At 50.2% G+C, this 141,786-nt stretch overlaps 2 protein-coding genes and 1 long non-coding RNA gene across 7 annotated transcripts; 2 read left to right on the forward strand and 1 right to left on the reverse strand.

Moving 5' to 3' along the window:
- Positions 1 to 22,376: 22,376 nt before the first annotated feature.
- Positions 22,377 to 48,339, reverse strand: LOC124249357 (uncharacterized). 4 transcript variants are annotated; one of them, XR_006891375.1, is made up of 5 exons: positions 47,214 to 48,339; positions 42,804 to 43,142; positions 41,612 to 42,199; positions 36,525 to 37,033; positions 22,377 to 24,410 (listed from the first exon to the last, which is right to left on the reverse strand). It is a non-coding gene; the product is annotated as an uncharacterized LOC124249357 (long non-coding RNA). The 4 variants fall into 4 exon arrangements; XR_006891376.1 differs by lacking the exon at positions 22,377 to 24,410 and adding an exon at positions 35,584 to 35,958 and having other exon boundaries at positions 41,612 to 41,868; XR_006891373.1 differs by lacking the exon at positions 22,377 to 24,410 and adding an exon at positions 35,584 to 35,958.
- A 16,490-nt stretch (positions 48,340 to 64,829) lies between these two features.
- PRELP (proline and arginine rich end leucine rich repeat protein) lies at positions 64,830 to 77,935 on the forward strand. Of its 2 annotated transcripts, none has more exons than XM_046682919.1 (3): positions 64,830 to 64,979; positions 71,483 to 72,462; positions 75,388 to 77,935. In XM_046682919.1, the coding sequence occupies exons 2-3, from the start codon at positions 71,499 to 71,501 to the stop codon at positions 75,561 to 75,563; spliced, it is 1,140 nt and encodes a 379-aa protein (XP_046538875.1). In that variant the 5' UTR covers positions 64,830 to 64,979; positions 71,483 to 71,498; the 3' UTR covers positions 75,564 to 77,935. The 2 variants fall into 2 exon arrangements, with proteins under 2 accessions (XP_046538875.1, XP_046538876.1); XM_046682920.1 differs by having other exon boundaries at positions 64,830 to 64,969.
- Positions 77,936 to 81,117: 3,182 nt separating this feature from the next.
- Positions 81,118 to 88,905, forward strand: OPTC (opticin). The gene is made up of 7 exons (XM_046680493.1): positions 81,118 to 81,159; positions 83,176 to 83,410; positions 84,179 to 84,332; positions 85,900 to 86,058; positions 86,865 to 87,067; positions 88,171 to 88,266; positions 88,735 to 88,905. The coding sequence occupies exons 2-7, from the start codon at positions 83,183 to 83,185 to the stop codon at positions 88,903 to 88,905; spliced, it is 1,011 nt and encodes a 336-aa protein (XP_046536449.1). The 5' UTR covers positions 81,118 to 81,159; positions 83,176 to 83,182.
- The last annotated feature ends 52,881 nt before the right edge of the window (positions 88,906 to 141,786 follow it).

Raw genomic sequence — 141,786 nt, forward strand, 5'->3', positions numbered from 1 at the left:
ATTGGTTCAGATCTCAGGCATGGACTTAGCATCACTCGTTAGGCCACACTGAGGTGGCATCCCACATAATTTTCCTCTATTTAGAGGAAGATTGGCAACAGATGCTAGCTCAGGGCCAATCTTCCTCATAAAAAGAAAACAGGCACATGAAAAGATGTTCAACATCACTAATTAACAGGGAAATGCAAATCAAAACTACAATGAGATATCGCCTTACACTCGTCAGAATGGCTATAATAAGACAAGAAATAACAAATGTTGAGAGGATGTAGAGAAAAGCGAGCCCTCATACACTTTGGCGAGAATGCACCTGGTGCAACCACTATGGAAAACAGTATGGAGATTCCTTAAAAAATTAAGAATAGAACTACCATATGATCCAGGTATTCCACTACTGGGTGTTTATCCAAAGAACACAAAGTCAACAATTCAAACAGATTTATGCATCGCCGTGCTTGCTGCGCATTATTCTCAACAGCCAAGTCATGGAAGGAACCCAAGGGCCCATCAGTGTGTGAATGGATAAAGAAGATGTGGTATATACACACAATATACAATATCAGCCATAAAAAAAAGACAAAGTCATGTCATTTGCTACAACAAGGATGGACTTTGAGGGTAGTATGCTAAGTGAAATAAGCCAGAAGGAGGAAGACAAACACCGTATGATCTCACTCATATGTGGAAGATAAACAAACACACGGATAAGGCGAACAGATTAGAGGTTACCAGAGGGGAAAGGGGTGAGGGGAGGGCAAAAGGGGTAAAGGGGCACATGTGTATGGTGATGGATAAAAACCAGACTATTGGTGGTGAACATGAGGTAGTCTACACAGAAACTGATATAATAATGTACACTGAAATTTACACAGTGTTATAGGCCAATATGACCTCAATAAAATAATTTTTAAAAATAAAATACACATTAAATGTACAGGTAATACCTGTCAGTATAGTATTACTGGAGAAATTGTCTTACAAAAAGAATTTTACAAGACAGTAATGTTTCAGGATACGTAGACATAGAAAAATACCAAGGAAGTTGCACATCCTGACAACAGCCTTGATTTCTCTGAAATGTTTGCTTATGAGGAATTTTAAGTTTTCTCATCCAAATTTACTGTATTTAAAAAATCATATTTGGGGCTGGCCCGGTGGCATAGTGGTTCAGTTCCCATGCCCCGCATCAGTGGCCCAGGGTTCGTGGGTTCGGATCCCAGGCGTGGGCCTAGCCCTGCTTGTGAAGTCACACTGTGGCAGCGTCCCACATGGAAACAGAGGAAGACTGGCACAGATGTTAGCCCAGTGACCATCATCCTCAAGCAAAAAGAGGAATATCGACAACAATTGTTAGCTCAGGGCCAGTTTTTCTCACACACACACACACACACAAAACATATTTTACTCTTTAAAAGAAAAAATATATATAAATTTTATATTTACCCACATGTTTACCATTTCCAGTCATTTCTTTTATTCTTTCATGTAGATCCAGATTTCCATCTGGTACCATTTTCCTTTTGCACAGAGAATTTCCTTGGGGCTTGCCCCGTGGCCAAGTGGTTAAGTTCACACGCTCTGCTTCGGCGGCCCAGGGCTTCGCTGGTTCAGATCCTGGGTGCGGATGTGGCACCACTCATCAAGCCATGCTGAGGTGCCGTCCCACATGGCACAAACAGAGGCACTCACAACTAGAATATACAACTATGTACTGGGGAGGTTTGGGGAGAAGAAGAAGAAGAAGGAAAAAAAAAGATTGACAACAGTTATTAGCTCAGGCTCCAATCTTTAAAAAAAATAATAATTTCCTTTTTTTCCTTTGATAAGAAATGTTAATTTCTTATACTGCCAGTCTACTGGCGAGTTTCTGTCTTTACTTTAAGACTTCCTCTTTATCACTAGTTTTTGGCAATTTAATTATATGTCTTGATGTAGTTTTCTTCATATTTCTTTGCCTCAGGGTTCATTGAGCTTCACAGAACTGTAGATCTACAAAATTGTAAATCTCAAATTCAGAAAATTTGCTTTCTTCAAATTCAGATAATTTTTAGTCATTATTTCTTTAAATACGTTTTCTTCTCCTCTTTTCTGGGACTCTCGTTACATGAACATTATGCAGTTTGATGTCCCTCAGTTCACTGATGCTCTGTTCATAGTTTTTCAGACTTTCATAGTTCTATTTCTAATTATTTCTATCGCTATGTCTTCAAGTTTACTAATCTTTTCCTCTATGGTGTCTGACATGCTGTCAATCTCATCTAGCATATTTTTCATCTATAGAATTTGATTAGGTATTTTTTATGGCCTCCATATCTCTCCTTATCAAGTACCTGTATTCTTCTACATTCTTGAACACATGGAGTGTACTTATCATCACTGTTTTAATGTTCTGGTCCACTTAATTCTATCATGTGTGTCATTTCTGAGTCTGTTTCAGTCTATTTATTTTCTTTTCATTAAAGGTTATATTTTCCTGCCTCTTTGTGTGCCTGGTATATTTTTTGCCCTTATTTTTTAAATTGAAGTGTAATTGACCTATAATATTATATCTGTTTCAGGCATACAATGTAGTGACTCAATATTTGTATATATTGCAAAATGATCACCACAATAAGTCTATTTAACATTCATCACCATACATAGTAGCAAAATTTTTTCTTTGTGATGAGAACTTTTAAGATCAACTGTCAGTAATTTTCAAATATTCAATACATGCTATTGTCGCCATGCTGTACATTACATCCCCAGGACTTATTTATTTATTTTACAAATCAATCATCAGTGAATCCTGTCAGCTATACCTCAAGTTCAATCCTTCTTCACCACCTCTACCAGTACCACTCTAGTCTAAGCCACCACCAAATCTTCCAATAATTTCTTATCTCACACAGAGGAGATTCAAAAGTCTTTGTCATGGCTCACAAGGCCATTCATGACCAGACACTCCTGCTAATTCTCTGACTTCATCTCCTACTCTCCCACCCTCACTCTGATTCCACCACCCTGACCCCTCGCACACCCACTCCTTGTTCACTTGCACTTGCTATTTCTTCTTTCTGGAGCACTGTTCCCCTTGGCTTCTCCCTCTCTTCACTTGGGTCTGTGCTCAGATGTCACCTTATCAAAGAGATTCTATCACCTGTCTTGATTTAGTCATCTTTAAACATTTATAACCACTGGCCATGTTATTGATTAATTAATTATCTGTTTCAGCCCTACTTCCCACCCCCACTAGAATGTACCATGACTGAGAACTACTGCCACCAGCCAGATAATAAAATTATTTAAAAAGTAATAACAGTAGCAGAGGAGAGTGACCAGCTGGATCCAATGCATTAGAGAAGTCCACACTGGTGAGTACTGAAAATTGTCTATTATAGTGGGCAATTGGGAGGACTGGCAACCTTGAGGGCAGTTTTTCCAGTTTGTTGGGTGGAGACACCAGATCGCAGTGGGTTGAGCACTTCTTCTCCCTTACAATCTCCTGATTCTTCCCTCAAAGAGCTCCTTATTCTTTGCAACTGTCAATCCTTGTAGTTACACAGTCACACTTATGTGCTAAACATTCCCCATGTGTCCTTGTCGGTCACTGCCTTGCAGCAGGGCACAGTCTGATGGAGGAGGGCTCAGGGAGCTCCGAATCAGATGGGGTATATATGTAGAAATAATCATCATTATAATCATCAAATCAAATCAAAATAATAATCATTGAAAAACAACAAAAGTAAAAAAGCAAAGCAGGAATTCACCTAATGCGCAATAAATGCTTGCTAAAGGGGTGCCAGGGAGGAGGCAGACACAGGGAAGGAAGGCAGAACGCCCTCTGTGGCTCTGCAGCACCAGGACTGACTGGGATGCGACATTCATAATGCATAGCCCATCAACCCTGGAGCGCCCGGCGCTCTGACCCCTGTGGAAACCGCCCTCCTCTCTGACAGCTGAGCCCGTCTCGGTGGACGCCTAGGGCAGGAAGGTTTCTGTGCGAGACGGACTCTGGTGCCCTGCAGCCAGGATGATGGATGAGGAGGCAAGAGCTGCTCAGGGCAGCTGAGGGCCATGGGGCCGAGCAGAAATAAATATATGGCAGCAAACACAGTTCCATGTGTAGAGTGCTGAAGGCAGAAGGACAGAACTCTGGGAGCACCAAGCACATAAAGGGTGGCTCACCAAGGGGAGTGCACGAAGAAAGCAGAGAAAGGCTTTCAGTGAAAAGTGGAGAAAACGAGAAGTGTGATGCGTCATGGAAGCCAAGACAGAGGACAGCTTCGCCGTGAGAGGGGACACCAACTGTGACTCCCGAATGTTCCGGAGAGGTCCCTGCCATAAGACCTGGGAAAACCTCCTCTGGACTTGATCATTAGGAGGCCCCTGGAGAGGTTGGGGAGAGCAGTCCCAGTGGAGAGGAAGAGGCAGAAACCAGGTTTCAATGGGCTGGGCAGCAAGTGGAAAGTGAGGAAGGGGTACAAGGCTAATGGGATTGCAGATTAGCAAACAAGAATATAGGATGTCCAGTTAAATTCGCATTCATCTGACACTTGAATTTCAGGTAAACAATAGTTTTTTTTTTATTAAGTTCATAATAGTTTACACTGGGGCCGGCCCAGTGGTACAGCAGTTAAGTTACACGTTCCGCTTCGGTGGCCCGGGGTTCACCAGTCCGGATCCCAGGTGCGGACATGGCACTGCTTGGCATGCCATGCTGTGGTAGGCGTCCAACATATAAAGTAGAGGAAGATGGGCATGGACGTTAGCTCAGGGCCCGTCTTCCTCAGCAAAAAGAGGAGGATTGGCAGATGTTAGCTCAGGGCTAATCTTCCTCAGAAAAAAACAAAACAAAACATAATAGTTTACATTATTGTGAAATTTCAGGTGTACATTATTTCTTGTCTGTCAGCACATAAGTGCTCCCCTTCAGCCCCTGTGCCCAACCCCCACCACCTTCCCCTGGTGTGAGGCCACAAGCCCAGCTCAGCTAGGGCGGTGGGGTATCGAGCCGAGAGACCAAAGAAACGACCCGGAGACTGCAAACGAGACATATAGGTTTATTGGGTCCTACTTACCGGAGCGTGTCCAGTGGCAGCCGGGTGGACGGAAATGTGCACCCACAACCACCCCCCAAGAGAAGCTTCCTTAAGTAGGCAGAGGAACAAAGGCTGCATGCTTGCCAACGGGCTGTCCTCAGTGCGACCAGCATTCCCAGAACAGGAGCTCACACGGAGGGGCTTTGTGTCCCTGTAAGACACGCTGTTCTTCACGTGGGATGAAGGAGGATCCCGGCCAGCCAGGCCCAGATTGTTACAAATCCCGGTAGTTGGGCTGCCTGCCCAGCAGGGAGCCAGAAGGTCACATGGTTGCAATGGGCCTGGGGGCTTTTGAGGAGCAAGCAAGGCCCAGGCCCTATACCTGGTAACCACCGAACTATTCTCTTTGTCCATGTGTTTGTTTATCTTCCACATATGAGTGAAATCATCTGTTGTTTGTCTTTCTCAGACTGGCTTATTTCGCTTAGCATAATTCCCTCCAGTCCATCCATGTTGTTGCAAATGGGATGATTTTGTCTTTTTTTATGGCTGAGTAGCATTCCATTGTATATATACAGCACATCTGCTTTATCCAATCATCAGTCAGTGGGCACTTGGGTTGCTTCCAGGTCTTGGCTATTGTGAAAAGCAGTGCAATGAACATAGGGGTGCATATGTTACTGTGGATTGCTGATTTCAAGTTGTCTGGGTAGATACCCAGTAGTGGGATGGCTGGGTCATATGGTATTTTTATTTCTAGTTTTTTGAGGAAGCTCCATACTGTTTTCCATAGTGGCTGCACCAGTTTGCATTCCCACCAGCAGTGTATGAGGGTTCCCTCTTCTCCACAGCCTCTCTAACATTTGTTATTTTTGGTCTTAGTGATTATAGCCATTTTAACAGGTGTAAGGTGGTATCTTAGTGTAGTTTTGATTTGTATTTCCATGATGATTAGTGATGTTGAACATCTTTTCATGTGCTTATTGGCCATCTGTATATCGTCTTTGGAAAAAATGTTCATATCTTCTACCCACTTTTTGATCAGGCTGTTTGTTTTTTTTATTGTTGTGAGTTCCTTATACATTATTGAGATTAACCCCTTGTTGGGTATATGATTTGCAAATATTTTTTCTCAATTGGTATGTTGTCTTTTTGTTTTGATCCGAGTTTCTTTTGCCTTGCAGAAGCTCTTAAGTCTGATGAAGTCCCACTTGTTTATTTTTTCTTTTGTTTCCCTTGTCTGAGAAGACATGGTATTCGAAAAGAACCTTTTAAATTCGATGTCAAAGAGTGTACTGCCTATATTCTCTTCCAGGAGTTTTATGGTTTCAGGACTTATCTTCAAGTCTTTGATCCATTTTGAGTTTATTTTTGCGTATGGCATGGGATAATGGTCTACTTTCATTCTTTTGCATGTGGCTGTCCAGATTTCCCAACACTATTTATTAAAGAGACTATCTTTTCTCCCTTGTATATTCTTGGCACCTTTGTCAGAGATTAGCTGTCCGTAGATGAGAGGCTTTATTTCTGGGCTTTCAGTTCTGTTCCATTGGTCTGTGTGCCTGTTTTTGTACCAGTACCATGCTGTTTTGATTACTATGGATTTGTAGTACATTTTGAAGTCAGGGATTGTGATGCCTCCAGCTTTGTTCTTTCATCTCAGGATTGCTCTAGCAATTTGAGATCTTTGGTTGCCCCACATGAATTTTAGGATTCTTTGTTCTATTTCCATGAAGAACGTCATTGGGATTCTGACTGGGATTGCGTTGAATCTGTAGGTTGCTTTGGGTAGTATGAACATTTTAACTATGTTTATTTTTCCAATCCATGTGCATGGAATCTCTTTCTATCTCTTTATGTCATCATCTATTTCTTTCAATAATGTCTTATTGTTTTCATTGTATAAGTCCTTCACCTCCTTGATTAAATTTATTCCTATATATTTTGTTCTTTTTGTTGTGATTGTAAATGGAATTATATTCTTGAGTTCTCTGTCTGTAAGTTCCCTATTAGAGTATAGAAATGCAACTGATTTTTGTAAGTTGACTTTGTACCCTGCCACTTTGCTGTAGTTGTTGATTATCTCTAATAGTTTTCTGATGGATTCCTTCAGGTTTTCTATATCTAAGATCATGTTGCCTGCAAACAGCAAGAGTTTCACTTCTTCACTCCCTATTTGGATTCCTTTTATTCCTTTCTCTTGCCTAATTTCTCTGGCCAAAACCTCCAGTACTGTATGTTGAATAAGAGTGATGATAGTGGGCATCCTTGTCTTGTCCCTGTTCTCAGAGGGATGGCATTCAGTTTTTCCCCATTGAGTTTATGCTGGCTGTGGTTTTGTCATATATGCCCTTTATTATGTTGAGGTAATTCCCTTCTATCCCCATTTTGTTTTTTGTTTTTATTTATTTATTTTATTTTATTTTATTTTAATTGCAGTGACATTGGATTATAACATATAGCTTTCGGATGTACATCATAATATATCTTGAATTCTGCGTAGATTACATCATGTTCACCACCCAAAAACTAATTATCGTCCATCCCTTCACGTGTGAGCCTAATCACCCCTTTTGCGCTCCTCCTTTCCCCCATGGTAACCACCAATCCAATCTCCAATGCTATGTGTTTGTTTGTCATTATTTTTATCTTCCACTTATGAGTGAGATCATAGGGTATTTGACTTTCTCTCTCTGACTTATTTCACTCAGCATAATACCCTCAAGGTCCATCCATGTTGTCATAAATGGCCGGATTTCACCATTTCTTATGGCTGAATAGTATTCCATCATGTATAAACACCACATCTTTATCCATTCGTCCCTTGATGGGCACCTAGGTTGCTTCCAAGTCTTGGCTATTGTGTATAATGCTGCGATGAACATAGTTCTTTGGATAAATACCCAGCAGTGGGATAGCTGGATCATATGGTAGATCTATTCTTAATTTTCTGAGCATACTCCATACTGCTTTCCATAGTGGCTGCACCAGTTTGCACTGCCACCAGCAGTGTACAAGGGTTCCCTTCTCTCCACATCCTCTCCAACATTTGTTGTTTCCTGTCTTGTTAATTATAGCCATTCTGACCGGAGTGAGGTGACACCTCATTGTAGTTTTGATTTGCATTTCCCTGATAGCTAATTATATTGAGCATCTTTTCATATGCCTGTTGGCCATCTGTATATCTTCTTTGGAGAAATCTCTGTTCAGATCCTTTGCCCATTTTTTAATTGGGTTGTTGGTTTTTTCGTTGTTGAGCTGTATGAGTTCTTTACATATTTTGGAAATTAACCCCTTATCTGATATATGGTTTGCAAATATCTTCTCCCAATTGTTAGGTTGTCTTTTCATTTTGTTGATGGTTTCCTTTGCTGTGCAGAAGCTTTTTAGTTTGATGTAGTCCCATTTGTTCATTTTTTCTTTTGTTTCCCTTGCCCGGTCAGACGTGGTACTTGAAAATATGCTGCTAAGACCAATGTCAAAGAGCGTACTGCCTATGTTTTCTTCTAGAAGTCTCATAGTTTCGGGTCTTACATTCAAGTCTTTAATCCATTTTGAGTTGATTTTTGTGCATGGTGTAAGGGAACGGTCTACTTTCATTCTTTTGCATGTGGCTGTCCAGTTTTCCCAACACCATTTATTGAACAGACTCTCCTTTCTCCATCGTATGCCTTTGGCTCCCTTGTCCAATATTAGCTGTCCATAAATGTGTGGGTTTATTTCTGGGCTCTCGATTCTGTTCCATTGATTTGTGTGTCTGTTTTTGTGCCAGTACCATGCTGTTTTGGTTACTATGGCTTTGTAGTATATTTTGAAATCAGGGAGTGTGATACCTCCAGCTTTGTTCTTTTTTCTCAGGAATCCTTTGGCTATTCGGGGTCTTTTATTGTTCCATAAAGATTTTAGGATTCTTTGTTCTATTTCTGTGAAAAATGTTGTTGGAACTTTGATAAGATTGTGTTGAATCTATAGATTGTTTTAGGAACTATGGGCATTTTAACAATGTTAATTCTTCCAATCCAAGAGCACGGAATATCTTTCCATTTCTTTGTGTCTTCAGTTTCTTTCAACAATGTTCTATAGCTTTTGGTATACAGATCTTTCACCTCTTTGGTTGAGTTTATTCCTAGGTATTTTATTCTTTTTGTTGCAATTGTAAATGGGATTGTATTCTTAATTTCTCTTTCTGCTACTTCATTGTTAGTGTACAGAAACGCAACCGATTTTTGTACGTTGATTTTGTATCTCGCGACTTGACTGTAGTCCTTTATTGTTTCTAAAAGTTTTTTAGTGGATTCTTTAGGGTTTTCTAGGTATAAAATCATGTTGTCTGCAAAGAATGACAGTTTCACTTCTTCTTTTCCAATGTGGATCCCTTTTATTTCCTTTTCTTGCCTGATTGCTCTGGCTAGGACTTCCAATACTATGTTAAATAAGAGTGGTGACAGTGGGCATCCTTGTCTGGTTCCTGTTCTTAGAGGGATAGCTTTCAGTTTTTCTCCATTGAGAATGATATTTGCTGTGGGTTGTCATATATGGCCTTTATTATGTTGAGGTATTTTCCTTCTATATCTATTATATTTAGAGTTTTTATCATAAATGGATGCTGTATCTTGTCAAATGCTTTCTCTGCATCTGTTGAGATGATCATGTGATTTTTATTCTTCATTTTGTTAATGTGGTGTATCACGTTGATAGATTTGTGGATGTTGAACCATCCCTGCATCCCTGAAATGAAAGCCATTTGATCATGATGTATGATCTTTTTAATGCATTGTTGTATTCGATTTGCTAGTATTTTGTTGAGGATTTTTGCATCGATGTTCATCAGTGATATTGGCCTGTAATTTTCTTTTTTTGTGTTGCCCTTGTCTGGTTTCTGTATGAGGATAACGTTGGCTTCATAGAATGAATTAGTAAGCCTTCCTTCCTCTTCAATTTTTTGGAAGAATTTGTGAAGGATAGGTATTCAGTCTTATTTGAATGTTTGGTAGAATTCACCAGGGAAGCCATCTGGTCCTGGACTTTCATTTTTTGGGAGGTTTTTGATCGCCATTTTGATCTCCTTATTGGTGATTGGTCTATTCAAATTTTCTACTTATTCTTGGTCCAGTTTTGGAAGGTTGTATGTTTCTAAGAATTTATCCATTTCTTCTAGATTATCCAGTTTGTTGGCATATAGCTTTTCATATTATTCTCTTATCTTTTGTATTTCTGAGGTGTCCGTTGTAATCTCTCCTCTTTCATTTCTTATTTTATTTGAACATTCTCTCTTTCTTTCTTGGTGAGTCTAGCTAAGGATTTGCCAATTTTGTTTATCTTTTCAAAGAACTAGCTCGTGGTTTCATTAATTTTTTCTGTTGTTTTTTTAGTCTCTCTATCATTTATTTCTGCTCTGATTTTTACTATTTCCTTCCTTCTGCTGATTTTGGGCTGTTTGTTGTTCTTTTTTCCAGTACCTTTAGATGTGCTTTTAGATTGTCTATTTGGGATTTTTCTTCTTTATTGAGGTAGGCCTGAATGGCTATAAACTTCCCTCTTAGAACCACTTTTGCTGTATCCCACATATTTTGGCATGTCGTATTTTCATTTTCATTTGTCACCAGGAATTTTTTGATTTCTCCTTTGGTTTCTCCATTGACCCAATCATTGTTCAGTAGCATTTTGTTTAATCTCCACATTTTTGTGTCTTTTCTGGTTTTCTTCCTGTAGTTGATTTCTAGTTTCATACCTTTATTGTCAGAAAAGATGCATGGTATTATTTCTATCTTCTTAAATTTATTGAGACTTGTTTTGTGGCCTAATCTGTGATCAATCCTGAAGAATGTTCCATGTGCCTTTGAAAAGAATGTGTATTCTGTGGCTTTTGGATGGAATGTTCTATTTGTATCTACTAAGTCCATCTGGTCTAATGTGTCCTTTAAGGCCAGTGTTTCCTTATTGATCTGTTTGGATGATCTATCCATTGGTGTAAGTGGAGTGTTAAAGTCCCTACTATTATTGTGTTACTGTCTATTTCTCCTTTTATGTCTGTTAATAATTGCTTTACATATTTAGGTGCTCCTATGTTGGGTGTGCAGATATTTACAAGTGTTATATTTTCTTGTTGGATTGTTCCCTTTATCATTAAGTAGTGCCCGTCTTTGTCTCTTGTCACAGTTTTTGTTTTAAAGTCTATTTTGTCTGATATAAGTATTGCTACTCCAGCTTTCTTTTCTTTGCCATTTGCATGGAATATCTTTTTCCATCCTTTCACTTTCAGTTTGTGCGTGTCTTCAGGTCTGAAGTGTGTCTCTTGTAAGCAGCATATACATGGATCTTGTTTTTTATCCAATTGGCCACCCTATGGCATTTGATTGGAGCTTTTAGTCCAGTGACATTTAAAGTAGCTATTGATAAATATGTATTTATTGCCATTTTGTTACTTTTTTTTCTGGGTGTTCTAGTACGTCTCTGTTCCTTTCTTTTTCTCTTGCTCTCTTCCCTTGTAGTTTGATGGCTGTCATTAGTAATATGTTTAATTTCTTTTGTCTTACTTTTTTTCTTGCTTATTATAGGTTTCTGATTTGTGATTACCATGAGGATCCTATTTAATGTTTTATGTATGTAACAGTCTATATCGAGTTGATAGACTCTTTAGCTTGACCTCTTTCTAAAAGCTCTACTTTTTCGCTCCCCTCTTCCCACATTTTATGTTTTTCAAATCGTATACAGTCTCTTGTTTAGTGTGTGTCCATCCATTACCCTTTTATCATTGAAACAGGTGATTTTGGTACATTTGTCTTTTAACCTTCATATTATCTTCACAGGTAGTTGATCTGCTACCTTTACTATATTTTTACCTTACAAGTGATTTTATTGCCTGGTTTTTTGTTGTTGTTTTGTGGGGTTTTTTGATAATTTCTTTTTATCTCTATTTGTGGTCATTGCTTTTCCACTTAAATAAGTCCCTTCAGCATTTCTTGTAGAACTGGTTTCTTGGTGATAAACTCCTTTAATTTTTGCTTATCTGGGAAGCTCTTTATCTCTCCTTCCATTATGAATGACAACCTTGATGGATAGAGTATTCTCGCTTGTAGGTTTTTTCGTTTTAGCACTTTAAATATGTCGCGCCATTCTCTTCTCGCCTGTAGGGTCTTGGCTGAGAAGTCTGCTGATAGCCTGAGGAGCTTCCCTTTGTATTTCACTTGTGGCCTTGCTCTTGCTGCTTTTAGGATTCTCTCTTTATCTTTAATTTTGGACATTTTAATTATAATACGTCTTGGTGTGGACCTCTTTGGGCGTCTCCGTGCTTCCTGAACTGGGATGTCTGCTTCCTTCTTCAGGTTAGGAAAATTTTCATCTATTATTTCTTCAAATAAATTTTCTGCCCCTTTGTCTCTCTCTTCTCCTTCTGGGAACCTATAATCCAAATGTTAGCATGCTTGATATTGTCCCAGAGTTCCCTTACACTGTTCTCATTCTGTCTAATTCTTTTTTCTTTTTTCTGTTCTGCTTGGGTGATTTCCTCTAGTCTTTCATCTAGCTCGCCGATCTCTTCTTCTGCTTCCTCTGCTCTGATACTGAGTCCCTCTAGTGAATTTCTCATTTCCAGTATTGTATTCTTCATTTCTGATTGGTTTTTTCTTTATATCTTCCAGTTCTTTGCTGATGTGCTCACTGTGTTCATCCAGTCTTCTCCCCATATCTCTGAGCATCCTCAAGATATTTTGTTTGAACTCTTTGTCGAGTAGATCACTTGTTTCTGTTTCATCTAGTCCTTTTTCTGGGGTTTGTACTGTTCCCTAGCTTGGGAGGTATTCCTTTGTCTCCTCCTTATGCCTCTTTCTCTGTGCTTATTTCTATGTATTAGGTGAGTCAGCTATGTCTCCTGATCTTGGAGAAGTGGCCTTATGTATGAGATGCCTTGTGAGGCCCAGGAGTGTGCTTCCGTCTTGTCACCAGTCCAGAAGATCCAGGAGTGACCCCTTTGTGGGCTACTTGTGTCTTCTGCTGTGGCAGGGTTGCTCCCACTGTCGGAACCAAGGGAGTCTAGTCTTTCCTTCCCTGGCCAGCTGTTTCTAAATCTGGTTTGGGAAGCCTCAGCACCATTGGCTACAAAGTCTATCAGCACATTCCTGTTGCAGTTTTCCTCTTAATTGGGTTGGTACCCAGTGTAGCTGGTTGCAAGGCTCAGGGGCTTACAGTTGTGATAGGCTTCAGGCCTACAAGGCTGTTGTTGGTTCTCTTAGGAGTGCAGCTGAGTGGGGCTGGCTCTAGGCACGGGAGCACTCAGTTGTTTCAGGCTTTGGAAGTGGGGCTGATCCTTTTTATGGCTACTGGTGAAGCACAGGTCTTCTGCTGCTGATAAGCCTCACCCCCCACAGGATGACACACACCATCAACACTGTCCTGGTCCGTGCACAATTCTCAACCCCCTGGAGTGTACCCTGACACCACACTGCAGAGGCCCCCACCTCTCCAGCAAGGCCCCCCCACAGTTCACCTGGTCCTCATACAGGCCCTGGCCCACAGAGGCAGACACCCTTCCCTGCCTGTAGAGGATCAAGGTACCCAGTCAATGCAGGCTGAAAAGTAGCCTGAGGGCTTTCTGTTAGGTGGGGCCGGTCCCTAGGATGGCTTACCTGCCTTGGCTGAACTGAATTAAATCTGTGCTCTAGTGGGCGTGGCAGACCCCTGGGCTAACAGGCCAAGGGATGAACCTCAATGGTACCCACGAGGTCTGTGTCAGAATGCTTGGCCCTCACTAATGTCTCAGTCTCCAGAGAAGTCCCCCTCTCACCAAGATGCCCCCAGAACCCACCAGGTGAGTCTTGTTTCACCAAAGGACTGTCAGCCTTCTCTCTGGTGATTTTTGGTTGCTGCAATGAGTGAGTTTGTGTGTGGGCCCTTTAAGACCCAGGTCTTTTTGGGTTTCAGCCAATAGCTTTTCTGGGGGTATCTTCACTGCAGTTAATAGCCAGCAAACCAGACAGTAAGACCCCCGTCTCAGCTGGGCTGAGTCTGAAGGATGCTTATAGCAGTATCAGCCTCCATCCGGACCTCACTCCTCCAGGGAGAGCTGTGTACCTTAGGGTGGCTCCTGCCTGGCCAGCTGAGAAGCTCTGCTGCTCCCAAAGCTGGCTTTTTTCCTCTCCATCAGGAATTTCTGCCTCTTCTGCCTTAGTCAGGACTGTCCCTGGTTGTGGGGGTTCTTTTTATCCAGTTTACAGTTTCCAATCCGGGATAATTTTTCCAAAAATAGTTGTAACCTGGTTGTGTTCATGGGAGAAGATGAGTTCAGAGTCTGCTTACACCACCATCTTGACAAGATCTCCCTATTTTGTTAAGAGTTTTTATCATATGGCTGCTGGATCTTATCAAATGCTTTCTCTGCATCTATTGAGATGATCATGTGGTTTTTATCCCTCATTTTGTTAATGTGGTGTATCACATTGATTGATTTGCAGATGTCGAACCATCCCTGTGTCCCTGGAATAAATCCCACTTGATCATGATGTATGATCTTTTTGATGTGTTGCTCTATTTGGGTTGCCAGTATTTGGTTGAGGATTTTTGTGTCTATGTTCATCAGTGATATTGGCCTGTAGTTCTCCTTTTTTGTGTTGTCCTTGTCAGGCTTTGGTATCAGGGTGATGTTGGCCTTGTAGAATGTGTTAGGAAGCGTTCCATCTTCCCTGATTTTTTGGCATAGCTTGAGAAGGATAGGCATTAAATCCTCTCTGAAAGTTTAGTAGAGTTCTCCTGGGAAGCCATCTGGTCTTTGGCTTTTATTTTTGGGGATTTTTTTGATTTCTGTTTCAATCTCTTTACTTTTGATTGGTCTGTTCAGATTATCTATTTCTTCTTGATTCAGCTTTGGGAGGTTGTAAGAGTCTAAGAATTTATCCATTTGTTCTAGATTGTCCATTTTATTGGCATATAGCTTTTTGTAGTATTCTCTGATAATCCTTTGTATTTCTGGGGTATCCTTTGTTATTTCTCTTATTTCATCTCTAATTTTATTTATCTGAGCTTTCTCTCTTTTTTTCTTTGTAAGTCTTGCTAGAGGTTTGCCAATTTTGCTCATCTTCTCAAAGAACCAGCTCTTTCTTTCATTGATGCTTTCCAATGCCTTTTTTGTTTCAATTGCATTTATTTCTGCTCTGATTTTTATTATTTCTCTCCTTCTGCTGACTTTGGACTTTGTTTGTTCTCTTTTTCTAATTCAGTTAGGTGTAGTTTGAGATTGCTTATTTGGGATTTTTCTTATTTGTTAAGGTGAGCCTGTATTGCAATGAATTTCCCTCTTAGTACCACTTTTCTGAATCACATATGAGTTGGTATGGTATGTTTTCATTTTCATTAGTCTCCAGGTATTTTTTGATTTCTCCTTTAATTTCTTCACTGATCCATGAGTTGTTCAATAGCATGTTGTTTAGTCTCCACATCTTTGTCCCTTTCTCAGCTTTTTTCTTGTAATTAATTTCTAGCTTCATAGCATTGTGACTGGAAAAGATGCTTGTTGATTTTCTGTCTGGATGATCTATCCATTGATGTGAGTGGAGTGCTGAGGTCCCCCACTATTATTTTGTTGTTATTAATATCTCCTTTTAGGTTTGTTAATAGTTGCTTTATGGACTTTGGTGCTCCTGTGTTGGGTGCATAGACATTTATAAGTGCTGTCTTCTTGGTGGAGTGTCCCTTTGATCATTATATACTGCCCCTCTTTGTCTCTCTTTGCCTGTCTTATCTTGAAGTCTACTTTGTCTGATGTAAGTGTTGCAACACCTGCTTTCTTTTGTTTGCCATTAGCTTGGAGTATTGTCTTCCATCTCTTCACTCTCACCCTGTGTTTGTCGTTGGAGCTGAGATGGGTTTCCTGGAGGCAGCATATTGTTGGGTCTTGTTGTTTAATCCATCTTGCCACTCTGTGTCTTTTTATTGGAGAATTCAATCTATTTACATTTAGGGTGATTATCGATATATCAGAGCTTAGTGCTGCCATTTTATCACTTATTTTCCAGTTCTTCTGCATTTCCTTTGCTGCTCATCCTGTGCGTTTCAGTCTACCAATTGAGTTATGTAGTTTTTTGTGTTGTTTTTCTTTGTTTTCTCCTTATTTATTACTTGTGTCTCTGTTCTGCTTTTTTGTGTAATGGTTACCATGACGTTTGTATTCAAACTCTCGTAGATAAGACAGCCTGTTTTCTGATGGCCTCTTATTCCTTAGTCTAAACTGCTTCAGTCCCTCTCCACTTCCCCTCCTGAGTTGTTTTTCTCACGTCTTATTCCATCTTATGTTGTGAGTTTGTGGTTAAAATGACAAGATCATCTTTGTTTTTGGTGTTTTCCTTCCCTTTCAGATAAACAACAGTTTTTAAAACATAAGTATGTTCTATTTATTCACTGTTGATCTGAAATTCAAATTTAACTGGGCATCCTGTGTTTTATGTGGCAATCCTAACAGGGTGGCATGTGGCCTTCTCTCTCAAGTGACACAGCTCAGAAGGAAAGATGAGTACTAGGTTCAGAGCTGGAAGCCGGTCCAGGTCAATGGAAAGTGGTGTCTGGGGTGGAATATTGTCTGAGCATGGAGAGGAGAAGACAATGCTCCCTGATGCCTGTCTGTAAGCTGAAGGGGAAAAGCCCCCAGTGAGAGAGGCTAAAGGCACAGTTAGGGGAATAATTCGTTATTTAAACTATGGGCCTCTAGCCAGGACCAGAAATCATTTCCTTGGACCCACTCATAAAGAACAGACAGTCCCTCCCCAACTGTACATCCCACAAAAACCTCAGAAAACGCAAATTTCCAATTTTAATTTGCCAGTGGATTGATCCTACTTTGAAACTGTGGCACTATGGATTTAACAATGGCTCTCACCAGCAAAACTTTTTTCTTTTGCTCTTTTCTTGATGCTCTAATGGACCACCAGAGCTGCAAACATGTTTCTAAAAAGAGCAATCCAGTGTTCCAACTTCATTTGTTAAAAGCCCATCACCAGAGCAAACCATTTGTAAAAGCTGGATTTCATCACCAGTTCAGGCCACGGGCCTGGGTCTTTTAAAGCAAATGACTCAGATGAGTGCCTCCTTTCTCCTTCTCCGGGTTTAATCTTGCTGTGAATGGTGAAGGTGTCAAAGCCTCTTCTGCAGATGAGAGAATGATGTCATCAAAGTCATCACATGACATATTCAACAGCTGGTTTTCTTCCTCATTCCATCCAATTCCAGGGTCACATCTGGTTTGAAAAACTGGAAGACTGATGTCCTTTTGTTTATTTTTGTTCCTTTTCCTCTGATTCCTTAGATTCCTGCCAGACTGGTAGCCTTCATCCGTCTTTTGTCTCTGTGTTTGTGTGACAGAAAGAAAGAAAAGGTTTTTCTCCCTTTTTACAATTACTAGCCCTAACTCTGTTTTCTTTTACTTCATTTTGGGGATAGTTCAATCCACCAAGTTAGTTCTTGGCCGGGTTTTAGGCATGTAGACCCCACAGCAGAAGCTGCACGGTGGCCGCCACTGCCTTTCTTCAGTGTGTCCCTGGCTGCTAACTGCTTGGATATTAGCAAACGTCCCTCCTTCTGAGGGACTCTAAGACTTTTGGTGTGGGAAAAAACTTACAACATAGGGCTGCAGAAATTTCTTTTTTCCCAAATTGCCTGTTCTATAGCAGCTTCAAAACAAGAGTTCACCAGCTTTGTGTTAAGGAAAGCACCAAAGGACTGCCCCAGTGCTGCTGGTCCTGTTTCTGATCGGCTCCGGGCTGCCACAGGATCCGTAGATGTGGAGGATGATGGTCTGAACAGATAGCCTCCAGATAATCCACAATTCTGCCTTTTGGTCCTCTCCCTTAGTACGCAGGTTAGAGCTTGCCTTCTTTGGTACTTGGCACACAGGATTTGGCAGGGGAGGTTACATTTGGGACTGATCTCAAATAAATTATTCCACCCAGTGAATGAGTAATTTAAACCTCTTTCTGTGGTGCCTATCCCAAGAGTGGACCAGAGCAGACAGGCCTGGAGCTAACACTGGGACCAGGACAGCACAGGACAGGAGAGTTTCTTTATGGATCAAAATGTTTTCAGTCTCAGACAGGCCCTCTGGGTGACTGCTGTCCTGGTTGGCTGACCCGGGAGCCAGGGTGGCATGGCCCAATACCTGGGAGGACATCCTCCAGAACATGTGGCCTGAATCACTTCACCTGGAGTTTGAAGGTCTTAGACTATTTAAACCAAAAAGGACTTTGACATCCCTGTAATCCAGGGGCTCCCAGACTTTTAACTTTATGGCCTATTACAACTTGGGAGGAAAGAACATAAAAAATTAAAAATTGTCAACTTTTATTTTGCCGATTACTGGCCTTTTTTTTTTTCATGAAGAAGGCTGGCCCTGAGCTAACATCTGTGCCAATCTTCCTCTATTTTGTAAGTAAGATGCCCCACAGCATGGTTTGATGAGTGGTGTGTAGGTCTGTGCCCAGGATCCAAAACTGCGAACCCTGGGCCGCTAAAGCCGAGCACACGAACTTAACCACTATGCCACTGGGCCAGCCCTATTTTGCCAACTGAGCAACTAAAATACTCAGAAAAGGACACTTCAACATAAAAAATATGAAAGACTTAATCTCTTACTCGTAATGTAAAGAATATATCCCAATCTTTTCCTAGAAAGTTAGGGTTAAACCTACACCAACCTTACACAGATATATTAAAACATGTATGTGTGTACTCATGTGCACCAATATCCACACACATTCATCATCATCCTCTGTCTTTCCTTATCACAAGGGCAGCTACAGTGTATTGACTTAGTATGTGGACTCTGGGGCTGGAATACCTGAGTTCAAATCCAGGCTCCACCACTTATCTGAGGAACCTCAGATAAGTTACTCAACTCCTCTGAGCCTTGATTTTATCATCTATTAAGTGAAGGTAATAATAATAGTGCACACTTTTCCAGAGTAGTTATGAGGATTAAGTGAGTTAATATGTGAAAGGCACTTAGCACAGAGGAAACCCCCATAAATGATGGCCATTATTATGATGTTGCCCCGGACCAGTGAGGTCTTCCTAATCTGGGCTCTGGGAGCCACCTTTTCCTCTCCAGATGAGGAAAACTAAGTCTAGAGCAGGCATGACTTGTCCAGCTAAGGTCTATGGCCAGTTAGTGACCAGAACTAGAGTAGAACCCAGGTACCCTCACCAGGTCTGATATATCTCTGAGGTCACCTTGAAAAAAGTGAATTTGTCCAGTGGCTGGGGGTCAGGCACAGATCCGTTGGCAGGTGTCCTGGTGCCTGGGGAGCAGCACTCTCGTGGGGCACAATGACCAACTTGGGGCCACAAACAACCAGGAAGTCTGGCCTGCTCTCCTTTCTCTTTCCTCCAACCCCAGAAGAAATGAAAACAAGAGTAGGTTGCAGCCCGGGCGTGGGAGTCCCCCAGGGCGTGGGAGTGCCCCAGGGCATGGGAGTAGGTGTGCAGCGGCAGCAGTTGGCAGTTTTTCCTCCTCTGCCTTTGGTCCAGCCACAGAACACCTGCCGAGCCTCCTGGGTCCTGCTGCTCATGACACTGCCCATGGCCCCCTGGGCACAGAGCCTGCACGTCCCAGTCACCAATCACCAGAGACGCAGGGCTGCAATAACGCCCCAACCCTCTGACTTGTTTTTGCTGCTGTGGTTTGGGGGCTATCTCCCATTTCCTAAGCAGACATCACCTTGGCGAGGGCCGTTGGATCAGGCAGGATTGCATTCAGCAGCCAGAAGCAGACCCACATCACTGTGGCGGCTGTCTGATTTCACGCAGCAGGAAACCAGACTGTCCCAGGCAGGCTCCTTTGCTCTTCCTCTCCACCAACCTTCACACAGGACTCTCATCCTTATGAATGCCTCCTGATCACAGGCTCCAGGCAGGAAGAAGAGAAAAGAAATGACCAAAGGAAGGGGCGGGTCTACACAAGAAAATCAAACTTTCCCACAGACCCTCTAGCAGCTCCTTGCAGATGCCTCATTGGTCAGAGCGGTGTCACACAGCTGCTTCTAGCTGCAAGGGAGGCCAGGAAATGTCCTATTGTGTCCAGGCAACAAATTGTGGTTTTACTAATAAGGAAGGAGTGAACTGACACTGCATAAGCAGCATAATGTGTCAGGGAAGTGTAACGAGAATAAAATCAAGTCTTTGCTTCTCTTCCAAAGCCTGCTTCAGTAGGGCCACATTGGAAGGAAGCATTGGTCCAGCTCCAGAAGCCTGACGTCTGTGCAGGTCTTCGCAGAGACCCTGGCACACATGTGCAGTGCATCGCCCAGCACACAGCACCCAGCTGACCGTTTTTTACAAGCCTCTATACTTTCCTCTGCCTCCTCTCAACAGCTGCTCCAATCTCCCTCGCTTGAAAAGCAAAATAAAACAGACAAAGCAGAAAGAGACCACCCCACTGCCTGAGCCACTCCTCCCTACACCCTCTCGCCTTTTGACTCCTCTTCTGTTTCCATGTTTTCCCTCCTCCTGCTCCATGCCCTTTCTTGTGAAAATCGATTTGGTCTCTGGGCTTTTATGAGCCTGGGCCTCCACCTATCACACCCATAAGCACAACAGAGGCTGCAAACAAAGGATCAGGGAGATTAGTTAAGGCCCGTGGATTAGACTTTGATATTTCCCCTCTACCCAGGTTGTGAGCGAGCCAGTGTAAGTCCAGCACAGCGTGTTCAACACCTGCAGGGCCTGTTGGGGTCAGTCACCCCTCTCCCCAGCCACGGAGACCTGCCCTTCCCTCCCCCCGCGGCCTCCTGCTCTCCTTGCTCTCAGTTTTAGTCTGAGTTGTCCCTCCCCTCTTTGATACCCATCCTAGTACCTTCAGCCACATACTTTCCATCTGCTCTTTCCAAGGCCCACTTAAGACCAAGTCTCTGAGCAGGCTCTTTCAGCTAACTTCGCTTGGCTCCAAGCCAGCCTGTCCACCATGCTCCTCTGATAAGAAAGCCCCTGGTTTATGTTATTTTTATTTGACTTGGTATTCAACTTTTGCATCACATGTCTGTTTTCTTCATAACTGTTCTGTCTCCACCGTTAGGCTGAGAGAAACCTGAGGGTAGGGGCAGGGTCTCCATCAACCGCTTGGGACAAGGTTACTCATTTTTTTTGTTTTTGCTTTTCAGCTGGTATGTTTTGGGCACCTTCCATGTGTCAGACTCTGAGGTAGGTGCCAAGGATATAAGGCAGACCCAGTCCCTGGCCTCCCACAGGACCTGCCTCTCGTGGCCCTGTTCTTGCCCCAGGACAGCACTCTGTCTATCGGGACGAGTGACCACTGTCTTGATGAAGATGAGGAAGGGATTGGGATTCAACCCTCACACTGAGCCCCATCTCTATGTTCCTGGACTCCAAGTTCATACCACTTCAGTGGCTGCTGTGAAAAATTCCCGGGCCTCCTCCCAGTGCCCCAGCATCTGAGGTTACTGTTGGCTGGACCTGCCCGCGGGGCCGCCAGGGCCCAAAGGAGTTGTTATTCCAAATGAGGGCAGTCAGCTGAATTTCCAAATCAAAGATTTTTCCACTTCAATTTTTCTCCTTTCCTCTTTTGTCTAAATTTGTTCATTTCATGGGAAAGGGATGGGGCAGTTCTCCTTCTAAGGGTTAAAGACTTTATGAGGAATGCCTGGGGGGATGGGCAGGGCTCAGGCAAAACCCTTCTCCTGTTAGCAGGGAAAGAGGAGGAAGTCAGTGGGAGGGATGATGAAAAGTCGAGCTTTTTCTCCTCCCTCCCCTGCTCTCCAATCCACTCCTGCATGCGTCTCTTTCCCTTCTTTTATCCTCCTCTCTTCCTCTCCTCTACCTTTCTGTCCCCTCCTCCCCCTCTCCTTCCTCTTCATTCATTCATTCGCGCATGCATTCTTTCAGCAGGCATTGCTTTAGCAGCTACTATGTGTCAGACCCTGTGCTGCAAGCTAAGAACACAGGGACACTCAATGAAGGCTCAAGGCTCTCACAGTCCAGGGCTCGTGGAGGGTGGGCACACAGATGGCAGGCCAGGGTGAGGAGTGACAGTTGGCAAAGAGAGTTAACTGGTAAGTCTCCAAAACCATTCAGAGGCCCAGGCAGTACATCTAAAGCATGGGAAACTCCGGGATTGAGGAGACAAGGCTTAGAGAACTTCTGCTGGGTGTCTGGTGCAGCCTGGCTCATAACCCTCTCCTGTCCTATCCTGGGGGAGGCATCTCAGTGGGAAGGGCATGGACTATGTGAGCAGGCTGCCCCTGTTCAAACCCCAGGTCTACCAATTTCCGTATGATCATAAACAGGCCCCTAATATTTTTATGACTATTATTAATTTATTTTAAAAACTTTATTTTTTAGAGCAGTTTTAGATTCACAGTAAAATTGAGCAAGAAGTGCAGAGTTCCGCTGTACCCTGCCCCCACACGTGCACAGGTGCCGCACTGTCATCCATCACATCCATACGCACAGTATCCCCCACCAGATGGTACATCTGTTCCATCAGTGAACCTACGCTGACACATTATACCCAAAGTCCACCTTCGGGTTCTCTCTGGGTGGTGCCTGTTCTGCAGGTTCTGATGAAGGTATGATGACACATGTCCACCATCACAGTATCATGCAGAATAGCTTCACTGCTCTAAAAATCCATGGGCTCCACCTTCATTTAATCTTTTTATCCTCAGTTTCTTCTTCTTTGAAATGGGGGAAATACCAGCTCGTGGGGTGATCATGAGGATACAACGAGGTCATCACGTACACGGGTGCTTTGCCTTAGGTGTGCGTTATTCTTGGACTATCTCATGAAAGGCCAAGAGCCCCCCACAGTGGCCCCTGATTGTAGCACAGGCTATCGGAGGACTGGGAGAGCCAGGTGGGGGGGTGAGCTTTCTCCAGAGCAGCAAGGAGACGTTGCCTCATCAGGTTTGGTTGGTCGGCTACTTGGGGAGCAGTGGTGGAAGGAGGATAAGGAGGTCCACGGGATTCCAAAGGGACTCTGGACTGCCCCCTGCTCCTAAAGTAACCCATCCAACTTTATTGAGGCACCGCTCTGGCTGCTCTTGGCAGGGGCTCAGAGAGCCCAAGTGACTCACTTCCACGTGGCCAATGTGGGGAGGGAAGGAGGGAGGGCTGAGGAGGGCCGATGCCTGGGCTGGGCCACGCTGGCTTGGAGAAATTGTTCCTAAAATTCGCTGGCAGAAAGTGGGCTGCTGTGGGCTCTTAACCTGCCATGCAAATCGACAAGTAAACAGTCTCCAATGAGAATCCCAGATGCCCTGTTCATTCCAGAGACCCAGACACTCACTGTGGGCTCCAGGTGGGGGCCAGCTTGAGAGAGCCCTGTGCACAAGCCAAAGCAGGGCTGCGGTCTCCCCCACCGCCAGTATCCAGACAGTGATCTTGCCCACGAGACCTCATTCTCCTCCTGCACCCAGACAGACAGTGACCACACAGGGAAAAGGAGCCCTGGCAGTACAGAGGGCACAAATGTATCACCCCTCATTCAGGGTGAAAAAAACTCATTCTGGGGTCTGCTTGGATGGTCTAGACAGAGCAAATTAATGGGTCACGGAGCTGGAGACATGGGTGGGTCATGTGGTAGGCTTGTATGGGTACCCGCAGTCTCTGCCTCAGTAGGGTCTGTCACCAGGCAGGGACACAGCCAGGTTGGAGGGGATGCCACGCACTTGCTGTATATACGCTCGGAATTTATTGTGGTGAGGAGGGAGAGGATGGAATGCAACACATCTGGTGACCTGATTTTTATTTTCCTGCTCTTGGTTAAGGGCCTTGGCTCTTCTTAGTGTTGGAGGAAGGAGTCAGAGAAATGGGGAAGGGGCACGAGAAGGAAAGATGGGAGCAGGGACCGCATGTTACTTGGCAGGGCTCAGATCCTGGGAAAGCCTCTACTCCTCAAGGTGTGGGAAGGGACTCAGTTTCCCTCTATGAAGACTCAGTGAGGAAGAAAAGTATGATCACATGAACATTTAGCAGCATCTCCAACAAAGATACAATGTGTAATAATATCCCTACACAAAAGCAGAAGAAGCACATGAACACCCACACCTTTAAGTATGGGTGCAAATGCAGCCAGCAACTATACAGACACGGAAACCTCCCCCTTCTTACACACATACTGCCACTGAGACACCACAGACGAGACCAGAGGTAGTCACACTGTTCTGAAGATCAAGGGAAATATGCCTTGAACCATCGTCGCTGCCTGGATTTTGCAAAGTCTAATGCCCATCTCAAGTTTTCTGCAGACTTCCAGAGGGCACTCCTGCTTCTGGTGAATCATTCAGTCCAGGGTCCTCTGGCCATTCCTCATGACTGTCCCTGTTCCAAGGGCAGGGCATCCTCCATGCAGATGAGAACATGGCAGAAACACTCACAAGGCTTCTGTGATGTGGCAAACTTGGGAAGATTTGGAGAAATGAAGAAATTTACATTATAGCAATGCAAACAGCTTAGTGAAATAATAGACATTTCTGTTCCTATTTTTAACAATCCGTTGGTCATTTTTACAACTCAGGATCCAGACTCTCCATGTTATGCAGCAAACTTCTTACCGTTCTTCTCTGTTGTCTTCTCAGGGGCAAAGTCCAAATTCCTCTCATTTTCTTAGATGGAGCAATTCAGCTCTCTCCCACCTCTGTCCCCAAACTTGGCTCCTGAACCCCCTTAGCATAGCCAAAAATTCATGGGAAAATCTGAAAATAGCCCCTGTGCCTTGCTAATTAAGGTTCTAAAACAGAGGCCATCTGCCTCCCCCATTTTCCTCTGCTGGGGGTAGTTTATATTTTTCTAGTTATACACAAATATGCAACTGCATACTGAGACACAGAAACACAGAACCATCTATCCATTTCCCCAAGTAGACAGAGAATGAACTTATCTATGCCATGCTCAGGCTGGTGAGCTGAACCTAAAACTGTGCCTCCCCCCACTTCCCATGTCCCACTTTTAGGGCTCCTGCCACCATGGACATATTAATTTAGAAAGCCAGCATCATTGAGATGCCAAGCACTATATGCCAAGCACTCTCCCTGGGGTGAATGAAACAAAGCCCAGAACTCAAGGAGCTCAAGTCACAGGTGGAGTGGCAGGTAAGCAAACACATGATCAGGACATAAGGAGATTAAGCTGGAACCCAGGGGACATGCAATTTAGCCAGCTTGGGGGTGGAGGTGTGAGGAAGGTGTGCAGGATGAGTAAAAGCTCATCACTTAAAGAGGGGTTGTCACTGGGGGCCAAACCAAGCCATCATTCATCCTTCATTCATTCACTTTTTTGTGCTTGTGTGAGGAAGAGTGGCCCTGAGTTAACATCTGTGACCATCTTCCTCTATGTTGTATGTGGGACGCCACCACAGCATGGCTTGATGAGTGGTGCTAGGTCTGTGCCCAGCATCTGAAACTGTGAACCCCAGGCCACCAAAGCTGAGTATGCAAACTCAACCGCTGTGCCACCAGGCAGGCCCCTCATTGACTATTTTTTAGTTCTATGCTAAGCAATGACTAAGACAGACAGACTACTTGGTAATAAAAACTGTAGGCTTTAACAAATATGTGAGTGTTCTGGAAGGGGAAGCTGAGGTGACACTTAGGCTGAGGCCCAAAAGAAGAATAAAAGTTAACTAGATGAAAGAGAGTGGGCACACATTCAGGAGGAGGAAGGGACATGTTTGAACCTAAAAGCAAGAAAGAGTTTGATGCTTGTGAGAAATACTTAGCAGTCCAGCATCGTTGATGCTGAGAACTGCAGAGGAGAGTGGCATGAGATGAGGCTGGGGAAGTAGGCAGGATCCAGACATATTAAGGAATTCCTCCAACGCACGCACTTCCTCCTGAGACAGTAGAGTGCAGAGTTAGGGGAACTTTAAGAAAGAAGAGCCTGGACTTGGACTCTCTGAGTAGGATTCAACCCTATGAGATTAAAGAGCTTTGGGGAGAAGGCGGATCTGACCAGCATGTGGCTGAGTCTGGGAGTCCCTCTGCATCCAGTGACCTTGGCCTGGGAGATATGGTCTAGAAAAAGTACAAGTGTACACTGTAGCCCAGTGTCACATGCAGGTGTGGGATTCTCCTCCCTTAGAGACGCCCCTGCACAGCCGGTGCAAGGATTTGGATCAACAAGGATGCCAGGCAGCATCAGACAGGGATGTATCAGTCGAATGTGACCAGCTTACAAACGAGACACCATGCAACAATGGCGGCACAAAGGGAGGCCCTGATGGTAGCCTGGCATACCCTCAAACTCTCCCTTCTCTTGGCATCTGAAGGCAGATTGACTCCTTGAACTGAGCAGCCACTGTGATCCTTAGGCCCAAAAGGGATATAGATTGGAGACCAAGTGGTGAGTGTGAATAATAATAAGAGGCAGGTCCTTATTTTTATTCCAAGCTAGTGAACTTGGTCATATAAGTTACACTAACCTAAAGGATGGGAAACCATCAAAAGCATTTAGGCAAGAAAATGTCAAGATCAGAGATATGTTTTAAAACATTACTTTGAACACTGTGTGAGGAAGGGATTAAAGGCGAGAAAGAGAGCAAAGCCAGAGAGATGAATTAGGAGGTTATGTTAGTTAGAAATGCTTTCAGCTTCAAGCAAGAGAATACCCAACATACCTTAAACCCTGTAGCAACATTTATGGTTTACCAACAGGAAATCGGGAAACAATGCCTCCTCAGGAACAGTTTGGGAGCTCTGTGATTTTATTAAAAACCCGAGCTTTCTCCATCCTTCTCCATCACCATCTTCCATGTGTTGGCTTTTTCTTCTCTCCTGTCGTCTCCTGGTTGCAAGATGGCTGCCTTAGCTTTCAGACACAATAATCTGATTCAAGGCAGGAGGAAGGGGGAAGGGACAGCGATAGCTACCATCTGTTCCATTTCTCTAGAAAGCAAAACTTTCCCAAAAGCCCATCACAGATGTCTTTTTACATCTCATTGGTCAGAACCAGGTCACATTGCCCCTCTAACTGCAAGGAAGGCTAGAAATTTGATCAGGCTTCTTCATTATGATTCAGTACCTGGAGCTGGACACACTGTTGCCTGGAGCAAAACTGGAGTTCTGATAGCCAGGTAAAAAGAGAAATGACTTTGGGGTAGGAAATCAACAGTGATGGTCACAGAGGCCAGGGAAGATGGCCCTGACTAAGATGCTGGCATTGGACACAGAGATATTTAAGAGGTGGAAGTTACAGAACTTGGTGATGGGATGTGAGGAATGAAGGAGGGGAAGGAGAAAAGGATGATTTCCAGGTTTGAGCTTGGGCAGCCAACAGATTGTGATGTCATCTACTACAACAGAAAATATGAAGAAGAAACACAGGTGTGAGGAAGATGAACAGTCCACTTTTAAACATTGTGAGTTTGCAGTGTCTGCATATATTCAGGTATTAACACCATGTATGCAGTTGGATATATTGCTCTGGAGCTCAGCAGAGAGGTCCAGGCTGTAGATATGGCCTTAGTCATTGGGAGCCAGGCAGTGGATTGGTTTATTAGACAGGATACTTTGGGTTGCACAGAAAGGAATATAAATTGAACAAGGTTAAGAAGAGAAAAAGAACATTTTTGGCTCACACAGCAGGAGCTGCATGGGATGGGGCTAAATTTTGGCCTAAGAGCATCTGGTACTCAAATTTGGAGGTTGACTTTTTCTCTTCCCCCCAGCTTCCACTTTTCTTTATCTTTTATAAGATCACAAACCACTCCTGGGTACATTATTTCATTGTATCCTCATGATTAGCCTTTGAAGCTGGTATATTATTGTCTCCATTTTAAATATGAAAGAGCAGTGGGCCAGCCCCGTGCCGTAGGGGTTAAGTTTGTGCGCTCTGCTTCGGTGGCCCCAGGTTTGCAGGTTCAGATCCCAGGCATTGACCTACACACCACTCATCAAGACATGTTGTGGCAGCGTCCCACAAACAAAAATAGAGGGAGACCGGCACAGATGTTAGCCCAGCAACAATCTTCCTCAAACAAAAAGAGGAAGATTGGCAACAGATGTTAGCTCAGGGCCAATGTTCCTCGCCAAAAAAAAAAAAAAGAGAGAGAGAGAGAGAAGGAAAGAAAAGCCTGAAAGATTAAGTGGCCTGTCTTCACTCAAGAGAGGCACAGAATTTGAATTTGGTCTGCAGGGGACATGAATCCCTGACTCTCGGAGCTCCTGGATCCCCAGCTATGCTCAGAAAGGGCCTTTCAGTGAAGCTTGAATTGTTTTCCTTGCTGTCATGTACACCAGCATGACTGATGACTGTCTTTCTCTTGCAGCAACTCACTGAAGGTCAGCAAGAACTGACCAACACAACTCAATATCCCAACGTTTTTCTACCAAGTCCCCTAGATTGCTGCCCCGATGTTGTTTAACGTTTTACCATGGGAATGCTTTGAGCACGTCTAAATACTGAATAAGATCCAGGAGAGTAGCAAAGATTGGAGATACAGGAAACAGAGGGCTGAAGGTGGCAGGGCATGGGCTCCATGTCACGAGTGGAAAGATGGACCTCACACAGTCGCCTTCCATTGTAGCGGGAGGCAGGGGAAGGATGGGCAAGGTGCAGGGGGATTGTACATGTTTGTGTTGGCTCACTCCATTCCTTTTCAACCCCCTTCTACACTACCTTCCTCTGTTATAGAAGCTGGAAAGGAAAATGCTCAAATTTCCAGCATCCCTTGCAGCTTGGGGCGTCCATGGAATGAGTTCTAGTCAATGAGAATATCAGAAATCCCAGAGGAGGTCTTCCCTTCCTGAATAAAAGGGTAAAGCAGTGAGATTTTCCATTCTCTCATTTTTGTTTCCTCTTTTCTTCTTGCCTGATCATTGGTTTTGATGCCCAGAGATCCAGCAGTTATCTTGCAACCATGAGGAGAATGGCCACACACTAAGGAGGATGGAACAGGAAGGTAGAAAGAACCCGGTACCTTGATGCCCTTGAGCAGCTGCACCTGCCCTGGCGTGCCTACCCTCAGACTTCCTGTTGCATTGGAAGAAAGGAAGGGAGGGAGGGAGGAAGGAAGAAAACAACTGTCTCAGTTAAGCTATGACCTGTAAGGGTTTCTGTTACTCGTAACTAAGCAGGAGCCTGGCTTGTGCACCCCCGGGGCCTGCGGGGCCTCCTTTCCTTCCCAGTGCCCTCCCCTGACAGCTGTGGGTATCAGCCTCCTGTCGAAGTTTGGCACGAAAGCAGGTTTTGCGTTAGAAGTCTCAGAGGAGCCTCTTTTTGGGAAGGAGTAGTGAAGACAAGAGAGAACAGAGAGACACACGGAGTAGCAGAAGGAGCAGCTGGCTGGGGTTAATTGATCTGGTCCTGGCCCTCACCCTGCCACTAACCAGCTCTGTGACCTCTCTGGGCCTCAGTCTACAGAACAAAGGATTTGAGCTGGAGCAGTGTTTCTCAACTTCATAACCATCAAAAAGAAGGACCTCGTATTTCTTTTAAGATTTTTCTCTGCCAAACTGAATTTATCAAATAATTCATATTTCCATGAGAATACTGTGTTGATACAATTCCGGCCAAAAGCAAAGAAAAATAACTTTTTAATTTAGCCTTGTTAGTCTTACCATAGGATGAAACTTCCATTAGTTCTTTGGAAAAATTGGAAATGTTTCTCGGGTCCACATGATTATCTTGAGGACTTGTTGTGCCCTAGGGCTTTTCCTACAAGAGTGCTGGCCTAGGAGTTCACTGGGGTCAAGTTCTGCTTTCCGTGATGCCGGAGCCTGTGCCCCTTAGGAGCCAGTGGAGGTGCATTTTCCCTCCTGCCCCCAGGCCCAGTGCCAATTCCCAGTGCCAGGAGCTCGCTTCCCTCGTGAAAAACAAGCCTGTCGGAATGGCACCTTCCTGCTGACCTGAGGGCACCTCATTCACCCTCCTGCCTGCTACCCCTCCTCACAGGCCCTTCCCCCCATCCCACCACCCCCCCATCCCAGGAGGGAGTTGTCTCACCTAAGCCTTCATCTCCATGAGCCTGCTCTGCGGCCTTCTGACCTGAGAGACATGGAGACGCTTTCAGCCAGTCAGAGGAGGAAGCCTGGTCCTCTCCCTCAGGCAGCTCCATGGCCTGGTGAAGAGGGAAGGGCAGAGGCTCCCAACCCAGCTGATAAATGCTGTCACAGAGGGTCCAATCTGCTGCTGGAGCCCTGAACGATCAGCTCTGCTTGGACGTGCGAAAGGTCAGAGAGAGGAGGGAAGATCTGAGTCAGGGCCTGAAGGATGAAGGGAGAAGCCTTTGAAGACCAGAGCCCCAGGAAGGTCAGCTGGGCTGGGAAGGGCAGGGCTTTATGCTGGTTAGCAACTCATTTGCCTGATAACTTTATTTAAGGCCTCTCTCCCTCCTTCTTCCATCCTCCCACCAATATTTATTGAGCATCTTTTTTGTGCCAGTACCATGTTAGGTGATAGAAATAAATTCATATTCATATTTCATATCACAGGGCGTGCACTGTCCTGAAGGAGCTCACAGATTAGTGGAGAGAGAAACATGGAGAACTTGTAGCCTCTGGTCCTGCATTAGGAGAAGCACCTTCAAGGAGACACACCCTAGACTCCAGAGCAGCAGCTGACAACCCCTGATGACACCAGGCAGCGTGCCACCAAACCACAGAGCAGCCTCAATAGGTCCTAGCCCCAGACCCCTCTTATATCTGGCGTTTGCCCCGTCTTGGTTGAAGAGCAGCCCTGAGTCTTCTGTCCGCTCTGGAAGCTGTGGAATTTTCCCACCTGGAGGCTGGAGACTGGAGCAGGTGACCTCTTATGCTCCACGCATCTGTAGTGGGAGGAGGGCTCTGAGGAAGCCTCTGAGCCTGCCCTTCCGTTCAGGCGGCAGTGTGCAGGGCAGAGGGGGAGGAGCCTCCCGAGACCAGGCTACATCTGCTCTCCTAATCCTGCTCCTGAGGAGGCGTGACAGGACAGTCCCCCCTCAGGGCCTCGCTGCCCTGCCACAGTCCAGGCCTGGACAGAGGATGAGGACTGTGTGCATCACAAAGCAATCCTCAGAGGTGCTACAGTCCTGGGATATCCTGGAGGAGAGAGGCCAGTGCATTATACAAATATAAAGGGTTTATCTTTTTCTTCTTCTCTATCCTCTGTTTCAGCCCTTCTCCTGCCCCACCCATGCTCTCCAAGCCAAACCAGCAAATTGGCAGAGAAAACTAACCAAGATCTATTTGAGGAATGGGAAACTTGGGAAAGAAGATGCTTCTAGAATTTCTTCCCCATGCTCTAGTCTGGGCAGGTTGCTCCCGGGAGGGTTGGGCTGTGGGTTGCCACTGTTAGAATCTAATAGGAGCTGCCTTCCTCTCGCTCCCGGCCCTGCCTAGTTATTTGCAAGCCTGCTTGTTAGGGAAATTCAATTCCCCCTGGAACCCACCACCTGGAAAAACACCTCGCAGCACACATAGTGAACAACGAGTGCATTAACGGGGGAGGAGGAGACGGTGGCAGGCACTGGACCAAGGCGCCATCAGTTCTGGAGGCTAGTGAAGTCTTCAAGCTGAACCGAAGCATGTTGTTGTGCCTGGCCGGGAGGACAGCCGCACTCGCCTGGCGTCTGAATGTGCCCCTCCACTCCCCGCTCTCCAGAGTCCGGGGGCACCGTGGAATGAATGCGCCATTGCTTCACCAGGCTTCCAGGTTTGGCTCTCTTTGCAGGCCTTTGCTAAGTGCCAGGGTCGCCTTCAAGTTCAGCTCCCTCCGTGAACAGAGCCCAGTAGGTGCTTGGAGAGCAGGGGGAGAAGGACGAGAACTCCCAGGATACACAGGCTCTGCCCGGGGAGCTCTCAGCCTGATGGAGACCCACCTGCCCTCAGGAAGTGAAGGCAGAGAGAGTCCCACAGGAGGGAGGCTCTGTATTGCACGCAGTCGAGCATGAACATCAAAGCCATCCCCGTCTGCTGTGAGGAGACCACCTCCAAGGTGAGGACAGGGACTTTGGACAGGATCAGAGGAGCAGAAGAGTGGGGCAGAGCACAAACCCCCCAGGCAGTGTGGAAGAGGCTGCTCTGCCCAGCAGAGAAAACAGTATGTGGGAGGGAGGCGGGTAGACCCAGGGGCCCCTGTGGAAGCAAGAGAAGAAAGACGGCTTTATGCAGCTGCACCTCTCTGTCCCTCCGGCCCGCGTTCTTCTCTGGCCGAGATCAGGGAATGTGATCGAGTGGTTTGGAAAGAGGTGAGAACCTAACATAGTGGGGCCTTTGGAGTGAGATCTGAACTGTGGCCTGAGCCCTAGCCCTGTGTCACTGGCCAGCCCACTAAGTGACATTGAACAAGTCCCTCTGACCCTACGTCTCAAAACCCAAAGCCAGGGCTGGACTTGAGGGCAGGGAGCCAGGATGGCTGTGCCGGATCCGCCTCAGGTGAGGCAGCGTTAAGCTGTATCCCCAGCTCCAGCTCAGCCGCAACCCGGCCCTGCTCCATCTCCCAAGACCAGGCCGCTCCCCGGGGGGTGAGGGGGCAAAGGCACTCTCCATGGATGCCTTGGGAGCCACAGAAATGAACCGAGCACGCATCACAGGACCTTCCCCTCATCAAAGGAAAAGGAAACCGACAGGCTGGCGCCACCGACTGCGTCTAACAAAATGAGATTTAACAGGGATAAATGTCGGGCCCTGAACTTGAGTTTAAAAATCCAAGGGCAGGAGCGTGGAATGATGGAAGCAGGGCTTCAAACTGGCTTGTATAGGAAAGCTTTTAGGATTTTAGGGGATGATAATCTTACTGTGACACAAGCTGCTGGCGGAAATGAACGTTCGCCCTTCGGATGTATGAATGGTAATGTTTACGGTGTGCTCAGTACAGTCCTCAAAACAACCTTGGGGTAGGAACCACTCTATTATCCCCATTTTGCAGAAGAGGAAATGGAGACAAGAGAGATTTAGGAAATTTACTCAAGAACTCATAGCTAGTCAGTGGTGGAGCCTGGATTAATCTGGATCCAGACCCCGAGCGCTCCAAGACGGAAATGTGGGACTTAGGACAAGGAAGCGACATTCTCCACTCTGCGCTCGAAAGGACCTATTTTCAGAAGTCTTCCATTTTTTTCTAAGACCATCACCCCAAGTCTTCAGTAGAGGTAAAATGAGCACATTCAAAACAGGGTGTTTAGGCACATTGAAGAAAGGAGTGTTTGGGAACATCACATTCTCCATCTTCGTCTACCCAGGGGCTCCAGCCACAGCCGGGGGCAGTCATCGCTGATACCACCCTCAAATCCATCCCCCCAGATCCACCTGTCACTGGCCCCTCGAGTCACAGCGAGCTTAACAACCCGAAATCCTAGCAGCTTTCCCACACGTGCCATTTCTAAGCCCGGCACTTCCTGTAAAACACACCTCAGCTGGACGCAGGTCTCTCCATCCATGGCACTTCTCCAATCTAAGGTTCCAGCACCTCTCCCTTGATCACTGCAGACCCTTCTAACTACCCTCTTCTCTACTTCCTCACCACCACGCTGCTGTCCACACCACAGCCACAGGGGGCTCTGACGCCCAACATGGGACCGTGCCGCTGTGCCACTTAGAGCCCTTCCCCGTGTCACACTTTACGTGGAATGAGACCCCAGCTCCTAACCCTGGTCCGCCCTCACTCTGCAGCCTCCTCTCTCCCAGCTCCACTCACTGGGTTCCAGCCACTCAGCTTTCTTCCGTTTTTGCTACATGCTCCGCCCCTTCTTGCCCCAAGGCTCTCGCACAGGCTGTTCCCTCTGTCAGAATGCTCTTCCCCCTCCAACCACTATTGCTGCTACTCCTCATCCTTCAGGTCTGGGGCTGAATGCCATTTCCTCGTGTAGGTGCTCATACACTCCAGCCCCTGAGTGGATTTGCCCTGTTATTCTCTGGCATGATATCCCAGTCTTTGCTTCCTCTACAGCAGACCACACGCTGCACTACATACACACTGAAATTATGTATTTATTTGTGCATTTACTGTAAATTCCATGAGCAGAGGGACCATTTTATTTTGTTCACACAGCAAACCCAAGGCTGAACACAGAGGCACATGATAAGTGTTCAGTCAATACTTGTTGAACAGGTGAACGGCCCGGAGGAGCGGGGCCAGGAAGCCATGGGCCATACATGCCTGAGAGAAGGTTGGGAGCCGTGTGGTCCTAGATTTCAGGGCCAGGACTGCTTTGTTTAGCCAACACTCACACGGCACTGACTGTGGACCAGGCACTGCTCTCAGCGCTTTCTAAAGGGTAATCAATTCGTTCTCATAACAGCCCCATCGTTACCACTGTTTTACAGGTGAGGAAACTAAGGCACAGAAAAGCTGAGTAACTTGCCCAAGGCTCCACGGTCATTAAGGGGTCGAGCCAGATTTTAAACCAGGGTCTGTACTCTCAGGCACCTCCATAAGAAACCAGGATGTGGAAGCTTCTGGGAGTCCTTCTCTGGATCCACAGAAGGCGTGCTCTCTAAGCGGGTAGTCCCATAGACGGGGCCAACTCCAGAGGCCTGGGGAGCCAGCGCACTGGGAGAGAGTCCAGCACGGGCACAGCTGACTCTGGGACCCCTGGGGCCTCTCTCCCCACTACACCCCATCCAGGGCTGCTGGGGCGAAATGGATTCATGGAAATGAGGGTGCTGGCAACGTTGGAAGATGCTCCCTACACACAAGGCCGTAACTTCCCCAGACTGGCAGGACTGGGACATCAGTGAGGTCTTCTAGTCAGAACGAAGGTCAGGGGACACAGCCAGGCAGGGAGATGGCTCCTGCTAAATGAGCCCATCACTTTCCTCCTGGCCCTGCCTGCCTGCTCTCCGTGCCTGACCTTTCCCCAACTCTCAGAGGGAGAGGGGAGAGAGGGAGGCTGAGAAGGAGCAGGGAGGCAGCCAGCACAAGAGAAGACAGGCTGCTCTTAAAATAACAACCCAAAATCCTCTCCTGATTTATGAGGTTTGGTCCAAGCTGGGAGCTTTTGGATCAAACGAAAACTCCTTGGCCCACCCTGCCGCGGCTCAGCACAGGGTTTGTTTTCCAGGCAGATTGCCTCGGCCTGCCCTGGAAATTTTTGGGCAAAGGGGCCAGTACAGCCCAGGGGCAGAGGTCTGGGGCAAGGAGAACCAGTGGGACCCGTTCTGTGGAATGGGCAGAGGCCCAGGGATTTCTGGCATTTTGTCAGAGGAGCCAGGAGGGCAGCCTCAAATCGTACTTCTCCCCATGCAGACAGCTGGGCGGGAAAGCCCGCAGGATCCAGCCTGCAGACCACTTCAGCTGCAGCGTTTCGCTAGCCCCAACCACTCAGGCTGCATGAGGCAGGAGGGGGGCTCACCACCAGAAGTAGGCGCCCAGTGTGACAGAGACAACTGGGTCCAGCGGACAGTCGGGGCGGGCTGTGTATGGGAGACATCTGTAGTTGCCCATCTAAAGACAAAGACAGAGATGGGAGGAGGGAGAGAAAGGGTGGGGGTAACTTCTGAAGCCCTGGGGAAGGAGAAAGGGAGGATAAATTAGGACACTCACGAAAAAATAAACACAGAGAGTGGAAAAAGGAAGGAGGAAGAAAAAAGAGCCTTTTGCATCCTCTTGAAGGGCAAAACAGAGAAGATGGCCTCATCCCTAAACCGCAGCAAGAAGTGTTGGGTTAGACCTGAGGAAGATGGGAGGCCCTACCTACTTTGTATCCACTGGCATGAGGCACAGCGCGAGATGCGTCCTTAGCAGTTTGGGGGAGGATGGGGTGCTCTGGAGGGGTGGGCAGGATGGGCCCTGGATAAATGCAGGGAAGAGGGCCTGAAGATCTCCAGAGGCCCTTCTAAGTAGACTACGTGATTTTCTAAGAGCCAGGGAAAAGACAGAGAAGAAAGAACCGGGAGGAAGCGGGACAGAGCTGACCTTTATCCAGGGTCACTGGATCGGCACCGTGTAGGGCCCTGCCCGCGATGTTATCTCGCTTAGAATTCGATCACTGGCCCTGGGCAGGTCTCTCCTTCACAAGAGAATAATTCAAGAGCTGTCCAAGGCCAAAGGGCAATTAATTAAGCAGAAGCAGAATTTGAACTCAGATCTGACACAGGCGCCCATGATCTTTCCCCAGGCTACTTCCTGGGAGGCTCAGAGGAGGGAGCCAGCCAGGGACAGGGGAGAGAACGCGGACCTCCAACACCAAGGACAAACGTCTGCGTCTGCGAGAGATGACTTGTGACCCCGGACAAGTAATCTCTGTATCCTAGTCTCGGCTTCCCATCCTGAGGGTGAGGGCCCACGCTGGCTGCTCTCAGAAGCCTTTTCCCCTCCAAGCATACCATGTTGAGTTGGGAACCTGCTTCCCTCCTATGCCGCGGCCTTCATGTTCCTACGTTCTATTTTGGGCCTTCTCTCTAGGGGGTCCCCCTTCCTGCAGCCCGCTAAGGATTGAGGGCAGAGCCTGGAATTATGACAACACCTTCTCTAAGTGGATGTGATCAATTAATTAACCAATAAATAAACAATTACTTATTAACTCTACCACGTGCCTGGCGTGGTGCTTAACTGACCATACAAAGAATGAGACTTGATCTCCAGCCCCAAGGAGCTTACCTGCTAATGCGATGTCCACACCCATCAAGGACGTTTGCCGAATGTGAGCAGAAATTGCTAACGCGTTATGGAGAAGCTTTGTCAGCCATGCCCACAGCAGCCCAGCCCTTCCACTTCGGGACAAGAAAGAAAGATCTCTGTGAGCCGAGGTCGAGGGTGTTTGGGACCTCACGATCTGTGTTGACGGCTACACTCTGGCCCCTCGGATGCTGGCTGCCTCTGACATTGGAGCCCTCATTCCTGAGGTCTCAGTTAGTCGTCTCTGACCTCAGTTGGCAGCCTCTGGGAGAAGCTAGTGCGCCTTTAATATGGCCAGTGGACAGTGAGGAGTGTGAGCATGGGGCAAGCATGGAGCAGTGTGGCCACATGTAGGGAGGGCTGATGAACCTGGCTGCAGGGGGTAAACCATGGAGGTCTCATGTAGAGGAGGAGGGGATGAGAATGTTCACAGGCCTGGAGGAGAGGAGGCGGGTCTTGTTCCAGGGACTGCAAATAAGAACTTGAGTGACCTGGAGAGTAGAGGACCAGAGAGTTGTAGTAAGAGACAGCAGCGAAGCAGTGGGCAAAGCCAGCTCAGAAGGGACTTGGAAATGACGCTAGTGGGCCTGGCCTTTACCCTGAGAGTCACAGAGGAGCTCTTCCTCCTGCCCTTGTCCAGATTAGCCTTTCTGTGACCGGTCCTCTTTCCTGCCTTTCTTTATAAGGCTCCCAACTGCTTAAGACAAATCCCCTTCTGCTTGGCCTGGTCAAATCCTGCCCACCTTCTAAGACCCTGTTCAGATTCCCTTTCCTCCCGGAAGCCTTCTTGGGCCACCTCATTTCATTCATTCATTCACTCAAAAATGTGCCTTAAGTTCCTTTAGTGGGCCAGCCACCATGCTAGGCACTGGCCGTGAACAAGCAGATATGGTTCCTACCCTCATGCAGGATAGAGTGCAATGGCTTAGAAGCCTCAGAGATCTCTCCTCTTTTGAGCTCCTCGAGATGCCCGGCCAATGAGGCTGTCAAGGATCCCTCCATAAGCTCAGTCCCTTCCCTCCTGGACAGATAGTTCCTTGTGGCTGGCACAGTGCCAGGCACTTGGGGGTGCTCAGCCCATATTCTAAAGATGTCTGGCTTTCCCACAACACAAAACAAATGGAAAGTCCTCCTGGCTGACACCTGCCCCTTTCACTACTCCACCAATTCCAGCCCAGCTCCTCTGCAGAGAAGAGACATGGAAGCTCCAGCTGAACCTGGGGCCCCAGGACGCAGAAAGAGAACGGAGAAAGCAGCAACTGGTGGGGAGGAAATGCCTGGGCTGGGCTGGATGCCAGCCCCAGTGCCTCGGGCCAAGTCTCTGCGCTCTGGAATGTGACAAGGGCTTGCCAGGGCGTCTTGAAGAGGCTCCTCCCCAAGCCACTCCTCACCCTGGACAGAGCCACGCTGGCGGCTCCTCCTGGGCCCTCCTTGCAGTGCACTGGTGCCCCGCGGCGGACAGAAAGCAGGCCCTGATCTCATGCCCTCCACAGAGTGTGTGCCCCACTGACGGAGAGGCTGAGAAGCCCGCACGTCCGTGTGCTGCTCCCACACTTGGATGGGGGAGCCCTGGGCACGGCCCCTGTGCTTTCTCCACCATGACCTCAGACAGCTGGCCTGGGCTTTCGGGTTTTTGCCTGACAGTGTGGCACTCTCAGTTCAGGTTAGGCTGACCCCCGCCCCAGTGTTGTCGTCCTCCAAACGGGGCACAGACCCACCCCCTGCTGGTGGGCATGTCCCAAAGCAATCTTAAGGACAGAAACTAGCTCTTCTGAGGTTAGTCTAAATGCCCACATATGGGAGCTGGGCCATGCTCTGTGATCCTCCCACCTTCGGGCACGGGGGACATGGGGAGTGGTCATGCTGACAGACACCAACGCTTCTGCCCCCCTGCAGTTCACCATCTCCAGAGATCATCCTCTGCTCTGGGCACAGGATGAAGGGCAGAGTCAGAGGGGATGGCAACTGAGAACCATTGAGGCTGGCGGGGAAGGAGAGGCGGAAGGCTGGAGGAGGATGGAGTTCTCCTGGGGCTGAGAGCGCGCCCTGGAATGCTGCGTAATGTAGGAGCATCAAGTTTTAAATCTTAATTAATAACAGGCTGTGTGCAACTGCTGGAAAGAGACGGGTGTTAACCCTCCAGAAGCCACTGGATAGTCCTAATCCTATGGCTCATCTCTGGGCTCTGTGCTGGCCCCTCACCTCCCAGAGTGTGAGCCTCCCGAAGGGCCATTGCCACCGTCCTATCAAGGAGGCTGAGCGGAGCTAGCAAGAGAAATGCTACAAGGAAGTAGACAGGGCCAGGGAGCAGTAACCAGGTCTGGAAGACGTCCAGAGGAAACAGGGCTAGAGATAAGGAGGAAAGAGCAGGAGGGCAACTGGAGAGATCGAGGTGTAAGGAAGAGTCAGATCAGCTGCGGGAAAATGAGCAGGGACTGAGTTTATCCGCCAGAGGGAAGGAGCGCTGAGCACCCCTGAGATGTGAGTGCTGGGGGCTGCGTCCGGGGCTTTTAGACACGTTTCATTTAAGCCTCCTTGCAGCAAGGGCCTGACCTCTTTTACAGGACACTGAAACTTATGTACGGAGTTTGAGTAACTCGCTTAGTCCCGTGGCTGGGGTGGTGCGGTGGGGCTTTGGATCCAGGCCTACCGGACTCCCAGTGGGCTCCCCATCACTCTCAGCAGTTCACCCGAGAAAGAAGGTGTGGCTGGATGGGAGCAGACAAGAGGGCTGGAACTCCAGAATCCTAAAAACTGAGGACTGAAATCCAGGGATCCGGCACTCTGACTCTGCTTCCAGGAGGAATTAGATTTCAGCCAGAGCAACGTCCCATCTTAATTAGGCAGCCAATTCATTTCGATGGGACGAACCAACCAACCTGCTTTCTTCCCTCTCTCCCTCTCTCCCTCCCTCCCTTCCTGCCTGCCTGCCTGCCTGCCTGCCTTCTTGTCTCCCTCCCTCCCTTCCTTTTTTCCTTCCTTCTTTCCCTCCTTTCCTCGCTCCTGACATGATTTATGGAGCAATTATCACCTGTCAGGTGTGGTGTTAAGTCTGAGGAGCAAACATGAATAAAAACCAGCCCTTGCCTTTGCAAAAATCACAATGCCTTGGGGAATTCCAGGAAATAGAGGCAACTCTTTACACAAATACTCCCGCTCTCAGTACAGTCTTCTCCTCCCTGTCATGACTTTTGAGTTCCTCATCAGGTCCAGCAAACTGCTGCTTCCCGCTCCAGCCCCAGCTCCCTCTGCTTTGAGAGAGAGACAGAGGGTCAAGCTCCTGCCGGCCCCTCCTGTCCCTCAGCTGCTCCAGGGGCTACAGCCAGAGTGGTCAGTGACACCACAAACAAACAGGCCTCTGAAAGCCTTTGAGCTCCTCGCACACAGCTGGACACAGCTGGGGCAGCCCAAAGTCTCCAGGTCATAAGTCACGCTGACTTCCAAGCCCGGAAGTCAAATAACGGTTCCCTGGCTTCCAGCCTCTTCCCCTCACAACCACAGACCCAACTGTCTCCTACGCATGGAACCACTCACCACACCCCATTCCTCTCTGCTGTGAGGTCACAGTGCAACAGACAGCCGTCACCCACAGGGTCTACTCAAAGTGGCTGCCATCAAATAAACTCAGTCTGGCAACAAAAAAAAATTTCCAAATGACTTATTTGTGTGCATTCTTAAATACTATGAAGAGCATGAAGTAGATCAGAATAATACTTCTTAAAATCCTGTTTTTCCTCTCCCATTTCTTTCTTTCTTTTTTTCTTTTGTAAGGAAGATTCACCCTGAGCTAACATCCATTGCCAATCTTCCTTTTTTTTTTTCTTTTTTTTGCTTCAGGAAGATTTGCCCTGAGCTAACATCTGTGCCAATCCTCCTCCACTTTGTATGTGGGACACCTCCACAGCATGGCTGAAGAGTGGAGTAGGTCCGTGCCCGGGATCCGAACCCCTGAACCCAGGCCACCAAAGCAGAGCATGCTGAACTTTAACCACTGAGCCACTGGGCCGGCCCCCTCTCCCATTTATTTCTCTGCATACCGAGTCTGATCTTGCACCTCTCCTTTCCAAAATTCCTACCTCCCAAACTCCTCTTCCAGCTCTAACCACACACTCCCTCTTCTTCTTCTCTCCCCTTTCCTCCTGATCTGGTAACACAAAAGCCCCAAATACGCAGTCTGGCAAGGTCAGACCCTCCCTTGAGAGAGGAGGGGAAGAGACTATGGGTAAAGCCCCCTTTCCGACGCAGGGGAGGGGCAAAGGCTGGACGCATCCGTGCACCAGTCACATTTCCCCCCACAGTAGCCGTCAGCGCAGACAGCCCTTCCTGACCTCACCAAGCCCCAGCGGGACAGAACGATTTCCGAAAAGAGCGACAAAGTGATCTAAATATTATGTTCCAATTCCAAGCGACAATGGGCTACCATTAGTCAATTATCCCAATTTTGAGTAGGGAAAATATGGTCACCATATGTCTGGCCCACCCTTCCTCTTAGCAGCCCTGGTATCTCCTGACTGTGTTAAATACTTTCTATATTGCAATAGACGGAATGTCCACATCCCGCTAAAATTCATATGTTGAAATCTGAACCCCCAACATGATGGTGTTTGGACGTGAGGCATTTGGGAGGTGAGTAGGTTATGAGGGCAGAGCCCTGGTGCATGGGATTAGTGCCCTTATAACAGAGACCCAGGGAGCTCCCTTGCCCCTTCTGCAATGAGGACACAGTGAGAAGACAATGAACCAGGAAATGAGCTCTTACCAAACACCAAATCTGCCAGTAACTTGATCTTGGAGTTCTCAGCCTCCAGAAACGTGAGAAATAAATTTCTGTTGTTTCTAAGCACCCAGTCTGTGGTATTCTGTCACAGCAGCCCCAATGGACTGAAACACAGATTGCTGTTGATTCCATTAGCATCTGCTTGCTCACCTAGAGACTGTGGACTCCTTAAGGTCCCAGAAGGGGTTTCTTCTTATTCTATCCTAAGCCTCACACACGGGTCAACAATAGTTACCCACTGCTGCATCGTCTCAAATATTAGTGACTTAGAACAACAATAATCATTTATTACCTCTCACTGTTTCTAAGCATCAGGGATCTGGAAGAGGCTTGGCGGGTAATTCTGGCTCTCATGAAGCTGTGGTCAAATGTGAGCCAAGGCTGCAGTATCTGGAGGCTTGGTTGGGACTGGAGGATCCACTTCCTATCCACATGGCTGGCAAGTTGGTGCTGGCTGTTGCGGGGCGGGCTTGTTTCTTCCTCAAGTGTACCTTTCCATGGGGCCTGGGCTTCCTTGCAACATGGTGGCTGGGTTCCAAAGGTGAGCATCTTGAGATAGTGAGAGCCAGACAGAAGTGAATCCTTTTGTATGACCTAAGCTTTGGAAGTCACAGGGTATCACTTCCGTTGTGCTCTATTGGTCAGGGCAATCCCCAGTCCCCCCAATTCAAGGGGGAGGAAACGTAGACCCCACTCTCTGTGGGAGGAGTTCCAGTCACGTTGTAGGAAGAGCTGGTGGGATGGGGTCAACACAGAGGCAGGGCCCCTGGAAAACAGGCTGCCACAGCATCTCTGGGCCTTGCCAACCCAGAACAAATGGTCACTGGTGAATTTGGTGTTCACTGGCACCCGGAACTGAAACTGCCATGTCACAGGGTGCCTGAGATAAAGAGGAAAATAAATTCGCAGCCCTAATTCTTTAGCTCTCCCTGTATCCACACCCTTTGCCATGAAACCTTCGAGCACCTTCCCCGCCCTGACTCGCCCCGACCAGATGACTTCCCTCGGCCCACAGGTGTTAGCAGATGTAAGTTGAGCAGAGGCTTTAAAAGGTACTTGCACATTATTCCCGGGGCCACTGCGCTTCTGCCTTTGACGTAAAAACAACCCTGGGCTAACCCGTTGGAGGAAACGAGATGCTCGAAAAGGAGCCGGTTTGCCTCAGTTGCCCCAGTGAAAGAGAGCCTCCCACTAACCTAGGAGCAAGTCCAGGGGGAGGAGAAGAACGGCCCAGCACCCTGCGAGTGTGTGAGCTGAAGGAATGCTACGGTTTTAAGCCTCTAAATTTGGGGGTTGGTCAGTTATGCTGCATTTTTGAGGCAATAAATAACTGATATAGCCCTGTCCTCATGCCATCACAGAAAGAATCTCATGAGCTGGGCGTCTGTGTTCCAGGTCTGGTTCAGTGTCTGTGGTAGACAGAATAATGGACCCCCCAAGACATCCAGGCCTAGTCCCCAGAACCTGTGAATATGTGACCTTACCTGGCACAGGGACACTGCAGATGGGATTAAGTTAAGGATCTTGAGATGGAGAGATGATCCCGATTATCGAAGTGGGCCCAATGGAATCACAAGGGTCCTTGTGAGCAGGAGGCGAGAGGGCCAATGTCAGCGAGGAGGAGAGATGGTGTGATGACCGAGCAGAGGTTGGAGTGTGTGCTCTGAAGACGGAGCATGGGGCCACAGCTGTGGAGCACAGGCAGCCTCTAGAAGCCACAAGAGGCAAGGAACGGATTCTGCTCTGGAGCTGCCTGAAGCCACCAGCCCTGCTGACGCCTTGATTTCCGCCTGTAAGACATTTCAGACTTCTGGTCTCCAGAACTGGAAGAGAAGAAATTTGTTTATTTAAGCAATAAACTTGTGGCAATTTGTTATGACAGCAATAGGAGACTAACAGTTTCTAACAACTATCCGACCTGGAAGCAGTCAGGTGCCACTCGGCTCACTTCCTCCTCTGGCAGGTGGGGATGTGTGGTAGATAAAGATGGTCACAAATCTTCGCTGCTGCACCTTTTGAGACCTGAGTCGGTCTTAATGGCTTGCTTGACTAGTACAATGTGGCAGAAGTGATGTTCTGGAACTTTCAAGTTGTGTAATAAGTAAGCTTGCAGCTTCCTCCCAGCTCCCTCAGAACATACTTAGGGAGCCCAGCAGCCACCCCTGTTTGAAGCCAGGCCTGTCTCCTAGGCAGGTGGTTGGTCTTGCTCAATCTTTCACCAAAATGTCTACCCCCTAGAGATTCCTGAACCACCCTCCCTCACTCCCCACCACGGCAAGTCCCTTGAGACTCTTTGGGGAGGAATAAAACTTTGGGCAAGTTCCCACTGACAGACTGGACAGGGAGCCCCACTTTCCACTGGGACAGGGCTGGGCTCTCCTCCTCTTTCTTTCGTTTCTTCCATTGGCTTCTGGAGACAGGGCAGCCTCGGCAGCTCCCCATGGAGCTGTCATCTCAGGCTCCGTCCCCCCCTGCCATTTCCCTGGAAGACACTGGGTTGGGCCCGGGCTTTGGTGGGGCTGGACAGGGCAGGGAGCATGGCTCCACAGAAGGCCTGGGAGTCAGAGAGCTTGGAACTGGAGCTGGGACAAGGGAGGAGGAGGCAAACTCCCCCCTTTCTTTAGAGGAAGCTGTTAGTGCATTCCATACCTCCCAACTCATTTACTCCAACTGCCCTTTGCCACAAGCTTTTTGCAGCCATGACCTCCAAGTCTGTATTTGCCGAACACGGGGACAGCATCACTGTCTTCTAAGATGCCATCTGCGGTTTTAAAATAGATTCTTCACTGCCCCTCTTTTCATGCACTAGTCTCGTTCTCTCCCAGCTTTAAAGTGATGCATTCCCCTAGGAAACGGCAGAGTCTAGCAGTTAAGACTGTAGCTCTGGAGTCAGATGGACCTGGTCTAAATCTCAACCTGCCTCTTAGCAGATGTACGGCCTTAGGTGAGCTCCTTCATCCTGTCAGACTGGGCTTTCTCTTCTGAAGGATGGAGCTAATAATTGTCCCTACCTCACAGGGCTGCTGGAGGAATTAAATAAGTCAGACCACATCACTGGCCTGGCACAGCAAGTGCTGGAAAACATCCGGTGTTGCTTAGACTCACACTGCTTGGTTAGCTCTGTCGTCACACGCTGACTTTCTCCTGGGCTCTTTATCAGGGAGACAAGAAGCTGGGGAGACGGGGAAACAGGGCTGGACAGCCTTGACCCAGGGCACTTCTGTTCTCCACTCCCACTCGGGGGCGGGAGGAGGGACACGACGCTAGTGAGTTCAGAAATGTTCCTAAATTTGATAAGAGACCCTGGGACAGAGGTTAGCTCGTCGTCTTCTCTGTTCTGCCCATTTCTCTGCTCTAGTGACAGAAACTGCTCTTCCAGCCTCAACCTCTTACCTCACAAGGCAGGAGAAAATTCTTCAAGGAAGGCTTAAAGAGAAAAGCTGCCCTTAAAGGAGTGGGGCACCATTTAAAGACTTGAGAGAGCAAAAATGTATGCCTATGTGGGTGTGGGTGTGGGTGCATTTGAAAGTGGAAGACATTTGAAAAGTACAAAACTCTGTGATGGCATGAACCAAGCAAGCCGCCTGCCTCCGCACAGTCTCACCTGCCTCCACACGGTCTCACCTGCCTCCACACAGTCTGATCTGCCTCCACACGGTCTCACCTGCCTCCACACGGTCTCACCTGCCTCCACATGGTCTCACCTGCCTCCACACAGTCTGATCTGCCTCCACACTGTCTCACCTGCCTCCACACGGTCTCACCTGCCTCCACATGGTCTCACCTGCCTCCACACAATCTGATCTGCCTCCACACGGTCTCACCTGCCTCCACACTGTCTCACCTGCCTCCACACCACCTCACCTGCCTCTGCATGGTCTCACCTGCCTCCACGCAGTCTGACCTGACTCCTACCACCGAGGGCCAGTTATGTCCCCCATTTCCCCTAGGGACATGAGGCAGTACTGTTTGGTCCAGATGATCTAAAATTGCTCCTTGAGAGGCTGGTCCAGTGGTGTAGAGGTTAAATTCACGTGTTCTGCTTCAGCAGCCTGGGGTTCGTGGGTTCAGATCCTGGGCACAGACCTACACACAGCTCAACAAGCCATGCTGCGGCAGCATCCCACATACAAAGTGGAGGAAGATTGGCAACAGATGTTACCTGAGGGCCAGGCTTCCTCACAAAAGTAATTAATTAATTAATTAAAATGTTCCCTGATGTCTACAGAAATCCCCTCTCCTGTAGCCAGCCAAAGCCCTTTCTCCTTTGAGATGTCAAGATAGTGAGCGGGCAATCAGGGGTCCCCCTGTTTCTCAGCAAGGAGTCTTTCCAAGTCCTGTTTGAAGACCACCCCAGTGGGAGGCCCCTGTCAGCAGAAGGTTCCATGGCTCCACCTCACAAACGCCAGGGCGGGTACAGGGCGCTCCAGGACGCCCTTCAGAGGAGGGCGTGAGGCGGCTGCTCCAGACACCAGGGCGGCAGGGACGTTACATACCCAAAGGTCAGCGGAGCCTGCGTCTGGAGCCTCCTCTGGGCTCCTTCACCAGCAGCCACCAAAACACCGCGTTCGTGACCCATTACACCAGTGAGGTGGCGACAGCTAGGAAGTTGCAAAATATTTTCCATCCCCAGCCCCTGTTCTGGTAAATTCACTCTTCATTGCTAAATTCTTCCAGCTTTTCCATAGTTGCCTGAGATGAATGAATGACTAGATTCAAGAGGGTTTTTTTTTTCTGTGAAATATTTGGAAAATGACTGCTAGCACTACAATAACCCTCTTTTTCCTGTTTGGTTTTTTCTTTTTGAGGGAGTGGGGTTGGAATAATTTTTTCTTCTTCTTTTTTATTTAAAAAAAAAATTTTTTTAAAGATTGGCACCTGAGCTAACATCTGTTGCCAATCTTCTTTTTTTCCCTTCTTCTCCCCAAAATCCCCCAGTACATAGTTGTATATTTTAGTTGTGGGTCCTTCTAGTTGTGGCATGTGGGATGCCACTCAGCATGGCCTGATGAGTGGTGTCATGTCCGTGCCCAGGATCTGAACCAGCAAAACCCTGGGCCGCCGAAGCAGAGCACGTGAACTTAACCACTCAGCCACGGGGCCGGCCCCTCTTCTTTTAAAAGGCATCTGAAACCTCAGATTTGTAGTACAGTGACCACCTGTCTTATATTTTCTCAGAAAGTCCCAGTTTTTTAAAAGTCAATTTGTTAAATCTATACATAAGTATGATTTTAATTTTATAATCTTTGTTCACAAACTTATGTGTACAAGAAGTGTGACTTTCTCTTATTTTCTTTATTTTCTTTAATTTCTTTTTTTTTAAAAGATTGGCACCTGAGCTAACATCTGTTGCCAATCTTCTTCTTTTTCTTCCTCTTCTCCCCAAAGTCCCCCAGTACATAGTTGTATACTCTAGTTGTAGATCCTTTTGGTTGTGCTATGTGGGACGCCACCTCAGCATGGCCTGATGAGGGGTGCCATGTCTGCGTCCAGGATCCACATCCAAATCGGTAAAACCCTGGGCCGCCGAAGTGGAGCGCGCCAACTTAACCACTCGACCACGGGGCCGGCCCCATTTTCTTTAATTTCTATTTCAACTTTTCATTCAGTTGGGCTGGCAGAATCTTCAGGAACACACCCTTCCCCAGGGGGTGTCTAGCGTTGGGGCAGAGCAGCCCAGATCTGGTTCTAATGCTGCCTGTGTGCAGAGGCCTCCTCTGAGACCTCTGCTGCCCTGGTCTCAGTGGGTGGCCTCTCAGGTTGTGGGTTAGCCCTTTGTCCCGCCCCGTGGTCCCTTAAGGGTGATGGCTCTCTGTTATTTCTCTGACTCTCCTGGATGATTCTGCAGCTCCACCCTGTGCTGGAGCAAACAGGAGATTCCATGTGGCCCTTACCTGCCTAGATGTTCCACGCAGTGTTTCTTGTCTGCAGCCTTGTTGCCTCCTGGAGCTGCCCCAGGATGGAGGGCGCGGATCCCCTGCTCTTGGATCCCTCCTATCTCCCTAGTATCTCGCCCTCTCTGGGGCTCCGCCTGGTCACCGAGTGAAGAGATGGGTGCAGGGCCGGCTTCTCCAAAGCTCGTCAATGTCTATGTTCTCTTGTCCCCCGCAGTGCCGTCCATCTGGGTTTTAGGAAGTGTGACTCTGGACAGGGGCCAGGGAACCTTATATTTCTCTCCCAAATCTTTTGCCTAATCTAAGTTATCTTGTCAAGGGGGAGAGTGACTTTGCTCTGCTCATGCGACGCTGCCCCAGGGCAGTGAGCAGAGGACGGCCCGGCTTTGGAGGACGGGCAGAAGAGGAGGTAACAACAGGGGACAGAGGTAATAGTGCTCTGAGTTTTCCTGCCGGCCTGAAGACTCACAGCCTTTCCACACAGTGACCACATGTCCAGTATTTTCTACAGCGGTCCCCATTCGAGCAAAGTTATTCTTTAAAAGGAGGTCCTTTGTTTACTCTGTAACTAAATTTGTTTAAATGCATCCTTCGCAGGGCTTTTCACAGAGACTTGCTAATGAGCACAAGTCAGGAGGGGCCGGGAGGACCCTGAGGGCATTGCTCTGAATCCCTCCAGAGAAAGGGGGGTGTCCCTGAACACTCCCGGCTCCTGAGGGACAGTGAACGTGCTCCCTGCCCCCCAAGCCCGCCAGGGCAGCCGCCCCTCACCCAGACAGCTGTGGAGTCCTACACTCTTCCAGGACTCTTTCCAGAATGATCTCAAGAGCCGATGGCACCTGAACGTGGAGTCACGGTGACTCTTCCACTCCCGTCATTTTGTCCTTACCCCCAAGGGTAGCATCCCTGACTTTCCTCCTCGGTTGTCAGTAGTTTATGATCCGGGTCTGCTTTACCTGGTGAGGTGTTCTTAAAGCTGTAAAGTAGCAGTGTAGATGTTAGGGCTGTCCCAGCGTTGTTTTCCAGGAAGTGATATACCAAGAGCTTAAAAGGGTCCTGAACTCTAGACTGAGCCTGTACACGCAAGTTCCCCCACCTCACTGTGCCTCAGCTTCCTCATCCATAAAACGGGGCTGATGGTAGCGCCTACCTCCCCGGGCCGGTGTGAGGACTGGACGAGTCAGTGCTTGTAAAGGGCTTAGAACAGTGTCTACCACACAAGCAGGAACTCATAACGCAATCCTCTCCTTAAATAAATCGATGATCGTCACACGATTTCATGTGACTCTCACAACACTGGAAAGTGAGTAGATAGCTCCTCTTCCCAGAAGAGGAGACCAGGCTCAAAGAGGTGAAGGGACTGGCCTCAGGCAACAGCTAATAAGCGAGCACAGGATTACTCAGAGCTGGGCTTCTGAGCCGCACAGACGCAGCCTGTGGAAGCCCTGAGCTCTGGCGTCCCTCCATCCCTCCGTCCCTCTGTCCCCCTCCTCTGGCGTTCCTGCGGCCTCCCCTCACATTCCTGAAGCCTCCCAGCAATGGTCTGCATTTCCACCCAAAACCCACCGTGGGCTGGGCGATCGGTGACCCCTCGCCACACTCCTGCCTTTCTGGTCTCGGGCAAGGAGCCCTGCAGGAGCCACAGGGCGTTCGACTGGCAGCTCCGCTGGGCGCTGTGGGCGGGCAGGAGCCACGGCCCTGGGCTGGCTCTCCTGGGCCCAGCCTGCACAGAATCCTGTAGATTACCTCCTGGCATCAATCCGCCAGGCTTTGCTGACACAGCCCCAGGGCCCAGTACAGTGGAGCCTTGTCAGAGGGGAACGCCACAGACCCCAGGACTCTGCCCCTGAGACAGCCTGATAGACCAGACGTGGCAGGAAGGAGGCTGGGGAGGGATCCCTGGGCGCTGCGGACAGGGAGCGCTTGAGGAGCTTGCTCTGCCTGGAGCTGGCTGTTATCTGAGAGGCAGCATGATGTGTGTGGCGTATTTGGGTGCGACCCTCAGCCAGGGCCGCCTGCACAGAGACCACAACAGCCCTCGCGGAGGGAGCTGGACGGCCCTGCACAGCCTCGGGGCTCAGAGCTCTCTCCGAGGCGGTGCTGCCCTTCTCTCCATCCCAGTGGGAAGTGCAGCTGTTCCAAGGTCCCGCTCCTGACCTTGCCCTTGGGCAGACACACACAACCAAAGACACAGCCGGGGACTGAGGGGGCGGGTGGGGCCTGCCGATTGTTGCCAGGTGGGAGTGCAGCCCCAGGATTGCGAGATCTTCTGATTTTTCCAGAGAAGCTGGAAATCTGGATTTTTAAAATGTGAAATTTCTCATTTTTTAATGTTGGCAATTAATTTAATTTATTTTAAAATGTCTAGTGGGCTAAATAAAACACATTCTTGGGCTAGACTTGACTCCAGGCTGCCAGTCTGCAGACTTGGGCCCACACATTACCTCTCATGCCAGCTAGGAGGCCTGCCCTCCTCAACTGAAATAAGACATTCAAATATCCCCGGGTGGGTCACCACAGGGAGTGGATGGGGAATTCTTTGTTGGGTGCCTACACGTCAGACTTAGTTTGGAGTATGGGACGTAAGTCGACAAAAACAGACAAAACCCCAGCTTCATGGAGCTTATACTCTAACTGAAGAGACATACCATACAGATAAATTTGAAAAATTTATAGCGTGTTAGTAATAACTACTAAGGGGAAAAAGAAAGCAGAAAAGTGGTTTGAGAAGTTTTGTGCAGGGGCCGGCCCCGAGGCCGAGTGGTTAAGTTTGCACACTCGACTTCGATGGCATCTTTGGTTCATCTAGGGAGTTAAAGAGTTAACGCTTAGATTTAATTTCCACCATCAAAAGCACAGTCACATTTCCAGCCCATCCTTGTTTTACTGTCTGCCCCTTCTCAGTGTCCTGCACATTGCTTAGGACTGTCTTGTCAACCACAGGGGTGTTTTCTCCAATTTCAACACAGCTTCCAGGGTGGTAGATGGACAAAGCCTTGAGGAGAGAGCAGCACCCTGCTGATCTCTGGTGCTAATTGATGTTTGTGTAGTTACGCCATCTTTCCTGACAGCGATCCTTCCACATATAAAATGAGAACAAGTTCGCCGGTTCGGATCCTGGGCGCGGACCTAGCGCCACTTGTCAGGCCACCCTGGGGTGGTGTCCCACATAGCAGAACTAGAAGGACCTACAACTATGTGCTGGGGCTTTGGGGAGAAAAACAAAAAAAGAAGGAGAAGTTTTGTGCACGTATTTCAATTTTAGAGAGGGTGGCCAGAGACCACCTCACTGAAAAGGTGAAAGATGATAAGGAGGAGAGGAGGGATGGAGCATGCAGACACACCCGTAGGAAGAACACAGAAGGAGGGAGCAGCAAGTACAAAGGCCCTGAGGCCCAAGGACAGCACTAGAGTGGCTGAGAGGGAAGGGAGCAGGAGTGACGGGAAGAGGGTGCCCATGGGAGGACTGGAGTGCAGGGAGCTCAGAGGCTGAGGAGGGGAGGCCAGAATGCCTAGGGCCTTGGGTCTTACTCTGAGTGAGACTGGAAGCCATTACAGTGACAGGATCACGCCGGCTGCTGAGTGGAGACCAGACTGAAGAGAAGCTGAAAGACCCTTTAAGAAGCGACTTCGATAATCTGGGGGAGGAGATGATGGTGGCTGGGCCCGGGGGGTGGCTTTGAAAGTAGTGACAAGTGATCAGATTCTGGACGTATTTTGTAGGTAAACCCAGTGGTGTGCCTGGTAAAGGTTTAACAACTAGCTCTTGGGTGGGGGTGGGGAGCTGATTTCCATGGTGTAAAATATTCCTAATATGGCTGATTACCAGCTACCAAAAGGATTTCAACTGGCTCGCAAGACTTCTAAAAGTTTTACAACTGGCTCTTGCTCGCCAGGCTGAGCCAGCTTCACACACACACTGCCACAGACCTCACATGACCCTGCTAAGGAACCGGGTGTGAGAGGTGAGGGGACAGAGAGAACTCGGACATCTGGGCAACTGATGAGATGCAGTTGCCATTTATTTAGATGGAGAAGAAGATGACGGGATTAAGTTCGAGGCAATATCAGAGTTCGCAGTTGGGACAGTGTAAATCTAAGACACCATGATGTCGTTTACTTTTAGGCCTCTCAGGGCATTACTAGGACTGTTTTCTGCAGTCAATGTTCATTTAGGTTTACTCACGTACTTGCCACTGCACCTGCTCTGCGCTCTTTCTTGCCTCTCACACCTTCCCTCTGGGGTCATTTTGCTTCTGCCTAAAGAGCGGAATTTCCTTTAGTGAGAATCAACTGGTAGCACCCTTCATTTTTTGTTTGTTTTTTAAGTTATTTTTATCACCTGAAAGTGTCTATATTTCACCCTCATTCTTAAAATGTATTTTCTCTGAGAGAAGAATTCTAGGCGGGCGGTTATTTTAGCATATTGAAAAAAAATTTTTAAGGTAATCTGTCTTTAATATTTTTCTTTGTGTTTTGATTTACCATAGTTTTAAACTGCTGTGTCTGGCTGTGGATGCTTGTTTCTCCTGCTTGTGATTAATTTGCCTTCTGGAATTTGTGAGCTGTTATCTCGCATCAGCTCAGAAGTTGTCAACTGTTACCTGTTTATCTATTGGCCCTGACGCAGTGTCTCCTCTGTGTTTCTGGGACTCCCCTTGGACTTATGTTGGCTCTTCGCACTCTGTCCTCTACGGCTCTTAAGTTTTCTTTTATAGTTTCCATGTTTTTGTTCCTCTGTGCTAAGTTTTAGATAATTACTTCTATCTTCTAGTTCACGAATTGTCTCCAGTTGCATCTTTGGAGATTTTATTTTCATTAATTGAATTATTACTTCTAGAAGTTGAATTTGGCCTTTTTCCAAATGTAAATCAATTGTTACAATTTCTTATTAACTGTAAACATTTTCAAGTACGTCTTTTATTTCTCTAAACATAGTAATCATGATTGTTTTGTAGTTTGTGTCTGATAAATACAAAATCTGCAGCTTTTGCTGTTTGGTTTCCCTTGTCTGTCGTATCTGTAGGTTCTTGCTCATGGTCGCTGTTTCCTGGCATATTTGGTTATTTTTTGTTTGCTGCTCATCATACTTGAAAAGTTACTTGAGACATGGGGGATGAGAGTGCCTTCCTCCATAGAAATGTTTTCATTTGTTTGTTTTGTTCTGTTTTTTGCTTTTGCCAAGCACTTGTAGGCAGTACTGATCTGGAAACACTTTAAACCAAGTTCAAGCTATTAAGGTTGCCAGAAGGACACAGTGATGAGAACTGTCGAATTGTTACCAGTTGGTTTAATCTCAGTTCGGCTTTACCCTCAGAGCATAGTCCTTTGGGGTCCTTTCTTGTGGAGGAGAATACCTCTCCACCTTTTCAAGCCCTGAGCTTCGAGCTTCGCTTCAGGACGCATCCCCCTTGCCCTTGCAGGCACCAAGAGTTCAAATTTACTGGGATCAGCGAACACCCTCAGGGCAAACCTTCAGTCTCTGACTCTGGGGTTTCCTTATTTTCCCCTCAATTCAGCCTGGTTGTTTCATTCTGCTTTACTGACTCTCGTGTTAGCTCTTGTTTTTTAGGGAAAATGTTTTAGGATCCTCTCTGTCCGTTTTACTTGTTTTCAGCGGTGGTGTTGGTCCAAGCAGCCTAGCCCAGCGTTAGCGGAGACTGGGGTTCCCGCTGAATGGTTCGGGGTGGAGGAGGACATGACGGAGTTCTCGGGGTGGTGGACAGATTTTAAATCTGATCGGGGTGGTGGCTACGTGAGTCTGTACATTTGTCAAAGTTCATCAAACTGTGCACTTAAAAGAGGTACCTTTTACTTTATGCAAATTACAACTAAACAAAAAGTTGAATTAAAAAGTAAGAAAAAAATACCTCTTCCTCCTGGGGAAGAATGGACTATAGAGAACAGGAGGCCCTGCCCGGGACCCTTGATGGAGCAAAAACAGGGCCCGGCCCAGCCATCAGAGGGGCTAGAGCCTGACTCCAGGTGGAGGTGAAAGCCCCTCGCCTATAAATGCAGTGTTAATGAGCTGGTACGATTGTTAGATGGATCAGTCTGTAGCACGTGGGGTGGAGTTGTTTATCAGACTAAATCCAGAGCTAAATGGAAATGGGTCTGAGGACCTAGAGATGGTGGGATGACCCCAGAGATGTGTCTTAAGAGAAAACAGCCTTGTTTGACGAGAAGAGAAGGGCCCAGGGTGCCTTGACCCTGGTGCCCTTGTGGGCAGAACTTGATGGAAGGGCAGGTAGGTAGAGAGACAAGAGGCGAAGACAGTGACAGGTTCGGGGAGGGGGTGGCATGGCCTGGAGAACAGAGCAGGTCCCTGTGCTCCTGACGGGGCATTGCCAGGTGCAGAGAGGTGCCTCTAAGCACAGGGCAGGAGCTCTCCAAGGGCGGGAAAGGTGCCAACCCCACTCTTGCTGGACCCAGCAGGGGCCTGGGGACAGAGCTGTGCTTCTGGGTCTGGTCTTTCCCACTAGCTTGGCTCTCTGCCCCTTTTTTTTTTTTTAATTTTTTTAAAAGATTTTATTTTTTTCCTTTTTCTCCCCAAAGCCCCCTGGCACATAGCTGTATTATATTCTTCATTGTGGGTCCTTCTAGTTGTGGCATGTGGGACGCTGCCTCAGCATGGTTTGATGAGCGGTGCCATGTCCAAGTCCAGGATTCGAACCAACGAAACCCTGGGCCGCCTGCAGCGGAGCACGCCAACTTAACCACTCAGCCACGGGGCCAGCCGCTGGCTCTCTGCCCCTTTTGTAAGATCTTGGAGACCCCTGGCCATGGGGCCATGAAGGAGTGTAAGACACAGACCCTCTATCGGTGCTAGCTGTGTGGCTTTTAACAAGTTATTTAATCTGAATGTCAGTTTCCTTATATTTAAAGTGGGGATAAAAATTAAAATGAGGCAATAAGTTAAGGTTCTGAATATATTGCCTGTCACATGGTAGCCATTTAATGCATGAAAATTATTATTATCATTATTATTATTTTTATTAGGGAGACAAAATTAATACAAGGGAAACAAATGAGAGGTCAGCTTAGGACAGGATATCATGAAGGTTATTTTCAGGTGGTGCAGCCCAGACCAGCCTGCAGGCTGGGAGGTGGGGCCGAAGTGCACTCCTCACGCGCGGCTCCTGGCTGTGTCTCCGGGTTTCAATGTCCTCCTCATTCATGGCACCACCACCATGTGTGACGCGCTTAGATTGACTTACGTGTTTATTTTATCTTTTCCCAGCTCTATTAAGGTACGATTGACAAATAAAAGTGGTATGTGTTTAGGTTGTACAATGTCATTTTTTAAGTTGTTGTTTTCTGTACCTCCCACGGGACTGAGCCCTCCGGGGGTCAGGCCCCACGTCTGCTTGTCCACAGCTGTGTCCTCAAAGCCCAGCGTGGTGCCAGCCAGTAGTCCGTGCTCGAGGAACTTTTGTTGGATGGATGCCAGGCCTGTGCAGGCAGCTGGGGTGTACCGTGAGCCCTCATAGAGCTTTTAGTCGCAAGGAGAAGCCAGAGTAATTGGAGTTATTCCTCTGAAGGCAGTTTCCAGATCGCTGTGAGAGCAGAAGGTATAGGGCAAGGGGCCTGAGATGACAGGGACAGGGCAGTGGAGGAAAATGACAGGGCTGGCACAGGAGCCCCGACAGGAAGACAGGTTTCGGGGTTGGGGGTAAGCAAGAGAAAGGGCCCAACGCTGGGCTTCGAAGCGGGAGTGGGGCCAGGAGGTGGGGGTGAAGCACCCGAGAGCGAGGCTGGCAAGTGGGCGGCATGGCCTTCAAGCCACCTCCACTGCCACCCAGCTCTGAGCCACAGGGACTGCGTGGAGTCGGGACGCCCAGGCAGCTGGACTGCAGGCCCAGGAGTCCTGGCCGACTGCAGGGCGGAGGCGCCTGTAGCCATGTGAGGGCCTGATGGAGAGAGGCGGCCAGGATGACTTCATCCAGAGGCAATGTGTCGGCTGGTGATTTCACACCCCCTCCCCAGAGGCTGGAGGAGAGAGGGAGAGGACGGAGCAGGGAGGGAGAGGGAGGGAGAGAGGATGAAGAGTGGGCGAGAGGGAGGGAGGGAGGGTAGGAAAAGGGGAAGGTTGGGGTGGGAGGGCAGAAAAGGGTCTCCCGTCAGCAAGAATCCATGTGACAGCCTCGCGGACCAAATCACCCAGCCTGCTCCTCAGCGGGAGGGGGCCGGGCACAAACGGGGCTCTGGAGGGACCCCCCTGCCCCGTCCTTCCCTTCCTCCTTCTGCCCGCTCTTCCTCATCCCCCTCTCTTCCTCTCTGCAGAGCACACAGGAGGGAGGGTGGCTGCCTGCCCAGAGCTGCTGCGTCCAGGACTGATGAGTAATGCTAACACACAACAGCGCTAACAACAACACGCCATCTACCCAGCACCTGTCTCCAAGGGGCCCAGAGCTATCCACAAACCCAAATGCCACTGAAGGCAGAGGGGGCTTCTCTCCTCCAGAAAGGATCGGAATATAAGAAAGGAGCTCGAATTCCAGCATGAGAGAGGCAAGGTAGACTCCAGGAAGAACTTCCCGACAAGGTCATTTCAGCCTAAAGGGCTAGGCTAATGAAGATCAGGGGAAAGGCGGGATGGAGCCTTCCTTTCTGGGGTCTCTAGTGCAAGCAGAGCCCCCACTGCCCTGGGCTGCTTTCCCCCGACTCCCCACACCACTGTGCTAACTCCACAGCCTCCCCTCCAGCCCTGGCCCACGGACCAGACAGACAGGACTGCCAGCCACCTTCCAAAACATGTTTTGCCTTTTTGCCTTCATTCTGTGGCTTGGCTCAACCAGGCCTGAAAATTCCCCACACCTGGGGTGGGCCAAAATGGGACACTCCGTCGCTAGCATCACTGTTTCCAGCCTGAAAGCCTTGCTCTGTCCTCAGCGCAGCTCATGGGATGGGACAGCAGGCCCTGAGGCCCTAAAGCTAGCAAGGGGCAGCTCCCAGGGCCGCGTGGGAGAGGGGCAGCAAGAGGCTGTGGTGGAGCGTCCGGGGTCTTGCTGCACAGCTCCTGGGCCCACCCCCAGCGTGCCTCCCAACACAGGACGTCCAGATGGCCTTCAGGACCCTGCTGGGGTGGCCACATGAGCTCACTGCAGAGAGGGACCTGGGTCAAAGGGGCAGCATTTGTGCCCAGGAAATTACTCCCCAGCTCGCAGCCCTCAGCCCAGAGCTCGCTTGGCCAAATCCTCTGTTGCTGGACACCAAGGCCAGCAGAAACACTACGAAGGAAACACAGTGTCTCCTGGCGAGGACACTTCACAACAATGCTGTGGATCCTTCCACAATGCTGTTTCATGAGCCACAACCATAAAAAGTATTTATCCTTTACTGCATATCCTTGGGGTCAGACAGTCGTTATGGGTCTTGGTGCCTGGATTGTCCTATCTATGTGTATATTGCCTGTTTTAGACTGTGTGTCAGGTCTCAGAGGAGAAGACAAGTCCCTTTGCTTGTTCCATGGAGCACTTCGATTAGGCCCCAGGCCCCTGCACCCTCCCTGGGCACTGACTGGGGAGGCAGAACTGGGAGGAAGCCCAGCCCGGCCCCTCTTCCCCACACCATCAGCCGGGAGAATCCCTTCTCATACTGCCCTTGGGAAATGCCATCTTGGTGGGGAGACACAGCCTCTGTGTGAGGAGACATTCCACCTGGTAGACTAAGGACAGAGCCACGGCGTATGAAGGGTGGATGTCGCAGACCCAAGAACAAGCTGTAGGCAAGTGGATGTGAGCAGAAGGCGGGGGCGGGTAGGAGCGGGGCCTCCAGGGCTGGCTCAGGTGGGCCGCCTTCCCGGGGAAGCAGTGCTTTGACACAATGTCCAGGGCAGGATGGTGGCTCCCTTCTCTGGAGAAGCAGGCCTGGGCCGGGATGGGGCTGGGCGTGACAGTTATAAAAGGGTGTCTCTCTCTCCCTCTCCCTGATTCAGCCTACTTCCCTGTGTCACCAGCCCTGGGTAGCGAGTGGGAGTTCACGTGCACATTGCTTATGACATCTCAGAGTAGCACCTCTGAATCTGGCAGGCTGAGAAAGGAGAAAACTGGGGGCCAAGAACATTCATGGCTTCAGTCTTTGCCTCTGGCTGGTCCTTTCCCTTTGGTGGGCGGAGTCAGGAGGCTCACAGACTCAGAGGGGAGCTGGGAGTGGGCAGGCACGTGGCTCAGCCCCTGAGCCCTGTGATCTGGCTATGAGGAAGGCCAGAGCTGTGCAAGGGAGGTAGAAGGAGGGGCCCAGGAGGCAGAGAGGGAGATGGGGCACCACTCCCCAAGCTGCAGGCCAGCCAGTCATTTTTCTAGACTGGGCAAGCAGAGCAGAATAAAGGAGACGTTTAAAACGTAGGCTAAGGCTTATGGGGGCATGAGAGGAGTGGGCAAGCATCAGTGTCACCCACTGGGAAGAGAGAAGACAGCTCTGTCATTTCAGTAAAAAGCCATAGACCAGGCCTCAGGAGACCAGCATCCGACCCAGCCTGATACCAGGAGTCGCCTGCACAGGAACCAGGTCACATCATGTTTTATTAACTAACACCCCCACACACACACACACTCACACTCAGTGTGGGTCACCGTTCACTCTGCAAGCAATATGAGTACAGCGTGGGCAGCGTGGAACCTGGATTACATCCTAGCCGCAACAGTAGTGACTGTACAATACTCTGTAAAGTGAGGATGGTAACACCAGCACCTACTCCTGGGGCGTTAGGAGGAATTAAATGAGCTAATGCAGAGTACACACACGGCACCTCGTGAGCGCTCAGGGAGCGTTAGCCATTCTGATCCGTATTACTTATCTGCCAAGTCCTTTGCCAGGATCTGGGCTCTGCTTGGGAGACCCTCCATCAGGCAGAGGAGGTAGATGGGGACTGAGCAGTTCCGAGCTGTGGCCTGGGGGCAGAGGCCCGAGCAAGCGCACTCTGCCTGTGGGCATGAGGGAGAGCTTCACCCAAGAGGTCACATTCGACTGTGGCCTTGCTGGGTGAAGAGTGTTCCCCAAATGGAGACTAACAGAAGAAGGACGTCTGAACCTGGATTGGGCAGAAGCCGAGAGACAGGAAAATATGATCTCAGGAATCTTTTCTATAGGAACATGGAAGGAAGTGACAACGGCAGGAAAGTAGGTCAGGTGGCAGGGCCTTGAGTGTCCCGCTAAGGCATTTGAATTTTGTTCTGTAAACAACTGAGAGACATTGTGGTATTATAAGCAAGAGAGTTAGACGATCAAGTTTGTATTTTGGGAAATAATGCACTTAGTGGGTCATGGAAAATAGATTAGAAAGTAAGAAGGCTGCAGAATCACACACACACAGAGGAGGACTTTGCGATGACGGGCAAACACAGCAGAGGAGAAACTCTTCTGGTGCTTCTGGGTCTGCAGTCAGAGTGCACCAAGGCCAGGGAGCGGGAGGCTGAACACCGGGTGGCAGTGCTGTGTGGGGCCCCGGGGCTCCAGGACAGGCCCCGAGAACCTAGTAGACCAGGCAGAGAGCAGAACAGCAGAGGGCAGGGAAGTGGCTCAGGTCCTGGGTTGGACACACACTGTGGGATGGCTAGAGCACCTGGACAGAGTGATCATGGCTGCCCAGGGGCTGAAGAGGAGAGCACTGACAGGGAGCATCCTAGAGGATGTAACCCTGGGGGAGGAGCGCCTTCTAGAGAGAAGGAGCAGTGAGTGAAGACGTGGAGATGTGCAGTAGCTTGGAGGATTCTGGTTGCTGTGAGTCAGTTCCATGGTGGGGGTTTAGAGTCTGAGAAAGGGTGCTGGAGAGGTAAGCAGGGGTCAGAGCACAGAGCTTGGCCTACATTCTGTAGGCTTATAATTCTCAGCTGAAGGTGTGGATGCAAATTGCTCACAGTGCACAGTGACAGCCTTAAAAATACAGATCTACTTGAATCAGCATCTCTAAGGGTGGGCTCTCAGGCATTTTTAAGAGCTCTCAGCTCTTAAATGTCACCTGCACCATGTGCTAAGAACCATGGTCGTGGGGACAGGCAGCCCCTGAAAGGTGACCTGGTCAGATCCACATCTTAGAAGGAGGCAGGTAGAGGGTGGAGGGAAGTGGGAGGGGCGAGGCAGGGAGACCCATGAAAAAACTACAGTAGTGTTTCAGTGCCTGGCAGGAAAGAGGGAGGAAGCCACAAAAGCCATTAAGGAAACAGCTGACAGAACATGGGGAGTCCATCTGGGGGATGGAAGAGGAGTTGAGAGTAACTATTTTAGGGAGGAGAAACTGAGGCCCAGGTCAGTGGTTCTCATTGTTTTCACGTGTGAGGATTTCTTTTCAACATCAAAAGAAAAAAATGAGATGATTGTTAAATTTGCATGAACAGAAAGTACCTCATGACACCGAGCTAAAGAGGACTGTAAAGAATTTGCATTTTATTCGTCACTACAGCGTAAATTTACACAAACAAGAGCATTGGAGGCAGAATGACCGGGGTTCAAATCTTATCTCTGCCATTACTAGCTGTGTGACCTTGGGCCACAGTCTCTCACCTGTAAAATGGGTCTTATAGCAGGCCTGCCTCGTGCAGTTGCATGAGGGCTAAAGAGTCGTCCGAGTAGACAGCTTAGAAGAATACTTGCCACATAGGAAGCCTCGATAAGCTTAGGCCATTACTCTTACCCTTATTCAGTTTAAAGGCTATGCTTGGTGCACATGTGGATGTGAGGACCCCCAAGGTCATGTGTGGTGGTCCCTGGCAGGGCTGCCTTGCCCTGCCCTCCTAGACCTTGCTTCATGGGGCATAACTGATCACACATGTCCACACGTCATCATCACATGGCTGCAGCGTGGCTGTGACTATGTGAGGCAGCGCCATGACCCAACAGTCTGCTGCATGGAGCAGGGTGACATCGGTGGCTCATTCCGAATTATACCTGGAGCCTGGATATTAGATCCAGGTGCTGTGACTTGCAAAAGGCTATTTTTACAACATACAATTAAGTTAGACTGGAGTCCTAGGATGATGTGATTGGAGGGCTGAGGAGGCACCCCAGAACCTAGGAGGAGCGCATCTGGGAAGGCAGACTGCCGTCACCACTCACCTGAGCCTGGCTTCTGCAGCACCTGAGGAGCTCCACACGCCATGCTGACGAGCAGCCCCAGGCTAGTGTGGCCTTCCTCTGGTCGGCAGGAGCAGACCAGTCGCACACTCCCCACCGCAGGGCAGGCAGGAAACGGGAGCAGCCTACAAGATCTCTGGCTTCACTTCCCACAAGGCTGAGTTCTTAGGGGTTTCTGGGCATAGACACAGTGTTCCGGCCGGAAGCAAGAGGACAAGGTCGCTTCCTCCCCCAGAGAAGAAACAGCCCCTAGCTGGGCCAGGTCAGGGAAGAGTGCAGGGTTCTGGGGGCCGGTGCTTCTGGCAGAGTGTCAGGCAGCCGGCACGTCTCCAGAGGGGACATGACCACGCTGCAGAAAGTTTTTGTCCCCTGCACACAGCCTGGGAAGTGTTAGAGAGCTGCTTGGCCAGAGGGGCCCCACGGGACGGAAGGTGAACCCTGCAGCACCCAGATGGAACGTTAACTGGGAGCGTGTGCTGCCCACCCCACAGACCCTCTCCCCAGCCAGGCCCCGGCACCGCCTCAGCTGCTATACAACCCCAGAGGAGGGACACCAAGAAGGAGTGAGATGGAGTTTTCCACTGCCCCAGTGAAATGAGTGCTCAGACTCAGATTTTAAGTTGCAGAGATGGACTGAGTTGATGGACTGCAGTTGGTACCTGCCACACACACATAAGAAAACTGATGACCAGCACGGGCAAACAAGTAGCCCAAGGCCACCAAGGCAGCACGGACAGAAGGCAGAGGCGGAACTGGACCCACGTCGGGGAGAATCCAAGCCCAGAACAGCCCACCTCAACAATGGTGGGGTGGGGGCGAACGTCAGGGAGGCCTGGTCCAGTAAAGGGGGCGGAGAAGGACAGAGAGCCTCCCGGAACACCACGGAGTGGTCGTCCCCACACACTGCTCACATCCGAGCGCACAGCTGCGGCACGGTCGGCAGTGTGTGCGGCGCGGGACAGAAGCAAGTGGTACGCTGACTGTCTCCTGGGGGACACTGGGAGATGGGGAGACAGACAGGGGAAGAACACTGTTCCCCGTGCAATCCTTTGTACATTTTGGATGTGGAATCAAGAGAATGTATTACCTACTCGTATTAAAAAAATAATATTTTTAAAGAAATAGAGTGACAAAGAATCTCCTTGTTCAACCTTCTTAAATGTGGTGAAACAGACTCCTACTGAGCACCCAGGGTGTGCCAGGCCCCTGGGGGTGCTGTGGGCTCCACACGATGGACAGGACACCGCCTCCACCCACTAGGAGCCCACTCACCCCAGGCCATCCAGGCCTCCCAGGCTGGGCAGTGGGATAAGTGACCACAGGACTCCCGCAGCTTCTCCAGCTGCCCTGGGCTGTGAGCCTCGACTGGTGATGGGGAGGGCCTGTCTAGGGCCAGCCCCTGTGGGGCTCAGATGGCCACAGGGCAGGCTGAGCCTAAACTGCTCTGCTGTCTGGCAGAGTGGAGTCAGGACAGGCCGCCTCGCTGCTCTCCTTCTGTGGAGAGGACCCTGCACAATCACCTCCTTTCTTCTCTTGCCTGAAGCACTCACTGCGTGTAACCAAGCAGCGCTAATGGGTGGGTCAAATAAGCAGGGAGCCCCCAAGACGGATTTCAACCTGGGTGGGAAGTGTGCGCAGGTACAGACTCTGGACCCCTGGCTGCGGTCCACCACACTGGAGGGCCGCCCCCTGCCCGGCTGCCCTTCCTGCACGCTTCCGCCCCACACCCTGCCCCTCCCCATCCCGCGCCAGCCCCCAGCTCCCACAGGCGCAGCCGCAGCAGCCCCGCAGCGGCCTTCCCACCACTGTCCCAGCTTCACTCATGTTGTCCTGACCCTACGAGTGTCCTCTGCACAGATCAGGAAGGGACAAACAGCTCGCCTTGGGGTGAAGCGACACCCATAGTGCCCCTAAGAGTCTCAGAGGAGGAGCTCTCTCTGGAGGAGTCCAGGGTCTGGCTGTATGAAACCAGTGAGTCACAAAATGCTCTCCCAGCCAGTGCTTCCACCGCTCCTCGTGTGACCCTGGGTGTACCCAGGGCAGGAGAAGGGGCAGAGTTGTCACCTTCCAAGTACCAATGAGGAAACCAAGACAGAAGATTGCTTGGGACCTGCTTTCCAGGCGGCTGGAGGGGAGCAGAGCTGAGACTGGAAGCCAGGGGTCTTGACTCCAAATTCAGGCTCTCTTCACACTCTCGCTGGGAGGGAGCTCAGAGGCCACTTAGTACAATCTGGCATTTCCAAATGATGGACTGAGGCCAGAGAGGGAGAGGGCCAGCTCCAAGGTCACACAGCATGCAAGAGGCAAAGGCAGGTCTCAAGAACCCAGCCCCCATCCCCCACTCCCGCAGCCCTTGTGGCCTGTGTCACATGGATGAGAAAGGCAGCTTGGCTGAGATGACCTGACACCTCTTCCTTATTAGCGTCCCCAATTTGTCCCACCTCACTTCATTTCTCAGCTGTCGCCCCTAGACGGGTGTTGTGACTTCAGATGTCTTCAAGGGCAGGTGGGTACGTAACTGAGTGAGGTGGTCTAGGCCCTCGGCTCTGGGACAAGATGGCAGAGAGGATGACGATCATATTGAACTGGGAAGTGCCTTCTCTGCCTAAAGCCTTCAGATCAATTTTGTAAAAAATTAATGCTTTAAAATCTATCAATGGAGTTTGTGGGAGTGGGGGGCACGGATGAACAAGATTGGCCGTGAGCTGGTAACTGTTGAAGTTGGATGTTGGGTACATGAGGTTACTAATACTATTCTGAGTAAATGTGTACGTTTTAAATTTTCCGCAGTGAAAAGGTTTTTTTATTAATGTGCTATCAGAAAACATATTGGGTCCTCAAGTCATGTTAGATCCACAGGCCACCAAGTAGAAAACTCTACTCTCGGCACTCCTGACCATCCCCTAGCACAGCCCAGGCCGCGGGGGAGGCCAGGGAGGGGGAACAGGCAGAGCAGCTCACGAAGGGCTTGGAGCTGCATCCTCGGTGCCCAAGAGCCCAGACGCTGGGATTTGGATGGATCTCCTAAAAGTGGATGCAAGTCCCACCTCCTGCACCGTGTCCAGCCCCTCCCACCCCCACTCCCTGCCCGTCCTCCCTGCGCCTCGTCGTATCTTGCTCGCCTTTCTTGAGCTCTGCTCACCACCCGCCACACCCAGGGAAACAAGCAAACCTCGGTCCGATGCTCTCAGTCTGTAGAAGGGGACATATTCCATCTGGGTGACAAATAAAATGCGTGAGTGGCCTGGCACATCCAGGGTTAACACGAATCTAGAAGGTGGCTGACTCCCAGCAAGACCTCACCAGCAGGGTGTGCAAGGCATAAGTTTTGGGCGCACAGGGGTGAGGAAAGAAGGTGCGGCTTTTCCTTTTTCTTCGCTGTCTCTTAGGCTGACTACCACTCACCGTAACCCTCTTCTAAACCCTAACGTCTTCCCAGTTTATAAAATGATGCGTGCAGTCTTCCCAGCCCCGTGAGCTGGGCATTACCTCCAGTTCACAGATAAGGAAACTGAAGTGCACATGGTCAGGTAACCTGCCCGAGATCACACAGCTCGCACGGGGCCAAGCCTGCGGCTGCCGACCCACTTTGGCGTTCTTTCCTCCACTGCGGACTTGGGGATAAGGGAGGGAGCTTCCATCACTGGGCTCTCAGCTCTCCACGGCCACGATGACAGAAAAGGTAACTGTTGCCGAGTTTCCTAAGTAGTCAGCTGGGGTGGCAGGAGCTTCCGTAGGCGGCCACCTCACTGCAAGCGTGCTGCGGTTTTGTAATCGAGGAGAATTGTCGGAGGTGATGGTCTTCCATGGGTCTTCTGCATGAAGGGGACAGGGGACATGTGGATTTCCTCATGTACTCTGTGTGATGATCCCCAAATCTCTCCTAAGTGTGACAAGTATGGAGAAGCAGAAAGAAGACACTGACATTGTACACGGGAGCTGGGACAGTGACTTCAGGTCTTACACCAAATCTTAATCCTACCTTCCTTTTGCTGTGTGACCCCAGGCCAGACTTTTCCCTCTCTGGCCCTCAGAACATCTGTCCAGCAGCCAAACCAAGGCTATCTCCTGTGTCAGTTCACTGCACAGTGAGACTCCACTCCCTCGGCAACCTCCTAGGCTTTGGGAAGGGTTGTCACTGCTCAGAGGAACATCCCACACCCTCCCAGGTTTGGGAATCTGACACCTGAGGGTGACGGGCATCAGAAGCAAGGTCATCATTAAGGGGAGGAACAGAATGGCCATCCAGCTCTGGCCTGCACAGAGGCTGCTTTTCATGCTTTTTTCCCCTGTTAATTTAGCTTGTTTTTCAAACAATCCCCCCCCCCCCCAGAAGCAGCAGCAGCAGCAACAGAAGGAAACGTTATTAAAGTGAGTCCACTAGTGGGCACGGTGTGCGCATGGAGTCTAGAGAGGTCTGGCTGCCAAATAAAGACTTCATTGTTGTCATGCCTCCCTTCCCAACTCCCCCCCCCTCCTCCCTTCCCTCCCTCCCTCCCTACAATCTGCCCGTCCCTCCCTCTAACCTAACCTCCCCACCCCAGAAAAGTCAGGCAAACACAATCACGCAAGCACCACTGGGAGCTCAGAACTTCTGGCTGGCTCTCTGCTGCCACAGCTCCACGAAGGCGTGGAAGGAAAAGCAGGGAGCCTTGCCGTCTAACCCGAGCTGAGAGGAGAGGCAGGTGTGTGCAGGTAAGCCCCGTCGGGAGATGGGCGGGAAGACTCTTTGCTCCAGCAAGTTTCCTGCTCTGTTCACCCTAGGTTTCCGATCTGGTCTCTATCTTCTCCTGCCTTCCTTCCACCTTTTTCTCCTTCCCAAGGAGCTCAAACCAGCCTTCCGCGCTCCTTCCACAACCCCTTCCTTCCCTCTCTTCGTCACCCTGTCCCCACGCATCTGCTTGCTGCGGAGTGAAACCTTCTTGGTGCACAAGTCTGCTGTAGCACAGACATTACGCTGCCACGGTGTCTCTCCAGATCAGCTGTTCCCATAGAGACTGGACTCCACAACCCATTTCTCCGCACCTTTCACACACTGTCACACACTGTCACAGGCACACACACACGTCACACAGAGGCTGCACTTTCACTACACACACACACAAATACACAATATGAAGGCATCCGGTCTATTCGCCTCCACTCTCTGACTGCATCTGACATGCAGAGCTACAGCACACAGTGACCGGATACCAGCAGACACACACACACATACACACACACTGCGTCTTCTCTCACGCCTCCGCAGCTGTGAGAGCAAAGAGAAAGTGCGTCTTCCCCCTGCGATGGCAGAGCCAAAAGAAAGCCATGTGTCCCGGGTCCAGGCCAAGTAGGGAGGAGACGGACGACAGCAGGGACTGGAGGATTTCTCAATTCTTCAGAACTTAATTGGGTAGGAGGGAGGAAAAAGTGGCTTTCCAACCCGCATAGTATCTTCTCAGTAGCTTGAATTTCTCATTGATCCAAACCACTTGGCCTTTGGAAAGAAAGAAGAAAGCAGCCCAGCTTCCAAGGAGATCCTAATTCACAGCTATGGGGGCCATTCACTTATTTTTTCTGCAGGCAGTCAGAAATATTTCTTTCTAAGGCCATTTTGAAATTATCCCAGGTTGGCAAGGAGTCCCCTTAATCAGTCAGGGAGGGGAAAATTAAAGCGGGTCACTGACTGGAGCTTGTACCCAGAACGAGGACCCTGCCCTCAGGTCAAGCTGAAGGGAAAGGCACCCCACTGCTTTGAGAGAATGTCAACAATACCTTAACATCCACTGAGCACTCACTTTATACACATTTACTCATTTAATCCTCAAAACAATCTGATAAGTGGCCAGCCCAGTGATGAAGCAGTTAAGTTGACATATTCTGCTTCAGCAGCCTGGGGTTCGCTGGTTCAGATCCCGGAGGTGGACCTACAGACTGTTTGGCAAGCCATGCTGTGGTAGGCGTCCCACATAGAAAGTAGAGGAAGATGGGCATAGATGTTAGCTCAGGGCCAGTCTTCCTCAGCAAAAAGAGGAGGATTGGTGGCAGATGTTAGCTCAGGGCTAATCTTCCTCAAAAAAAAAAAAAAGGAAAAGAAAAACAATCTGATAAGAAGGTGTTAGCATGCCCATTTTACAGATGAGGAAACCGAAGCTCAGTGGAGGTAAGAGATCTGCAAAAAAAACACCCAGCTAAGCAGCAGAGGAGTTGCAGTGGGGACCCAGGTCTATGAGCTCCCAAAGCCTCAGACAGACTCTTCTGGGCTTCCTTCAGGAGGTGGAGATGCGGGGGAGGAGGCAGAAGGAGGGCGACGGTGAGGCAGCAGGCTGTCCGAGGAGAAGAGCCATCTCATCCTCGTTTCTTCCCCAGTCCCTCGGGATGGAAAACTTGCTCTCCTGGACTAGCGGCCTGAGGCCAAAAAACTTCATTCTGTTTACACTTCGCCTTGTGGTAGATGCTGGAGAGACAGATGGCCCTCCGTGATGGTGTTCTATTTATTTTTAGCACTCTTTGATTTGCATCGCATTCTAAAGTCGCTTAGCACACTTTCTTCTGCCAACAGCAGGGCGAGGATGTCGGGCTAGAGAAGCTTTTGTTAGCCCCATTTTACAGGTAAGGAAACAAGGCTGAGAAAAGGGTCATGTCACTAGGTCGTAGTGGCTGGGCTCAGAGCTCTGGCCCCCGTCTGGTAGGCGCCATGATGCTCTCCCCCAGCGCCCCAGCCAGGCTCACCCTCACACTGACTTCACCCCCAGGACCGGGGCTGAATGCACCACGCCCCTATCTCAGCTCTTCCGTTGCCTCAGGACCAGACAAGCCCTACTTGGGGGCTTTGAAAGAGTCTTGGGCAGCCTGGGTGGGCTGGCCTGCTCCTCTGCTAACAACTGAGTAGAGACCACCTGACTCTCCTGGCTTCCACTCCCTCTGGGCTTCAGGAGGAGAGAAAGGGAGTAGGATGTCTTTCAGAAGTCTATGTTTATTTTATTTTTTTGGTGAGGAAGATTGGCCCTGAGCTACTATCTGTGCCAATCTGCCTCTATTTTGTATGTGGGATGCTACCACAGCATGGCTTGATGAGCACTGTGTAGGTCCACACCCAGGATCCAAACCCACGAACCCCAGGCCATGAAAACGGAGCACGTGAACATAACCACTACACCACCAGCCAGCCCCTCCAAGTCTGAGTTTAGAACAGAAAGGAGGGAACAAAGAAAGAAGGTCATCCCAATGTCCATGGGCATGGCTCTGGGCAGCAGGCAGCCCCATTCTCCACAGCAGGGTCACAGGCTGGGTTGCGCCATGAAGGCTTAGAGGTGACAACTAGACAGGAAATCCGATAAGAAAGAAGAATGTCAGTAGGGAGTGTGGAGTAGCCCTTCAACTCAGGGAGACACACCCAAACTCACTCCCAGCCCCACCCCAATCGCAGACTCTGCATACAAGCCAGTTACCCCTAAACTCGCCCTAATGGCTTGACAAACCCATGTGGACCTCAACCCAGCCCTGCCCTGAGCCTAAACGATGCATCAGTCCCGGGTGTTCAGATCTTAAATAAATGAATTCTTGAGCTAGATGGGGACAAGGGCTATCTCACCTTAAAAAGCACAATCTCTCTGGAAAATCTGCTCTTGTATAAGCAAGTAAATGAATAAACAAAACCCCTGTCATTTGTGGAGACTTTATGCTTATAACATGACTTCACGTGTGTGATCTCACCTGGTCCTCACACAGACAAGGAGCCTGAGGCCTGGAGAGGGGTCAGAGCCAGGATTCAAGCTTAGATCTCTAACACTTGGAACTGAAATCTGAACTTCAAACTCTCTCAGGAAATGTTATTAAACGGAGAGAGCGAATTTGGGTTGAGCAAGGCAGTTGTGTTTTCCTCCACGAGCAGCAGCTTTTCGAGAGGCAGTGCTGGTGAGCAGGGCTGCAGGAGGTTGGTGGTGGGTGGTGGTCATTGACTGAGCAGTGAGCACAGCCCAGCAGACAGCTGGGAGTTGGGGAGATGCTTGCAAAGGCATAAGAAATTCAAAAATCACACACACTTATGATCCACCCCAAGGGAGTTTATGACTGGATAGAAGGTTCTGGAAGGTAAGAGCATAACAAAATGTGACTTTGATCTTTGATGGGGGGTACTATGACTCCCCCTGGAGTCACACAGACTCTGGTTTCAGACACTTAGGACATCAGGGCACACTGCCAGAGTAATGGCTGCCCAGGCAGGACTTCCCCTCCACACAGTCAAGCTCCAGCAGGAAGGGGCGTTGCCCGATGAGAAAGACTTAGAAATGAACGCCGTTTCCTCAAGAAAGAAGCATGGGCACAAGCAAGCACACACAAAGAATGGTTCAGCTGCAGGGCTAGGAGCGGGGCGTTGAACAGATCCAATTTCTCCATGGAACAGGCCCAGGGAGCTTTTCCCCAGGAACCTCCTATTGGCTCTGAGAGGAGCTTGGCCAGCCCCCAGGGGTGTGGAATGTGAAAGGGTCAGAAGGACTGGTGGGAAGAGAAGAGACCTTCCCAAAGGGTCTGGTGCAGGAGACGGGCTGAGGAAGGCCTGTGTTCACGGGGGGATGGAAGGAGCAGGAGGCTGGCCTGCAGGTGGAGCTGCGACTGACCTGCAAATCTGTCACTTCTGACGGCGGGGACCAGAGTTGCCCAGGCCTGGAGCCACCAAGAAATGCCCTGGAGCGAAGGCCAGCTGCCTGAGTCACTGTGCCTTATGGAGCCAGCTTTTGATGGAAGCTCTGGACAAGCTTTACTTGCTTAACTCGAGGCCCAGCACCTGGTAGGTGCTTTTGGCGACGAAAGCAATGAAGGGAAATAGGGAGCCCCAGCCAGTGCTGGGGTGCCTCCCTGGGGAAGGGCTTCTCACAGCAGGAGACATTCCTTGCTGATTTTCAGGCTTATGGGTGATCAGAAAGCAAAGAAATGCCAAAACAAAAAAATTCAGGGTCACAAAAATTGGGGCTTTTAAAAATGTTTGTTTTTAGCATACTAACGCTTTAAATGCCCCCTTAAAATGACTGTGCAACATGACTGTGCAATAGCACGTTAGAGGACTTGTATTAATTCCTAGTTCACCAGTGACAAGTGGTGTGGGCCCGCACAGGACTCCAGTTTGGTCTCACAATGAGCGTCATCTCCGTTCAGCCCTTCAGGTGCCTCCCCAAGACTGTTCTACCCTCAACCCGAGATAGAGCCCAGAGTCTAACCACAAGGTCCTGCGTGACAGGAGGCCAGGGTGGAGCCCTGGAGAGGCTGCCTGGCGAGACCACCTCAGAGGGAGGTGGAGAACAGCAAAGGCTGCAGGACACTCTCCTCCGGCCTTGTCCTCGACTGCACTCCCGCCCGGCCCCCTCCCTCCCTCATGTCCTATATAAGGGCGCACGCATGCACACAGGACCTGTGGACATGAGTTTGCTCACGCATATGACACCAGGAGAGGAGTGGGGTATGTGCCAGAGTACGCAGGCTGGGTGTCAAGGGTGTGCGTGAAAGGCTTGGGGAGGCGCCCTCCGCCTCTCTGGGGTTCGGCTCTGCCCTCTGTCCTGTTTCTTGTCACACTCGGCTCCTCCCGAGCATCTGACCCAGGGCAAAGCAACTGATGGGGGGCTTCGCTCGTCTTCCTTTGATCAAAGCCAGCAAGGAGTCAGCACTGGGTCACACAAGGGAGGGGGTCTAAGCTGAATCAGGCTCAAAGGAAAAAGAGCAGGAGGCCCAGAACAGAGGTGGTGATGGCAGGGTCCAGATGCAGCTGGGGACACACTCCAGCCCGGTCTACCTCAGAGAACCCCAACAAACCTGCATCCCCAATGTGTCCCAGACCCCAGGAGGGGGAGAGGTGGGCCACCATAAATGTGAAGCAGCAACGAGCAAGGCCAGCGGGAGCAAGGTGGGAACAGGCACACTGGCAGGAGACCAGAGGGGTGTCATAGCGATGCAGGCCCTGGGGAGGGGAAGGCACAGGAAACCCCGTCCCTGGACCCTCTCCAGGCAGGCGGGGGAAGGAAGACTGTGAGAGCTGCCACTTGCCGTCTACAGCCCTGGTCTATTGCTGTTCCCCCAACTTAATTCAACTCAAGCCACATGGCCCTATCTGAGGGGGCATCAGGGCCAGTGGGAAGGGGACTCCCAAAACATCCTTCAGCAACCCGCTCTGCGGTGTCACCACGGCTGGCAGGAAGCTCTCAACATCCCACCTCGACACCACCAACACCAGTGGCCGTGGGGAGCACAACAGCAAGTCAGAAGAATGTGTGGTTTCCCCACAGCTTTCCACCCCTTCGCTGTTTATTTTTCCTGGAGCCTCCACATCTGGGGAGAAATTCTTGGTGTGTCTCCTTTTGGCAAAGACCGGCATTCTCTGAGCTGAGCACAGGGGTGGGGGCGAGCAGGGGTGCGTGCAGGGGTCTGCAGCTCTCTCCTTCCCTCCACGGATCTCCACAAGCCCTACTCTGGAAGGCAGGAGGCCTGGGTTTTTGTCTTGCGGCTGCAGCTAAATCACTTCCTGGCCTTGGCAGCCACTGCTTCCCTCCACTCCTCAATTTTTATAAACAGTAGAGTCTGGATCTGATTGGTGAATTTCAAACCATTTTTAGCAATGCAACTTTCTTTTCAAATGAATGCTTTGGCTAAACCTCAATATGTATAACAGATTAAAAAAAACACAGAGCTGCTCAGGTTGGCACAGGAGTGGGTTGGGGGTGCCCCAGGGTCATCCCTTTGGTCTCTGTCCCCCAAGGGGGCTCCAGAGAAGTGGGGGCACAGTTTGAAACCATTGGGTTATGGGATCTCTAAGGACTCTCCCAGACGTTACCCCCAGGACTCTGTGGTTCATATGTCCTGACATCCCTCTTACAAGCAGTGGATGATTTTCTCATGCTACAAATGGGCAGACTGGGGGCCAGAGACGTGAATGCTCTTCTCTAGCAAGCCCTAGGACTCCTGGTCCACAGCCCAACATGCTTTCTGCCAGGATGGCTCGCCCTCTCCAGAGAAAGCTCCACTCACTGAGGTTAGGCCTCTGGGCAGGAGATCCAGACCCTCAAGCCCTTGTTACTTTCTCACCTGCTGGATGCAGGCAAACAAGGTGGTGCTTCCCCAGGCCCTCCCACACTCCCCAGAGCCCATCCGGACCCACTCTAGCTGCAGAGACAGGGCCTCGATCACTGAGGCCCAGCAGGCTAATCACCTCCGGGGTCTCCTCCTTGCAGGTGCGGCACCTGGACCATGAGGCCGTCCCTCTGCTGGCTCCTCCCACTTCTCCTCCTCCTGGCCTCTGTGGCCCAAGGCCAGCCAACAAGACGACCAAGGCCCAGGCCCAGGCCCAGGCCCAGACCCCGGCCCACACCCAGCTTTCCTCTGCCCCATGAGCCGTTGGAGCCTACAGACCTGCCTCCTCCCCTCCCACCGGGCCCTCCATCAGTCTTTCCTGACTGTCCCCGGGAGTGCTATTGCCCTGCTGATTTCCCATCTGCCCTCTACTGTGATAGCCGCAACCTTCGAAAGGTCCCTGTCATTCCGTCTCGAATCCATTACCTCTATCTCCAGAACAACTTTATAACTGAGCTCCCAGTAGAGGCCTTCAAGAACGCCTCAGGCCTCAGGTGGGTCAACCTGGACAACAACCGAATTCGCAAGATAGACCAGAAGGTGCTGGAGAAACTACCCAGCCTGGTGTTCCTCTACATGGAGAAGAACCAGCTCGAAGAGGTGCCCTCGGCGCTGCCGCGGAACCTGGAACAGCTGAGGCTGAGCCAGAACAGGATCTCCAGGATCCCACCGGGCGTCTTCAGCAAGCTGGAGAACTTGCTGCTCTTGGATCTCCAACACAACAAGCTGAGTGATGGGGTCTTCAAGCCTGACACCTTCCAGGGCCTCAAGAACCTCATGCAGCTCAACCTGGCCCACAACATCCTGAGAAAGATGCCACCCAAGGTCCCCACAGCCATTCACCAGCTCTACCTGGACAGCAACAACATCGAGACAATCCCTAATGGATACTTCAAGGGCTTCCCCAACCTTGCCTTCATTCGCCTTAACTACAACAAGCTGTCAGACAAGGGACTCCCCAAGAACTCCTTTAACATCTCCAACCTGCTGGTGCTCCACCTGTCCCACAACAGGATCAGCAACGTGCCGGCCATCAGCAACAGACTGGAGCACCTTTACCTCAACAACAACAGCATTGAAAGTGAGTGGGGGTGGGGCGGGCGGGCCGCAGGGAGGGAGGCGGGAGACCGCCGCTGCCTCAGCGCTTTCTCGGGGGCCTCAGGGCAGGGTGGTGCCCCAAAGACCCAACTTGGCATTGGACTTCAAGTCTCGGCCTTCCACTTACTACCTGTGTGACCTTGAACAGATATTTGATGTTTCCTCATCTGTAAAATGAGAATGGTAGTAAGACCTTCCGTGGCAAAGTTGATATGAGGATTTAACTGTTTGATATGGATAAAATGCCCAGAATCCCACGCTTGGAGGGTAATAGGGTTTCTTCTTCCATCCCTTCTCATCAGCCCCAGCATCTTTGCCTTCCAGATCTATGGGGAGGGTAGACACGGGACAGAGTCCTGGACATTCTCCTCAAAGCAGAACAGCGACATGTAAATACAGCTCTGAGATGTCCTGGGCCTGCCCGCTGCAGAAGCTGGCAGCTGTGAGAGGAAGCTTCTTCCCCAGGCTGAGCCTAGGTTTTGAAGTGTCTGGGAAAGGTAAGCACAGAGAGACAGCCATGTGCTCAGGGTGAGCAACTGGTAAAAATGGGGCAGCCAGAAAAACACGTCTGTATACCAGTGCTTTCTGAGTCTATCTGGAAGGCTGGAATATTTAGCCACACAAGACAGTATATTTAAGGCAGAATTTGCCTAAGCCACGTTTACAAGGTCCTAGGCTTGGGGTATAAATTGCAATCCAGAAAAAGAAGCTGCAAATTGCAGTTTTCCTTCAATCAAAAATGTCAGGTCTGAGCAGAGCACCAGCAGAAAGTTTGAAAAATGAGAGACTATTATCTGCTCTGTGAGCAAAATGAGGCTACATCCTGATACACACGGAAAGCAGCAGTGTAGGATGAGGCAGCCAAGCGGGAAGAGAAGCAACCCTAAAGTCATAGTAGGAACCCTTAGCTTCCAAGCCAAAGGATGAGGGAGACTGTCGAATTTCTACAATCTCGAAACAAATGGATGGCAGAAGGTTGTTCAGTCATCTGGGATAATTACACAAAGCTGGGGAGGGTCTTTCTAAATCTTACAGGAAACAAATTCAGGAAAAGGGAAAACTGCCTAACTTTACCCTGCAGATAGTAAACTGATGGAACACATTACCCCCAGGAAGCTGGATAGGCCGAAAATAGAGGCAGAAATGGTACCTTGATTAATAAGTGGCTGACAGGTCTCTCCGGATTTGTGGAAGAATCGGCTGCGGGACACGCAGCCTTCTGAGGTTGAAGACAGAACATCACAGCCTGTGCACACGGGCCCACCCCAGCCAGCCCTCCCGTGGGCCTGACAGATAGCAGGGCTGAGTGGGACCACAGTCAGTGCCACGATGCTGTTCTTAGCAGTGGTCGTGATGCTGCCACCCATGCTGTCCTTACATTTGCAAAATGCCCTCACCAACATTCTCTCATCTGATGACGAGGTGCCAAGCTCACCATTTCCCAGATTTGGGAACTGAGCATCAGGGTGGTAAGGGGACAGTCAAAGTCACAGAGGCCATAAGAAGAAAATCCACCTATGGCAGGGCTCTTTCTGCCGCACCAGTGATGAAGAGAGAAGAAGAAGACAAATAAGAACAACAGCCAGGCCAAGCCCACGGACAGCCAGAGAGCAAAGGTTAGGGAGAGCAAAACATCCACTTAGAAGATGACATACCCACGCCATCCAACAAGAGGTGAGGGAGAAAATGGAATCTCACTTTCTTTTTTTTTTTTTTAAGGTTAACACCTGAGCTAACATCTGTTGCCAATCTTCTTTTTTTCTTTTTTCTCTTCTTCTTCTCCCCAAGCCCCCCCACCACCCAGCACATAGTTGTATATTTTCAGTTGCGGATCCTTCCAGTTGTGGCATGTGGGGTGCTGCCTCAGCGTGGCCCGACGAGCAGTGCCGTGTCCGCGCCCAGGATCCAAACCAGTGAAACCCTGGCCCACCAAAGCGGAGCACGCAAACTAAACCCCTTGGCCAGAGGGCTGGCCCCTGAGTCTCATTTCCCATTTGAAACCTGCCACAACTTGTCCACAGCCTACCTTTCCGGCTTCCTCTCCCTAGAATCAGTAATCACTTCAGAATCAAGAGGCTCGTCAGCCACCAGACCCCCGAGCTGTCCCCAGGCCCCACTTCTTCTTCCTGTCATCCCTATTGCAGCCCAGGTAACCAGCTTCTGTCCACTCTCATGCTTCACATCCAGGTCACAGGAAAACCTCCAGAATAATTCTCACATCCACCTGCTGGCTTCACCCCATTGTTTCTCCACTCCATAGCCAGATTCATCTTTCTACAGCATAAACCTGATCATAGGACCCTTCCAGATTTAACACCCCAGGACGTCATGGTTCATACATCCTACTATCCCTCTCATAATGCAGTCCTGCTCAATGCCATTCCTCAGATTGGAGAGCAAAGCCCCGGTCCCTAGTGGAATATTTGAAAGCCTACCATAATTTTTGGCTACAACTTACCTTTCCAGTTTATGCTCCCTAGCACATCACACTTCACTATTTACTACTCCCAGATTCCGCCATGAGCTTTATGGCCTCCATAACTTCATTCAAACGGTCCCTCTACCAGCACACCAGCCTCCACGGTGCCACCTGTTGTACTCCTACCTATCTTTGAAGGTCCAGCTCAAAGTTCACTTCCTCCACGACTCTTCAGAGTGAATTTCCAATAACCATTGTTGATCAGTTCCGACTTAATTCATTTTACAAACAAGTAAAGCGAGCCCGGAAGTTAAAGTCGACTCATCCACGGCCACACATTCCCAGAGTCAGCCAGTTCCAGAGAGGAGAACGCGAGTCCTGACTCTCAGTCATCCACCCCTTCTCTTTCCTGTCTTTGCCTCCAGCCCTGTCCGTCCTGACTCCCCCACCCCACCTACCCTGCTGACTTCTCCCCTTCTTTCCCCATAGAAATCAACGGGACCCAGATCTGCCCCAACAACCTAGTCGCTTTCCACGACTTCTCCTCGGACCTGGAGAACGTGCCACACCTCCGCTACCTGCGGCTGGACGGGAACTACCTGAAGCCGCCCATCCCGCTGGACCTCATGATGTGCTTCCGCCTGCTGCAGTCCGTGGTCATCTAGGCCTGTCTGCCCCTGGAGCGCCTCGGACTGCACTGGAATGCTGGTGGCCCAGGCGTCTGTGCCCACCATTCGTTTTCTCCCTCTCCCGTTCTTGCTCCCAGCTAACCCTTGCTTTACCCCACCTTCCTGAGGCAGAAACAAGCCACATACTCTGCTGCACCTGCAGTTTCTAGAGCCAGACTTCCAAGGCCTTGACTTGGTCCACTCAGCTTAAAGACACCCACTGCACAACCAAACTTCTGGCCCCAGAAGCACACATGCGTGTCTAAAGATGTCATATCCCATTTTCTCTCCTCCTTCCCCCACCACACCTGGGTAGGTCTGGGCCATGGACTGACATCTGGATCTTGGTCCTGGCTGAAGCAAGCAGAGATGGTCAAGGGCAGCCAGAGGTGAGGTTTGGAGACGCCTGCTGGAGGGTCCGCCATCATGGGCAGCTCTGGCCCTAAAAGGCCGAGAAACCCAGGGCCCCTTGGCCAAGGATCCCACCTTTGAAAACTGCTGCTTGATGGCTCTCTGCCAGCCCGTGTTCTCCAGAGAGGAAGTACCAGGGAACGGCCGCGGGAGGGTGGAGGGTCGGGGTTCCTGCAAGGGCCTGCATTTGGCCACCTCTTCACAGGGATGAGCTGGGGCCCTCCTTCTCCAGGGCGAACACAGCACCCGCCCTCCAGGCTGGGCCTCTCTATCCCAAGAGAGAGGGCAGGGAAGGGCAGTCAAGGAGAGGAAGGCTCGAGGAGCCAGGAGTCGACCTGTGGGAGAGGAGCGGGAGTCAGAGCCCAGGAGGCCCACATGGGTACAGACGGGTCCTGCAGCCCCCTTGGCCACTCAGGACAAGAGTCCTGATGCCCTGGGGAACAGTGTCTGCAGTGGAAGGTACAGAGCCACCAGCCCCGCCCCACCATCTGCTTCTCTGTCAGTGTGGATGGCCCAATCCTTTCCACCCCCCAGGAGTGCTTCCTGAGAAACTGCTGGAGAAGGGGCGGAGCCCCTGGAAATCTCCCAGAAGCCTCTTCCATGTGTGCAAATTGTCCTCCCCTCTCCGACAGACACATCAGCGACACCTGGTGGCTGGTGCAGGTCACAGCTGGCTCCTGTCGTCACCTCTCTGGTGTGGCCTGGGCTCCAACTTGAAGAGCCGTGGGTGACATGCGTGGTCTCTCTCCTCTGGAGTCTAAAGGGCACAGAGCACAGAGGCCCTGAGGCGGGGGCTGACTCCCACCCTGAGTGAGCACCAGGGGGAACCTTCGGGAACCCAGGTGACAGTGCAGTTTGTTCCCATTTGCTGTGACCTTGCCAGTCCCTCCTGCTCTCGCTCCCACATCTGTGCACTGAGGAAGGGGTAAAAGGCCCCTCCGAGGCCCCTCCAGCGCTCACGTCCCAGTCCAAGGCCCCACCCTTTAGACTATGCTCTAATGCAGGACAAGTCCTAAATATTACCCCTTCCCTTGCAGGAATTTATTCCCTGTACAGACTACCCTCCCAACTCCCGCCCCAGCCCAGGTGAGCCACTTGGCAGGCCTCCAGGTGGAGCCTGGGCCCCACAGGGCTGACTCATCTTCCCCACCCCCTCAACTGTCTCCAGGGGATGCTGCCCCCCCTCAGCCCCTGAGTGTCTACGTTGGTGAGGCTGAGGGAGGATGTTCTAGAAATGAGTAGGACACAGTGCCCACCCTCAAGTTAGGTTGAGAAAAGCTCCAGAGATTTTTAAGAAATTGGATTAAGCTAGGTCTCTAAGTTCAAGAAATTCCCACTATAGTCTTTCTCACCTTTCTCCTTTGCTAATTTATAGAAAACGGACCGATTTCACCACAGCCCCCCTCCCTGTGCTCCCATACAACTGCCTCATTCTTCCCAGCCGTAGCTGGTTTCTCCAAGGCTCCTGCTTAAAGTCAATATATTATCGTGGCTGTAGGCAACCCGGTGCTCTGGCCTGGATAAGCCCCCTACTGCGCCTTATTCACACCTTGCAACCTCAGCCCCCTGATGAGGCCCTGAGCGGAGCACAGCTCCTGTGGTTCCCGGGGGAGGGGTCATTCCCCTGCAAACCTGAACTGTTTTGTTTCAGGAGCAACACAGTCACCCCCATCTTGTGGCCCCGTCTAAAATGCGTCCGCTCCCTGCACTGCTCCTGCGGCTACAAGCTGGAGAGGCGTCAAGTTAAATTGGCTTTACAGAAACATCCCCCACAATGTGCTGATTTCCCTCAGGTTTACGGAAGCCCCCTCCTCCGTACACAACTTCATGCTCTCAGTGCTGTTTTGTGTACTCTGTACATAGATCTATTCTTTCTTGAAGACCATGTTAACTTTGTGAAACATCTTTCACATTCCAACAGGCTTCACAGCAGAGGAAATAAAGTAATATGAAAAATATCCTGCTTGAACTTGACAATGGGAACAGGTCAACAATACCTTAAAGCCATCTCGCCACTCCTCTTCCCCTGCCTCCCACCTCTTACTTGCTCTGAGAAGATGAGTGGAGAAAGGATGCTATTCTTAAGAAACTCTAAGAAAACAATCCTAAAGTCTTTTGTCCATGAATTTCCCCCAAACTAACAACCCTCATGAAAAATAATTCCTAAAGTCAGACCAGAATTCTGACAGCTACATTTGAAGCCCAAAGCCCTGGATTCTTTCAACCTACAGATACAAATTGCTGAGGGAACCCAAATGCTCCGTACCGAGCCAGACATGGAAAGACACAAAACAGTCACCAACCCTCACCCAGGAAAGCTTGCAGACTAGTGGAGGAGACAGTGTAAGAATCACAAACAGTAGAGAGCTGTATCAAGGTGGAGAACAAAGGGCTACGTCATCTGGAGTGATCTACTGGCCATGCAGGTGTTCACAGAGGAGCGAGCACCGGGTGCCCAGAAGCACTCTTCAGATTCCAGAGTGGGCTGTGGTCCTCCTGGCGCACAGCATCTTCTTCAGGATAGAAGCCGCCAGATGATGCCCTCCCCCTCCCCCTCCTAAACACCTGTTTCAGTTCAATTCAGCAGGGTTTCAGTGGACACCCCCTAGGTGCAATGCTGCCAGCTAAGAATGCAAGGATAGGTAATATACCCCACGCCCTTGAGGAATTCACAGCTTGGTAAAGGGGAAAATCCATGAATTAATAATTGCATGTCTTGAGTATCTATAACAACGCTGTGTAAAAGAGCGTGGTGCAGAGGCCTCTACCTCTGTGTGGGAGAAACCAGAAAGGTTCCTATCATTTGAGCTGGATCTTAAGGGTTAAGTCAGATTTTGCCAAGTGGGAGACGCGGGGGAAGCACATAACCCGGAGGGGAAACAGCATGAGCCCAAAGGCAGCAAGGCGTGGAGTTTGCCCTGCAGGGCGTGTGTGTGTCTGAGAAGGGGCGAGGGCCGTGTTCCTGTCATGGAGCTATGTGGCTACAAGCCCTCAGCAGGGAATATATTCCTGTTGTTCAAAAAGCAGGAGATTCCTGAAATTTCCACGGCCCCCGTCTCCCTGCCCAAGAAAGGGGCAGCAACAGGGTCAGCTGGCCAGACTTCTGTCCCCACCACCTGCCACCTCCGTTCCATCAGCACGCCTCGTGCTTCTCCTAATGAGAGGTTCGGATTAGAACGCGCCCCCGCCGTCCCTCTTCCAGGCTCTCCGGGGGCTGAGGCCCCGCAGCAACAGCAGGAGGGCCAGACGGTTCCCACACAGGCCACCGGCACGCGTCCCAGGGACCCTCCCCGAAATCCACAGGACACAGCGTGTGACGGCGAGCTCTTGCAGCGAGGGTCGCAGCTGCCAGACGGTGGAGGACGTGAAGCCCCGTCAGGAGCTGCGGGGGGCGGGGGGCGCATGCGCGGTAGCGCGCTGACTCCGCGTGCGGCCCGCAAAGCTGCAAGAGCGAATGGGGAGCCAATCGCAGGGTAGGGGGCGCGGTGGCAGTGCTGGGAGAGCGGGAGGGCTGGCGCGGCTGTCACCGAGGAAGCGAGAAGCGGGGAAGGAGTCGGGCGGGCGGCAGGGGAACGAATGAACAGTCTCACCTGCGTCCTGGCAGGGAATGAATGGGGTGCGGTGAAGGGGGAAACGCGCCCCTGGCTGCGGGGGCGCAGGGCCTCTGGCTGCGGAGCCCAGGCTGTAGAGAGAGTGAGGGAGGACAGCCGCCAAATGCGCCATCTGCTCCCTGCGCACCCTCAGCTCCTGGCTCTCTCTCCCTCCACCCAGCAGAGCCCTGTGGTGTCTCTCCCCGGATGGGGGCTGCCAGGGCGCAGGAACATGTGTTGCTCTGTGACCGGGTTCTTGGGCTGGGGGAAGCCCCCTTCACATCAGCTGATGCCCAAAAACACTGCAGGCCAAGCATTGCCCCTTGGGCCAAGTTGCTAGATGTGCCCCTTCACCTGCTGTGCCCGGCAGAGATGAGTTCTGCGCAGGCCAGCTGTTTTGAGGCCAAAACTCGGAAGGGGGGCGGGAATGAGGTTAAGAACGAACAAAGGAGGGCTCCCTGGTCTGAGAGTCAGGAAATCCAGGACCTGGCCCTGGCTCTGTGTGACCTTGAGCAAGTAAGTCACCTCCCCTCACTGGGCCCCGGTTTCCCCATCCGTGCAATAAGGGGTTTGGACTAGACGATGTTTAGGGAACTTGCAGCTGGGCTTCAGCATCCGGTCAGCGGGAGGCAGTAGGGGAAGGAGCATCATTGAAGAGCCTGGGCGCATGTGCAGGCTGGCAGGATCTTGGGGAGACATCTGGGTCCGCACCCCCTCCTTCAGCAAGGACTTACCCTGCAGCAGCCTGAGGCACCAAGGAAAGGAGCATCTCTCCAGATTGGGGAGGGGGTGGGGGGTGTACACTGAGAGGATTCTTCTCTGCCCCCTGAGACCCCAGACAATGCCTTCTGGTGTTTGTGATCAGGAAGTCCTTTCTAGGGCCCAACTGAGCAGGTTTAGAGAATTTCCTGTACCCTCCTCAAGGTCGCCATCAGAGACCTTGAAGTTGGCTTTCAAATGCTACCCCATCCCCCATTCACCTTCTCTTGGAGTCGCCCTCCCTCTGGTGATTCCTGTTCAGTTCTGGTCCCCTGTTGGGGCTCTAGGTGGTGGAGCTGGTCAGCGTACCCGAGCTCAGCCTTTTTTAATATTTGGGCTCCATATAGAGCATCCTCATTCTCTGTCAGGAGAAAGGCAAGCCCCATCTCTCCACATACCCCACTGCCCTCTTCTTTGAGAGTACAGAATCTGCGGGGTGGGGCCCCTGAGGGGATGGGAACTGCCTGCCCCCTCAAAGAGGGTGGCCAGGAGGAGAGAGAGGGAGCAGAGAGAGAGAGAGAGAGAGGGAGGGATGGGGGGGAGGGGGGGGGGGGCTGTATAGGGAGTTGGGGGGGGAGGTGTGGAGGGAGAGAGAGAGAGAGAATTCCCTCTCATCGAGCAAGGGAACTGGTTGGGGGACCCTGCGAGGAAAGAGGAGGGGAAACAGCTGGACATCAGGAAGGAGAGAAGTTGGATTGGCCGCATGCTTGCCTTGGCCAGCTCCCGCCCTCCCCAGGCACAGTCTGCCAGCCCCACTGCCTGTGCCCTCTCCCTCAGAGTCCCCACCTCTCTGGAAGCTGTGAGGCTCATCTGGAACCCGAGGAGTACACAGGGTAAGGTTCAAGGGTGGCTGCGTTAGGCCCGTGGGTATGCAAGTGCCGGAAAAGAGTGTGAGCTGGGTGCCGATTGGGTGGGAGAGAGGACACTTCAGGCCTCCGGGCCAGAGAAACTGGGGGAGGCTTGGGGGGTGGGGGTGGCAGTAAACTCTGTCTTAGGACTTTTTTTTTTTTGAGGAAGATTTGCTCTGAGTTAATGTCTGCTACAAAGCACCCCCCCCCCTTTTTTTTGGTGAGGAAGATTGTCGCTGAGTTAACACCTGTCCCCATCTTCCTCTACTTTGTATGTGGGATTCCTCCACAGCATAGGTTGATAAGTGATGTGTAGATCTGCACCTGGGATCCGAACCCGCAAACCCCAGGCCACCAGAGCAGAGCTTGCAAATCCAACCACTATGCCACCTGGCTGGCCCCTGTCTTAGGACTTTTTTCAAAGATTTTTTTAATATTATCTAATTTGGTTTGGAGTGAAGCATGGGAAGTAAGATGAAGAGATACCTCTTGCTACTGCTAGGAGCTTACCTCTTGCCCAGCTAAAATAAAGAAAGGGGGAGAATCTACTAGAAACTTGTGCAGCTGGCTTGGGGAGGGCTGCATTATCAAAAATGCACTAGATACCTGACACCCACACCACGCATGTTCTTGACCCATCTGTGCATATGTGGGTGAACTTACACGCGCATCACATGTGTACATAATCTCCTGTGCACACACACAGGTGTACATACATATCTAAGGAACTTTCTGGGTGTGTATACACTCCCCCAACCACTCCCAAAGAGCTCTTTTGTTTCTGTGATCGTTTGTTTCTAAAAGCTGCATTTATAAATGTATTTTATAAACTAGCATTCTTTTTTACGGTGTGCGTCCATTTTTAAGCCCATGTCCCCTAAGTGGTTGGGGCATTCCTGGACCTGGGCGTGCCCTATTCAATTCTGTACCCCCAAAGACAAATCCAATGCCTGGAGCATAATAGACACCCTGTAAATGTTTGTTGATCAAATCCGTGGATGAATGGATAATCTTTTTAAAACTATAGGACTCCTTGATGTTGAAGTGTCTCTAAATCCTGTGTAGTGACTAACGGTTGTACTCTGGTATGTGATTGTGTCAGAGAGAACAGCCTGATAAATGCACGAGCGTGTGCCTAGTTAGCGGGGAGGTGTGTGGACAAGGGGACGTGCACGAGCGTGTCTGTGCCGGCTGCACTTGCCTGTGTGAGTGAACATCTGAGTGTGGTGAGCATGTTATGGGGGAGCAAAATTAGCCACCCCGAAATGTGTCTCTTTGCCTTGATAGAACAAAAGGCTCTGAAAGAAGCTTTGACACCCACCCCCCCCACACACAACTGCCTAAAAGAATTCAGGGTAGAAGCCCTGGCCCAGGACAGGCCATCACCATGGAAATCTCTGGATGTGGTAGTCTGGGAGGACCCTTGCGAAGCCCACTCTCATCAAAGTTCTGTCTACCAAACTGTTGCTTTTCCATGTCCATGTACCACCTTCCTCCCCTTTGAAGCCCCAAACCACTACCCCAACGTCTGCCTTTGTCTTTAGCGGAAGGTGATACTTAAGGTGGCAGCTGTGGCCATTCTGGCGAGCAGCTCAGCTTTCCTGAGTCTCTCCCATGCATACATGTTATAACGCTTTGTTTGATTTTCTCTTGTTATTCTGTCTCATGTCAATTTAATTCGTAGCCTGGCCAGAAGGACCCAGAGGGGAGAGGAAGTGTCTTCCTCCCCTGCAGTGTAAACGGACTCCACGGAGTCGGGGTGGGAGTCCCCTAGACACAGCGCAGCTCTCCAGAGCCTGCACGTGTATGAAGATGCTGCGTGCGTGAGGAAGAGCGTGAGAGTCTGCACTTGTGGGGTGGGAAGTGGGCAAGTGTGTGAGCCACTCCCACAAAGCTCCAGAGACCCCTGCCCCTCAGACAGCTGCCCCCTCTCCTGCCTACCGCCCAGGGCTGGAGGCCCAGGTGACTCACCCCATCCTCACCCCAACCTTCCCTCCCCAGGACCCCCATGAAGCTCTCAGCTTTCCTGAGCCTGCTGGCCCTGGTGCTGCAGGAAGCGGGGACGACTTCTCTCCCAGGGAAGGAGAGGAAGAGGAGAGAGGACCAGAAGCACGAGGACCACAGTTCTCACACAGCTCTGCGTCTAGAGAACTACGTCCTGAGCCTGGACAGCTACGATGAGGTCATTGACCTGAGCCACCATGAGCCCACAGACCACGGGGACCAGCTCCCCGAGGTGAGGGGCACACAGCAGACCAGCTGCATTCCCTCCAAGAAACTGGGAGCCTGAGGCCTGGCCCCTCTCCCTTGCTCCATGATGCAGGTGTCTCAAGCCTGCAACTCTTTCTCCAGGAGGTGGAAATTCCTGTCCCTCCATAGCAACTTGTTACTTAGATGATAGTAAGAAAGAGGACAACAAAACTTCAATTTCTTTGTCCGTTTGTAGAAAACTTGGTGGGACTTCCCTTAGAAATCATCTATCACCCCTCCCCGCCTCGCCTTCAAGTAAGACCATAAGCCGCATCTCTTTGGGACATCAGCAGTGTCCTCATATTCTCCCTAGAAAAAAGAAATGCCACCACCTCCTATCTTTTCTTAGACTGTCTTCAGTCCGAAGTTCTTCCTCAGCCCGTGCTGGCCTTGGCGGGAGCTGATCAGAAGCCAAGCCCGTGTGCTGTGTGAGCTTGGTCAGTGCGGGGCGAGAGCAAGAGCTCCAGCCTAGGAAATCTGGAGCCGGGGGCTCTGGCTCAGCCACCAGCTTGGCCACCAGCGGGCTCCGTGACTCCAGTCCATCTGCTCTCTAGGCCTCAGTTTCCTCATCCATGTAATGAGATGTCAGACCAGATGCTCTCTGAAAAGGTGTCTTTCTTGCTCACTCCTTCTGCTGTCCTTCCCTCCTTCACAGTGACTCTTGGCAAGTTTGAACTTGGTCACTGAGGTTCCCAGAGCCCAAAGTTAACTTCCCCTCAGTCAAAAATTGGCTTCCTGTGTGCTATGTCTCCAGGTTAAAGGGACCAGCCTGCCTCCTCCAACCAGCATCAGTTCCACTCAGAGCCTTTTCGCTCCAAGAACACCCTCTTCGAACCTGACAATGACCAGACCTACTCCACTGACCAGGCCCACTACACTGGGCCTGCTGGGGTCCCCGACCAGCCACGGTAAGTTTATAGTCACAGGTCTCAACATCCATAGGCGATAGGCTACGCAGACATGACCCAGCACCACAGGTACCAGGGCCAGGGGGCAGAGGGTCAGGGCTAGCCCTTACCAGCAGGGAGAGGATGGAAAACAGCCACAATAAAAACAGAAGAAAAAAAAATCCAAGAGAGAGGCTGGCTGTCCCAGATGCTTTTGCTCGAATGCACACACTGGATAGGAGACAGAAATGCAGGAATTCTGCTCTGCCTGGCAAGGCCACCCTACCTTAATTAATAGCATCACTGGGGGAGCAGGTTGATGGTAATTAGATTAGAGACAATTAAAAGCCTGCAGAGAAGAATAAATAACTTTGTGGCTGTCACATGGCACAGGGGCAAATGGAGCAGTCATACTGCTCTCCAGCTCTCAGCTCCCTCCTTAGCAGCTCTTCCCCGTCCTGAGGCTGGGACGCCGTCCTCCCTTGCCGTGAGCACTGGCCCTCTGCTGAGGCGGCAGAACGGAGGCCGAGGAGGGTGCTGTTCGTCCCAGAGTTGCCTGCTTTCAGTCCCTGTTCTCCTCTGGAGACGTTTGCCCTGGGCACATCTAGGGCTCTGGGGCATCCAGAGAAGACGTTTCAGTAGGAATCTGTGACCTCACAGAGCAGCAGAGTCCCAGGCTCAGAGAGACCAGAAAGGGCCTCATCTTGGTCTGCCACTCAAGGCTTTGGGATAAGAAGGGCGCTGGGGCCCTCTCTGCTCCATCTACACTGTCTGGTCACTGCTGGCAAAGAGGAGCTGCCTCTTAATCCTTGGGCAATGTCACTGCTTCACAGAGTCCCCCTTTGAGTGGGAGTGGCCGTGGTCTCCCATCATCTCTGGCCCTTGGAATGGCAGGTGATGGAAACCTCCTGCACTGTTCGGCTCTGTGAGCCACTACAGTCTTCTCATCTTCTCAGCTTTGTAAAGTCAGTCTGAGCTCGATGGCCTGGCCCACGTCTCGTGACCGCTAGTCATGGACTGAGAACAGACGAGGGCTGTTTCCCAATAGAAAGCTGGGGTGCTGATACTGTAAGAAGGGGAAATGGATTCTGGGCAGGCGTTGGCCACTCCACCTTGGCTCTGTTATGCTTCTTGGAGCCACACAGAACGTGTTAACTCCTCACCCACAAGGCAGCCAGCAGGCTCAGCAGCCATTGTCCATTCCAACTTAATTGTGGCTTTGTTTCATCTTCACTGTATTTTTGGGGACCAGAGAGGAGCCCTGTGGAAAAGAGACCGAAGGACTTGCCGGAAACACCCCCATAGGTCCAGGAGACCCCGCACAGAGCCAGGGTCTGATGCCAGTGCTCCTGGACTGGGACGGAGGAATCACTGAGGTGGATCCGCTTCTCCTAATTGAGGCCGAGTGCCATGCTGGGCGCAGCCACCAGCACTGCCTGCTGCACTGTGACAGTCAGTTCTGGGCAGCAACCAAAAAGGACAGACAGCCGTGGCTCAGACACTTCCTGGGGCAAAGTCCATCGGTTCCAGAAGCTGAAGGGAGTCTGACTGGGGGGTCTCCCTTTGTTCTCTCTTCCACTGGGACCAGGCCTGCCTACCTGTCTGGTTTGTGTGTGCCTTGGTTCCTCCGTGTACTGTGACGATGCTGACCTGCAAAACATCCCCCCTCTTCCCAAGACAACCGCCTACCTGTACGCCCGCTTCAACCGCATCAGCCACATCCGGGCCGGAGACTTCAAAGGGCTGAGTACGTAATGCCCTGGCAGAAGAGGACGGCAGGCCCAGCAGAGGGAAGCCCCCGGGGTCCTCTCCTTCCCTACCCGGCACATGAACAGTCCCCAGGGACGGGGTCCCACCTGTGTTAGTCCTTCCCTCTTAGCTTTCAGTCTTTCCAGCCAACAAAGGGAAACAGCCCCAAGACTCTAATTCTTTCCTTTGAAGATTTCAGATGGCAGCAGTGCCCTCTGCCCATTTGTTCTCCCAAAAGCTCTGGGAAGGGGAAGATATGATCAAGCCTCCATTTTCAGTATGTCCCAGCATGTCTAGCTCTGTGCCCTCCTGGCCTCTGGACAGGCCATGCTAACTCGACTCTCCATGGCACTGACGCTGTTGACATGGCCTGTGTTTGCTGGTTTGCTTTGCTGCTTTGGGCCTCACACCGTGCCTGCCATGGGAGACCTGGGCTCGAATCCAGCTTCTGCCACTAATAACCACAGCCTTCAAGGCCTCCGTGTCCTTTGGCGTAAACTAATGGTGGAAGGGGGCGGGGGGTAGACCAGGGATTCCTGGGCCTCTTGGGTCTTGCCCTGGAAAGGTTTCTTCCAAACCGATCCGAGGTGGGCAGCCGCCATGCAGGACAGAACTCCAGGGGAAAGACTGCAGAATCGAGGGCTTTTTCAGAGAGTCCTGGTGTATCTGTTCTCTCTTCTGGTTTGGACCTGGTGCAGGTGGAGCGCTGGCTAGCGTTCCCTACCTGAGAGGGTAGACCAGGTCCGGGCAGCTCTGGCAGGGGCAGGGAAAGATGGTGTGTGCGTTCTCTCCTGCATCCCTTAGCAAAACTGAAGAGGATTGACCTCTCTAGCAATTTCATCTCCTCCATCGATGATGATGCCCTCCGCCTGCTGCCTGATCTAAAGGATCTGATCCTCCCAGAGAACCAGCTGGCAGCTCTGCCTGTGCTGCCCACTGGGATCGAGGTCCTGGACGTCCGCCTGAATCGGCTCCGGAGCTCAGGGATACAGCCTGAAGCCTTCAAGGTGAGTCAGGGCCTTCAGTCCACCGCTGCCACCTGCCACCTACGCCCACGGCCACACACACACACACACGCCTTGCCCTCATAGGATATCCCTGCTCCAACCCTGGTCTGGGGTATGAAAATCAAACCCTGTTTCTTCGTCTATTTCTTAGAGGTTCTTTTTGTTGCAATAAACTGATTCTGACTGAAGAAAAGGTGTTTGACTGCGTGCCATCCCAGGCACCTCCGTGGAAGGGAACTCGGCCTCATGGGCCTGTTACTGGGGGTGGGGGTGGGGCTGGGCTGTCAGCGACCAGGCCACTGCTCTCCGTCTTGCTCTGGGGCACACGGTCTCTTGGCTCCTTTCCATGCGCCTGCTCTTTCACCTCTCTGCACACCAGCATCTGCTGCCCTAAACCTCTGACTAACGTGTGACTGACTGCAGTGGTGCCAGTTCCTGCCCTAACTCCCTGGACCCTTTTCTTTCAAAACCACCTCTAACTAACTGATCATTGTCTTTCTACGAGAAAATTCTCAAGAGAGACAATCTGACTGGTCACTGGCTGGCAGTTTTCATGGGAAGGGCTAACATGTGACACAAATATGCCCCTTGCAGCTGCCCACTCAGCAGGGCCAGGAGGAGCCCCAGGCAATTGCAGTGAAAAAATGGAGCGTGGACCAGATTGGCACTCAGGCTCAGTCAGCCTCATGTGTGCCTGTGGCTCTCCTTCTGCTGGTCTGGATGTTTCCAGAACGTGCTCTGCACAGCTGCTCCAGGTTTAGCATCTGGAGGCTTCTCATTTGGGGAAACCCCTTCTGATAGCAGAGAAGTTGAGGTGGGGCTGAGATGCCCCCTTGTCCTCCCTTGCAGCCCAGCCCGCTCCTCGCCCACTCCTCATCAGCAGCCGACAGGCTCCGCACTCCCCCAGCTGCCGCACCTCCAGCTGCAGCTTCCCTTCTGCATCCAGTTAGCACCTGTGCACTCCTGAGAGACGGGGTGTCCCCCACAGCACCAGCACAGAGCCTGGCCCACAGCTGAGTCTCAGGGGACTCTGAGTGAACGAACGGGGTCACGTCAGCCACCCCTCACCTCCAGGGCCCGACAGCCTTCTTTCTCCTCCCCAGGCGCTGGAGAGGCTGCGGTTCCTCTACCTGGCCGACAACCTGCTGGAGTCCATCCCCGGACCCCTGCCCCTGAGCCTGCGCTCGCTGCACCTGCAGGTGAGCGGCCTCCGCAAGAGCAAGGGGGCGCGCAGAGCCCAGAGCCCAGAGGGCGGAGGGCTGAGAGCAGGAGCACCTCGGGCAGCTGCGGGGTCTCCTCACAGAGAGCTCACTGGAGACGCGGGTCACAGGTCTCGTCCAGGTCGCTGTCCACAGCCTCAGTGTGACTTCCTCCCTCTTTCTCTTTGAAGCACCTCCCCTCCCTCCACGGCCTTGCCCCAGCTCACCCAACTGCTTGTCCCTTCTCTCCTTGCCCTCTGTCTCTCCTCTTCCCTTCAGCCCTGTTCATCCCCCCCAGCCCGCCCCGCATCCACCCTCCGTGACCTCTCCTCTCCTCGCCATTGTTGTTTGGCCTTCGTCTCATGTACCTCGGTTTCTCCAGCTGCAAAAGGGGAGCAGAGCTGGTGGGGATAGCTGATGGAGGCTGGCTCTCCGGCAGAGGCTCAGCTGTCAGAGTGTTCTTTCCAGAATAACAGGATACAGACCATGCAAAGAGACGCCTTCTGCGACCCAGAGGAGCATAAATACACCCGAAGGCGGCTGGAAGACATCCGCCTGGACGGCAATCCCATCAACCTGGGCCTCTTCCCCAGCGCCTACTTCTGCCTGCCTCGGCTCCCCACAGGCCGCTTTGCCTAGCTCAGCCTCCCTCTCCGTCCAGGTCAGAGCCCTTGGGGAGCACAAGGACACAGGCCTCCGGGCTGTAGGGTCCAGTCTCCCGTCTCTAAACAGGGGTCTTTCATCCAGGTGCTGATCAGCCTCGTGATCTAGTTGCAAAAATCACTCCCTCAAACGCACACTGAAATGTCCGGTAGCCAAATGTGCATCCCATGCCTCTTCCCTCCCACCTGTGGCTCCTGGCTCAGAGGGTGGTGTTGTCTGCAGCAAAGCTCTTCCCCGTGTTCCCCATCCCTCCTACCCACACAGAATGCCAGGGAAGCCATGGAAGAGGAAGAGGAGGAGGAAGAGGAGGAGGAGGAAGAGGAGGAGGAAGAGGAGGAGGAGGAAAGGGGAGAAGCAGTGGGGTGCTGGAGCCAGCTCTTTCTACTAGACTTGCAAGAACCAATTATTAAATTTTCCAGAATTTTGCAAGCCAGTTAAACACAGCCATTGTTAAAAATTAAATTATATAAACACGCAATTAAATATGTTGAAAACAAAACAACAAATAAATACTCAAACTCATCACTTCGCAATTATTTTCCTATTAACCGTGCTCTTGAACGTCTTTGCGTCCGTGGGATCTGTGTGGTAAATACAGTGACATGCTCCTGTCTTCCCAGCTCCCTTCACAGTGAACATCGTTGTTTGAAATCAGCCACGTTGGGAGTAGTTATTCCATGGAAATTGGAAAATGCTACACGTTGGGGTTTTTTTTGTTTTGCTTTTTTTTTTTGGAAAGCTGGTTGTCAAGCATTTGCTGGCACCACTGAGGAAAAAGAACATCTATTTAACTAGCCCTCCCTCTCCCCCAGGCGTCCGCACTGGGATAGGGTGGGTTTCTCCTCTTCCTACGCCAGGGCTGCTTGTTGGACGTGGAAGGAGCCATTCGTAAGGATGGAGAACTGATGCAAATACCAGCCTAGATGCCCTCCTGTGGCGCTCACCTCTCGGGCTCACTGGGCAGCCTCCAAGCACGGCTCCGCCTGCCCGTTCCTGGCTGCAGGGGTTCCATCCTCCCAGGCTCCCTTCCATGTTCAACCACCAGAGGGCAGCAGAGCAGCTCCTCACCTGCAACCTTTTTGGGTCCTGACTAGGCCTGCTGCGCTGGGAGGGTGGGAAAAAGGGCAACTGTGGTCCAGCCGACTTGCTCCTTGAATTATAAAGGGAAGGGAGATGGCAGCTGTAGGGACGAAGGCATTTCCTCTACCCTCTAGGTCCTTCTGGCCAGGCTACACATTAAATTGTCGTGAGACAGGATATCAAGAGAAAATCAAACAAAGCTTTATACATGCATACGTGGGAGAGACTCAGGCAAACTGAGCAACTCACTCAAATGGCGGAGGATCTGGTCTTAAATACCATCTTCAGCTAAAGACAAAGGAGGATGTTGGGGGTGGGGAGAGTCATTTACGGATTATGCAGATCAAGTCCCTGCGTTCTGCATTGATGAGAGTTTCTAGAGATGAGGTCATCCCCTCTTCCTGGTACAGAGAGGGAGACACCTTTACAGATGGAGATGTCCCTTACAAATGTAAATGTCTCTCACAAAGGGTAAATTCTACTTTTAAGGGTTTCTCTTATGTCTGCAGTTTTTAAAAGTAACCAGCCCAAAATAATCCTCATGCCAAACAGACACATTTTGGGGTGGCAAATTCTGATCCCCCCACACCCTTCTCTTCTTTTTTTTGAGGAAGATTAGCCCTGAGCTAACATCTGCCACCAATCCTCCTCTTTTTTCTGAGGAAGATTAGCCCTGAGCTAACATCCGTGCCCATCTTCCTCTATTTTATACATGGGATGCCTGCCACAGCATGGCTTGATGAGCGGTGCCATGTCCGCACCCGGGATCTGAACCAGTGAACCCCAGGCCACTGAAGCAGAATGTGCAAACTTAACCACTGTGCCACGGCGCCGGCCCCCTTTCTCTTCTTATAAGGAGCTGTTGGACAGGGGATGTAACAGATGGGTGTTTGGCACAAGATGGTGACTGAGGCATAGAAAGGGTGAGAGGCAGACAGTTCATTTCCTCATTCAGCAAGGATTTCACTGCCTGCCAGGGACAGCAATAAGATAGTGTGCAACACACATACTCCTTTTCCTCAGAGAGCTGAGAGTCGGGTGCAAAAGACACACGTTAAAAAAATCACACAGGGGGGCTGGCTCCGTGGCCGAGTGGTTAAGTTCGCGCGCTCCGCTGCAGGTGGCTCAGTGTTTCGTTGGTTCGAATCCTGGGCGCGGACATGGCACTGCTCATCAGACCACGCTGAGGCAGCGTCCCACATGCCACAACTAGAAGAACCCACAACGAAGAATACACAACTATGTACCGGGGGGCTTTGGGGGAGAAAAAGGAAAAAAATAAAATCTTTAACAATAATAAAAGAAAGTATTCTTAAAAAAAAAAATCACACAGGGGGGCCGGCCCCGTGGCCAAGTGGTTAAGTGTGTGCGCTCCACTTCAGCAGCCCAGGGTTTCGCCGGTTCAGATCCTGGGCGCAGACATGGCACTGCTCATCAGATCACGCTGAGGCGGTGTCCCACATGGCACAGCCAGAAGGACCCACAACTAGAATACACAACTGTGTACTAGGGGGCTTTGGGGAGAAGAATAAAAAAAGTCACATAAATGACCAGGCTAGCTCATAACAAATGCTATAAAAGGAATGCACAGAACACTGTGAGAGCTTACAGGAGGGCCACAGTCTAAGGGTCTGGGAGACCTTGAAGAATAAATGTCTAAGCTGAAACCTGAAGGAGGAGCAGTTAGCCAGGCATTCAGTTGCCAAGGCAACCACCCACGGTTCCAGGTGGTCCCAATTCTGGATGGACGGGTGTGTTCTGTGGCTACGTGGGAGGGAACCCACTCCCCCGCCTCGCCAGCCTCTGTCCAGCGCTCTCCCTGCTCCGTGGATCCTCAGGACAGTCCTGTGAGCGGAGGGTCAGCGATTGTTAGTCACATTCTTCAGATGAAGAAATGGGGAACTAGAGAAGACGCAGCACTACCCCAGCTCACAAGGCTGGCTGAAGCTCAGACTAAGACTCGACACACACAGATGGGAGTCTTGGAGGTGGTGAGAGCAGTGCCCCCCTCTCTCCGGAGATCTGAGACTTCCGGCACATCTGGCCCCAGGGAGAGCTGGTAAGGCCCTGAGCCGACAGCCCCTTGCCTCTCAGTGCAGTAGAATTTCAGGGCAGTGACGTCCTGGCCCCTCCCTCCCTCTTCTCATCTTCCACGGAGCTTATCACAGCAGGAGCATTCTCTGTCCCTCACCAGCCATCCTGTCCCCTCGCAAACCATCCTCGTCCACGTCCTGCTTTACCGGATGACCAGCAGGCCTAGGCACACAGCACCTGAGAGCCTCAAGATGCCCAGCTGAAGAAACCCTGGCTGGAAATAATCCAATGAAAAAAACAGAAGGGAGATTTTCCAGAAGGGGAGCTCCTGGGTGCTAGAAGCCCCACCACACCCACATGCCCCAAGGTTAACGTGCTGAGTACAGAAAGTCATCGGGCCCCTGCCCCGTTGTGGGAGAAGGAGACGACAAGTCCTGGAATTTCCAGACTCTGTAATGGAAGCTGTTATATACATGAGTTCGTTAATCCCAACCATAGCCGTTGGTGGCAGGGGGGCTTATCTCCATACTGCAGGTGAGGACACAAGCTTCGGAAAGGGAAGTGGCCCAGAGTCACACAGCTAGTAAGTGGCAGAGCCAGGATTCAAACCCAGGTGGCTTTGAGCATGGGGCCAAAGTCCTGCTCTGCCAGCAGCTTCAGTGTAGGCGCTGCATTGAGCCCCCTCAGAGGAGGCAAGTTCCACAAGGTTTCTTCCCTGGGGCCACGGCTGCTGCCATGGGCAGGATTCCCCCAGGGCCTGCTGCCTCTGCAGCTGTCTCCTAACTAAGCCCCCATCTTTGGCTAGGGAAGCCCGAGAAATAGAAAGAATGCCCTCGTGGGCCGTCTCCCTGAAGAAATTCTAAACAGTGCGTCATCCCTCGGCCCCTCCTGTGATGGGGGCGGGGGGGAGGCGGTGCGGGCGGGAGAAGTCCCAGATGGCTCCCAGCTGTTACATCTTGACACGAGGAGCAGGGCTCCCACCCCACCTTGGCGACCTTGGCAAGTGCCCTTGCTCTTGGGCGACTCTCTGATGGCCGTCTTGCCAGCCCTGTAGGAAGGAGCACCTCCCCCTCTGCAGCCCCATCTCCTTCTGGAGGGTCTAGCTCCAGGCAGGCTGCCCTGACCTGTTCTGTGAGTGTCCTGAGAGGAGGCAGGGGAAGAGGCCAGAGCGAGTTTGCAGTGACTGGCTCCGCCCGCCCATCCTCAACTCCACCGGCCGCCGGGTGAGGAGGCGGCAGAATGGCGGCTGGGAGGGCCTGGAGATGAATCCACTTCAGCAGCCAGGGGTGTTTCCTTGCCCTGGCCTTGCCGGGACTTCCTTCCTGCTTCCTTTTCCCTTTAGTCTCCTCCCTGAATAACAATCTCTGATGCTCACGCTGTAAATTTGCACTGTACACAGCCCTTTTACATCTGGAGTCTAATTCACACTCCCGACAGCCGTGAGGAAGGAATGATGAGCCCTATTACACACAGGAGATGAGAGGTGGAGCGTTCTGTTCAAGAGAAAGATGACTGAACATATAGAAAAACAAGCCTGGGGGAGGAACGGAAAGCCATCATTTTTGGGGAGTTCCTGCAGGAGAAATGGGAAATCCCATCCCCAGCTTCTGGGGCATTGGATTAGTGTCCCTCCCCTCCCCGTTTGTCCAGCCCCCAGAGCTCTTTAAAAAGCAGGGAGCAGGGAGAATTCTCCAGGCCTGAGTCCTGAGTCAGGGCCTGTATCCTGGGCAGCGCAAGGTAATGAGGTAACCGTGGCTTCTGTGGATCTCAGCTCAGGAAAGCCCCAGGACTCAAGGACACTCTGCCCCCCAGTTCTGCCCCCGCCCTGCAGGCACCCACATGCCTGCCCCTCCGTGTCTTCTTCGTCCTTTGCTTCCAGCCAGAAGGAGGGAGGCAGACAGACAGGAGGTGGGCACACTCTGCCCCGCCCCCTCCGCTGTCTGGATCTCTCTCAGCTTTCTCCTTCCTCCTCGCCGGGCCCTCCCCGCTCCCCCTCACTAGACACCAGCTCAATTTTCCCTCTCCTCTCTCTCAAGGTCATCTCTCAGGCTGGGCCAGCTTCACAATCCCTAGCAGCCACCACCTCGCCTTCTCACACGCCCCCCTCCCATGGTTGTCACCAGCTTTGGTGAGGGTCTCCATATGGAGCGGGTGCTGGCTTCTTTCCCCACTGCTCTCATGTCTCCCTTCCCCTCCAGGAGTCACACAGTAGCCAAGGGACCACCTCCTTCCTGCCTCATTGCAATAAAATCCCCAACCTCGGGCCTCCTCCTTGTCTTCAAACCAGAGTGGCCAACCCATGGCCCTGAAGAGGCACATGCACACCCTCCTGCACGTGCACACAGAACACGCACCCCTGCTCTCCCCATCCCCCTTTGCAATCCCTCTATCTCCTTCCCCAGGTCCCCTCTGCACTCCAGGCACCAGAGCAAACAGCTTTAGCCTTCTCCTGGCACCACTGGTCCAGCCCTGTCTTCTGGAATTCTTGTATCTGGTGTGTGTCTAACACACGGTTCCTACACAGGAGGAAGTGCAAGGGTTTTACGCTGTGACCACCTGCAAAGGGACCTCAGTGCAAGGGAGTGAGCACTGGAAAGAGAGTCCAGAGCCCCAGTCCTGACCTGGTGTGTGACATATACCAGCACCCTACTGTGTCCCCTTGAAGCTCCCTCAGCCCAATTCTGTTGCTCGAAGCATGTCAAGCCCAAGAGGCGTGGTGTCTGTCCCCATCCCCTCCCATTTCTAGTCTAAGAACAAAGACCAGACGCTCCCCAACTATCCCGCACCGCACAGACCAACATAGAGACAGAGATTCCTAGTGGTGAAGAAGACAAAGGGAGGCAAGGACGGAGAGTGCAGATGCACAGAACCCCTGAGTCTCCCAAGTCAAGGTTTCTGACCCCAAATCACCCTGACCCGAAAGCTGGCCTAGCTGCAGGCCTTCCTGGGCCCCTCTCTGGTCCCTGCAGAAACGGCACAAAGAAAGCTCTCCTCCCTCTTGAGCCCAGGAAGCTGGGGCAGGGACACCTACCCTGACATCTTGACAGAAGACGCAACAGCTCTCAAGTCACGTTTACCCCTCCAGAGGATTAGTGACATGCAATCTCAGGAGAGGCGCTCCCCTCCCCAGGGGCCCTGCGTCCCGGGACCAGCTCCTGGAGCCCAGCGCCTGAGCAGAAGCAGTGCCTTTCTTAGAGATCTAAGGAATCCCCTAGGAGCCACGTCCTGGGAGACAGGCAGGTTTGAGCTTTGGGGACAGGCAATGGCAGGTGAACCTCTGGGGGAGGGGCGGTGGGGAAGGGGGTGGGCAGAGGAGAGGTAGGACACTGGCAGTGCATGAGGGCCTTGGCTCTGGGTAGCCCTGAAAAATGCCGGGCCAGAAAGATGCAAACAGCCCCCACCCTGGGAATGCTCTGCGAAGGAGGAAGGTGTTGAGCAGTTACACAGATGTTTCAAGCTAAAGCTCCCTGCAGAGGAGGAAAAAATGTTGTCTTCAGGGATCCAAGTCTTCCAGATGGTCTCCATGCTTGGGTTAAAATTGCCTTGCCAGTGTAGATGCTACCCCTTTGAACAAGTCAGTCTGAAAATAGGGCCCTTCTGAAAGTCAGCAGATCGGGCCATCATCCCTGCACAGATTATGGGAGGTAGAGAAAGATGTGAAACTGGCAGAATTCAGTATTCCAAAGGCCCCAAGATTCCTCCATCCTTCAGTCCAAGCCCCTGTGTCCAGGCAGGCCTGTGCCCAGTGCAGACGGTGGTCTCCCCTGCTTCTAAGTAAGACCCTGAGGTCCAGGCTGCAGAGAACCACTGAGCCACCATTTGCAGGACACTGTGCAGGACCTTAGGCTGGCCCTCGGCACTGCACACGTTATCACCTTTAATCCCCACAGTAGCTCAATGAGGGGGGCACTGCCCCAATTGTAAAGAAGAACTCAGAGACGTTATATTCTTTGTCCAAGGCCACACAGCAAGAGGCAGAATGGAAATTCAAACTCAGCCTGACTGCAAAGCACCCCTCCCCGACAAGCCCTGTGGGATTGGTGCTGGGTGTCTGACACCCTGCTAAACCCCCTCACACTCCCCACAAGAGCGTGCACAAGGAATACATTCCATAAACACCGGGCCTGGCAGCTCCATGCGTGGGGGAGGCAGACCTGCTGCAGAAATCTGACCAGAAATGGCTCCTTTCTGCCCCCACCTGGTTTTCTCCTCAGCCTTTCCAGACTAGACCTCCCTTCCCACACCCCTCGCTTCCTATCTATTGTCTCTGAGCCCAGTGTCTTGGCTCCTGAGCTCCTATTCACCGATTTCTTTCCGATTCTTCACCCCGACTACAATAGGCTCCTTCCCACTTGTTGGTAAACAGAATCACAGCAAGCCCAAGGGGAGTGTTCCAGGCCAGGGTCAGGCGCCCCGTGAGCCCCTCTCGGGCTACAGTCTCTTCCTAAGGGGCACGGGAACTCCTGGAGAAATGGTCTCCTGCTTTCCTGTCACCCCCATTCTTGCACACTGCAGCTTGGGAGCCAGGGGACACGCACCAAAGGCACTGCCTCTCTCCTTCTCTGGAGCCCGGGACGGCTCCCTCCTCTCCCCCCGGACCACAAGCACATGAGTGGGAAGTGCGTGTGTTGTTTGCTGCCATCACCAAACAAGTTCCTACCACCCCACTCCCAGGGAGCGGTCTGGGGTGGGGAGGGGGCTGTGTGGTGCTTTCCAAGTGACCCCTAGGACAGCCTGCGAAGACAAGACACAGTAGCAAACAAGGCAGAGACGTCAACACATCAACCCGCCCGCCCCCAGAGAAGGAAGAGGACTCACCCCACCCAAGCAGAGCAGCAGCCACAGCTCCTCCGCCACAGAGGCTGATGGCCACCCTTAAGTCTTGACCGGGGAGAGCCCTAGTCATGCATGCATCCTGAGCCTCAGTTTTCTGAGCAGGGCAGAAGAGGAAGACCCCATCTACAAAGAGATGCACAGAGACGGCCCCAGGCCCTGCCTCAGCCTCCCCATCTCCTGAATCCTTCACTGCTTCTTTAAACAGCAAGTCTTTAACTGCCGCACACCAGGGACGTCATAATAAAGACAGACAGACAAAGTCCCTGTTCTCAGTGGGAGAGACAGGCACTCATGGAATAAACAATAACAGATAAATAATGTGATTAGACAGATGCTAGAAGACAACAAAACGAAAGTGATGTGGCAGACCAGTGGAGGCCAGCGACATAAGAAAAGGTAGTCAAGGAAGGCCCCTCGGAGGCGGTGATGGCTGTGCTGCGACCTGCATAATGAGAAGGCTGTGCAAACATGAGGGGAACCCTTTCCAGGCAGAGGGAACAGGAGCAAAGCCCCTGAGCCCAAACCAGCATGGCGAGTTCGAGCAGTGAGGAGGCGGCATGGGGGGGGGGGGGGAGAGGGGGGGGGGGGGGGGCGGGAGGCAGTGGGCCTGAACGTGAGGGTCTGGTAGGATTCTATTGTAAGTGCAATGGATCCTTCTCCAAGAACTCACATACCCTAACCCTCTTGTCTCCTTGTTAGTCATGCTAAAACAAACACGAGGAAGGAGGGAAGGAGGTATGATTCACAAACAGGAGAGTGACAGTAGCCAGAGCCAGTGCTCAGCCACCAGGCCTGGGGCCAGTGAGGGGGAGGCGGGGACTGGAGGAAGGAGAGACAGCAGGAGCCAGGCAGGGGCCGAGGGTTGAAAGCAAGACAGCCTACAGGCCTGGAGGGACACGAGCAGCTCCCAGGAGCTATGGGACTTTGAGGAGAGGAGGACAGAGTGTTTTAAGTTTGGTTGGGCTTCATGCAGTGGAATTTCCCCTGGTTACCCACTTAAGAAGAGTTTGCATTAAGAGCTTCAGTGTGTCTCAAAGTTTTCGAGTCTGATGGCAGTTCCTCAGGAATATGGCTCCAGCTTGAGGTGTGCCTTGCAGTGGAAGCAGATGGACTGTGTTTTATTTGAGTTACAGGAGAGCAGAGGCCCCTGTTCTTAATGCAGCGTTGAGAGTGGAAAGCAGGTGAGCTGGGCCGCAGCTCACACTCACCTGGTTCGGCCTCAAGCAAGCTCCTTCTCTTCTCTGCTCCTTGCCTCTGGCCAGGAGAGGATTGGATTCCACATCTCCAAGGTGCGGGTGGGGACTCCAAGATGCCACATGTTCTTTTGTTTTCTTAACAGGGAGGATATTCAGAGATGTGAGAAGATGGGGCTTGGAAACCAGCTACTGATCCTCAGAGCACGCCAGCGCACTGGCGTCCCCCAAACGACATCCAGGTGATGAGGATCAAGGCTCCCCAGGGAGAGAAACCCAAGGCATCCTGCCTACATGGCATCTATGTCATCCTCCAGGAAGTCTAGGATGTCCTGACCTAATCCGACTTGATTTGTATCCAAAGTTATAGGACCATCCGATAACCAACCCCAGCTGCACAGATACCATTTCAACAACTTTTCTCACTTGACCTTTCCTTTGTCTTGTAAAGAAATAACTCACATGCCTATGCCTTATAAATAAGCTCTACTCTCAACCCATTGCAGCTCTTCAGGTCCACAGGTCCTGTCCCCATGCCTGCAGGTCTCACTACCCACAGCTCCTGTCCCCATGCTATTCTCTGAATAAAGGAGCACTACTACCAGACCTTGAGAGTCCAAGAAATTTTTCTTTTGACTCCCCACCTTGCCAAGCCCGCATCACAGGGAGGGGTTGCCTGACCACTGTACAGGCTGCTCTGCTCTGCTCTGCTTATCGCCAAGCGAGGCCAGATACAGGGGCATCCCACTCAGTCCCCGACATCCAACACTGCTCAGGCCCAGCCGCCTCCAAGGAAATGCCCCTCCCTCAGGGACGGGGACTCCCAGAAGCTTCCATAAGCTGCCATCTTTCAATGCCAGGAGTGGACTTGGTGCTGATGCAGCAAGGTAGAGAAAGGGACTCAGTGACCATGTAAACCCTTCCCAAGGAAGAAGTCTGTGACCTCGATGGGTGAAATATGCCCCTGGAGAGCAGAGGAGCCCTCTCCCCTTCTGAGATGACCCAGGCAGAGCTAAGATCTCAGTCCCTCTCTCCTTCTTACCCCAAACCCTGGCCATTCCTCTCCCACCTCCCCCTCCTCTCTTCCTCTCCGTCTTCTGCCTCCTCCCCCTCCTCTCTTCCTCTCTTCCTCTCTTCCTCTCCCTCCTCTCCCTCCTCTCCCTCCTCTCCCACCTCTCCCTTCTCTCCGTCTTCTCCCTCCTCTCTCTCCTCTGTTTTCTGCCTCCTCTCCTCCTCTCCCTCCTCTCTCCTCTCCCTCCTCTCCCTCCTCTCTTCCTCCCCCTCCTCTCCCTCCTCTCCCTCCCCTCCCCCCCCTCCCTCCTCTCCCTCCTCTCCCCCCCTCCCCCCCTCTCCCCCCCCTGCAGGACCCTGGGGATACCTTCTTCAACCGGCTGCCTGCTTTCTCATGCACAGTAAATGCTTCCCCATGGATTCTGCTGAGCTTTCCAGCACATTAGTAATCAGCACGCATTCCAAGAGCCTCTCCTCCCCTCCTGTCTCCTCCTGTCTCTTTCCTCCCTTCTCTCTCTCTCTCCCTCCCCTCCCCTCCACCCCCAACCCTCCACCACTGATCTTCTTGTCCTGCCTCCTCCCCACCCATCAGGGCCACTGCCACCTCCTGGGAGGCTGAGAGGGTTTATGGTCAAATCAGCCTTCATCATAAAGAAAACCGGTGTCTTTCCCTCTCATGGAGAAGGTGCTCTCAGGAGCAGCGACAGAAAGGGTGTTCGTACGTTCAAAGCTCCACCCTCCACACACCCCCCACTCCCCCCACTCCCCACCCCCCTCTGAATCTGGCCTCTCTTCTTATTTTCCTCAAACACCGCTCCTCTGACCTGCCTCTCAGCCCCCCATCCTCTTACCCCTCACCTGTGAGCCTTTGCCTGCCGGACCCACCCATTCCTAATCATCCCTTCACTCAGTTCATTTCGCTCAGTCGGGAACTCAGAGTCCTTCATTGCTTTGACATGCCAGGGACTCCGGGTGCTGGGGCTACGAGCCCCCCGGGCGTGGGATGCACGGATGCCTGTGTAAAACGGAGAGGCACCCACAGTGAGAGACCGACGGAGCACACAACCAGCCCAGGTGGGGCAGCCGAGTCGCCGTGGGGGCAGAGGTCAAGGTGGGCCTGCGGAAGGCAAGGTGGAGGCCAGTGGGAGTCCCTGGGATAAAGGGCCGGTGAGAGGCACGCGGGGCCCAGGGCTCGGCCCAACCGCGTGAGCCTGGCGTGAAGGAGAACGTGTGCGGGAGGCTGGGCAGAGCGCCTGGGAGAGGCCAGGAAAGGAGCCCTGCCCGTTTCACATGGGGATCAGGAGTGGCAGGCTGGCCTCCTGGAAGCTCTGTGACAGGCACTTCTGAAGGGGACAAGCCTGGAGACTGGAGCAGGGAGCTGGGGCCGCGTGAAGGAGAACAAAGACTGAGCTTGGAGTAAGATGGTGGTTGGCTGGGGAAGTGAGAGGAGGCGGCCACGGCTGGCAAGGGAAGAGCCTGCGACGGTGTCATGGTGTGGGGCTCTCCAGCCGAGTCCCAGAGCAGGTGTGAGACGGGTTACTGAGCACATCTGCATGTGTGCAGTGAGAAAGGCAGAGGGGGCAGAGCAAGCACTGCTGGGAAGCACGCCTCCCGGGGAGTGAGCGTGCATGCAGAAGAGAAACCAGAGAGGTGAGAGCAGCAGGAGAGCCCAGCGACCCAGCAGGGAAGGAGGGCCAGAGAGTAAAGCAGAGAGCAGCTGGGCCACGCCTCACTCGGAGCAGAGTATTGCTAACAGCCATTCAACGTGCAGTGACAGCATTGTGAGCAGTCTGGGCACACCCCTGCCTCTCCCTCATCTCGGGGTCTTTCTGGAGGTGAACGGCTCTTCACTCTGCCACCCCATCATCAGCCACAGTGACCACTCGATTTTGAGCAAGTCCAGCCTCTAGCCGGGCTCCAGCAGGTGGAGGAGGCACAGACATCCTGCTCAAAGAGCTCCAATCTAGTGCTGTGGGGTGTGCACAAAATCCTCATCCATTAAAAAGCAACCAGCAAGGGGGCCGGCCCCATGGCCGAGTGGTTAAGTTCGTGCGCTCTGCCGCGGCAACCCAGGGTTTCACCGGTTCAGATCCTGGGAGCGGACATGGCACTGCTCGTCAGGCCATGCTGAGGCGGCATCCCACATGCCACAACTGGAAGGACCCACAACTAAAATATATACAACTATGTACCAGGGGGCTTTGGGGAGAAAAAGGAAAAAATAAAATCTTTAAAAAAAAAAAACAACCAGCAAGTAACATCAATAAGGAATGCACCTAATGTGTAATAAATGCTTGCTAAGGGGGTGCCAGGGAGGAGGCAGACACGGGAAGGAAGGCAGGACACCCTCTCTGGCTCTGGAGCACCAGCACTGACTGGGATGTGACACCCATAATGCATAGCCCATCAATCCTGGAGCGCCCGGCGCTCTGACCCCTGTGGAAACCGCCCTCCTCTCTGACAGCTGAGCCCATCTCGGTGGACGCCTAGGGCAGGAAGGTTTCTGTGCGAGATGGACTCTGGTGCCCTGCAGCCAGGATGATGGATGAGGAGGCAAGAGCTGCTCAGGGCAGCTGAGGGCCGTGCGGCCGAGCAGAAAGAAATATGACAGCAAAGCAACTCAGAAACATGAGCGATGCTCAGGGCCTTGATGGGGGCAGCAGGGAGCTGGGTCCCTCTCTCAGCCGGCTCCATTCACCCGTCTGCCTCTCCAACCACGTCCTAAGTTCTGTGACACAAAAGACACAGAGAGGTTGGGGACAGCTGAGAGGGGAAGGGGAAAGATCAAGGGTCCAGAGAGTCACCTCTTCTCTCTCTTCAGGGCCATGGACTTGGAAAGCTCTTGGGGTGCACTGAGGAGTGGCTCACCCAGCGGCCAAGTCCTGTGCCTACATGCCCCAGAAACGGGCCCATCCCTGGGTTCTCCTGGCGTAGATTCAGGCTCCCATTCAACCTCACTCCTTCAGGCATAGGGAACGCTGGGGCCAGGAGCTGGCAGAGGGAAAGACACCTCTCCTGGGATTCAGTCCAACCAGGACTCCATCCCAGGGACCAAGGTAGATGAGCGCTGCAGCCCATCTCCCCAGGACCTGAACCTGCCAGGTGAGCTGCCTGGCAGGGGGTCAGTGCATAGGTGTGATGGGGGGCCCTCAGCCCACCCTTCCCCAGTCCTTGAATTCCCTTTGTCCAGGCCTCTGGCCTGCACCACATCCCTTCCATGTACACACAGGACAACCGGTTGCCGGCAGTTACTACTCTCCTCCCACTCCCCATCAGGTGCTGGGTGAGGGGTGAACAAAGAAACAGAAAGTCGTGGGAGCCACTCTTGCCAGCAGCTGCTGTGATAAGACGCTGGGCACTGGGGGAGGGATCCCCGGGGTGGGGGGGCAGCCTGCGTGGCTGGTCTCACCTGCCCAGCAGACAGACATTGACTGCATTATCGGTTGGGTGATTGAACGGTCTCTCTTTTCTGGAGGTGAGCATGGAGCAGGAGGGATTACAGAGAGTCTGTGAGCTGAGGTCCCTCACTCCTAAGTTTGGGGGTCGTATCGATGAGTCAAACATGTAGCCTGTCCTGGGGAGTTTCCTCTGGGGGCCATGGCTGTAGACAGCAATGCTCACAGTGTGAGGCCCAGAAGCTGAGGCAGGAGGGTGCCTTGGGCTGAGGTTGGCACCTGGAGGACTCCATAGAGGAGGAGGCTCATGACCCGGCATGGCCCCTGCCTCACTCTCTCAGAGAGCAGCCCATGGAGGCAGTGCCGCAGACACCTTCTTAGGAGGAGCTTCTGCGTGGCAGAGACAGCCTTGCAAACATTAGCACGCACGCATATCTGTAGAAGGAATAGGCTGTGGACAGGGAGTGTGCTCCTGAAGGTCGGGAGCAGGAAGGTGCTCCTCCTGAGGGGCCTGACTTGTCAGCTCCCTCTCTTCCACTCCTCTTTCTTCAGGGGCGCCTCTTCTCCCTGACTCCTCCCCATCTCTACCTGGCCCGCCTTCTGACCTCCAGGTAGGCCCCTCTTCAAGTCTGGGACACCCTGGGTCCCTGAGGGGAGGAACAGGGACCTTCTCCTGGGCCTCATGCACCCAGGACACGAGGGGGAAGCTGCTGCCCTGGACGCAGGCAAAATGGCACAGTCTGCTTTCCCAGCCCACCGTCTTCTCCGGGTCCTGGAGCCCCAAGGCAGTGCCCATTTCTCAGAAAGCTCCCGAGGCACCCTGCACTGAAAAGTCCTCCTGGCCCCTCCAGCCGCCCCCCACTCTCCCCTGCGCTGCCCTCCTCTGTGCCTTGTACCTGAATACTGACTCCTCAGCTGCACCAACCAGGCTCCCTGGGCCTCCAACCTCCAGCAGGGTCAGCTGACGGAGGCCGGACGTGGGAGGAGAGAGATGGTGCAGTCTGCATTTGTTCCCACTTCCTGCGGGCCGCGATTTTGGCACCCCGCTAGGAGGGCAGAGCCCTGGTCAGGTGCCAACCGCAGCCAGAGCCTCTCCAGGTACAGGGACGGGCTCTCCTCCGCAGCCCTGCATGGAATTCCACTCTGCCTCACCCATGTCCCTTAACCCTGCCTGGGTGTGTAGTCGTCTCTCTGCGGCCAGATCTCTCTACTCACACACACTTCGCCCCTGCTCTCCTCGCCAAGCAGGAGAAGACAGCGAGAAAAGACACCTCAGACCGCAGCCCCAGAATGAGGCCCCATGTGGGTGATGCATGAAGGTGAACCTGGGTATGACCCTTAGTTCTGCCACGAGGTAGGTCATTTTTCTTGTGCTTTACTTTTTTTGTCTGTAAAATGGGGATACTACTCGCTCTCAGGGTTGTTATGAGGATTAATGACGTATGCACACACGGTACTTACCATTATTTGGCACACAAAGCTTGACAACAGAAGTGGTTGTCATTGTGCTATATGACAAGCATGATGTGCCCTGAACTCTTCCACTTTGAGCCCCTTTGGGATGCAGCCAGCAGTCTGGTGACCAAGGCGTGGGGGTGCTCTGGGACCTCGGAGAGCCTGCAGGACACTTCCTGGAGCATGAGTCCCAACCCTCCTCCCCTGAAAGGTGACCTTCCCAAGAGACCTCCACCCTCCCTCTGGTGCCACAGGAACAGCCCAGGAGCAACAAGGGTGATCAACAAAGACCCTTCGTATTGGAACCCAAGCTGGCGAGGGCAGGGTCCCCAGGTTCCTGGAGCAGCACGTGACGCTCACCATCATCCAGGATCATGGTGCTGGCTCCTTTCCTCTCTGTGGTACCAGCTCGCCGTGACTCGCTCACCAAGCCTCAGGGTGCATTAGGAGCACTGAGCCTATGTGGATCCAGATGCATCATTCCTTGGGAATGGGAAGTGAGAGCTGAGGCCTCAGGTGACACAGATGAAGCCAAGCGGACAGCAGCCCCAGTCAGCTGGGGGGCTGCCAGGTGCTGACTGACTCCCAGGCCTATCACATCCCTGCCACAACCAGATGCTCAAAGGACACAGATTAGCCAGAAAGAGGAAAGGGAAATGGGGAACTAGGACCGATGGACACCCAGTGTGCGCCAGACGCCAGGTTAGGCAGAGCACGCTCACTGTCTCGCTGATGCTCACCTTCACCCAGCTGCTGTCTCCATTTTACAGGTAAGAAAAAGCTAAGGCTCAGAAGAGTGATGGGCTTTGCTGTGTGGCACACAGCTAGTCAGCAGGGTTTCCGTCCTAGCCCTCCACTCACCCAGGCTGCATCCTCGCCAGGAACACATTGGACAGCTGGGCGGCTGCATCTGGGGATCCAGGCCCGGAAGTGAGAAGGTCAGTGGGCAGGAGCAGAGGGAAGCTTGGTGGGCTGGGCAGGCTGCTGGGCTGGGGCCTGAACAGCAGAGGCCCTGAGCAGCACCGTGATGGGGCTGGGAGCTGGGGACGATCAGCACCACAGGTCCCTTGGCTGGGGCTGGGCCCAGGGCTCTGTGCAGTTCTCTGAAAGATGAGGGAAAGTGGCAGAGAAAGGGGCACAAACCCATCAAAAAAAAACCAGGGCTGACTCCAATGCCAAAAAACACCAGGCCTTGGGGTCTGGGGCTGGGTATGTTATCGGCTACAAACAGAGGTTCCTTACCCACCACACAAGAGGGGCCAAATAAAAGCTGGAACGCCAGGCTTATGGCCAGGAAAGGGTTTTTATTTCAGATGACATCACCCAGGAGACAGGAGTGAGCCCTCAAATGTGCCTCATTTCATCTCATCTCCCTGAAAGATGGGAGGTGTTAAAGGTTTGTGCGGAGTGTGGCTGCTTGTAGAGAGGTGGGGGAGCCAGTGGCCCTGCTGGTCGGAGCTTTCCCACCAGCCTGCAGTCGGCCTTGGGATGCTGTTTGCAGGGAGGAGGAGGAGATCAGGAATCCAGGTGGGTGACATGGCTGCTCCAGTCCCTGGCGGATAGTGGATTCGGGAGCCAGGGAGTGAGCAGGGAAAGAGTGCTTTGGTTTTAACCCCGTACATGCTGGGTTTAATGTAGGGGAACTGATATCAGGGCCAGCATCAGGAAGGCGGGCCCCCCGCTGGAGCAGGGGCACTGGACGTGGGCGATCCTGCCCGAATCATGGGAGCCAGCCAGCAGATCTCCCACATGAGCTCAGAGATGACAGCATCGCCTGCCACTCCACCAGGCTGTGAGGCAACTCAGAGAAGACAGGGGCAGGAAGGAGAGCCAGGGAGCTCTCTGCGCACCTCGAAGAGGGGAGGAACCCCCATTCCGGGGTGTGGGGGGTGTCCCAGAGGCACTTATGTCTACTTCCTCCCTCCTGTCTGCTTGGAAAGTAGAGGGGCCCAAGTGTCAACGAGCACTAGAGCTCAGCTCTGTGCCCAGAACAAGCCCTACCACAGGATCTCTAGGACATTTCCAGCACATTCGGCAACAGTGTGTGACAAGAGATTTTCACATATTGAGGAATACAGGGTAACTATTCGAGTTCAAAACTGATTCGGCTTCAACTAGCAAGCCTGACTTACGGCCCATCAAACACACACTGTCCGTCTGCTTATCCATTAAAGTAAAGAAGGCACTCTCCTAGGATAAGAATGCAAACTTCTCCCAGCCCTATTGGTAACAACGCCCTATTGGTAATGCCAGGATTAGTCCCTTTCCTGGCATCACGGTCATGTTGACCTGCTAATTTGCAACTGAACACCTCTTTGAAAATGTATCCTGCATGTATTTAATGCGCCTTCTCTGTTCTAAAAAGATATAAGACTGTACTGAAACGCACGCTTCTCCCGAACGCCTTCTAAGGCCTTCCCGGGTTATAATCCTCACTCCGGCTCAAGTAAAGTCACCTTATATCTCCTATCCGTAGGATAGTTAGTGGTTATTTTGCATCAATATGTTCCCGGGACATTGCCCGTCCTGGCCTCTGGGGCACAAGCAGGCCGTTGAGCCAGCCCCCGGAAGGACCCAGAATTCACCAGTGTCAACCGCAAAAGCCTGCAATCATTTTTAACTGTTAACACCTAATCCACTTAACGTTTTCAGTAGGCTGAAAAATATTCACATTACACATCCATTTGTTTGTGGGTGTCTGAAATCCGTTTTCATAATGTTTAATATATTTGATTTATTGAATTTTCACTTGACTTTTATTGGCCATTTCCCTCCTCTGCACTTGCTGCAAGAGCTGCATGTGGCCATGATTTGCACAAACTCAGCCAGGAGACAGGATGGCATCTTAGGTGGTAGAAGAGTGCCAGGTACCAGGCAGCAGCAGGACCCTGGGACCACAAGTGCCCCCAGGCAGTAATGGATAAGGGCTTCACCAACCAGGGTGGCCTTACCCTCAGCACACAGTGGAGGAGAGGACCTGGAGGCACACCAGGAACCAGACCTGAAGACCAGGGCAGGGCCCATGGGCACTCTTCCCAAAAGCACAGAGCCATCACTCAACTCGAGAGCCCCAGCAGGTGGTTCTCACACCACACAGGTTTCCTTCTCCTGGGCTCAAGTGTGTGATGAGCCTAAAGCTCACCAAGGATCCTCAGCGCCTGCACCAGAACAGGATCAAGCCATTCAGGACTGACATCTACAAAGGTCTAGAAGATTCTGCTACTGTTACTTTAACTGATTTGCAACTGTCGAACTATCCTTGCATCCCTGGAATAAATCCCACTTGATCATGGTGCACGATCCTTTTATTGTATTGTTGAATTCAGTTTGCTAACATTTGGTCGAGGGTTTTTGCATTTACATTCATCAGGGATATTGGCCTGTAATTTTCTTTTCTTGTGACATCCTCCTCTGTTTTGGGTCTCAGGTAATGCTGGCCTCGTAAAATAGGTTTGGAACCAGGAATAAGAATAGGAATGAACCAGGATCATTTTGCCTGCTGCATGATTATGCCAATCACCAAGACAACAAGTTTGCAACAGAGAACGGGTTTAATTCACAAGGCAGTCAAGTGAGGAGACCAATCTCAAATCTGTCTCCCCTCAAAATGGGGATTCTCGATATTTATGGGATGAGGGAGCAGGGTGGTCTGAAGCGGGGATAGACGATGGGAGGTGAGGAAGAGTGAGGCAACTGGTGACATGCGCAAGCGCAGTCAAGCTTCATGGCTCTTCGTAGGATGCATGTTCACAAAACGGCGGTGTTACCACAATCCGAGGGTGGAGTTCTCAGCTCCTTGACGTCAAAGGGTCATTTATTGGTCACGGCAGGCCCAGTCGATGAGCTGGTGGTCTCAACCAGCCTGACCTGGATAAGGAGTCGACTCTCAGCTCCTGAAAAACTTAGGCACCCCACCCCGTTACCATCAGAGGTGTTATTTATAGGGTGGGCTTTAGTCATCAAACTACTTTTACAGAAAACTAACTGAGTATAGTGAAAGCCAGTTGGCCCCCGGTTTCACCACCACCAATCTGTGAAATGGGGTTTTTCTCACCCACAAAGCACAAGATGTGAGTCCCATCCCAGCTCTGCCCATTCCTAGCTGAGTGACCTTGGGCAAGTCACTTTGATTCTCTGAGCTTCAGTTTCCTCTGTAAAATGGGTTAATAAGGTGCCTGGAAAGGTTGAGGTAAGGATTAAAAAGAAACCACCTGGCAAAGCTCCCAAGGACCCTGCCTGACACACAGTGGGGTTTATAAATACTACCTTCCCCCCACCCCCCGCCACCCCGACCCTGAGAAGCCATCAGGGTGTTGTGACCACACCCAGCTGGGCTCCTCCTGCCTTACCCCCATCAGGCTCCTCACTGGCCCTGCTGACACCCAGCACTTTTCAGTTCACCCTCCACACCATCCAGGGGGTGAGGAAGCTGGACAGCCCGGAGGGAGGCACTTGGGTTAGGGGTGTAATGAGCAGAGCCTGTCCCAGCCATGCCCCAGCTGGAAAACACTGCCATCAGCCTCTGTGGAGGGAAGCCCAGGGAGGCGCCATTCCCCTCCCTTCCCCCACTTCCCGGCCACCAGACTGAGGAAGGACACTTCTGGGTTAAGTGCTCTGTATGACTCTGGAACCCTGGAGGTCCTGCCTGCCTGGCTGAAAGCTCGTGTGCCCAGCTCTGCCTCCGCCCGGAGGTCCTCAGAGACTTGTGCTGCCAACAATAGCTGCAACCCTGCAGGAAATGCTGTGGCGGAGGGATCAACAAGCTTGGCGGCGGAGCCTCTAACAAGCACAACAGTCACCATTAGGGGGAAGAGCGGGGTGTGAGCAGGGCTGGTAACATAGTGATTATATTAATCTGCCTCCATCCTGATCTGCACCCGCCTGCTCTTGGCACGCCCTTGCCCGGAGCCGCCGGGAGGGCAGGGGCTCCAGCCAAACCAGGCAGCCTGGCTGCACCCTGGCCCCCAGCCCACCTCTTTCACTTCTGTGTCAGTTCCCTGCCTAGATGGGGGAAGGCAAACGGAATGTCAGGGAGTAGGGGAGGAGGGAGAGCACGTGGCGCTCTCCAGGCTTGGAGAGAAGGTCTGTACAGGCCTGAGTCTAGGGTTTGCTGTTTGACCTTGAAGAATTTCTTGCTCCATGGAGCTAATAATTTATTGCACCTCATTTAATAGAAACTTGCATAGCGCTTTCCATGTGCCAAGTATTACTTTAAGCATTTTACAAATGTAAACTCGTTTAATCCTCATAACCACCCACAAGGTAGATATTATTATCCTCACTTTGCAGCTGAGGAAACTGAGGCACAGAGCCAGTTTAATTTGCTCAAAGTGACTAACCCTACATGGCAGATCCAGGACTTAGACTTAGGTGGCCCAGTTTCAGGGTCTGTACCCTTAACCCCTCCTCTCCGCAGCTCTACAGCCCCCATGCCCAGCTGGAAGCACTGCCGGTGACTGGCTCTCTGGAGCACTGAGCTGCCCGAGGTCCTGGTGCCTCCAGGTCCGTCCCAATTATGACATTTACACTCCCCCCTCGCCCACCCCCCTTTATTGTATTTCACCACCAGCCCCCATCCCAGAGTCTGGGATGTTCTGAAAGGTTTCTCCACCAAGCACTGGTGCCTGCATGATGCCTTGGCCTCTAGGAGAGCATGCCCTCATCCCTTCCCCGACCCTGGCTGAGTCTCGAGCTCTGCCCGGGCCCTACACAGGGCTGTGAGGCCACAACACCAATGCAGAAGGCCCCCAGAGCCTTTCTCTGGTGACTTACATGCCTGGCCATCCATGTGTCTCACCAGCTCTGAAAAGCCTCAGACTGAGTGAGCTGGAAGTCACCACCTTCCAGAGGACTTTTCTAGGGATGAGCCAGTACAGAGGGCTCCTTGGAAATGGCCATGCCCATCTCATCCGCCTGGGACCCAGCACCTCGCCAGCAGAGAACCCAGCCCCAACCTGCAGACTCAGGGCGCCTGAGACATTCCAGGTCTGTGATCGCACAAGTGACCAGGCTCCCCTGGAACGGCCACTCCCCCAGCTCAGTTCCATCCCAGGGAGAGCACGGGTCAGGGTCCAGGTCTGCCGTGCTGGCCTCACCGTGTGCCGTGCCCCGTGCCTGGCCCAGCACCTGGCGCGTATGTATGTGTTCCATGATACGAGCGAACAAATGCAGCAATGAACATTCTCCTTTGTCTCATTCACCATCTCACATTCCAGACTCCAGCTAAGTTCTATTTGGGTTTTAGCAAACAGAATATTTTAAAGTCTTTTTAGTCTTCTTCAATGCATTTTTTTTATTGTGGAAAATATACAAAACATAAAATTTACCCTTTTAACCATTTTTAAGTGTACAGTTCAGTGGCATATACATACATTCACAGTGTTGTACAACCATCACCACCATTCATCTCCAGCATGTTTTTCATCTTCCCAAACTAGCACTCCGTACCCCGTGGGCAGTAACTCCCCACCCCTTCCCCCCACAACCCCGGCACCCACCGCTGTGCCGTCAGTGTCTATGAATGTGACTGCTCTAGGATCCTCATACTTGCATAAATTTGAGTAGATGGTTCTATCACAATTCAGTTAACTATTCTCTTAGGACTGATCATACAGATTGTTTCCAATCTTTCCTTAGTATCATCAATGCAGCAACAAGTAAATCTGTGCAACAAGCTTTTTTGTGTATATTTAGGATTATTACTTTAGGTTTGATTGTTAGAGTCAAGAATTACTGGAAAAAAAAAAAACTTAGACATTTTTAGATTTTTGATCCAATTCGGTTAGCTATCCTAAAGGATTTTAGCAGTTCATATATTACATCTAAAGCATTCCCCCAGCAATGCGTAAATGTGCCCATTTCTCTGAATTCCTACCACAGTTGGGTTTTTTAATACACGGCTAATTTGTTAGGCAAAAATATATCCATCACTTGTTAGACTAAAAATACATGTGGCAACTGGGGCTCAGTGGGAAGAGGCTGAGCTGGGAGTCGGGGCTATTTTTGGAGGGTGAGTATAGAGCAAAACGCACCCTGGACTGAAAGGGAACAAATAGCTGCCACCAGGTACAAGCGTCTGGCCCCAGGGGCTGGCAGAGGGAACCGTAGGGGGAGTAAGGAGACCAGCCCCGGGTCCTGGTCGCGCCGTGAGGGCTGGGGACTCAAGGGCAGTGAGAGGGTCATGTGATCTGCTCATAATTGAATAGACTTTTTTAAAAGTTCCATTTTACAGATGAGAAAACTGAGGATGACAGACAGCTGCTAAATAACTTTTGCAAGATCTTCCAATCCATCAGTGATGACATCAACTGAAGGGTAACGGTGTGAGTGCGTTGAGTAGATGTCTGTATGCGCTCCTTACCTCCCAGATCCCCTGGAGCTGCTCCCCCTGGTCCCAAGGCCAGAGCGCCTGGGTGCACACTCCAGCAGCGTGCTTTCGCAGTCTGACCCCCAGGCCCACCTGCGTGTCCCCATCACTTCTCACCACGCCAGGCCCCCCTTCCAGACAGCATGTAGCTCCCTAAAAGTCTCCCCTCCTCCCCCCATGCTGTTTCCTCCTCTTGGAACACCCTTTCGCATCCCCCGACCCTTTTTGGTTTGTCTAACCCACTTGTAAGGATCACATCAGTCCTGACTCCCAGCACCCCGCTCCCCGCCCACGCCTGGGTTTGGGGGTCCCTCTCTGTGCTTTAGTGGGGACACATCTCCATCAGAGCTCTTGTCACACTGTATTGTAATCGCTAGCGTGTCCGTCTCCCCAGCCAGGTGTCTCTAAGATCACAGGCTGTGTTTTTCATCTCCACCTTCCTTTACCTGAGTCTGCACTCCTGGCACATCGTAGGTCTCAGTAAGCGTTTGGTGAATGAAACCGTCTCCGCCATTTACCCTCGGAATGGCCCATTCCTGAGGCTGAGGGAGTTCCAGCAAAGGGGAATGAAGCAGGAGGGTGGAAGCCACAGGACCGGGCTCTCCTCCTGGGACAACTCTGAGACTCCAGGGCCAGCCACGGTTTTCCATTCCCCACACCTTCACCTTGAGGCTCATGGACCTCCTCCTAAGGAACTCTGGGGTGCTGGTGAGGGAGGCACTGTGAAAACACAGAACCTTCAGCCGGGTGGGAAGGCAGTAACTAAATTTCTCTGCTAACAAGCTCATCCCGGAACAGCCTCCCCTCCAGACTGGTCCTCTGGGAATAGAGACCTGGCTGGGTTTTTTCTGGGGCCAGAGCCAGTGGCTGACTGGAAGTGCTGGAGGCACAGGAAGCAGCTGGCACACGGGGGGGCGGGGTGGGGGGGGGAGCAGTCTGGGGTCGGGGAGCTCTCCATGCTGCCCAGCCTGGCAGCTTCTCAAGGGAGGCTATCAGCAAAGGTGCGGGGATGCCAGCCTCCCCTCAGAAATGGCCTGCCCTCCTGCCACACCCAGCGCTCCACACTCACAGGGCCCAGCAGAGCAGAGGAAAAACATTGAAAAAACATTCAAGGGACTTCCTGCTTGGTATCTGGCCATCATCATGGGAAATCAGAACCCTTTGGGAGTTCCTGACTCCTCATTTATTTTATGCTTCATTTTCTGTTACATGGGGATGCAGGGCCCATTGAGAAAGCACCATAATCTTTTCAAGGCTCAGGACCTCCTAAATATCTCACCCTAGCCGTGGCAGGCCCATCCCCGAGGACCGGGAGTCCTAGGTTTTAGGACGGGCAGATCAAGGAAGACTTCCTGAAGGAGGCTGTGAAGACAGGGGTCGAGGTGGCTCTCACTGAGGTCCAGCCCCTGCATCTCTCACCTGGCCTTGGGTGTGGCGCCTAGCCCTTTCTTCGGGCCTCGGGGGCGGGCAGCGCCCAGGTCGGCAGCCTTGTGGGCTGGGCCACAGTCCTTCTTTATGAGTCGCGTCTCCCAGTTCCCAACATTCCGTCTTTGGAGAAGACAGTTACCAGCGCGGAGGGAGGCGGACCCGGAGGAGGGCGGGGTGGGCCCGGGGAGGACTCGGGTCCGCCGCTGAAGGATTATCAGTCTTTCAGCGGTGGAGTTTAAAGACCAGGATGAAAAATTAAAAAAGTGAAAAACAAAACCAGCAAGCCGATTACTCTAAAGAAGCTTCCCCGAAAGAAAAGGGGAAATCAGTGTTTAATCCGGACTTCGCTGATGAGCAGTTCGGCCGCACACTCGGCGCTCGATCCTGCCCGCGTCCCGGGAGAGGCCGTGCGGGCGTCCGCGGCCCGGTGCCGAGGGCCTCCCGGGGGAGGCGGCGGCGGCGCGGGAAGACAGGGAAGCCGGCGACCCCCCGCCGGCCTCTGCGTCTCTCCCCTCTCCAGCTCGGGGCCGCCCCTCCCTGAGGGCTGAGCAGGAGGCGGCAGCCTCGAAAGCCAGGAGGGAGGGCAGCAGAGCGGACACGGTCGGTTTTCCTGCCTCTGAGCAGAGCCCTGTGCAAGTCCTGCCGCAAACAGCTGCCTGCGCGTACAGACGCACGCGCACTCACATCCATCCACACCACCATCATCATAAAGGCCCTAATCTTTTTGGGATGCAAACTGAAGTATCTAGGGATGAAAGATCATCATATCTGTAATCTTCTCTAAAATCCTTCAGAAAAGAAAAAAGAAGGAAGATCTGACAACTAGAAGTAGCAAGCAATAGGATATATTGGAGTATATGAGGAAGACATTTGGTGTAAACCTAATTTGGCCTGACTTTGTATTCCAAAAGGGCATGATGTGGCTGTTGAGCACGCATTGTATATCTGCTTTAAACATTTCCTACGGCAAGAACAAATGCCCTTAAGATAAAGATGCAACTTCCCCCCACATTGGCATTTCCTTAAGGATAAGCATCTTTCCTTAGGCTAGGAACTGATTGCTGCACTCACCTGTGACCACCCAGCTGGAGGCAACAGACCTGCCACCCTGCTGTGTTCACCAAGACAGCAGACCTACCTGCTGTTTCCATCAATCGCCCTGCCGACATAGTCTCATGACTATTGTAAAAGGGACATTTCAATCATATGTGAAACATCCTGTTTGGAGGTATATAACGACTCTGTGTACCTCACTTCCTTCAGGAAGAAAGGCCCCGGGCCATGGTCCTCAGATTTCAGCTCAGAATAAACTCTCCCAAATTCTCATTTATAGATTTGTTATGGATTATTTTTGTCGACAGATCAAAACGTCTTAGAAGAGAATCGTGACCACTTGGCACAGTTTCTCCCTTTTCATTCCTCAGGCCTTCTTCCTGAAGTCCAGCCTAAACCCACATTGTTGCAAATGAAGCACGTTGCCCTCTGTTCTTGCCCTGGCTGGCGTGGAACCGGCTGCTCCCCTGTGCCCTGCGAGCCCCTGGTGCCCAACAGCTGCGGCCACAGGCCAGAGGAGCAGGTGGGGCTGGAGGAGCAGGTGGGACTGGAGGAGCAGCTGGGGCTGGAGGAGCAGGTGGGGCTGGCTGTCCACACCGCCTGCCCGGTCTGCCACTCAGCCCCTCACAGAAGCCGCGGTGCGTCCGCCCTGCTCAGCTGCTGGGCCTGCGGCATGTGGGCTGGGACAGGAACAGAGGAAAATAGAGACGCATGGTTTTCAGTCCCCTCTGCCGGCATGCAATCTAGACGGGCATCCAGCCAGGGCTCCGGGATCTGAGCGCACCGAGTCAATGGGAAACGGCCTGTGCTGCACCAGTGGGTTAGACAGTGATAAAGTTAATTCATTCATTAAAATCAACAATATACCACACTCTCTCCCAGTCCCCCAGAGCTTGTTACAATTTTCACTGTTCTTTCATATCTGTTACCTCAGTCGGTTCTTGTTCAGAATACTATGAAATGGTTAGTGATGGGGGGTCGGTGAGCCGAGGAGTCAAAAGAAAGATTTCTTGGACTCTCAAGATCTGGCAGTAGTGCTCTTTTATTTAGAGAATAGAATAGCATGGGGACAGGACCCACGGGCAGTCAGGGCTCCTGCTGCTGCCCCGAGTTGAGGGTTAGGGCTAATTTTATAAGGCATGGGTACGTGAGTCATCTCTTCACAAGACAAAGGAAAGAACATGAAAAAAGTTAAAATGGTATCAGTGCAGGTGGGGTCTGGTCATTGGGTGATCCCATGACTTTTAGACAAGAATCAAATCGGATTAAGTAAAGGTTAGAAAGGTTAGACGCCACCACCCTAAACCAGTTACATGAGATTGCCAGACAGCAACCAACTTAAGTTCTTGCCTTCCCCATTAAGAGTTTCTAGGGATAAGGTCATCTCTCTTCTTCTTCCTGGTACAGAGAGGGAGGCACCTTTTACAGATAGATTTACCTTACAAATGTAAATGTGTCCCAACAAGGGCAAGTTCCATTCCCCAGAGCCTCCTTCCCTGTCCCAGTTTATCGAAAGCAATCAGCCCAAAACAATCCCGATGCCAAAGAGACATATCCTGGGGTGGCCAATTTCAGGTCCCTACAAGGTCATCCCCCCTTCCTTCACAAATGCAAATGTCTCTCAAAAGGGCAAGCAAAATTCCAGTCCTCGGAGCCTGCTTCTCATCTGCAGTTTTAAAAGTAACCAGCCTAAAAATCCTCATCATAAACCGTTTTAAAATTAAGCAGCCTAAAAATCCTCATCAGTTAGGACTGGAATCATTCGTCCCCATTCTTCAGATGCAGACACTGAGGCCCGGGAAGCTGTGCAAGTGAGCACATAGATTAGTTAGTGTCCATGCTGGACCAGGACCCGGGCACTCCCCTTGCCACCGTTCTGTCCGCAGTCCTGCCGCATGTGAGGCCTTCCACACTGGCCACAGCCAGCCGGGTCTCTGAGGGGACAAGCTCTTGGCCGCCCCCTCCAGCTCTCCTCCTGCCTCAGCCAGCAGCAGATCCAGCCAACGTCCAATCATTCCACCCTTCTCAGAACTTCTCTGAAAGCTCCCGGAGAGCTGTGGAGGCGCAGCATTTGTGCGGGAGAATACGGTGTGGTGACAGAGTCTGGATTCTGAAGACCTGGCTTCCCAGGCTGGCTGCGCACGGGGCTCACCCGGCGGTTCCGCTGTGAAGCCGCAGGACGCCTTTTGGCCCGAGTGGTTCCCATCATCTTCTCATCCTCCTTCCCAGCCCCTGGAATGCCTCGGAGACTCGGACTGCCTCCTTTCCCCCTGAAAAGCTGCCACCACACCTCCCTAGGGGTTTGTTCTCCTTCTCTATTCAACAGGATGCTGTCTCCCCAGTTCCTGTGTTCTTGGTGCCTCCAAATATGCAGATATGTGAGTTTCCTTTTAAGAATTTTAGGGCTGACTGCTCAGGGGAATGGATGGGAGATAAAATTATCAAGCAAGAAGTGACAAGGCTTGAAAGTCTGCGGCCTAGTCTTGCCTCTTCTGTATAAAGCTCTCTTCAGAGATGTTAAGAAGAGATAGGGCCCTGCTTGCTTCCGTCCTCTGTATCACCCCAAGTAGCTGCGCGGCTCTACCACCTTCTGACCATCGCTATCTTAGCAGAGGCCACGCCAACTCCTCCCCTGTCGTGGTCCCTCTCCTCAGCACTTGGGCCCGAAAAGACAGTTATGGCAGAACAGTTCCTTCCCCTCTGACTGACACCCAGTTCATTATCTCTCTGTCCTAACCAAAAATAATTCTCTCTCACACTTCCACACGAGCTATGTGGCCTTGACCAGGGCCCCTCGCCTCTCTAAGCCACAGGTTCCTCATCCTGAAATGGGGCCAAAAATACCTCCTTCCCAGTGTTGAGATAATGGATTTGAAAGTACCTTATACATTACAAAGGGCAGTTCTATTGTGAGCTATGTATTGTAGCTAAGTTAAAAAAAGGATCAATGCCTCTCATTAATAGCTGTAATTTATTGAGTGCCAACTGGCTGCTGCTTACTATATTAGTGCTTTAAATGCATTATTTCCAATACAGGCATTGACCCTAGCAAATAGAAATGGCAAGCAATAGGATGTATTGGAGTATCTGAGGAAGCCGTTTGGTGTAAACCTAATTCAGCCTGACTTTGTTTTTCCAAAAGGGCCTGATGTGGCTGTTGAGCATGCATTGTACATCTGCTTTAAGCATTTACTCTGTCCCCAAGACAAGAACAAAGGCCCTTAAGATAAAGGTGCAACTTCCCCCAACATGGTATTTCCTTAAGGATAAGCATCTCTCCCTAGATTAGGAACAGATTGCTATGCGCACCTTTGACCACCCAGCTCCAGACAACAGACCTGCCACCCTGCTGTGTCCACCGAGACAGCAGACCCACTACCTGCTGTGTCTGTCAGTCGCTGTGCCGACAGGGCAGTCTCGTGACTATTGTAAGAGGGACATTTCAATCATATGTGAAACATGCCCTTTCAGGGTATATAACTACTCTGTACACCCCACTTCTTTGGTGCCCTTCATTCTTTTGGGAAAGAAGACCGCAGGCCATGGTCCTCACATTTTGGCTCAGAATAAACTCACTCAAATTTTCATTTATAGATTGGTTATGGATTGGTTTCGTTGACAGTCCTATCTCTGTGATTGTCAAATAGTAGGCATTCATTGAGTGTTTATTGATTAATGATATAATTTGGCTATTCACATGTCTCATTTCCTGCTGTACATCTTCAGAGGCCCAGTATGGGCCTGGAAGGGCGGGGATTGAAGAATAGGGCATGAGGCCCTCTGCCATTCTCTACAGAGGGGGCTCTAACTCCAGGAGGGGGACATCTGTGTAGGGAAGGAAGACATCTCCTCTACCTACTCTGGGTCCTTCTGGCTGGAAAACAAATTAAATTCACATGAGACAGAATAACAGGAGAAAAATTTTAAAAGCTTCATAACATATACACATGGGATAAGCTCAGGCAAACTGAGCAACTCTCCAAAATGGCAGAAGTTCTCATCTCAAATACCACCTTCAGCTAAAGACAGAGGAGGATGTGGAGGTGGGGGAGTCAGTTATGGGAGATTACCAGAAAAGCACAGTAAACAAGAGTAAGGCTATTATGCAGATTTAAGTCCTTGCCTTCTGCATTGATAAGAGTTTCTAGAGATAAGGTCATCCCCCTTCTTACTGGTACAGAGAAGAGACACCTTTACAGATGGAGATTTCCTTTACAATGTAAATGTCTCTCAAGAAAGCGTAAGTAAATTCTACTTTTCAGAGTTTCTTTCCTGTCTGCAGTTTTTAAAAGTAACCAACTGAAAATAATCCTCACGCCAAAGAGACGTATCTTGGGGTGGCCAATGCCAGTCCCCACACCTGCCTCCTCCCAAAGTTCCAAGAGCACATGCAGCTTCATAATGGGAGAAAACACTGAGAAGAGAGGTTTATTTTGTTTATGAAACTGGCGTCTTGGCAAATTTACAGCAGAAAATGAGTAAATCTGCTTCGTCTTGAGTTTTCATAGTCTGAGAGTTGAACTGATGGTGCCTCGTCGCCTGGCGGGGGTCGGGGAGCGAGGAGATGTGGGCCATCACCCCACGAGTTAGCCTGGAGCAGTTCGCAGGGCAGACAGGCTCCGGGAGAGGGAGAAGAGGCCCACCGGGATGGGAGGCTCAGGAAATAACACCTCCCTTTATCCACCCAAGTGAAAAAAACAAACAAAGGAGAGAGAGACTCAGGAATGGCAAAGATGGAGATAACAAAAAACTGTTTTAACAAAATATTCAGATGGGCTTCTAATGTCCCCTCCTCCAGTCCTGAATTTACCTCTTGTTAAGAATTACCCAGAATTATCAAAAACTTGGAAATAATGCAAAAAGATGATTGCTTGTTCTCTCAATGTTATGCTGGATGGTTGTCTAACAGCCTCACCAAGATGTATTTAATTTTCCAGGGGAAACAAGTCTTTGCTTGACTTCTCTGACTACGTATTAGGGCCCAGATTCATTAATATTCATTAAAATTCCATGTTAATTCACAGATTTTTGTCTGATAGAGATGCAAATAGTTTCCGTTTGATAAAAAGATAACTGCAGGGGCCGCCCCGTGGCTGAGTGGTTAAGTTTGCGTGCTCCGCTGCAGGCGGCCCAGTGTTTCAGTGGTTTGAATCCTGGGCACGGACATGGCCCCGCTCATCAAATCACGCTGAGGCGGCACCCCACATGCCACAACTAGAAGGACCCACAACGAAGAATATACAGCTATGTACTGGGGGGCTTTGGGGAGAAAAAGGGAAAAAAAATTAATAATAATAAAATCTTTAAAAAAAAGACTACAAAGGCTATAGTTTTATTGCACTGTAGGATATTAGCTAGTTTTGTAAGTTTTGTAATCTAATTTAATAAGCTTATTTCAGGATTCCTTTCCTGACTAACTATATAAACCTCGTCATCAAATGCTCTTAAGAACCAGCTGTAACATTTCCTCATTAATGAATTAAACAGATCTTTAACACATATTCATTTAATATTTGTATGGAAGTAACATTTTTCACTTCTTTGAAAATTAGACTCTGACCCACTTCTACCCTCAAGCAGCAGGCTGATCTGAAGAGCCGGAACGCGCTGGGCCACGCAGCCCGCAGAGCACACAGAGCAGTTCAGAGTGCAGAGCGCAGGACGGAGTCCAGGAGGGCTCACCACTTATACGCAGCAACTTCTTCAAAATCGCTAATGGATTAAGTCGCTGCCTTGTTCCTCAGGTGGACAGAGGGAGGGCTGGGGCAAGACAGCAGAAGTGTTACCCTAGAGAAGTCCTTTCTCGAGGAAACAGGGAGAGTGGAGAATGTGTCCTTACCTAACATGAGGAACAGCCACAGTCCCAGTGGGAAACCAGCCCCTTGGCTCGTGGCCAATGGAGGAAGGCAGGCAGTGGACCTTTCCTGGTGACGTCATTAGGACCACAACTCCAAGGTCATGGCCAACAGCTACTGGGACTCCATTTGCCTACAGTATGAGTCTTCTGTGACCCAGGGCTGGGCAGGGCCCAGGGCATCAGGAGTAGCTGGAAGTTCAGGAAGGAAACCTGCTCTGGGCTCCCTAACTGTGTGTTACGTTCGTTTCCTTAAGGTCCTGGAAACTCTCAACGTAGTCCGGTCCAGCATCCTGGGGAGTCAGCCCAGCCACATGTCAGATGACTGGTCTTTCATTCAGACCCAGGATGAGGCTGCATTTCAGCATTAATCAGGGAAGAGGAAGAAAATAACATTAGAGGCCAGCCTGGGCATACAGCAGTTAAATGCACACGTTCTGCTTTGGTGGCCCCGGGTTCACACCTTTGGATCCCAGGAGTGGACCTACACTGCTTATCAAGCCATGCTGCGGCAGGCGTCCCACGTATGAAGCAGAGGAAGAGGGGCACGGATGTTAGCTCAGGGCCAGGCTTCCTTAGCAAAAAAGAGGAGGATTGGTGGCAGATGTTAGCTCAGGGCTAATCTTCCTCAAAATAAATAAAGAAATAAGTAAAATTTTAAAAAAAGAAAGAAAATAACATTAATTTGGAAGCTTTCATGCACCAGGTACCAGGTAGATGCTTTTGCATACTTTATGTCTTGTAACCATCATGACAACTCTGTGAGTGAGAACGTATCTGCTAGAGAGAATAAAACTGAAAGCCTGAGTGACTTGTTCAAGGTGCAGAGCTAATTAATATAGAGACGGAAGCAGAAGCCTACATTCTTAACACCATGCTGCATCGCTCGAGCCAGCAACGCAGCATCTCTGGGTCACAGCCCTGCAGATCCAGGCTGCTGTGCCGAGCCACCAGGAGACCTCAGACAAAGTCCAACCTTATTTCTCTTCATGAGGGTCACCACCTCTGACCTCTCCTACCACTTCCATGGGGAACATAACGTCAAAGGTGGTCCCAGAAGTCCCATCCGTCTCCGTTGCAGTTTCCGTTTGAGTTGTCTTTGCCTCTTGCCCTCAGAGGTGCTCATAAAAGCCAGGGGCAGTCACCAGATAATTAGTGATTGGAGCAGATTGGAGTTAAGATGGTTATTTAAACAACTGTAGTTCAGACTGCACCACTCCTGTGGCAGCCAAGGGGGCTTGTGTGACGACTCTGCCTGCTCTTGGCTGACCGGTCCATACCTGGCAAGAAGTCTCTTTTAAGCTGTTCTGTCCTCCTCAGCCACATATGTGCAACCACTCCCCAGCCAAGAGCCTGGGAATCCTGCGGTAGCCGTGGAGAGGGTGTGTGCACAGGAACAGTCCGTCCTTTTTCTCCCTCCCTCAACCCCAATTCAGGAGGGGCCAGAAACAGATGCAGGGAGAGGCAGGATGAGTAGAGAGAAAAGGTAGACATCACCCAGCCCGATGCGCCTACAGCCCACCTGTAGCAGGCCCAGCCAGGCACGGGGCTGTAACTTAAGTTGGAAACTTTGATTATTATGTTAATTTCTAAATTGAGGCAGAGTTTGACGATTTAACATGACTAAAAAAGACTTATCTTTTTTTTTTTTAAGATTTTATTTTATTTTTTCCTTTTTCTCCCCAAAGCCCCCTGGTACATAGATGTATATTTTAATTGTGAGTCCTTCTAGATGTGGCATGTGGGATGCTGCCTCAGCGTGGTTTGATGAGCAGTGCCATGTCCACGCCCAGGATTCGAACTGACGAAACACTGGCCTGCCTGCAGCGGAGTGCGCAAACTTAACCACTCGGCCGCGGGGCCAGCCCCAAGACTTATTATCTTAAAAGTGTTATCACTCTTAAGTGATCAGAAAGTCCTGAGACTGTGTGAGTTCTTGTGCAGAAGCAGAGGAGGAAATTTCCCAGCTGAACAAATTTTAAAGGGAAGTGGAGACAAGATAAAGGCCCTTTGTGATTATAGCCCCGGAGTCGGGTGTGTACAACATCCACGTCCCACCTCATGGAGGCAAATGGGATCTGAGTCCTGCTTCTGAGTCTCTGCCTTGATCAGCCCCTGCAAAGACTCCCACCCTGCCCCTGGCCCTGTCCGAGTCCTGGCCTTCCCTCAACGCCGGCCTTTTCCTTGTCCATAGATGTTTGCCGCCCAGGGACTGGGTCGTTTTCATAGCCATCCCTCAAACACACAGCACAGTCCCAGACAGCAAGTAAGCCTACTGTGGGCTGAATCATGTCCCCCAAAATCCATACGTTAAAGTCCCAATCCACCTTCCCTCGGAATGTGACTGTTGTTGGAGACGGGCGCTTTAAAGGGGTAATTAAGGTAAAAGGAAGGCATTAGGATGGGCCTTAACCCAATATGACTCGTGTCCTTATAAGAAGAGGACACCAGGACGCAGACGCAGAGGGAAGACCATGTGAGGACATGGAGAAGACGGCCATCTACAAGCCACGGAGAGAGCTCTCAGCAGAAACCAACCCCGCTGACACCTTGATCTCAGACTTCCAGCCTCCAGAACTGTGGGAATAAACGTCTGTTCTTGAGGCCCAGAGTCTGTGGCACTTTGTTATGGCGGCCGTAGCAGGCCAACACGGCACCCTTCATCGATATTTGCTGACTTGTTTTTGAATAATACAGATTTTAAGTATCATTTTCAATGTCTTCCTAATACTTCCTTATATGGACATTTCCTATTCTTTTTTAACCAGCTCCAGTTGTAGAATGTTTGATTGCTTCCAAATGTTCTCGACTGTAAAGAATGCCTCCATGAACACTATTGTTCGAACAGCTTTTGGTGTTCTGTTGAATTATTTCCTTAAGCATAAATTTTCATGAGCGAGATTACTTGTCAAAGACATGAGCGTGTTTATGGCTCTCAAGGACTGTGCCAGTCCGCAACAAGATCAGCATTGAGTAAGTACACCCGTTTCCAGAAAGGCTCACCAGACCGGAATTTATCAGTCTTCAGGTGTCCTCGCACCCCCACTGCCAACACAATTTACCTGCCCATGTTCTCAGGCCCTTCTAAATCCTGATGAGCATTGTCTTTCTCCAGGAACCTGTCCCGGTTTATCTTTGATGGGGTTCAGGGCAGGCTGCCCCAAGATGCACCACTCTGGGATGCGGATTATTTTGAGCTAAAGACAATAAAGGCTCAGAAGACTCAGGAAGAACATTTGACCTTCCCCTCAGCTGCCTAAAAGAATTTAATATAGAAGGCCTGTTCCAGGAAGGAGCTGACATCACAAGCTAGCTATCGTATAATGTAAGACAAGTGTGATAGAAAGGCACCAAGCAGCCCATTTTGGGCCCAGCGAAACTTGTTTAACAAACATTTGCATTTCCAACTCCATGTGAGCTGCCTTCCTCCCCTCTGAAATCCCAAACCACTACCCCCAACAACCCCCTTTGCCTTTAGCTGAAGACAATACTTACGGTGGCAGCTTCGGCCAGATGGCCAAGTTGCTCAGTCTTCCTGGGTTTCTCGCAGGTATGCTTGTTATTAAACTTTGTCTGATTTTCTCCTGCTAACCTGCCTTTTTAATTATCTGACCAGCCGTAAGCACCTCAGGGAGACGCGGGGAGGAATTCTCCCTCTTCCCCTCCATCTTGCATGGCTCTGGTCTGCGCCTGCTTTGCCTTTTCTCTCACACTAACCTCTCTGGACTGAGCAAGCCCCCAGGTTGTTAGGCAATTGTGTGCAGTAGAGTAGTGGGGGATGAGAAGCCTTAAGAGGAAGACTCTGAAATTCCTGGATAAGGGTGCCTGGGGTTGAAATATTGAGATGAGATAAGTAAAGTAAAAGAAACTGGTCAGATTGACCTAAACTGGTCAAGCAAGTCATGGTGGTTGCAGAGGCTTTTGAGCGTGCTGGGCTAGGAGGTAGGGATGGAGACGGAAGCAGATGGCTCCAAATGACCAGCGTCCAGGCTGCCAATGAGGAGCGATGACAATTGCAGCCTTCCCAGCAGGTGGGGAGCATACAGCAAAGGGTTTGGCACCATGCTAATGAGTTCAGATTTTCACTAGAAAGAGAGAGGGAGCTTTGGAGGACTCAAAGCAGATGACGGTCTGATCAGATCTGGCTCTCGAGCATCTCCAGTCATGTGAGGGATGAGTCAGCAAGGGGAGATCCTGGAAGCACGGTGATCTATCAGGAGGTTGTTTGTATTCCTCCAGGGGAGAGATACCCAGGGCCTGAACCAAGCTTCCTCAGTGTTTCATGTGTGCTGTTTCCACACTGAATCTGCTGGGTGGGACTCCTGGCGGCCAGGACTGTTTTCTCTCCTTTTCTTTTTGAGGAAGATTAGCCCTGAGCTAACATCTGCCACCAATCCTCCTCTTTTTGCTGAGGAAGATTGGCCCTGAGCTAACACCTGTGCCCATCTTCTTCTATTTTGTATGTGGGACACTGCCACAGCATGGCTTGACGAGCAGTGCATAGGCCCCAGCCCGGGATCCAAACCCCAGTCCACCAAACACAGTGCACGAACTTAACCCCTGTGTCACTGGGCCAACCTCTGTTTTCTCTTCTTTATGTCTCTCCTGAGGTGGTAACACCGTGCTCGGCACATGGTGGGTGTCACCTAAACGTTTGTGAATGTGCACAGTCTTTCCCAGGCCTTGGGCTGGGGGTAGGAGTATCCAGGAGGAAGGAGCCACCGTGTCTCGCTCTTCAGGGCACTTTCAGTCCGTGTGAGAGCTCTAGAAACCACAGACCATCATCACTCAAAAGGCCCTCAGAGATCAGCCAGTGAAACCCTTCACTTTACAAACGGGAAATTTGAGGCTGAGGGGAAGAAAGTGACACAAACTAGGATCCAGATCTCCTGGCTCCTGGACAAGGGCGGGAGCCTCTTCAAAGCATTCTTCATGGAGGGCACATGGTCCCCGCTTTGGGGAAACTTCCAGCCAGGCATGGAAGGCCCCACATGGAGCCTGCAGTGAGGGTGCAATGCAGGGCACAGGTGCAGAGCACAGACAGCAGCACTCAGCTGCAGACAAATGCAGCCCCGAGTGTGGAGGGCACGCAGGTGGGCAGTGAGCAGTGACTGAGCAACTGCTGTGAGTCGGGCTCTGTGGTGGCCGCTTCCGCCAGTGGACACGGTTATTCACTTCCATGTAAGAGATGAAGAACCCGCAGCTCAGGCTGACTCAGAGCCCTGACTCAACCAGGGCTGGCCGCCTCCAGAGCCACACTCTCCCAGGGCACCATGCCGCCTCCCCTGAAGAGGCCCAGGATTTGGGGTGGTAGGATTTGGCGTGGCGGCGGAAGACCTTCACGTGGTGTGGTGGAAGGAACGTGGAAGTGGGGAGCAAGGGCTCAGGGGTATATCTCAGCTCTGTCCCTGCCACATAGTGGTCATGGGACCTGGGGAAACTATTTAACCCGTCTCAGGCTCAATTTTCTGTAAAATGAGGTTAAATCTGCCCCGTCTACCTAACAGGGTGGTTGAAAGACTCAACCAAGACAATATGTCAGAAATCTGAGAATTGTAAAGAAAGTTCTGAATCAGCAAGAGGGAGCTGAGACTTGGGGCATCTCCTGCGGCCTGGGGGCCACAGCATTGCAGAAATGGGGCTACTGGTTGCATTGAGGGGAAGCCAATGCTGAGCAGGATTCACATGGAGCCAGGCCTTGTGCTTCTTAGCTCTATTTTTCATGCAGTTAAATATCCCTATAAACTAAAGCATTTGCCAGATGAGCAACTCCATGGGAGCACCTGCTCGTCGTTGTTTGTAGTAAGCCTCTGAAAGCCAGAGCTGGCTTCTCTACCAGAGACAGAGATCGTGGCCTGTGCCGGCTCAGCAGTCTCAGAGCACCTGCAAGGAGGGAAATCTATCACATGGGGTATTCGTGGAGAGTCTGGGAGGCTGGACGTAGGTTCTGGCTCTGTCGCTAGCTAGCCATGTGATTTGGGAAGTCATCTTACCTCCTTCAGCCCCAGTGTCCTTATTTGTAAAATGGCAGAACACTAGAAGCCCTCTCATTCAACGGGATTGGGACCAGTGGTAAGGAGGTTATCTGAAAAAGTCAGTTAAAGCCAGAAATCATAAAGAAACAATAAATATTTACTTTAAACATTTAGTTCAATTTAAAATAGCTAAAAGTAGATGTATAGGTGAATATTTCGATGTAAGGCCAGGTCTTTTTGAGTTTGCTGATTGGATTCCAAGATGATTTTCTTGCATGAACCATGCTAACAATGCCTAGTCAATGATTTCCTCAAAATGGAACAAGAGGGGGCCAGCCCAGTGGCGCAGCGGTTAAGTGCACACGTTCCGCTTCTCGGCAGCCCGGGGTTCTCCGGTTTGGATCCCAGGTGCAGACGTGGCACTGCTTGGCAAAAAGCCGTGCTGTGGTGGGCATCCCACATATAAAGTGGAGGAAGATGGGCATGGATGTTAGCTCAGGGCCAGTCTTCCTCAGCAAAAAGAGGAGGATTGGCAGTAGTTAGCTCAGGGCTAGTCTTCCCCCCCCGCCCCCAACCCCCAAAAAAAAGAATGCCGGCACTTAGGCCAGCATTCTTTAAAAAAAAAAAAAGGAACAAGAGTTTAAAGACTCTCAAAAAGAAATATGACCATAAAATTCTTTTAGATGTTTATGACTTTATTGCCAATATTTTACCATTGTCTCCCCAACCCTTAATTTAACGGCAAATTTTGAGGTACTCACTTCTACAAGTGTTTCCAGTCTTTAACCCAGTTGTGTTAGTGAAGGAAATGCTGTTTGCTCTAACGATCAAACTCAACAAATGTGTAATAGTTCAAGAGCAATAGAAGTTGATTTCTTATTCACCTAAAGGCCAAACGATCGCTCCTAGTTGGTGGGTGCCTCTCCTCCAAGCAGGATTCAGACGCAGGCTTCTTCATTTTTGGCTCTGCAATCTTCAGTATGTGGCTCCCAAAGTCACTGCTTTGGGATGCATCCAGTGAGAGGCGGGGAAAGAGTGGTGAAGGTGTCCCCGCGCCTCAGCTACCTCAGCCTGTAAGAGCTGCGTATCACCTCTGCCCACATTCTACTTCTACTGGTGAGAAGATCAAGCATGGCCCCATCCCATGCAGGGGCCTGGGAAACGCGGCTCCGCTATGTGCCCAGGAATGAGAGGAGACAGGTTTGTGAGGGCCAGCCGATCTCTGCCCTGTCACCTATCACAGAAACAGCTCTTTCCACCTTGGCACTCAGATTTCATTGAGTTATGTCAGTGCCAAGATTGAGAAACTCTGATTTATGTAATATGTGACTAAATTACATAATTACAATAATAAGAAAATTACAAGGTCCAATAACAAAAGCTGTGCAACTAGAAGGACCTGCAACTAAAATATACAACTATGTACCGGGGGGACTTGGGGAGATAAAGCAGAAAAAAAAAAAGGATTGGCAACGGTTAGCTCAGGTGCCAATCTTTAAAAAAAAAACACAAAAGCTGTGTGATAAGCACAGCTCTACTGATGAAGCGGAAGTCCTCAGCTGTTCTCTCTAGAGAGAGCGGCCAAGTTTGAGCATTTGACGTGCATGGACACCACGCATTGCGGTTTATGGAGGAAACGGAGAACAGCATTTAAGTAGGTGAGTGAGTTGATTTAGTTCAAGTCTACTAAGAGACTTTCACTGTTCCCCCCTCGTAGGGTTGAGGGGGGTATTCATGAAATAATGCATGTAGGGTGTGTTCCATCACCTTACATCAGTAGTCAGCCTCGGGACAATAGACACTCTGGGCGGGACAATCCTTCGTTGTAGGGCCTCTGCTATGCACTGCAGGATGTGTAGCAGCATCCCTGGCCACTGCCCACAAATGCCAGTAGCAGCCTTCTAGCTGCGGAACTGAAAATGTCCCCAGACACAGCCAAATGTCTCTGGTGGAGTAAAATCACTCACAGTTGTGACCTATCCTTTTTGTGGTGCCTGGCACTTCCTAGTAACGTATGATATCTGGTTCCCTTCTCTGCATCCCCCACCTCCATACCTTCTACCCAGGATTCCTCCATGTCGGCAATGTGATGATGAGTCCATCAGAGCAACAGCCCTCTTGACTCAAAAGTGGAAAAGGAAAGTTAATAATACATTGAAGTCATCTGGCATTTTACCAGTTTTCTAGTTGCTCATACATGGGTGCTAGAAAATGAGACTGCCTTCTGAGAGTTAAAATAGTAAAACTCATACACAGCGAATGTGGGAATAAACTGAGATGTTTTCTGGAAAGTGTGACTGAAGAGTTTGGAAACATCCTAGACTCTAATCAAAGTAAATTGGGTGTAATTTCAGAAAGATAAAATTGTAATTTTTGAGGGTAAACTTAATCAATTGTACCTTGTTCAAAGAAAGGCTGTGTAACAGAAATAGGGAACGACCTAGTTTCATCTTGGTTTTTTACTCTTGTAAACTGCGAAAGGAAATATCGCTCTACCCATGTATTACTGACGACCCTACATGGATAAGTATTTCTATAGAATGAATTCCTACAAATTGAATTAAAAGGTAATAGATACACACATTGCCTTCCGAAAGCTTAGTATGAATTCAGATTTCCACTCCCACCAACGATATAAGTGACTATCCATTTCCCAAAAGCGTGAATTACATATTATTTTGCTTTTTAACTTTAGCCAGTGTGATGAGTATAAATTAGTAAACCAATCTTATTTTAGTTTGCTGGTGAGATGAGTTTCTAAGTCGTTTGTATTCTGTTATAAATTATCTTTTTAAATAATTGTTCTTATTAATTTGTAGGAACTTTTTATATGTAATGAATTGTAACCTATTCTCTGCTCTATATGCTGCAAATATTTTCCTATAGTCTGCTGATTGTCTTTTGATTTTGTTTATAATGTCTTTCTTCAAAAAGAAGTTTAACATTTCCATACTGTCATATTTGATAATCTTTCCTTTTATGGCTTCTGGTATTTACGGCTTATTTTTAAAAAACTTTCCCTGTTAACAATATTATTTTCTTATACTACTTTTATAATTTGGGGGTTATTTTTCTTATATTTCGATCTTTAGTTCCCTTTAATCTTATTTTCGGAAGTAGTGTGAGGTATAAATCTAATTTTATTTTATTTCCAAATTAATATCTAATAATCCCAAGACCTCATCCCCAATAGTTTGAAATACCACCGTGATGACTTGCTAGATGCCCATTTATATAGAGTTTCTGGACTATTTATTCTCTTGTACTAATTTATTTATCCCAGTGCTAATACCATACTGTGCTAATTACTGAAGCTTTGTGGTACACTGTGAGATCCTCTGTCCTTGTTCTTTTTAACTATTCTTGGCTATTGCACATTTTGCCCCCAGATAAACTTTAAAGTCTGGCACTGTATTTCACATTGTAACAAATGTATCAATGTCCTGCTTCCAGAGAATGGCAGTTCACTTCTGGCTGACGCCTGGCAGCTGTCGGCAGGCTAAGATTCCCTGCCGTGTCCATTGGAACCAAGCACAGAGGTGTGTTTTTTCATAGAAACCTGGCGGGCTGTCTATCTGTTCTAGGCTGCCTATGGGCTATAAGGCAGAGACAGAAATTCGCTGAGCCAGACTGCGTCCTCAATTCTTGGTCTGCAAGGTTGTTTAGACACAGCCCTGCACTTGGTCTGGGTGACCACTTCTGCAGGGGCTCTGTTGCTTAATGACTACGTGCAACTCTAAGAAACTTTTGTGTCTTACTTACTCTGCTTCTGAGGGAGAAAATGGACTGGGTCTCCTTTCTCACTAGTTCTCAAGTTTGACACCCATATACACTTGTCCTGGTCAAAGAACTCATTTTACCGGGGAATACATCATGACATTTGTTTACAGGGTATGCAGTGGGAAGCTCTCCGGGGGGGGGGGGGGGGGCCAGGTTCCTCGAATCTCACTTACCCACATTTCCAGTTATCTGGATACCTCTCTGTTCTAATCAAGGCATTAACTTGAGCCATAGAAAGGGCATGGCAGAGAATTCACCTGTTGCAGTGTAGCAAAAGGAATTAATAATATCTTTTTTATTGTTTTATTGAGGTAACATTGGTTTATAATGTTATATAAATTTCAGGTGTGCATAATTATATTTCAGCCTCTGTGTAGACTGCATCGTGCTAAAATCTAGTTTCAATCCGTCACCATACACATGTGCCCTGTTACCCCTTTCACCCTCACTCCGCCCCCTTCCCCTTTGGTAACCACTAATCTGTTCTCGGTATCTGTGTGTTTGTTTATCGTCCACATATGAGTGAAATCATATGGCATTTGTCTTTCTCTCTCTGCCTCATTTTGCTTGGCATAATACCTTCAAGCTCCATCCATGTCGTCACAAATGGCACAAGTTCATCTTTTTGTATGACTGATAGTATTCCACTGTATGTATGTACCACATTCTCTTTATCCATTCATCCATTGATGGACACTTGGGTTGCTTCCAAGTCTTGGCTATTGTGAATAATGCTGCAATGAACATAGGAGTGCATATATCTTTTCGAATTAGTGTTTTCATCTTCTTTGGATGAATACCCAAAGTGGAATTGATTATTTATACTTTTAATTTTTTGAGAAATCTGCATACTGTTTTCCATAGTGGCTGCACCAGTTTACATTCCCACTAGCGGTGTTCCGGCTTCCCTTTTCTCCACATCCTCTCCAACACTTGTTATTTCTTGTCTTTTTAATAATAGCCATTCTGATGGGTGTGAGGTGATACCACGTTACAGTTTTGATTTGCATTTTTCTAATAATCAGTGATGTTGAATGTCTTTTCATGTGCCTGTTGCCCATCTGTTTATCTTCTTTGGAAAAATGTCTGTTCATATCCTCTGCCCATTTTTTAATTGGGTTGCTCAATTTTTGTTGTTGAGTTGTATGAGTTCTTTATATATTTTGGAAATTGACTCCTTATCAAGTATATGGTTTGCAAATATCTTCTCCCAATTGTTAGGTTATCTTTTCATTTTGTTGATGGTTTCCTTTGCTGTACAGAAGCTTTTTAGTTTGATGTAGTCCCATTTGTTTATTTTTTCTTTTGTTTCTCTTGCCCAAGGAGACATGATCTTCAAAAAGACACTGCTTGGGCCAGCCTGGTGGTGTAGTGGTTAAGTGCGCACGCTTCAGCGGCCCACGGTTCATCAGTTCAGATCCCGGTTGCAGACCTATGCACTGCTTGTCAAGCCATACTGTGGCAGGCGTCCCACATAAAATAGAGGAAGATGGTCACAGATGTTAGCTCAGGGCCAGTCTTCCTCAGCAAAAACAGGAGAATTGGCAGCAGATGTTAGCTCACAGCTAATTTTCCTCAAGAAAAAAAAAAAAGATAGTGCTAAGGGGCCAGCCCCATGGTCAAGTGGTTAAGTTCATGCGCTCCATTTCAGCGGCCCAGGATTCACCAGTTCGGATCCTGGGCAGGGACCTACGCACCAAGCCATGCTGTGGAGGCATCCCATGTAGAAGGACTAGAATGACCTGCAGCAAGGATCTATAACTATGTACAGGGGCTTCGTGGAGAAAAAAAAAGAGGAAGATTGACAACAGATGTTAGCTCAGGGCCAATCTTCCTCCAAACAAAAAAAAAAGAGAGATACTACTAAGACATGTCCAAGAGTGTGCTGCCTTATGTCTTCTTCTACCAGTTTTATGGTTTCAGGTCTAACATTCAAGTCTTTAATCCATTTTGAGTTAGTTCTTGTGGATGGTGTAAGATAATGGTCTGCTTTCATTCTTTTGCATGTGGCTGTCCAGTTTCCCCAACACCATTTATTGAAGAGACTTCCTTTTCTCCATTGCATGTTCTGGGCACCTTTGTCACAGATTATCTGTCCATAGACGTGTGGTTTTATTCCACAGCTCTCAATTCTGTTCCACTAATCTGTGTTTCTGTTTTTGTGCCAGTACCATGCTGTTTCGACTACTACAGCTTTGTAGTATATTTTGAATTCAGGGAGTGTGACACCTCCAGATCTGTTGTTTATTCTCAGGATTGTGTTGGTTATTCGGGGTCTTTTGTTGTTCCATATAAATTTTAGGATGCTCTGTTCTATTTCTGTGAAGAATGTCACTGGAATTCTGATTGGGATTGCAGTGAATCTGTAGATTGCTTTAGGTAATATAGACATTTTAGCTGTTTATCCTTCCAATCCATGAGCACAAATTATCTTTCCATTTCTTCACGTCATCTTCAGTTTCTTTCAACATGTCTTATGGTTGTCAGTGGATAGGTCTTCCACCTCCTTGGTTAAATTTATTCCTAGGTATTTTATTCTTTTTGTTGTGACTGTAAATGAGATTGTATTCCGGACTTCTTTTTCTGCTGGTTCCTGTATAGAAATGCAACTGATTTTCATATGTTCGTTTTGTACCCTACAACCTTATTGTATTCATTAGTTATTTCTAATAGTTTTTTGGTGGATTCTTCAGCATTTTCTATAAATAGCAGTATGTCATCCGTAAATAGTGACAGTTTTCCTTCTTCCTTTCCAATTTGGATGACTTTTATTTCTTTTTCTTGCCTAATTGTTCCAGCTAGAATTTCCAACAATATATTGAATAAGAGTCGTGAAAGTGGGCATCGTTGTCTTGTTCCTGTTCTTAGAGGAATAGCTTTTAGTTTTTCACCATTGAGTGTGATGTTGGCTGTGGGTTTGTCATATATGGCCTTTATTATATTGAGGTACTTTCCTTTTATACCCATTTTACTGAGAGTATTTATCATAAATAGATGTTCAATCTTGTCAAATTCTTTCCCTGCATCTATTGAGATAATCATGTGATTTTTATTCTTCGTTTTGTTAATATGATGTTTCACATTGTTGATTTGCAGATGTTGAACCATCCCTGCATGCTTGGAATAAATCCCACTTGATCATGGTGTACAATCCTTTTAATGTACTGTTGTATTCATTTTGCTAATATTTTGTTAAAGATTTTTGCATCTATGTTCATTAGCAGTATTGGCCTGTAATATTCCTGTTTTTGTGTTGTCCTTGTCTGGTTTTGGTATCAGGGTGATGTTGGCTTTGTAGAATGAATTAGGAAGCATCCCCTCCTCTTCAATTTTTTGGAAGAGTTTGAGAAGGATGGGTATTAAGTCTTCTTTGAATGTTTGGTAGAATTCACCAGAGAAGTCATCTGGTCCTGGACTTTTATTTTTTGGGGGAGGTTTTTGATGACTGTTTCAACCTCTTTACTCCTAATTGGTCTTTTCATATTCTCTTTGTCTTCTTGATTCATTTTTGGGAGGTTGTACGATTCTAAGAATTTATCCATTTCTTCTAGATTATCCAATTTGTTGGTATGTAACTTTTCATAGTATTCTCTTATAATCCTTTGTATTTTTGTGGTATCTGTGGTATCTCTTTTAGTTCTGATTTTATTTATTTGAGCCTTTTCTCTTTTTTTCTTACTGAGTCTGGCTACGGGTGTATCAATTTTATTTATCTTTTCAAAGAAACAGCTCTTAGTTTCATTGATTCTTTCTATTATTGGGGTTTTTCCAGGGTTTTTTTGTTTGTTTGTTTGTTTTTGTTTTATTTGCTGAGGGAAATTCGCCCTGAGCTAACATCTGCTGCCAATCTTCCTCCATTTGTATGTGAGCTGCCACCACAGAATGGCCACTGACAGATGAGTGGTGTAGGTCCATGCCCAGGAACTGAACCCAGGCCACCAAAGTGGAGCACACCGAACTTAACCACTAGGCCACCAGGGATGGCCCTTTTCTATTGTTTTTTAGTCTCTATTTCATTTACTTCAGGTCTGATTTCTATTATTTCCTTCCTTCTACTGACTTTGGGCTTTATTGTTCTTTTTCTACTTCTTTTAGGTATAGTGGTTAGATGTTTGATATTTTTCTTGTTTCTTCAGGTAGGCCTGTAGTGTTATAAACTCCCCCCCTTAGTGCTGCTTTTGCTGTGTTCCATAAGTTTTGGTATATTGTGTTTTCACTTTCATTTGTCTCCAGGTATTTTTTTAATTTCTCCTTTGATTTCTTCATTGATTCAATAATTGTTCAGTAGCATGTTATTTAGTCTCCATGTATTTGTGACTTTTCCAGTTTTCTTCTTGTAGTTGATTTTTAGTTTCATACCATTGTGGTCAGAGAAGATGCATGATATGATTTCAATCATCTTAAATTTGCTGAGCCTTGCTTTGATTCCCAACGTATGGTCTATCTTTCAGAATATTCCATGTGCACTTGAGAAGAATGCATATTCCACTCCTTTTGGATGGAACATTCTATATATATCTATTAAGTCCATCTGGTCTAGTGTTTTATTTAAGGCCTTTGTTTCCTTGTTGACTTTCTGTCTGGATGATCTGTCCATCTATGTTGGGTGTTATAATCCCCTACTATTATTGTGTTGCTGTCAACTTCTCCCTTTAGGTCTGTTAATAGTTGCTTTATATACTTTTGTGCTCCTATGTTAGGTGCATATATATTAATAAGTGTTATGTCTTCTTGTTGGAATGTCCCTTTTATCATTATTTATCATCTTTGTCTCTTGTTGCCTTTTTTTCTTTCTTGAAGTCTGCTTTGTCTGATATGAGTACGGCAACGCCCATTTTCTTTTGATTGCCATTTGCTTGGAGTATTGTCTTCCAGCCCTTCACTCTGAGCTTATATTTGTCTTTAGAGCTGAGATGGGTCTCCTGGAGGCAGGATATTGTTGTGTCTTGTTTCTTGTCCATCCAGCCACTCTGTGTCTTTTGATTGGAGAATTCAATCCATTTACTTTTAGAGTGATTATTGATAGATGGGGACTTAGTGCCATTTTAACTTTTGTTTTCTGGTTGTTCTATATTCCATTGTTTCTTTTTCCTTGTATTTCTGTCTGCAATTTCAGCTTGGTGATTTTCTGTTATGTTTTTCTCAGTTTTCTCTTTATTTGTGATTTGTGACTCTGCTGTGTTTTTTTTTTTTTTGTATTGTGGTTACCACAAAGTTTGTATAAAAGATCTCATAGGGGCTGGTCCAGTGGTGCAGTGGTTAAGTTCGCACATTCCACTTTGGTGGCCCAGGGTTCACCAGTTTGAATCCCGGGTGCAGACGTGGCACCATTTGGCAAGCAATGCTGTGGCAGGCGTCCCACATATAAAGTCAAGGAAGATGGGCATGGATGTTAGCTCAGGGCCAGCCTTCCTCAGCAAAAAGAGGAGGATTGGCAGCAGATGTTAGGTCAGGGCTAATCCTCCTAAAAAAGAGAGAGAGAGAGAGAGAGAGAGACAGAGATCTGATAGATGAGATAGTCCTTTTTCTGCTGATAGCCTCCTATCTCCATTAATCTATGCAGGTTGCACGCTTTTCCTCTTCCCCTTCTATGTTTTTGTTATCACGAATTATCCTTTTTTGTGTTGTGAATTTGTGACCAAATTGAAGTGTTTATAGTTATTTTTGCTGATTTCTTTCCCTTTGGCCTTTATGTTATAATTGTTTACTAACTTATTCTGATATAGAGTTGCAGTTTTCTGATTCTGTCTATTTATCACTTTGCTCAAAGCTCTGTAAACCTTCGTCTTTTTGCTTCAGGCAGGCAGGCTCCCTCCTTTCCACATTTCTTGGAAGGCAGGTCTGTGGCCATGAACTCCCTCAGCTTCTGTTTGTCTGGGAAACCTTTTACTTCTCCTTCATACCTGAAGGACCACTTCACTGGATAGAGTATTCTTGGTGATAGTTTCTCTGTTTTAATATTTTGACTATATCATTCCATTCTCTCCTAGCCTGTAGAGTTTCTGCTGAGAAATCTGCTGATAACTAATGAGGGTTCCTTTGTAAGTGATTTTCTTCTCTCTGGCCACCCTTAATATTCTTTCCTTGTCATTGACTTTTGACAGTGTTAGTATAATATGCCTTGGAGAAGATATTTTTGTGTTGAGATAATTAGGAGTTCTAATAGCTTCATGTACTTGTATATCCAGTTCTTTCCCTAGGTTTGGGAAGGTCTCAGCTGTATTTCTTTAAATAAGCTCTCTGCTCCTTTCTCCCTCTCTTCTCCTTCTAGGATACCTGTTATCCTTATGTTGCTTTTCCTAATTAAGTCAGATATTTCTCATAGAATTTCTTCATTTTTTCAAAATCGTAGTTCTCTCTCCTCTCCCACTTGAATCATTTCTAGATTTCTATCTTTGAGCTCACTAATTCTCTTTTCCATATGGTCTGCTCTATTTTCAATGCTTTCTACTTTATTTTCATCTCCAGAATTTCTGTTTGGCTTTTTTGTTTTAGAGTTTCAATCTCTTTGGTAAAGTACCCCTTCTGTTCCTTAATTTTATTCCTGATCTCATTGACCTGTCTTTCTGAGTTTTCTTGTAACTTGTTGAGTTTCTTCATGACAGCTATTTTGAATTCTCTGTCAGATTGTAATCTGTGACTTCAAGTTTGGTTTCTGAAAAGTTGTCACTTTCTTTCAGTTCTTCCATGTTACTGGGGTTCCTCATGGTGCTTGATGAGTTGATCCTCTGCTGGTGCATTTGTGGTAGTAGTCACTTTTCTTATTTGGATATCACCCTGGTGACTTTGTTTCTGAGCTGCTTCTGGTTGTATTTGAGAGCCTGCACTTACCACACTCCACTGCCTCTGCCTGAGGCATCATCAGTGCCCTCCTTGTGCCCCTTGTGGCTCTGAGGTTGCTGGGCTTGCTGCTTATGGTGTTGCTGCAGTCTCAGGTGTCACCCCCAGGGTCACTAGGCTGTGAGCACTTCTGCTGGTTCTAGGGTTGCCTGGGTCTCATGCTCCCCACTGGCTATCCATGGTCTTGGGTGCTGCTGTCCCATGCACCACCTGCATTGCTGCTCCTGGGTTGTCTTGGGGTGCTACTGCCCTGTGCACCATCTGCACTGCTGCTGCTGGGTTGTCTGTGGGTGCTGCCGCACTGCTGCCAGGGGAACTGGATTCACAGGTATCACTGTTGCTGCTGGGGCCCAGGTTCTTGTATGCAGCCCCTGCTGCTGGTAGAGCCAGTGTCAGGGGTACTACCACTGGGGCTGGGTCTCATAGGTTCTGCTGTGGCTCCTGAAGCGTTGGGTTGCAGGTTCCACCTGCCACTGCTCGGGGGAGGAGCAGGGGCTAAGCTGTGAGTGTTGTTGCTGCTCCTATACGCTCTGGTCACTGACACATGCAGTTGCACTTTTTGAAACCCTGGGTCAGGGCACCCCATCCCAGCTAGGAAAATCTGTTTTGGATGCTGTCTCCTGTGCCAGAAAGACTAGCACCATCTCAGATGTATAGATACACCTCTCAGGGTTCTGGTGTGCTGTGCAGGGAGTCCTTTGTTGGTCAATGGATGTCTGACTGGTTGTAACTTAGTGGGGAGAGCCAAAGAGAATGACTCACTCCACCATCATTCTGATGTCACTCTCTGACCTGACTTTCTTTACACATGATACAAACATCTCTCACCTTGAAGACCCCAATAAGTCACTAAGCCAGGGAAAGTTCATGATTTCTTCTTTATGGAGAATGTGCATGCCCTTGGAAAGCCATGCCAATGTTTTCTTGATATAGCTCCTGGTAGTTCAGAACATCTGATGCTGGCAGAACAGAAAGGGCATCCCACAACTGGATTAACTACAAAACTGCCTTATGTGCTTTCAGCTGTACAGCCTAGACAGGTGTTTGTCCCTGTCTTGCCATGCTCTGTGCAAGGCTGAGAGAGAGAACCTACACAGTCAGTTAGTGCAATGTTTTGCTGCAGTGCAGTTCCCCAAAGCTTTGACTTCAGTGAGCTAGACCATGTCTAAGTTCCAAGAGGCTGAGGGTAACAGTACTAAAGGCCAGTGGTCACCTGTCCTGAAAGGAAGGGATCTCTACATCCCTGTTCCACCTCAGCAGGAACCCAGATCCCACCTCAACTCCACAGACCATTCCATATTTTCTCTGTTGGCCTACTGATTACAAATCATCTTCCTTGCACTGTTTTATGTCTTAGTGAAGCGAAGCTCCCAAAGTGTGGTGCCGTGAATGGCACAGCGTGATTGTACCACAGTCCAGGATCCTGCCACGCAGGTATTAGTGTTTCCTATTTGCAGAGGAAATGTTTGGAAGCACTGTAGTAAAGAATCATTTGAGAGCCAGCCCTGACGGCCTAGTGGTTATAGTTTAGCACCCTCTGCTTTGTGGCCCAGGTTCAGTTCCCAGGCACAGAATCATACCACTTGTCTGTCAGTAGCCATGCTGTGGCAGTGGCTCACATAGCAGAAACAGAAGAATGTACAACTATAGACAACTATGTACTGGGGCTTTAAGGGGGAAAAAGGAAGAAAAAAGGAGGAAGATTGGCAACAGAGGTTAGCTTATGGCAAATCTTCCCCTGCAAAAAAAATAAAAAGAATCATTTGATTAGAAGTAATAAAATTCACTCAAATTTGCAAAAAAAGAGAGATTTATTAAAAGACCATGGAGATGTTTCATTAAACTAAGAACAGGAAATACTGGGCCTCAAAGAGGATGGGCACTGGTGACGTTCTCTCTCCCCCAATCCTGCTCCCCAATAGACCTTCTCTGCTCCATTTGCTTATTAAACCAAACATGGCTGCCTCAGACCCGCATTCATATAACTTCCTATTTCTAGAAAGTTTGGGGTCTTTGAGCCACCCATTTCAAAATCCTGAGAGACAATTTAATTGAGCCAGCATGAGTCAGGTGGCCTCTCCAGCCATGCTTGGTGCAAATGCAATGACAACAGTCATGGGTTTGACACACACACACCCCCCCCCCCCCAACCAGGTCTCTGTTGGGGCTCTGAAAGGAGACAGAACGGGTAGGACAGGTCTGGGTGGACTGACGTACTGACCCACTTATCTGCCATGAAGCCTTAGGAACCTACAAGGCTAAGACCCCTCCTGGGCCTTGGTCAACTCACTAGAATGAAGGCTCCTTCATGAATATGTGGGTGGAGAATCATTGACCTTCCTGAGGGGTGCCTCCAGGAATGCCCAAAAGGTGTGTTCAGTTTTTAAAACTCCAGCCATCCTAATTGTGTCAATGAAGAGTGGAAAGGGGACAATGACAGTCATCTTAGAAACCCTCTGCTGGAGGCAGAGTAAGAATTGAGCGGGTAGTGTCTTGATGGCATCGGTCTTCGAATATCCAGTAATTTGAGTATTTCCATTAGAAAGAATTTGTTGAAATACCTTTTGATTTGTCCTTATTCTCTGGATCTACTCTTTCCATGGAGTGCAACTCTGACATTCATAGACAGGGTCAGGTATTTTTCATGCAAGGAGTGGAAAATGCCTGGATCCCGTTCAAAGAAATTGCTACAATAAAGTGGTGGGGGAACTCCAGGAGCTGAGGTCGCCACAACACCGCGTGGGGACAGCAGAGTGAATCATCACAGAGAACAGTCCGTTCTCCAGGAAGGCGTGCGTCCCAGGAAGGCGTGCATCCCAGGAAGGCGTGCCTCCCAGGAAGGCGTGCCTCCCAGGAAGGCGTGCGTCCCAGGAAGGCGTGCGTCCCAGGAAGGCGTGCGTCCCAGGTTGCTGCCATCACAATCAACTGAGCTGCTTGTCAAAAGGTAGACCCTGGTCTGGCCCCAGACCCACCCAGTCAGAGGCCCTGGGTTGGGGCGGGCCGTGTGCATTTTAACAAGCTCCCCGGGCAGGCTGGTGTGCACTAACATCTAGGAACGTCTGTCCCAGAACCTGAAGCTAGAGCTCCTTGGAATGAGCTGACTTGCACCAACACTCAGGGTCTCTTTGAGAATGAGATGAAAACAATGGCAGCTCTTCCCAGAAGCACGTACATGAACATCTACACGGGAAAGGTGCACCCGGTCACACGGGCCTCACTGCTCCCTACAGCTCTTCTGCAAACCCGGGTTAAGACTCCCCCATACTGGAGAAGACAATGACCCTGAAATGTCTTCAGGGAAGAGGAAGAGGGTAACACAAACTACTGAAGGAAGTGGGTCCGGGAAAGGAGCCAGTTACACAAAGTCATGAGGTTTCTGCAGTCAGAAAGGTTGTGGTCCCAACCGTGGTGACCACTTATTAGCTATGTGACATCAATCAAGTTAATCTCCCTAGGACTCAGTTTCTTCATCTAGGACTCAGCTTCTTCATCTGTCAAATGGTAAAAATAATTTCTCTTAAAAGGATTGTAAAGAATTTTAGAAGAGATGCTATATCTGAAGCACTTAGCATAATAATTGTCACATAGTTGATGATAAAGAAGTGGTATCTATTTTATCTGGGGGTCAATAGGTCAGTAAACAATCAGGCTCCCTTCTGAGGAATAAAGACGAGAAGGCACGTACCTAGAAGTCCCCAGCAGGAATACGCTCCTGGAGAGATTGCTGCGAGGGAGCGCTTGTGCCAATCACAGCTGCTCTCTCCACCCTGCACAGGCAGCAAGCAACACTTCCCTGGAGGGGGCTTTCCTCACCATTGACACAAAAATCAGAATGCAGATGCGATGAGCAGGGAAGAGACAAAGAGGGTCGTAAGGAAATGTGATAGGAACGCAGAACCAAAGAGAATAGCACAGATGTGGGGAGAGTCCACATCTCTAGAAGGTTAGAGCTGAAAGGGACCTCAGGGATCAGCTGACAAACCCGTTATTAACCAAACCTCTGATGAGCCTTTTTTCTACATCTCTTTACATTTTGCCAAAGATAATATTCACTTTAATGTTGCAAAGCCTTAGTTTGCTTTTTGTGTTTCCTGTCTCCATAATTGAATGTTAGGCCGTCCTTTTGTATAAGCAAATTGGTCTCACAAAAAGAACATTAAAAAGTGAGAAAATACAAACAAATTCTCTCAGCTCTGAAATTCTCCTACAACTCAAATGGTTGACACAAATAATTTAGGGGTGATGGAATTGCTCAAGTGCACAGGGGGACAGCATTCATCCATGCCCTGGCAGGGAGAAGGAACCGTCTCCCTGCACAGCTGGAAGACAGGGGCCTCCGCTCTGCAGGGAGGGCTCGCTGGCCCCTCCTCCCAGACAGCTGGCACTGGTGCTGGGGACCGACTCCTCTTGCGCGAAAGTCTCGTGGGGCGAGGCAGGGGTTGTGCTTCCAGGTGCCCCACCTCTGCTGTAACCTGCAACCTTTGAACTTCTGGAAACTAAATTCCAGGCTTTTGAGGGTACTGAGCCAGGGTAGTGAGGCTGGAAGGGCCACAGCCCAGGTAGGACATGCTGTAATAGCATGGACACCTGAGCGCTTGGGCCCCATACAGCTGATCCTGATGGCACGCCTGCATATGCCTGTAGGGACCCTTCCCGATGCCTCTCTGCTGTCAGGAACTGTCCAGCATGGACCAGAAGAGCCAGGCCATCTTCCCAGGGCGTCTTTAGGAGGGCCATCCAGAACTTGCTCCTATTCCATCCTCGTCTGTCTAGAAAGGATGGAAACAACTGCAGGACGCAAGGAGGCTGGCTTTGAAGCCAGATTGCTTCAGCAGCCACAGTCCTTACATGAAGGCTCATTTCTCTCCTCCCTGGACGAGAGCACACAACCCAACACAGCCTGCCTCATCCAGGCCAGCCTTGTGGGGGTGGGGGGAGGACAGGGTCTAAATTCCAGGGCTTTTCAGTGAACTACTGAGAAAGGTTGTTGGTGTCATTATCTTTCTCTCAAGAAATGAAATCTGTCAAGCGTGCATTATGCTGCTGATCTCCAAGCCCACAGAGTCATTTACTAGTTTCTTTAAAGCATGACTGAGCTCCCACTCTCTGCCAGGTGCCAGATGAGATGCTGGGGAGGCCAAGACAAGTAAGACATGGCCCCTGCTCCCATCTCAGCATCTTGGGAAGACAGAAACTTAACAGCTTACTCTAATACAACAAAGTAAGTGTTGCAACTTATATTAATTTGGTTTCAACTCAGGCAAAAAAGAACTTAATGGTTTGGACAATCTAATAGTTTGTAGAATCTAAGAAAAATCAAAAACCACAACACAGCAAAGGCAGGGAAGCCTCCAGAACAACTGGGAACAGATTCAAACACTCGGAACTGTCTCCCTCCCTCCCCGCTGCTTTTGCACCGCCCACTCATTCTCTCAGTAAAGACCAGCCTTGTCGACATGTGGAGATCGCCCCTGCCGCCCCCTCCCTGAGCTTAGAGCCTTCCAAACTCCAGCACCTGAGACGTGTCACTCTTTCTTGCTTCCTGTTTGAAAAATCC

Source organism: Equus quagga, chromosome 13, assembly GCF_021613505.1.
Source record: "Equus quagga isolate Etosha38 chromosome 13, UCLA_HA_Equagga_1.0, whole genome shotgun sequence".
Classification (NCBI taxonomy): domain Eukaryota; kingdom Metazoa; phylum Chordata; class Mammalia; order Perissodactyla; family Equidae; genus Equus; species Equus quagga.

Excerpts from the sequence above, each read along its gene's own strand:
- PRELP (XM_046682919.1), top strand. The coding sequence starts at position 71,499 with ATGAGGCCGTCCCTCTGCTGGCTCCTCCCACTTCTCCTCCTCCTGGCC. Across the intron at positions 72,463-75,387 it reads CAACAACAACAGCATTGAAA|AAATCAACGGGACCCAGATC; the intron begins GTGAGTGGGGGT and ends CTTTCCCCATAG.
- OPTC (XM_046680493.1), top strand. The coding sequence starts at position 83,183 with ATGAAGCTCTCAGCTTTCCTGAGCCTGCTGGCCCTGGTGCTGCAGGAA. Across the intron at positions 84,333-85,899 it reads GGGGTCCCCGACCAGCCACG|GCCTGCCTACCTGTCTGGTT; the intron begins GTAAGTTTATAG and ends CACTGGGACCAG. Across the intron at positions 87,068-88,170 it reads TACAGCCTGAAGCCTTCAAG|GCGCTGGAGAGGCTGCGGTT; the intron begins GTGAGTCAGGGC and ends TCTCCTCCCCAG.